This window comes from Chionomys nivalis, chromosome X (assembly GCF_950005125.1).
Source record: "Chionomys nivalis chromosome X, mChiNiv1.1, whole genome shotgun sequence".
Lineage (NCBI taxonomy): Eukaryota > Metazoa > Chordata > Mammalia > Rodentia > Cricetidae > Chionomys > Chionomys nivalis.
The window spans coordinates 30,160,551-30,304,729 of record NC_080112.1 but is presented as its reverse complement, the minus strand read 5'-3'; the positions used below and the strand labels follow the sequence as shown (position 1 = coordinate 30,304,729).

At 45.5% G+C, this 144,179-nt stretch overlaps 1 protein-coding gene across 1 annotated transcript; it reads right to left on the bottom strand.

Moving 5' to 3' along the window:
- Positions 1 to 22,723: 22,723 nt before the first annotated feature.
- On the bottom strand, positions 22,724 to 24,235 carry LOC130867817 (ubiquitin-conjugating enzyme E2 Q2-like). Its single transcript, XM_057760001.1, has one exon. The coding sequence runs from the start codon at positions 24,144 to 24,146 to the stop codon at positions 23,025 to 23,027; it is 1,122 nt and encodes a 373-aa protein (XP_057615984.1). The 5' UTR covers positions 24,147 to 24,235; the 3' UTR covers positions 22,724 to 23,024.
- Positions 24,236 to 144,179: the final 119,944 nt, after the last annotated feature.

Genomic DNA, 144,179 nt, shown 5'->3' with positions numbered 1-144,179 from the left:
TTCAGCCCTTCGTTTTGATCTTGATCTTCCCACAAGACTGTGCTGGTGAGTTCTAGCATCAGGAGATAATCATGTCTACTTGTGTTTCTCTGATAGTAGCAACTGTGGGTTCTCACTATTTAGATCTAATTCTAGCATTTTCTCTGATCATTTAGGATGATTTCATTAAGAAGTGCTTCCCCAATCGGCTAATGGCTCAGTTTCTATAGGAAAAGCAGGATACATGCTTGATACTTTCTCTTTATTTCATCCATTTTTTAGGTGATGAGTTGGTCTCTTTGATATCTTTCATGATGTTCAATATTTAAATGTTGCTGTGGATTTTAAAATAGAAGCATATTCATGAGTTGTGTGTGTGTGTGTGTGTGTGTTTGAGACAAGGTCTCATTGTGTAGTCCTCACTGCCCTGAAACTGCTGTGTAATCCAGGCTGTGCTCAAATACACAGAGATCTGCCTGCTTCTGTCTCCCAACTGCTGGGATCAAAGCTATGTGCCACCATGCGCAGCTTGTGTTTTTTACAGTTCTATTTTTAAATTAGCATAGAAGGTATTCTTTTTCGTTAGAGCATTTTCAAAAGTTTGTTTTTCTTGATACCCCAGCTCTTCTCTCATATTTCCCTGCCCCCCTTGTACCCTTCAACCCCTAGTAGCCTCTTAACTACCTTCATGTCACATGTGATCTGTTACCCACCCTCCCTCAGCGCTCCTGCCCCTTAACATGGTCCCCTTTAATATGTCCACATTACAAGCTAGGATCTGTATACTAGAGGAAGTCTGTGAAGGCTTTCTGAGTCTTATTAATATAATGATTTCTAGATCTACCCATTTTCATGAATTTTCATAATTTCATTTTTCTTTACAGCCGGATTAAATTCCATTGCATATATGCACCACAACTTCATCATTCATTCATTCATCAGCTCCTGGACAGCTATTCTGATTCCACGGCCCTGCTCTTGGGAGTAGAGCTTCGGTGCCCATGGATGTGCTAATATCTCTGTGGTAGGATGTGGAGTCCTTTGCATATGTGCCCGGGAGTAGTAGAGTTGGGTCCTATGGTAGCTCTAGTTTTAGGTTTTTGAGAAGCCTCCACCCTGGTTTCCACAGAGGGTGCATTAATTTACACTCCCCCAGCACTGAATGAAAGTTTCTCTTTCCCCACATTTGTTGTCATTTGTTTTGTTGACAGTCATTCTCACTAGGGTGAGATGGAACTCAAACTCAGTTTCATTTGCATTTCCTTGATGGGTAAAGGGCCTTTGACACTTTCAAAAGTACTTATTGGTCATTGTGTTTCTTCTTTTGAGAGCTGCCTGCTCATTTCATTAGCACATTTATTAGCTGGTGGTTTGGGGAGAGAGGGGTTGGTGTTTAATTTTTGCAGGTTTATTTTTGACACTACAGTTTTTAAAAATTCTCTATGTAGAATAAACTAGCCTTGAACTTGTGGCACTCCTCCTGTCTCAGCCTCTGCAGTGCTAGGATTAAGGGAATAAATCCACCACCATGCCTGGTTTTCATTGCATTGCAGTATGCAGGAAAGCTCTGTGCCATTCAAAAAGCTACGGTAAAAATAGCTTTTATAAATCTTTAAGCAACCTCTCATCTGGAGCCTTTTGAATGGAATTAGAATTCCATTCTCACGCTTGCTTTCCAATCAGCACAAGCAAACCAGAGCCAGAGTGAGAAACAGCCCGCCTCTGTCTGCAGTGGCAAAGCTATGACTCACGGTCAGCGCTGAGCTGGTCTCCAGAGGCAGCAGGAAGTAAGGGGCTGCACCATCACTTAGGCTTTTAATAAATGTAGTTTAAACACGGTCGACTTTCCTTCCACGCCGAGGAAGCACAGCCTGTCTATATGCTTTATTAAAATTCATCTGTGGATCTCGCGTGCATGAAGGTATTTGAGTCTCAAGTACCTGAACGCTTTTTAAATGAGAGAATATGTTCATGGAGAGCTTCCCTTTTGAACTTTAGTTCAGACTCCAGCAGCTGAGCAGACAGCTGCATAAAAGTTACACAACACAGGTGCCCAGCATTAGGGACACAGTTGTGAAGGATCCTCATGGATCTGATGGTGTGAAGAATTGCTAAGGGACTGAAATTTTACCCTACTTGCAAGCTAAGACCTTGGCTTGACCCAGTTTCACAGTGGCTGGCAGAAGACAAGTGGCTTGGGTCAAAGGCAAAGAATTTTATTGCTCATGGCAGAGCAAGCAATGTGGATGTGAGTATATTTGCATGAGTTTCCCTTGTCCCCAGATCTGATGAGGGTGCCATGTATGGGCACAGGTGGGTGTCTGTGTGCATGGCGGGCTACATTTCAGGAGAGATGCACGGACTTTAGGGGACTGGAAAGTAACAAGTGGTAAGCACAATGCCGTTTCCTCTGGATGGGGACACCATAACCATCTCCCAAGCTTGGTGGCTTTCTAACACCCTTAAAAAGACTATCCAGAGCAAGTCAGCGCCAGTCTAGAGCGACCAACAGTAGCTAGGTCTTTGCCACATTGAGAGGGGTTGATTAGCTGGCCTCTAGTTGACCCCAGACATGTGAACAATAAAAGCTATTGTTTATGGCTGTGGTTTTGTGACTGACAGATGGCAATATTGTAGCAACAAATGACTGATATCATCACAGATAATTTCTTGATTCCAGAATTAATTTTTCCTCTTATACCTAATACTCTCTGAACTGTGGATCTGATAAAACCCTTTACTGCCTCAAAACCCCCAGCTGTAGATTGCAGCCCAGCCATGAAATACAGCCTTTGGTGGTCTGCTCCTCATTTTCTTCCAAAATTGTACACATGTATGCTTTAGCACAGGATGGTTTTTCCAGCTATTTTTTTCGACTTCTCGTTTGCACCTCCTCTTTGCCATTCTCTTTCTTGCATTTCAATCTCATAGACCACACAAAAATGTCTGTTTAAACAAAACTCAAATCTTTAGAATACATTGTTTTTGAGACAGGGTCTCATGTAGCCCCAGGATGGCCTTGAGCCCATTATGTAGCTGAAGGTGGTCTTGAATTCCTGATGATCCTGTCTCCACCTCTCAAATTCTGGGATTACAGGTGTGTGCCACCATGCCTGGTTTTGTGTGGTGCTGAGACTGGAATCCAGGGACTCATCTGTATGCTAAGAAAGTTCTCTACCATGAGCTCTACCTCCATCCCTGGAATACTTTTTCCCCAACATTTTGTATCTTTAATAACATACAAAATGGTTACCAGCTATATTCATAACAAAAGTTATTCATAAAATGTATCTAAAAATAGCATTTTTTTTTCCTTTTCATGTGAAAAGCTTGAAAATGTCCCAATGAGGGTATAGGTTGAGTGGGAAGAGGAATTTGAGATAGGGGACCCTGGCTTTCCCACAGCCTGAATCCCAAAATTCCTTTCCTCCACCTGGGCCCCAGCACCAGCCCTCATCAGTAACAGGGGCCAGAGGGTTCATGTGACTGGGTTATGGTATAGGGTTCCACTTACATGAGGTCATGACATAATGGGGGTAGGGGAAGGTTGACAGAAAGAGGGGATAAGCACAAAAACAAAAACCCTTTCCCTGGTTTCTACAAGTCTTTTGCCAACAGACCTGGGGAGCAGAAAAGGGTTATGTTGGTGGAAGATGGGGACATTGAGGCAACAGACTTCCTGACCTCACTGTGGCCAGGGGCTGCCCACCTTCAACCTCTGCATCTAGGAACCAGGGCAGGGATGGGGAAGGGTGAGGGAGTCTGGAGGTCTCTGGGTCTCTCATAAAGTTCCCCCTGCCACTGTCCTGGCTCAGAGAGAGGCCTGGGGATTGTGAAAATGACAGGGAATGATCAGAGAAAAACCATTAAGAACTATCTAAATATGTATCTTAAATAGGTAAGGAATTAATTGTAGAGAACCTCTGATAAACAGGGCAAGAAAGAGCCGGGAGGAAGATGGTGAGTGTCCTGGGGTAGGAATGGCAGGAATGGTGAAGGCTCGGAACCAGGGGAGAGGGGCTCTTCTCCAGTGACATACAGGTGAGCAGGCTGTGCACTCTGCTTCCCCACTGTCACGTTTCTGAAGGGCAGGCTGCACGAGGTGGTGGTCAGTATCTCTCAGGAAGTCTGCTCTCTTGGGGGAGGACAGGTGTCAGCACTCTAGAAGAGGCAGGGGTGGATGGGGCTGGGGGGGGGATTCAGGAGGGAAAGGGTAGGCAGTCTGGTCAGCCCTTGCCCCTTGCCCCTGACTGCCCTCTCTGACCCCAGGCTTCAGCTGAGATCCCTCAATGGGCTTGGGAGGGAGCAAGGCGTGTGCCAATGTTAAACAAAAGTTAAGAGGAAGCCGGGCGGTGGTGGCGCACGCCTTTAATCCCAGCACTCGGGAGGCAGAGGCAGGCGGATCTCTGTGAGTTCGAGACCAGCCTGGTCTACAAGAGCTAGTTCCGGGATAGGCTCCAAAACCACAGAGAAATCCTGTCTCGAAAAAAAAAAAAAAAAAAAAAAAGTTAAGAGGAAGAAAAATATTGGAATGTATAACTGTGCCAACCCACCCTCTCGCTGCCGAGAAGTCTATTAGGGGATGGCTCCTGACGACTGCCCAGGGAGCCTAAGGGTGCGCTGGGCTGTGGGTCCCGTCAGATGGTGGAGGTTTTGTCTGTCCCATCACCCGAGGCGTGTTCTGCCATGCTCAGACACAGAGACTCCAGGGTGGGATTGATCTCCAGATCAGGCCCAGATACTGGGCAGTCTGGAGGGAGCATGAGAGTAGCCTGGGGTGACAGTGGACTGGGAACGAGAATGCTGCACAGAGCTGCGGCTCTCTGGCTGGCCATGCTGTGACTGCCTCCAGCCTCCCTGGAATACTTTTAAGATTAAAACAAAGAGCACTGACTGCTCTTTTAGAGGACCTGGGTTCAATTCCTAGCACCCACATGGCAGCTCATGTCTGTAACTCTAGAATCCAACCTCCTCACACAGACTTACATGCGGGCAAAACACCAATGCACATAAAATACAAATTTTAAAAATTAACTATTCCTTCTAGCCTACCTGAAAAAATACAGAGCCGAATTTCCTTAAGGATTTTATCACCCACCTGGGGCTCATTTTGTATTTTTGCTTCCCTTGGGTGCTTTCTAGTTCATTTTTCATTTCTACTTTTCTTTGAGATGGGGCAGGGAGCATCTCCCTATCTAGCACAGGGTAGCATCAAATGTATGATAGTTTTACAGCCTCCCAAGAGTGGAGATTGCTGCTGCATGCTTACATATGTGACTTGTAAGCTGTTCTCTTATTTTAATTGTGTGTGTGTGTGTGTGTGAGAGAGAGAGAGAGAGAGAGAGAAGCAGAATGCAGTTCCCAGCACATCAGTTAGCTCTCAACTGCCTATAACTCCAGCTCTGAGTTATAGTGTCCTCTGCAGACACTTGCACTCATGTTGATGAGCACAAACGTAGAGAGAGAGAGGGGAAAGAGAAAGAGAGAGAGAGAGAGAGAGAGAGAGAGAGAGAGAGAGAGAGAGAGAGAGAGAGATTTTTCTAGCCCCCAAGTGCTGTTATTTATGTTATTTCTCATCACTGAACGTGAAGATACTTTCTGTATGGAGGAAAAAACACCAGTAAACAACACAAACAACTTGAGATGAGGCCTGTAGATCTCTATGAGTTTGCGGCCACCCTGTTCTATATAGTGAGTTCCAGATCAGCCAAAGTTACTGTAGTGGTTCGAATAAGAATGGCCCCCATAGGCTCATAGAGTTGAATGCATGGTCACCAGGAAGTGGTGCTATTTAAAGGATTAAGAGGTGTGGCCTTAATGGAGGAAATATGTCACTAGGCTTTGAGGTCTCAAATGCTCAAGCCAAGTCTAGTGTGACATTCTTTTCCTGTTGCCTGCAGATCAAGATGGAGAACTCTTGGCTCCTTCTCCAGCACCATGTCTGCCTGCATGCTATCATAGACGCACCATGATGATAATGGACTAAATCTCTGAACTGTAAACCACCCCAATGAAATGTTTTCCTCTGTTTCTCTGCATAGCCTTGGCTGTTCTGGAACTTACTCTGTAGACCAGGCTGGCCTTGAACTCATAGAAATCCTCCTGCCTTTGCCTCCTCCTGAGAACAGGAATTAAAGGCATATACCACCACGCCTGGCCCTGCTTCTAGGAATTTATCTTAAAGAAATAATTAGTTATGCTTGTTGAGAGATGTGTCCGGTGCAAGACTATGTTACAGAAAGCTGGGAAGATAATTGTTCCCATTCCCAAGAATAAGAAATAAACTATAGTATATTGGAGCAATGTGTTACTTTGTAGCTGTTAGGATAAGATGGAGCTATAGTCACTGACATGGAAAGATGTCAGCATGTACAACAGTTAGTGGAACAAGACAAGTAAATTATGCTTCCCAGCACGAGGATTCTAATTCACAGTAATGGCTATTCCTTACAACGGAGTAATGGCCTAAGTGTGTGAGGTCTGGATATGTTAATAAATCTTATTTGCTTATTCCATAATATATACATGCCTCCTAACATTTTATTAAGTTCCATAAAGATGTACAAGTAGCCAGGCAGTGGTGGTACACACCTTTGATCCTACCACTCAGGAAGCAGAGGCAGGCAGATCTCTGTGAATTTGAGGTCAGCCTGATTTACAGAGCGAGTTCCAGGACAGCCAGGCTACGCAGAGAAACCCTGTCTCAAAAACAAAGCAACAAGCCGGGCGGTGGTGGCGCACACCTTTAATCCCAGCACTTGGGAGGCAGAGGCAGGCGGATCTCTGTGAGTTCGAGGCCAGTCTGGGCTACAAGAGCTCCAAAGGTACAGAGAAACCCTGTCTCAAAAAACAAACAAACAACAAGATGTGCAAGTGTTATTTGTCAATTAAAAATAAAATTGGCAGGGCCTCTGAGACCACTCAGCAGCTAAGGCTCTTGCCACCAGGTGCCCACCTGAGTTCAGTACCTGGAATCCAGAGGGAAGGAACCAACTTCCATTGGTTTTCCTTTGGCCTCCAGACATATGTCATGGTATGCATGCCCCCCAAATAAATAAATTTAAAATTTAAAAAAAAAAGAAGACTAGGGAGCTGGAGAGAAGGCTCATACTGCTCTTGCAGAGGGCCCAAGTTCAGTTTCCAGCACCCATATCAGAAGGTTCACAACTCAGATAACTCCAGCTCAAGGGGTGCCTGGTGCCTTTGGCCTCAGAGGGCACCTGTCCCGTGCTCATATCCACATATATGAGAATAATTAAAAAGAAAATCTTTTAAAAATAAACAAATAGAAAGCATATACCAATATATTATGAGTGGTTATTTCTATATCTCTGGGTGATAGAATCATGATCATATTTAGAATTAATTTTAAATTTTTTTTTTTTTTGGATTTTTCGAGACAGGGTTTCTCCTTAGCTTTTGGGGCCTGTCCTGGAACTAGCTCTTGTAGACCAGGCTGGCCTCGAACTCACAGAGATCCGCCTGCCTCTGCCTCCCGAGTGCTGGGATTAAAGGCGTGCGCCACCACCGCCCGGCTTAATTTTAAATTTTTATTTTTTAGTATTTTTTCTTTTTTTTATGTATCTTTGAGATAGGGTTTTTTTTTTTTTTTTTTTTTTGTAACAGCCCTGGCTGTCCTGAAAATTGGTCTGTAGACCAGGCTGGCCTCAAACTCAGAGATCTGCCTGCCTCTGCCTCCTGAGTGCTGGGATCAAAGGAGTGAGTCACTACTACCTGACATTCTTTAGTATTCTAGTATTTCTAGAAGATAGACTTGTATATTTAATTAGGAAATTAAATTTAAAATACTTGTATGTTTAATTAGGAAAAATGGAAAATTCACTGGTGTCGTCTTTCAGTTAGTTTCTAAATTATATTTTCTTACTTTTCTTGTTTTTCTTGCTTGAAGTAGGAGCTCACTAGACAGGCCAGGCTAGCTTCAGGCTTAGAATCCTATCTGTTTCCTGAGTGCGGGAACTCCAGGACTGTGCTGCCACGGCCAGCCCTTTTCTTACATTTCTTTTCTGTATGGACCCAGAGCTCATTCCATAGAGTAGATTGGCCCTGGACTAACATAGATCTGCCTGCCTCTGTTACATTTCTCCCATGAACTTATAGCTAACAAAACATCAGCACGCAGTGCAGAGTGTTGCTGGCCATCCTTCTGATGGGCCCCAGACACCAGACCACTCCCTAATTAGTCTTCATTTGCTTGGGGTTCTTGGGGAGCAACCTGGGTCAATAAGCCCTGGAGCCCTAGTAGGTTTTCAGTGACCCCCACCCCACCTCACAGCTATTGCCCAGTTTGGCTTGGACCAAGCTTAGCTCAACTGAGATTTGGGAGCTCTGAGTTCTTGTTAAAAGGGAGAGGTTTTCGACACATTATGCTATGGATCCGAAGGGTTCAAATCAAATTCTCCATAGGAGACTTCTGGTGTCTTTCTTTTCTAGAACTCTGTGTCCTTACAGATTTCCCGAGTGAGTTGTCTAGCAAGTGAGCTACCTAACAAGCGAGGCGGACTCTAAGCGGCACGAAGCAATGCTAATCATTATATTAAGCTTCCATGGGTCAGGGCTTCAAATGGGGATCCGCAGAGACATCTTGTCTCAGCTTCACAATGCCAGGGCCTCTGCTGGGAAGAACTCGCAGGCGGGAGCTGGAACCATCGGAAGGCTCATTCCCCACTCAGCCAGTGGTTGATGTGGGCTGTCAGCCAGCCCTCCTACGTGTCTCTGTGGCCTTCTCATGTGGCCCAGGCCAAGTGGGGCCTGAGTCCAAGAGCGAGTATTCTGGCAGAGATCCCAGAAGAATCTGTTTCCTGACCTAGCCCTGGAAGAAGTCAGCATCATTTTACTGTACTAATGGGCAGGAGTCCTTGGAAATCTTTGCCCAAATTCCAGAGAAGGAAACTGAGCCCCTAGTCTATGGTGGAAGGTTGCGGACAGGGCCAGTGCCACATAGAGTGCCCACACAGCCATGCTGGGGAGATGCAGCCCAGCGCACTGTCCACATCTCCACAGGAACTCAGCAAGCACCCTCCTTTCCTCCTGCCCTGTCTCTCTGTCTCTGGGTGTCTGTGTGTCTCTCCTTTCTCTCCCCTCCCAACTCACCTCTCTCTTCCTTTCTCCCTCCCTCCTCCCTTCTTTTCTCTTGACAGGGTCTTCTGCAGCTCAGGCTGGTCTCCCAGGTTGTGAATGACCTTGAACTCCTGATCTTTCTGCCTCTGCCTCCCCTGAGTGCTAAGATTATGAATAGATGTCACCATGTTTAGTTTCCCCCTTAATATCTTGAATCTGCATTTTTTTCAATTACAATTTTTTTCATTTATCAATATTGTATGTGTGCATATGGCGTGTATATGGGGGGGGTGTGGAGTTCAGGGGACAACTGTTAGGTCTCAGTGATTCTCTTTCCACTCTCAAGATCTGATCAGGCAGCAAGCACCTTTACCCACTGAGCCATCTCACCAGCCCTTGATTCTATACTGTTTAGGGGGAGTGGGGGAGTGGATTTAACTCAACGGTAGAGTATTGGCAAGCATGTGTGAGGCCTGGAGTTCTATCCCTAAGCAAAAATAAAAAAACAATCTCCAAGGGTTTTCTGTGCTCTCTGTCTTCCATCCCCCTTCGTCTCCCTCCCTCCCCCTCCCTAACCTTCGTCTGTCCTTCCTTTCAGTTATTATATAAACAGCACCGCCATCAGTGAGCTATTGTTTCGTGATGGGAAGTCTTGCCAGCAGGACGGCTGTGACAGTCTGCCTGGTGTCTCCCTAAATCATTTTAGTTTTGATGTCTACATTTTATATTCCCATGTAACCACATCTTTTATGCTCTGGAGACAAGAAGGCTGTCTTTTCAAACAACCCTTCGTTATAGCATACCTAATTATTTCTAAGAAAGATTTTATGGCATTAAAAGCATCAGAATCGAGTTAATGCTCTTGTTCAGTGCTTCCTATGTGCTAGGCACCGTTCCAAGTGGAACCTGCTCAGTCTTTAGAACCTCATTCCCCAAACACAAAGGAGGAAACTAAGGCACAGATAGTTTCCCAAAGTGACAGAGCTCTCCACGCGGTAGAGCGCATCAAACTCCGCTCATATGCCTTCCAAATGTATAGTCTTTAATTTGTTGTTTTGTTTGTTGTTTAATAGGATAGGGTTTTATTGTGTAGCCCAGGCTGGCCTCATACTTTTTTGTTTTGTTTTGTTTTGTTTTGTTTTTTTGGTTTTTGGTTTTTCGAGACAGGGTTTCTCTGTGGTTTTGGAGCCTGTCCTGGAACTAGCTCTTGTAGACCAGGCTGGTCTCGAACTCACAGAGATCCACCTGCCTCTGCCTCCCGAGTGCTGGGATTAAAGGCGTGCGCCACCACTGCCCGGCTACTTGGGGCATCTTAATCATTGTGTTTGCCCTTAACCAAAACCCTTTTGAGGAAGCTGTGGGAAAAGGCGAGCAACTCCAAATCTGCGTGAAGATGCGAAGCTGGGACTCTGCATCTAGACTGCAGAAATATTTCCAAGAAAGTTTCTAAGGGGTCCATCGGATTCTGTGGCACACAGTGTTTCCCAAAAGAAAGTTTTCCAAGAGGACAATCTAGGTGGGGGTTCTATTGCTCAGAAGGCACCATGTACTCAAAATAATAAATGAAGTATTTGTTATTGCAATCGTCAGCGATAGAACATGGATCCCTGAAGGAGACTTTTTGGAAGCCCGAGAGAAAGGAGAGAGAAAAGGCTTAGAAAAGTATGCAGTTTTGGTCTGGACATCTGCCAGGAAAAGCTGGGTAATGAAGGATTAAAATGAAAACAAAATTGGAAAGGAAACAGGGGTAAGGAAAGGGCCACAGGGATAAAGAATGAACATCCAAGAGATGAGGCCTGAATCTCCGTTTTGTGAGGAGCTGAGGGCATCGAGTATGGGGAAAGCAGGCCAAGTTCAAACCCAATGAAAAAGAAAATCCTGCAAAGGCAGAAAACACATGAGCCTAGAGGGAAAGATGAATCCGGAACTAGAGGAGAAAGAGAAAACGGAAGTGATTTCAACAGGAAACTGACCAGAATAGACATGCGCTGTGTCATTGGAAGGGGAATGGAGAGAAGCAGCAATCAAGGGGAGGGGAGTTTACATGTTCAGAGTGGAGGCTCTTCAAAGGACTGGCACATCTGCTTGTTCAGAGGACAAGAGCGTGGCACGGAGTAGGGAAGGCTGGGTGTGTGGTTTGGCTAGTGTCCTGATCACAGTTCAGGATGTAGTAGAAGTGATTGGTTTGGTGACTTGGCCTGATCAACATTTTTTTTTTGTTGTTTTGTTTTTCGAGACAGGGTTTCTCTGTAGCTTTGATGCCTGTCCCGGAAGTAGCTCTTGTAGACCAGGCTGGTCTCGAACTCAAAGAGATCCGCCTGCCTCTGCCTCCCAAGTGCTGGGATTAAAGGCATGCGCCACCACCGCCCAGCCTGATCAACATTTTTTAAAGTGTGTTTCTCCCTCCTTCTCTCCTTCACTTAACTTCTTTCTTTCTTCTTTCTCCCTCCCTTCCTTCCCCAAAGGCTTGGGGTAGGAGGACAAGGGGTTTTACAAGACTGTACAATGGGCCGAGCTGTGGTGGCGCACGCCTTTAATCCCAGCACTTGGGAGGCAGAGGCAGGCGGATCTCTGTGAGTTCGAGACCAGCCTGGTCTACAAGAGCTAGTTCCGGGATAGGCTCCAAAACCACAGAGAAACCCTGTCTCGAAAAACCAAAAAAAAAAAAAAAAAAAAAAAAGACTGTACACTGGGAGTCAGCAAGATGGCTCAGTGAGTAATTTACTTACTGCCAAGCCTCAGCCCTGGGCTTACATGGCGGAAGGAGAGAAGCAACTCCAGCAAGTGGTCTTGTTCCACTTGAGCACCACGGCACTCATGCACCCCCTACACATACACACACACACACACACTACATATATATATATATAAACAATAATTGAAAAGAAGGCATCGAAAAGGAAGGATGGAGGCCTGGCGCTCGTGACATTTCCCAGACTGCTAGCTGCAAATATTACAGCAGGGGCCATGTCTTCCTTGCCTGACTTCTGGCCTTGAATGTCTTGCCCTCTACGTCAAGGCCCAGTTGATTTCTGTCTCCCTGCACTGCCTTCCTGTGCCTTAGGACGTTGCTCCATAGGCTGAGATTCAGAACTAAGATTCTTGAAGCTTGTGAGTTCGAGACCAGCCTGGTCTACAGAGCTAGTTCCAGGACAGGCTCCAAAGCCACAGAGAAACCCTGTCTCAAAAAAACAAAAAACAAAAAACAAAGAAAAAAGATTCTTAAAGCTTGGAGTCACAGTTCCGCACATCTTAGCCACAGTTCTGCTTTTGACCCTCCCTTGGTTTTGCACATGGTTCTCATGTTTGAGACCCTTCCCTGAGAATCTACTTTCTTTTTTTTTAATTGTTTTTATTGACCTATATATTTTTCTCTGCTTCCCTCCCTTCCTCTCCCTCCCCTTTTCCCCTCTCCTATGACCCCCACACTCCCAATTTCCTCAGGAGATCTTGTCTTTGAAAACATCCTTTCTAATCCCCTCTGTGGCTCCGGGTCCCACCTTAGTCTTTGGCAAGAGCATGAGGAGGCTCCAGCTGCTAGAGACAGGTAACTGTCACCCATTGCCCATTGTCGCCTTGGTGTGTAAGCACTGCCCATACCTGCACTCCTATCAGATGTTCAAGTACCCTTAGGGACACTGTTCATTTCTGTTTCTCTCTCTCTCTCTCTCTCTCTCTCTCTCTCTCTCTCTCTCTCTCTCTCTGTGTGTGTGTGTGTGTGTAGAGGTCAGAGACTGACGTCAGATATCTTCCTTAATTACTTTCCACCTTGTTTTTGACAGGGTCTCTCATTGAACCTGCTTTGGCTAGAGTGGCTAGCCGACGAGTCACCCAAGATCTATTTCCCTCACCCCAACATGGGTGGGTGCATGGGATCCAAACTCAAGTCCTCATGCCTACTCGGCAGGTACTTCACCCACAGAACCACGTCCCCATCCTCCCAATTTTGACCTTTCTAATGTTGCTTGTGGCACACAGTGAGCTGTCCTTTGCGGTGGCCATCAGATGGCATGAGTTGTCAGCAACACTGGCAACACCAGATGCTGAGCCTGTGACCTCACACCCCTGCAGCTGTGCCCATCTCCATAGCATCTGTTTCATTCCAGAGGTGTTGGTTGCAACTTGAGTGGTCAGTCCATCCAACCTGCCCATCTTACTACTGCCGACTTAATCATTCTCACGTGGCCTTTTTGGACTTAAAAAAATAAAAATCAATAGCTTGCTTCAGTATTGTCAAAAATATTTAGCAAAAATATTTGCTAGTCGGGTTGTATATTTAGCTACACCAGAGCCAAGAAGAGACTAGGAAAAACTAACTTATAATTCAGAGACGTGGTAGATACTGACATTGGCCCATTCATAGTCCCTTGGCCCTCATTCTTCCCGCACAAGACCAAGACTTCTACTCAGGAACCTGTGGCTAGCAGCCTGTGCACTCTCCCCCAGCTATGGCCAGTGCTAGAAATTAGCTAAGTGCCGAAGAATGTAGCTGGAATTCAGCTTAAGATAAAGACTCTAGTTTCCTGGCTTCAGGTGTGTGTGTGTGTGTGTGTGTGTGTATGTGTGTGTGTGTGCGCGCGCACGCGCGAGATTGGCTTTTACAGTATATCCTAGGGTCCCCCAGTGGTAGAGTCTCAATTGCCCATACCTATAACATGTTCGCCCCACTTAGCTTCCTTATCTTGTTTGTATCACTTTCCAGCTCCCCTACCAGCTCTTGCCGAGCTTTCTTCTTTCCTTGTGCATCAAGTTAATGCTCGTGCGCCTGTCTTTCAGGAATCCAGACTAAGACACGAAGTCTCACAGTCATGGTTAAGGATTTCATAATTTTCCTGAGAGATACTTTGAGCACTTAGCACAATTATATTTGGTTTTTCAAGACGGGGTTTCTCTGTGTGTAGCCCTGGTTGTCCTGGAACTCTCTCTGTAGACCAGGCTGGCCTAGAACCCACAGAGTTCCACCTGCCTCTGCCTCCTGAGTGCTGGGATTAAAGACGTGCGCCACCCCCGCCTGGCACAATAATAAAGTTTTAATGCTATGTATGAGAGAAACAAGCAGCAAAGGCTCATAGGAAGTGTACTCCCTACTTGGGTCATGAGATATTAATAGGGGTTATGAGATTTTGTGGTCAAATCAATTTAGGTCAAGCAAAATTAAGCAAGTTTCTTTCCTGGGTACTCCTGTAGGAAATGTGGAACTTAGCAAGTTTCCATATGTCTTCCCATGATCCTCTGCCTCAGTCTCCCATGTACTGTGATTATAGGCCTGTGCCATCATGCCTGGCTGGGACATAAAATTTTATATATAAAAACTAGTGGACTAATGAAGCAATCAGGCCACAATCAGTCAGATGCACATGACTTACAATACATTATACACACAACATACATAGGCTCTCTAGAGCAGTGGTGCTCAACCTTCATAATGCTAGGACCTCATAGCATCAGTTCCTCATGTTGTGGTGACCCCCAACCATAAAATTATTTCATTACTACTTCATAACTGTAATTTTGCTACTGTTATGAATTATAATGTAAATATCGGATATTCAGGACATCTGATTTATGACCCCCAAGGGATCCCGACCCACAAATTAAGAACCACTTATCAGAGAATGTTGAAGCCCATGCGGGTCCAACATAGATGGTTATCTTCCCTAACTGGGACTGGTACAGAGTCACGAGGAATAATCTGACACAGTTTACACGATCGTGATGGAAGGGCATCTCAGGGTCTTTTCTCCTGCTGATCTCCTGAAGAACTCCCGTGTTTATTCTCTAAACAGCTTATATATTATCATATCAATTGAGCAGGAAATACATTAGACTCGTATCCTAGGTAACCAGGTGAATGGCCTTCTGTCACTTCCGCATCTACCTGTTTTTCTGAGTATGCTAGCTGTCACGTAGGCCATGAATTAGCATCTCTATAAGACTTCCTCCAAATTACCAAGAAATAAGCACCAAACATCCTGACCAGTTTGTCAACACCTCTTCACCTTTCTCAGGTGATCTACATTTCTTCTGGTTACGCAGAGACAGCTCGTCTACAGAGCTACGTGATCAGCTCAGATCCGGCCTATGGCTTTTATGCCTGGCTGCTACACCATACAGAAATATGGGCCTACAAGAGAAACCACAAACATTTTTGTGAGTCCAATGGTAGTGATACACACCTTTAATCCTAGCCCTTAGGAGGCAGAGACAGGAGAATCTCTGTGAGTTCGAGGCCAGTAAAGTTCCAGGACAACCAGAACTGTTATACAAAGAAACTCTATCTGGAAAAACCAAAAAGAAAAAGGAAAAAAATGAAAGAAAAGAAAGAAAGCTATGTAAGGAGATAAAATAAATAACTACCCACCCCTCAAAATATAGACAGTGCTATAATAAATAACTACCCACCCCTCAAAATATAGACAGTGCTATAATAAATAACTACCCACCACTCAAAATATAGACAATGCTATAATAAATAACTACCCACCACTCAAAATATAGACAATGCTATAATAAATAACTACCCACCACTCAAAATATAGACAATGCTATAATAAATAACTACCCACCACTCAAAATATAGACAATGCTATAATAAATAACTACCCACCACTCAAAATATAGACAATGCTATAATAACCTACTGGAAATTAGGGAAAATAAAACAGAAACAGAAAGCAGAGAATGAATAGAAAACCAAGTAAATTTCAAATGTAACCATTTGCATATCAGTAATTATGTTAAATTTAGTGGCCTGGTGTACCAATTACAAGGCAGAGGTTAGCAGAGAACATTTAAAAAATGACCCAACTATATATTGTCTCCAAGAAACATATTGCAGATATAATGATAGTAGTTTGAAGGTGAAAACACAGACAAATTATATAATTCAAGTATTAATCAAAAGAAAGCAGGATTGGCCATATCATCAGATAGAGTGCACAGAAAAGTGAAAGACCCCCGGTGCGGGGAGACTCTCACTCAAGTCTCGGGATAACACGGCCCCCCAGTAACTCACGAGAGACTGTCCTTGCTGCAATCACAGGAGGCTTTAATTGATGAGATGAGACGGGAAGGGAACCAGTGCACTGGGACCGAGACTCATAACCCACGCAGGGGAAGAGTTCGACCCCAAGTGACCGGGAGAAGCGATTTTTAAGGGAAGAAAACACAGCCCAAGTGATCTGGAATTGGCAGGGAATGTGTCACAGAAAATTCCGAAAATACCAGTGAAGATTACAAGGGGGCAACCCCCTGCCTCTCAGGACCACTCCTAAGGTCATAATCAGCTAGTTCCCAAAACACATTACAGTGACAATCACAAGGGGGAAACTCCCTGTTTCAAGATTATTCTCAAGATTACAACCTAACTTTATCTTCAGCTAGTTCCTGAAACACAGTCACTAACCGGCTAATCCTAGATTTTTGATTCTTTTCCTGCTTGAATTTTTGGCTATTTTCTTCCTGCTGGGGAGGTCTGGATTTATCCAGGTCTTTCTAAAGAACATGCCACTGGGCAATGGTGGCACACACCTTTAATCTCAGCAGTCTGGAGGCAGAGGCAGGCAGATCTCTGTGCATTTGTGGCCAGCCTGGTCTTCAAAGTAGTTACAGGACAGCAACACAGGGAAACCCTGTCTCAAAAAAAAAAAAAAAAGAAAGAACAATCAATACAATACTATTGCATTACATAATAATCAAAGGGTTTGTATATCAAGAAGGCATAAATTTTTGTGTGCATATGCTGCATATCATGGAGCTGAACATGTGAATCTAAAATTATACGAGTGAGGACTGGAGAAACTGCTCTGTGGTTAAGAGTACTTTCTGCTCTTGGAGAGGACCTGAGTTCAGTTCCTAGCACCTACATGTGTGCACATGTGCACACGTGCACACACACACATACACACAAATTAAAAATAAAATAAAACTTAAAAGAAAAATTATAGGACTGGAAGGAGAAATAGACAAATCTACAACTATACCATGATATCAATGCTTTTCTTTAACGATTAATAAACAGCGAGGCAGAAGAAAATAACACAGCCATTCACCAACTGGATGGAGTCAACACTGAATAAGCCAACTGACAGCAGAAAGGATTTTTTCCAACTGCCTATGGAACTATCCCAAGGTCCTGGGCCATAAGGTGAACCTTAGCAAATTCCAAAGAAAGCATATATTGTGATCTCTACTTTGTAGTGTCATCAGTAGCAGAAAGCTAGAGGAACATTTCCAAAGCTTTAGAAACTAAACCTAACACTTCAAACAAAAAAGAGGAAATCTCGGCCGGGCGATGGTGGCGCACGCCTTTAATCCCAGCACTCGGGAGGCAGAGGCAGGTGAATCTCCGTGAGTTCGAGACCAGCCTGGTCTACAAGAGGTAGTTCCAGGACAGGCTCCAAAGCTACAGAGAAACCCTGTCTCGAAAAACAAAAAAAAAAACAAAAAAAAAAAAAGTGGAAATCTCAGGTGAACCTAAAATGTATGCTGAAGTGAGTAAGAATAAAAGTAAAAAATCTATCAGACATAGTACTACTGAGAAGAAAGCTAAAGCAACACACGCCGACAGTAGCTAAGAGCAATCTGTGATTTAATCCCACCTCAAGAACAGAAAAGACCAGAGTACAGCTGAGAGCAGGGAAGAACGGGTTTAGATGGGAGGACAGAGGTCACTGAGGATGAACACAGTTAGAAACCAAACAAAAAGGTGATTCTTTGCAAAGGTCAATAAAATTTGGGGCAGTTCTACAAATCCATACATGTGACGATATGACAGAACTAAACACATGCCTTTTGCCAGTGTCCACTTCTTGGTTTGCAAACTACACAGTAACTCTAGGAATGTAAGACTCAGAAAAATCAGGCAAAGGGTTCGCAGAGCCTGTCTGAGTCACGTTTGCGCTGTCCTGTGGCTCTGCTATCTCAAGGGAAAACGGGAGCTACGTGTGTGGGACAGGCCTGGAACCCCAGCGCTTGGGAGACTGAGTCAGGAGGCCCTTGAGTTCAAGGCCAGCCTGGCCTATACAATGACACCTTATCTCAAAAAGAATACATTTAAAAATTTTTAATTCAAGGAATTTGGAAATGGCTGTGAACTGAAACATTATTTATGGTTTACGGTGTTTTCTAAAATTCCTGACAGGAAAACTCCAGGGTGTTAAGAGGGCTTATAACAAATGTTCTTAATAATACAAGGTTCTGGGACTTTCCAAGAGCCAGGCTGTCTTTGTCTAAAGGTTGTCTCATCTCTCAGGTTCCTTCTTAATTAGTGATGCTGAGGAGAACAGCCAGCTTCCGATAGACTGGAACTTCTTATTCTAGACGCAAAACTTTCTCAGTGTGAATAGAATCTTCTTTGACTCTAAGTAGCTATCACACATGTTCTTGTGTCCTTTTTAGTGTATACATGTGTGTGCATGCACATGTCTCTGTGTGTGTGTGTGTGCGCGCATGCTCGTGAGTATAGCTCAGCATAGTCTGGAATTCCCTGTGTAGCCCAGGCTGATCTGAAACAGTTGACCCTCCTGTCTCAGCCTCCCCAAAGCTGCTATTACAAGTGTGTGCAATCATGCCCTGTTCTAGTCTTCAAGTAAAATAAACTCTTCAGAATCTTACACATAAATAGCAAAACAAGCTCTCAATTGGCACTTGTCTAATAGATTATCACAAATACAAATGGAAGATTTTTAGTTATGGCTTGCAGGATGTCATCTGGTTGAATTCAGCCCAACTTTCTTTCAGTCATCAAAGCAATTCATTAAAAATTATTTCTTCATGTGTGTATTTGTGTGTGAGAGAGGGAGGAAGGGAGACAGGAAGAGAGAGAATGAGAGATGGAGAGAGGGGGAGAGGGGAGAGAGAGGAGTCTGTGGCTGGCCTAGAACTCTCTCTGTAACCCAAAGGGGCCTCAACCTCACAGAGTTCCACCTGCCTCTGTCTTCTGAGGGTTGAGCTTGAAGGCGTGCTCTGTGATGGTCACCTCAAAGTAGTTTTCAAGTCTGTCTGCTAGTTATCCATAAGGAGGGTTGTCTTCCATCTGGCCACTCGGCTGTAGGCATCTGTATGGTTTTCTACCTTCATCTCTTTTACCCCAGATGCTAAACAGTGCAAGGTTCAGCAGCCCTGGAGGTGAAGGATGTGGCTCTGATGTCAAGAAAAAATTCAACTACAGGGAATAATGCTAGCAAATTGTCTCAGCAACTAATGTCAGCTCCAACTCTTTCTCTTTTGAAATAAAAGATTGGTTCCAAGCTTGGAATGATGGCGCACACCTTTAATACCAGCATTCAGGAGGCAGAGGCAGGCCGATCTTTGTGAATTAGAGGCCAATCTGGTCTAGAGCGTTCCATACCTGCCAGAGCTATATAATGAGACCCTGTCTCAAAAATTTAAAAAAAAAAAATTGAGCAAGTACAGTGGTGTATAGCTTTAATTCTGGCATTTGGGAGCCATGAAACAGGTGGATTTCAGTGGGTTTGAGGCCAGCCTGGTCTACATAGCAAAGTTCCTGAAAGTATGTTAGCTGAGTTATTATTATTGTTGTTGTTGTTGTTGTTCTGGTGGAAGCTCCACCCCAACCCCTGGCAACCATATACCCAAAGGGTCTGGGATGTTCTGGCGGAAGTTCCACCCCAAGCCCTCCCCCATCTCTCTCCAAACCCTGCTGCATCTCAGAAAGCACACCAAATGATGCCCCCCTCTCCCAGAGATGCTCAAGACCACTCCCACAGGGTATTTAAACTGCCACTGAGAAAACAGACACATTTTCTGGTCTTACAGTTTTCCTTTCCCATCTCCTCTCTTGGGGGCTGGAGAATCATCCGGAAACATTTTATCCTTTAAACCTGGGCTTTTTCTAATTCGGTTTGATTTAGTCTGATTTGGATTTCTGTGTCGACAGAGAGGCTTATCGGGGTGTAGAAACTTTTCATTTATTGTTATTATTATTATTGATATTATTTAAAGGTTTGATACAGTATCAGTAACAATCTTTAATGAGAGGCAGAGGGGAGACGAGTCTCTGAGTTCGAGGTCAGAATGATCTACAGGGCAAGTTCCAGGACAGCCAGAGCTACACAGAGAAACCCTGTCTCAACAGAATCAATAATAATAAAAATAAATAAAAATAACTATCTTTTAAAAGACTTTATTTTTATTTGTAATTACACGTATACACGTGTGTCTGAGTGGGAGAGACTTCAGATGCTGCCGGAGCGGAGTTACAGGCAGTTGGGAGCTGCCTGGCATGGATGCTGAGAACCAAACTCAGATCCTTTGCAAGAGCAGTACATGCCCCAATGTTTTTGATGGTTATTTGTAAATTTGATTCAATTTTATAAAGTTTACCATGCATTACTAAATAAACCAATGATGAACAACAAAAGAAGTAAAGCCTACCAGATTTAAGCTGTCAATCAAGATGCTGAATAATTTTGTAATGTGTTCAAGACTTAGTCATAGGCTTAAGGAACTTTAATGCTTTAAATAATTCTGCCTCGTCACAATTTACCTGAACAACTGGCCAGAACTTGATGCAAATATAACCAAGCGAGTGAGAATATCAGAAAAAGCAAGTGGGCTAGGGGTGGGTACTGCCTAGTGCTGGGACCTAGGAAATTCTTCATGCTACATATGGGCTATACCACTGAGCTAAATTCCTAGCCCACCCTTTTTCACTTTTAATTTTTACTCTTTTTAAAAATTATTTTATTTTGTTTTGTTTGTAGTTTATAACTTTTAATTTTGAAACAGTATCTCACCCCAGGCTGAATATGAACTCACAGCCCAGACAGGCCTTGAACTTCCAATCCTCCTACCTCTCAAACTCCTGAGTAGTTGGGATGACAGGTCTGTGCCACTAGGCTCGGCCCACAAATCTTGATCTCCTGCCCTCAAATCCAACATAGAATCAAAAGAAGTTAAATATACACAATAATGCACAAAAGTCAAATCTCTTAGCTGTGCTTATGGTAGCTGATGCACGAATGTTAAAGCAGATGTAGGGCCTGGGGATGGTTCCCTGGCAAAGTGCTTGCTGCCTGAGCATAGAGACCTGAGTGTGGAGCTCCAGCACCCACATAGAAAGCTGGATGCAGTGGCACATGCCTGTAATCTGGCTAGTCAAGCCTAGACAATCGGTGATCTCCAGGTTTCATGAATGACCCTGTCTCAAAAATAACATGGAAGAGGGGCTGGAGAGATGGTTCAGCCATTAAACGTGTACTGGTCTTACAGAAGACCCAAATTTGTTTTGACACCTTCTGGACCTGAAGACATCCGCATTCATGTGAATATATAACCCCTCCACACACATGCATATGCACAATTAAAAATAAACATAAATCTTAAAAATAAGGTAGAGAGCAATGAAGGAAGACAACAATGTCAACTTTTAGCCTCCACGTGCTCACACGTGGGTGTGCACAGGCATTTCGACATGCACACATTGCATCTACGCACAAATCTACGAATGTATATGGATTGGCCGGGCAGTGGTGGCACACGCCTTTAATCCCAGCACTTGAGAGTCAGAGACAGGCAGATCTCTGTGAGTTCGAGGCCAGCCTGGTCCACAAGAGCTAGTTCCAGGACAGCTAGGGCTGTTACACAGAGAAACCTTGTCTCGAAAACAAACAAACAAACAAAAAGCCCCGCCAAAACAAACAAAAACCAAATGTATATGAATCACGTTTGATATTTATAACTGATTTGTGCATGGAAAAATGCACTTCTGGTTTTCTTTTTCAAGTACTTAATAACTAGAATTTATTTTTAAATCAAACTATTACCAACCAAAGGAGACGGATTCAGGTAAAACAAAACAAAAAAAAATGCAAAGTACACTGATTTGGATCACGCCTTATAAAAGAATCGACACACACAGAATTCCATTGGCTCTTTGATACACAGTCATTTTTATGACAATAGGTAAAAAATTTAGAAGTCTCCAAATCAGGTAACTTTTTAACTTAACTGTGTAACTTCTGTTCAAGGAATCCATTTTCACGCTGCGCACTTTATAATTTCATTGGCCTACAAAAACTTGCAGCATCCCATTTATAAAACGGAAAGGTAGACTGCCAGTGTTTCACAACCACAAGCTCTAGGCTGTGGCTCTTCTTCAGAAGAAATAGTGAGCCAATAAGAAACAGATTCATTGGCCCTTGAGAGGTGGAGGCAGGAGCATCAGGAGTTCCCTGCCAGCCTTGGGTACCTGAGGCCCTGTCTCAAAAGAGAAGAGGCAATGGAAGGGGGGAGATTTCGCCCAGCAGGAAGAGCAAAGGACTGCTAATAAGCCTCAAGGGGCTTGGCCTTGATTGCTTTGCCCAGGTGCAGTCAGCATACCTCAGGAAATAATCCATATCCCCTGGCCATAAAAATGTTATCAATTCACAAGCAAGGTTTTTGTCATTATTTAGGCAATAAAACGGCTTTAGATCAGAAAAGACTGTGGTTGAGAAGGCATAACCATTCAACTGGGAACGCGGTGGTATAGGTCCTGTGTGGCACGTAGGAGGCCCTGGCTTCCATTCCCAACACCACATGAACAAAAGACACGAATACAAAAAAATGTTCTAGCCAGTATTAGACACTGACAAACTTTTATTGACTCTAAATGGAACAACAGTTTGCAAATTCTCATTATTCCCCCCACCCTCCCCCCAAGCAAAGAAGATTGTAAAGTTGCAACTGACCAGCCTACTTAACACATTTCACTTAAGGAGAAAAGACGCCAAAGAATTAACACTATGTCTACTTATCAGGAAAAATCACAGTAAAGGTTCACGATTCAGCCCAAGATCCCTACAGTAAGCAAAATGAAAAGGTTGGAACTTCTATTGGCGGTCACTTGACAGATTATTCGCTAAAACACCAATTAGCTAACATTTTCAGGACTACTGTTACAAAGATACTCAAAGCCCGTGTCATTAAAGCTACATTGCTCCAAACACATGGCAGTGAACTATTTACCCATCTTCCTTTGGAGGAGTGAACCAGCCCTTCTTCTCATGCATCTGCACAACAGAGTCATATGACTGCTGGGCCGTTTCTAGATTATATTGATTCTTATCTGCTCCAAAGCGCACCCTAGCTTTACCTTTGACTAAGGTGGCATTGATCTGCATGATGACCGATTCTATGGAGTAGGCACTGCTCCAACCCTGTTTAGTGAGCAGTTCCATACACAATGCCCCTCCACCCAAGACATACCCTCCAGACAGAATAGGTGACTCGACACGAACAAACGGAGGGTCAAATGGAAAGTTATCCTTAAAAGAAAAGTTAAGCAAAATATATTCTGTGCCTTCTTTTTCTTTCAGAAGCTGAAGATCACCATACAAGGGACTATCAGGGTCAACCTTCCTCAGTTTAACGTGCCAGTCATATAAGCTGTCATTTATCAGTTCCACGGAGTAAGTCCCTGACTTGTAACTCTGCGATTTGTATATCTCTCTCAGTTCTTTCATAAGTCGATTTGAAGCATGCACTGATCCAGACACGGTACCATTTAAATGGTCTTGCCTTTGACTCTTCCTAATATTCTCTAATATTGCCAAATGTTCTTTCTCAATCCCTTCGTCCTCTGACTTTTTCTCACTACTAGTGTCTTCTTCTTTCAGCTCATAGTGATCCAAGTCTTCCAGCCCGTCAGCTGCGTCTTCCTCTTCATCCTCCGAAGGCACCTCTTGGATGGTCGCTTTTTGAGCGATGGGGACCGGCTGGTCCAGCGTCTCCACATCCAGGTGCTCAGGCAGGTTATATAAGCTGCAGAGTTCACAGATCAGCCACTTGAGCTGCTGACGAAGCGAACTGTTGGGCTTCGAATCTTCCAGACGTTCCAGGATCGATGTGAGATCTGGATCGTCAGAGTCCACGAACCATATCGGCGGAGAAGATGGGTAGGACTCGGTGATGGTGCAGTGCAGGGTGAGCGGCGGCGGCGAGGGCGGGCTGCCCGCTGGCGCCGGCGGCACCAGGAACTGACACTGCAGCTCATCCAGCTGCCAGCTCACGATGCGTAGCCGCTCGTGGTCCTTGCCGAAGATGGACGCCAGGAACTCCAGCTCAGCCTTAAGCTCCGACGACATCCTTCCTCTCGGGTCCTCCAAGCCGAGTGTGGAAGCTGGAAGCGAAGCAGCCCCGCGAGACGCCTGCTGGGCTGCCACCGCCCCTGGGGCCGCCGGGCCGGGCTCCCGCGGCTCCGCCTCTGCCCGCCTCCGCGACCCGCGGAGCGTGGCCGCTGCAGTTATAAGTCTGAGCACAGTGTCGCACAATCATCTTCAGGGCCTTTTCATCTTGCATGACGGAACCTTTTGCTCTTTTTTTTTTTTTTTAAATTGTTTTAAAACATAGTCTCGAGTATGGGGGGCTGGTTTTGAACTCTGTACATAGCCAAAGATGGCCTTGAACTCCTGGTCCTCTGGCCTCTGGCCTCTGCCTTCCTGGGCACCCAGCGCTGAAATTCAGCGCCACCTCTCCCAGTTTACAGTCTACTGGGAATGGAAGCCAAGGCCAGTCCAGGCAGCTGAGCTACAGCCCAAGGTTGGTCTACCAGAGACCTGACACATCCTAGGCAGCAGATCTCCCCTTTCCACTTCTGCCCCAGATCTCTGACAACTACCATTCTATCCTCTGTTCCAATGAGTTTTGCTTTAGAGGGTCCATGGAAGTGATATTTGTCTTGTGATAGTTGTCCTTATATGACAGGATTATTTCACTGAACATCTTCCAAGTTCATTGATGTGGTGCCAGGTAACAGGATTCCCGCTGGTCCCAGGACTGAGTAACATTACCATTGCACATATAATGTCCATATATATCATTTTCTATTTTGTTTAATGATTGTAATTTATTTTTTGAGACAGGGTCTCTTGTGGCCTGCTGTGGTACATCTTATACAACTGGGAATGATCCTGAACTTCTGATCTTTCTAGCCTCACCTCCTCGGTGCTGGGATTACAGAAATGCACTAGCACAGCTGCTTTGTGTTGTTCTAAGAATGGAACCCAGGGCTTCTTCATTTCAATGAGCATTCTGGCTGCTTCTGTAGATTAGCTATCGCGAACACTGCTGCAGTGAATGCCATAGTGAAAACATCTGAGATCCTGATCTCAGAGCTGGGAGATGCTCAACCAATAAGAGCACTTGAGACTCAAGCAGAAGGGCTGGAGTTCCAATCTTGAGCACATTTCTAAAAAGCTTGGCATGGTCCAACATGTGCCTCTAACCGCAGTACTGTGAGAGTCAGAGACCCGGAGACTGTGGGTCTTGCACGTACAACACACACACACACACACACACACAGAGAGAGAGAGAGAGAGAGAGAGAGAGAGAGAGAGAGAGAGAGAGAGAGAGAGAGAGAACAGACAGAAACAGAGAGAATGGGATTGTAGAATCCTTAAAACCATTGTTAAAGAGACTTCACAGTGGTTTCCAGCTCAGTGAGGGCACCAGTTTCTCCACATCCTTGTTATCACCGGATATTTTTTTTGTTTTATTATTTACCTATTTATTTTTATCACGCCCCCCCCCACGAGGTGTGAAATGGTAGTAGCTCTTGGTGGTTTTCACCTGCCCTTTGCTCATCATTTAGTGAAGGTGAGTGGTTTCACAAGTCAACGCTTCCAGTCTTGCCATGAGAAATGCCTATCGAGTCCTTTGTCCATTTTAAAACCAGGGTTTTGTTTTGTTTTGCTATTGAATTGTTAGTATTTGGAGATATTAACTTTAACCTTTATTTATTTATTTATTTATTTATTTATTTATTTATTTATTTTGGTTTTTCGAGACAGGGTTTCTCTGTAGCTTTGGTGCCCGTCCTGGAACTAGCTCTGTAGACCAGGCTGGTCTCGAACTCCCAGAGATCTGCCTGCCTCTGCCTCCCGAGTGCTGGGATTAAAGGCGTGCACCACCACCGCCCGGCTTTTAACCTTTATTTTTATTTTCTGTGTGTGGGTGTTTGGCCTACATGTATGTATACGCACCGAGTGAGTACGGTGAGTGTGGAAGGCAGAAGGCATTACACACTCTGGGACTGGGGTTATGGACGATTAATTATTGCCATGTGTAAGCTGAGAATTGAACCCAGTTCTTCTTAACTGCCCAGCCATCTCTCCAGCCCACGATATTAACGTTTTATTTTGTTTTGTTTTTTGGTGTTTTCAAGATAGGGTTTCTCTGTGTAACAGCCCTGGCTGTCTTGGATCTTGCTCTATAGACCAGGTTTAAACTCAGAGATCCGCCAGCCTCTGCCTCCTGAGTGCTGGGATTAAAGGTGTGCGCCACCAATATATTAACCTTTTAAAAAAGTATTGCATTTGTTTATTTTGGGAGAGAGCATATGCTGGGAGGTCAGGGAACAAACTCAGTATTCATTCTCTTCTTCCACCATGTGGGGGTCTCTGTGATCAAATTCAGGTTGTCAGGCCTGGCAGCAAGCGCCTCTACCCACTGGGCCATCTTGCCGGTCTGGGATATTAATTTGTTTAGGCATCTGTAAAGTTTGAAACATTTCTGGCATTCTACTGATTGCTTTTTCCCCTCTGTGAACTATTCTGACCTGGAACTTCTTAGTTTGATGTAATCTTACACGTCTATTTTTGGCTTTGTTGTCTGTGCTTTTGGTTTTGTATGCAAAAAATCATTTTTCTGAGATCAGTGTTGTGAAGATTTGCCCAATCCTCTATCTTGTGTTCGTGCCTAACCTGTTTTGAATTGACATTTGTAAATGATGTAAGACAACTGTCAAACTTCTTGTTGTCTGTTGTCCAAGTTAGAGTTTCTATGGCTGTGATAGAATACCATGACCAACCAGGACATCTGTAGATAGCCAGTTTGGGGATCCTTATGGAGGATCATGTTACCCTATATGCCCATGCAAGTATTTCTTTCTCTGCTCTTTTTTCCTCTTCCATTCTGTATGTATTTCTCTATGCCAACACCATACACTTCTGCTCACTATAGCTTTGTAATAGATTTTGAAATGAGGAAATATGAAGCATCTAGCTGGATTCTTCTTGTTCAGTATTGTTTTTAATGGTTGAAATCTTTTACAATTATATACTGCTTTTTTTCTATTTCTGGGAAAAAAAGTCACTTGGAATTTTCTTTTTCTTCCTTCCATCCTTTCTTTCTTTCTTTCTTTCTTTCTTTCTTTCTTTCTTTCTTTCTTTTTTGTGTTTTTTTGAAACAGGGTTTCTCTGTCTGTGTAACGTTGGCTGTTCTGGAACTCGCTCTGTAGACCAGGCTGGCTAAGAACTCACAGAAAGCTACCTGCTTCTGCCTCCTAAAGTCATGTGCCACCGCTGATTGGAACTGCTTGGATTTTCATAGGGATTGCATTGAAACTAAATTCTGCTTTGAGTAGTATAGATATATTAGCAATAGTAAATCTCCCAACCCATGATTGCAGGAGGCCGTCCCATGCTTTAGTGTGCCTTTCATTCCTTTCAACCATGTTTTATAGCGTTCAATATGTAAGTCTATCTTCTTTATTAACTTAATCCTTACATGTGTTGATCTTTTTAAGGCTGCTGTAAATGAATAAGTTGAATTTGTTTTTTTAATTTTATGCTTTTAGTTTGTGTGCTGTGTATGTCAATGTACATGTGCATCCCTCTGTGAGTGCACAGCAACGCACTCTATGCTTTCTGTGTTTTTTTTTTTTGTTTTTTTTGTTTTTTTTGAGACAGGATCTCTAAGGAACCTGTTGAAGCCCATGTGGGTCCAACACAGATTCCCTAACTGGACTGGAACGGAATCGCGAGGAATAATCAGACGCAACTTACACGGTCGTCATGGAAGGGCAAGATCTCTCCGTTTATTCTCTAAACAGCTTATATATCATCACATCAATTGAGTGGGAAATACATTAGACTCGTATCCTAGGTAACCAGGTGAATGGGCTTTAGTCACGTCTGCCTCTACCTGTATGCTAGCTGTCACGTAGGCCATGAATTAGCATCTCTATAAGACTTCCTCCAAATAAGCAAGAAATAAGCACCAAACATCCTGACTCTTAAGTCATCAGCTTCAGCCAACATCTCTTCTCAGGTGATCTACATTTATAACAAAAGAAACTAGGAGCAGCACATCCTGGCTATTGTTAAACAGAGACAGCTTGTCTGCAGAGTTCGTGACCACCTCAGACCAGGCTAATGGCTCTTGTGCCATACAGAAATATGGGCCTACAGGAACCTGGGATCTCACCAGTTTTGCTACATTGGCTGGAACCCAGGAACACGGGATCCACCTCTTTCTACTGTCACCTCCCCAGCACTGGGACTACAGACTCACACCACTGTGCCCACCTTTTTGCCTGGTGCTGGGCATCTGAACATGGGTTCTTGTGCTTATACAGCACAGCACCCATTTTATCCACGGAGCCATCTCCACGGTCCTAATATTGTTTCCTTAGTTCCCTTTGAAAGATTCTTAGCTAATATTACACTGAAACAACTAATTTTTCCCTTTAAAACAAAACAAACAACTTCTCCCCAAAACAAAACAGCAGCAGCAACAACAAAGCAGCCAAGCTCTTTCTGTGCAGTGCAGACTGGTATTGCCACCACACTCCTTCTGCCTCAGCCTTCTGAGTGCTGGGGTTGCGGGAGTGTGAGCAGGCCATCTCTGACTTTTTAACAAAGCTCACTGAATTCATTTATTACTTCGAATAGTATTCATATATATGTGTGTTTGCAAACTTGAGGGTTTTTTATGTCCAGAATCATATAATCTGTGGGCACATGATTGAAATTCTCCTTTTCTTTCATTCTCTTGCTTAATTGCCCTGCCTGGGACTTTCAGTACTCTGTGGGGTAGACAGGGTAGAAATGGTGTCCTTGCCTGGCTTTTGACCCTCCCAGGCTCTTACCATTATTACCTGACGCTTAGCACACATGGCGCTTATTGTGCTGGGTTCTTTTTTCTATTTCTGGTTTGTGAAGTATTCTTCTGCATGTTTAATTCTGGGAAATGATTCTCCTAATCATGTAAGAGGCTCATGTGATTTTCGTTCTTTGTAGTGTTGGAGTGCTTGTATGGCATTCATTTTTATTCACGGAACCACTCTTTCATGCCATCCACAGGTCTCATGGGGTCACTTTAGTGTGCTGCTACATAATATCATTAATAAATTGCTGAAGACATCTACGTATATGGTTATTGAGCTAGGGGTTGGAACGACAGCTCAGTGACTAAGAGCGCTTGCTGCTTGTCCGGATGAGCCAGGTTCAATTCCCAGTACCCACAGTGTGGCTACAACCATTTGTTAACTCCAATTCCAGGGAGATCAGAAACCCTCTTTGGGCCTCTGCAGGCACCAGGCTTGCATGTGCCACACAGACATATATGCAGGCAAACCACCCATACACATAAAATAAAAATAAATGAATCTTTTAAAAAACATCGTAAGTGGGTACTGAGCTGTACTCTGCCCCCCCCACACACACACCTTGTGTCATTCACAGCTTTGTATAAGAACAGTGCTCACTTCGCATAACAAACTGAGAAGTAGCCCTGCCTCTTCTGTGATTTTGAAAAGTCTGGGTGTAGGGCCCGGGTCTACCCTTGTTCCTGGGGTGCATCTTGAGGACAGTTTCTGGTCAGCCAGCTAACTAAAGCATTCTGTTTGTTCCTGTGCTCCCCCTGCCCCGCCTGGTGATTAGCTGTAGGGCATTGACTCCATCGTTGGTATGGTAATTTCCCACCTGCCTGGGCGGAAATCCTTGTGCAGCAGCTAGGTATATAAGGATTTCCCCAAGGTTGAATAAACGGCATCAGCTGATCTCTTTCGAATGACCCAGGTTTCTTTGTGTGTTCTTTCAATCTCCAGGCCCTTGCCCGACTCGCGTAGGGTACAGTGGCGCGCGAACTGTACCGAGGGGGTAACACAAAATCAGGTGTTACATCTGGGAAAGATTGGCATTAATTTTTCTTGAAATGTTTAGTAGAATTCACCAATGAAGCCATCTACTCCTGTGTGTCTCCTACCCTTCTCCCCTCTCCTTCTCTTTCTCCTCCTCTTGCTCTTTCTCCTCCTTTCCTCTTCCCCTCCTCCATCTGTGCTTCTCTCTGTAGGGCCCAGGTTTCACACAAACTGTCACTGAGAATGCACTCTGAGCCCTGTTGCCGAGCTTTTCTTTACCAGGGTTTTAACTGCTCAGCTGCTTTATTTCTCCACACTAGAGTTGGGAGCATATAACATTTATTTTATAAAGTGTGGCCATCACAGCTTTCAGGAGTTGGCTCTTACTACCAGAGAGCTCCAAGATCCAGCCTGGGTCATCAGGCTTGGTGGCAAGTGCTTTTACCTTTGCCCCCATCTTGCTGGCTTTCCTTTTTGAAGGTAGCTGTTTATCACTAACTGCCTAAACCACTACACGTGCCTCCTAGAGCTGCTTGTGCTGCATCACATATATTTTAGTATATTTCATTTCCTCCCTCCCTTCTTCCCATTTTCTCCTTTTTTCTTCCTTCTTTTTGTGGCACTGAGCCTGTGTGGATTCTCAGCCCACCCCAGTTCCTGTTGTATTTTCATTTTCATTTATCTCAAGGTGTTTTCTGATTGCCCCCTTGTCTTCTTTTTTAATCGTCTGTTGTCGGAGTATGTTGTTTGATTGCACATATTTGTGAATTGCCCAGGGTTATCTTTGCTACCAATTCCTAGCTTCATTCCACTGTGGTCAGGAAGCCGGAGTCGTCTTAACTTGGCTGGACCTCTTTTGGCTGCTCTCACATGTGAGAATGTTCTGCGTGTGCTTCAGAAGAACGAGTGTCTTGCTGCTGTGGAGTGGACTATTCTACTGTTACCTCATTGGTAGTGATTACATGAGTCTTATTTTTTTTTTTCTTTTTATTTCTTTGTATGTCCTGTGCTTTCAGAGGCCAGAAAAAAAGTGTCAGATTCCATGGAGCTGGAATTACAGACAGTTCACAGCTGCCCAAGGACATGGATGCTGGGGACCACCTCAAGTCGTTCACACTCCTCACATTGTGCCATCTATCCAACCCAGCCACATCAATCTGTGGCCCTGTATATTTAGATACCTGATGCTGTTTGCATATGCTTCTATGCTTGCTATGTCTTCCCAGCGAACTGTCCCTGCTAGCGTTCTGTAATATCTGTGTGTTTCATGTTGACAGTTTTTGCCCTGCTCAAGTGTGGTCACCCTGTTTTCTCTCCCATCCATTTGCTCCCAGTCTTTTTTCTGGCCTCTGGAGTAAAGCCACAGGGAGCTTTTTTCCCTCCCTCCCTCCCTCCCTCCCTCCCTCCCTCCCTCCCTCCCTCCCTCCCTCCCTCCCTCCCTCCCTCCCTCCCTCCCTTCCTTTCTTTGTATTCTTGGTGTTTGGTGTTTTCTGAGTTCTGTCCTTGCTCTGAGGTACAGAAAACAGGTTCCCCAAAGCAGAACCATTGCGCACAGGCTAACTTCCCCTTTTCCCTACACACTGGGAAGCCAGGAGCTGTTCTGGCCTGCCCTCTGTACTCAAACTCTGGTGAGTCCTCAGCTGCCCTCAGGCATCAAGAGACTTCCAGACTCCCAGCTGACGCCAGAAATCAGTCCCTCAGGCAACCCTGAGAAACCCTGATGTTGACCTCTTGGCTCCGGTCTGCTTATCTGTACCCTCACCGGAGATGCCTCCAAGCCTTGTGAGCCTATCTGCTGTCTTAGGGGAAGCTTTCTCTGCAGTCACTGCGGGCTGCCTTGCTCGAGTGACCTGTGGCATCTGAAGCATGCTGAGTTCTGTCAGCACTCTTGAGACAAGGAAGACAGAAAGCCAGCCCCTCAGGTGGCCCCTGACCCCAGAGAAGTCAGAATGTTTGATATCCAGTTCACTTCTGTCTTTCCCTTCCCATGGAAGAGCCAGGGTACTGAGTCCCCACAGCCTCAGTGGGCCTGTACTGATGAGAGGGACTCCGTAGGGAAGGTGCCAGTGCGTCCCAGTCACTTTCTCCCATTTCCTAGGATGTAGGAGCCACCTGGCTGGCATTTTCACAAAGGGAAGAGGCCCACACTTTGATGTGGACACCTTGTCCCTGTGGGAAGAAAAATGGTTATGGTCCACAGCTTCTTAATCCGCCATGTTGTTGACATCACTGTGACTCGGCATGCCAAAAACTGTTCTCGTGTATTAGCTCTGCAAAATTGGGAGCTTCCTTGCGAGGCCTTTATAGAGTACGAGACACTTTGCATTTCTCCCTTCCTTATTTTCTCTTGACCTCCTCCACTCCCCCTTTGTCCTGCCAACTGCCTAAATAGTCCCCACAACCATCCCCCTTTTTTCAAATCTGGGATTCACATGGAAAACGAAGCACACCATATCTTTCTTCCCAATTCTGGCTCCTTTTGCTTAATATTATGGTCTCTAGATGCATCTGTTTTTCTGCCAATTATATACTTTCTCTCTTCTTTATGGATGAAGAAAACTCCATTGCAGGAGCTGGTAGGATGACTCAGTGGTTGAGGGCTACTCTTTCAGACGGCATGGGTTCAGTTCCCACCACCCACATGGCAGCTCAGAATTGTTTCTGGCCACTGCAGGCATGAGGCACGCATGCAGTACACATGCATACATGCAGGGGGAAAACATTTATACACATAAAATAAATGAATCTTTGGAAGAAATAAAGAAGACCTCTGTTGTGTGTATAAAGCATGTTTTCTTGCCCCATTCATCTCTCAGTGAGCACTGGGGCGATCCCATGACATGGTTATTGTGTGCAGAGATCTCTAGAGTAAGTTGGCTGTGCTGAGAAAATTCCCAGAAGTTCTGTCTTTACTAGTGTTTTAGGTATCTCCACGGTGATTTCCACAGTAGGTACACTAATTTATGTCCCCACCAACAGTGTCCCAGGGCTCCTCCATCTCCTGTCCTCACCCACATTCCTTCTTGTTTGACTTCCTGATAACGGCCGTGCCGAATGGCAGAGATGAGATCTTAGCATAGTTTTGATCGGAGTCTCTTTTATTCTGTGTCAGTTTCTTAGCTGAGGTCTTGTTCTTCCATGGCTATGCGCGCTGAGGCTGGCCCTACCCACCTGGCAGGTCTCCGTCTTCTATCTCCCACAGGCACTTCCTTCTGATAGGCCTCTTCCCTCCAGACTATCGGCATCTGAAAAGCTCCTGGAGGACCTAATCAGCACACAGGCTGACATCAAAGGCCCTGGCTTGGCTTCTTGATTTTCATTTCAGGCTAAAGTTTACCTTGTGAGAAACACTCTCAGGAAGATGTCCAAATTGTTTTCCACCAACCCATCCTCCACCACCACAAAGTTCCTGTGGCAAACTGGAGGCTGGTTAGGGAGCCTCTTCCTCCATTTTCCTGCATTTACTAGGATACCTTGCACTAAAGTGGATAGCAGAGAAAAAAATGTTTTTCTTCTCTTGATATTTGTAGCAATTCAGACATGTTGGAAAGAATGTAAAATGGTGGGTGGGGTGGAAAGATGACCCAGTACATAGAGTGCTTGCTGTGTAAGAATGACGACCTCGCTTCATCTCTAGCAGAGACAGAAAAGCCGCATGTAGTGGTCTAGGCACGTAATCTCATTGTGAAGATAGAAAAATGACCTATGCATTGGCAAATGAGGCAGAGATGGGAGGATCCCAGAGTCTTGCCGGCCAGGCAGTCTAGCTAAATCAGCGAACCCCAAGTTCAGTGAGAGACCTTGTCTCAAATGATGATGTGAAGACCACTGAGGAGGCTATTCAAATTTGACCTCTGACCTTCAAACACAATTGCACCTGCACGCATACACCACACTCCCGGGCTTGTGTGACAATGACCCCCATAAGTTCATAGTTTGAATATTTGGTTGCTGTTGGTGGAACTGTTTGGAAATGATTAGGAGGTGTGACTTTATTGGAGGAGATGCTTTACTGTGAGTAGATTTTGAGGTCTCGAAAGACCATGCCTAAACTGGGACCTTTAATCCCAGTAGCCGCAGAGGTAGGTGGCTTTCTGAGTTTGAAACCAGCCTGGTCTACATAATGAGTTCCAGGACAGCCAGGGCTATGTAGAGAGATCCTGTCTCAAAACACTGACAACAGCAACAAAATAAAAGGCACATGCCAGCTGGGTGATGGTGGCGCACGCCTTTAATCCCAGCACTTGGATTGGGAGGCAGAGGCAGGCAGATCTCTGTGAGTTCAAGGCCAGCCTGGTCTACAAAGCAAATTCCCAGGACAGCCAGGCCTGTTCACAGAGAAACCCTGTCTTGCTTCATGATTGTGAATAGGATTGTTCTCCACTGCTGCTCCAGCACCATGCCTGCCTGCTGCCATGCTCCCCGCCATGATGGCTGTGAACTGTAGCCCTCTGGAACCGTAAGTGAGCTCCCAATTAAATGCTTTATTTTGTAAGTTTCCTTGGTTATGGTGTCTCTTCACAGCAATAACAAAGTGACCAAAGAGCCGGACGGTGGTGGCGCACGCCTTTAGTCCCAGCACTCGGGAGGCAGAGGCAGGCGGATCTCTGTGAGTTCGAGGCCAGCCTGATCTACAAGAGCTAGTTCCAGGACAGGTTCCAAAACTACAGAGAAACCCTGTCTCGAAAAATAAAAAAAACAACAAAAAAAAAAAAAACAAAAAAAACAAAGTGACCAAGACACACATACAGAGTATAGGATGGGCTTATATTCTTTTTTCCCCATATCAATTAATCATAGCGTGTGTGTTTTGTGTGTGTGTGTGTGTGTGTATTGGGGATGCAAGAGGCATTACACGAGATGGACAAGTGCCTCGCCACTGACTGGGTCACATTCCCATCAGCTAACCTTCAGCAATGGGTGTGGAAGTACTGGAGAGATGTCTCAGCATTAAGAGCACTTACTGCTCTTGCAGAGGACCTGAGTTCTGATCCCAGTATCCACTTAGCAGCTCACAACCCATGTAATTCCATTTCCAGAGGCTCTGACACTGTCTTCTGGCCTCTAAGGGCGCTGCATGCATGCGGTACACTTACATACAGACAAGCACACATATGCCTAAGACAAAAAGGAAAAGAAACTGTATGTTTTTTTTTTTTTTTTTAACAGACTATGAGATACTAGGCAGAGAGCCATGCTTTTGGATGACAACGAATATCACATTCGTTTGCAAGGCTCGACTGGGAAGTCTTTAATTGGATGAAGAGGGATTGGAGTTATCATTCGTCATCGCCACCATCTGGAGGTAACACTAGAATGTTTGTTACCACAGGGCCCTATTAGCATGAGTACCCGAGCCTCTGAGACCTGTGTGTGTGATAGGCTCAACACAGAGAAACCCAACTCCCAGCAGCACCTGCTCGTGCATGCCGAGCCTTCTTGTTCTAAAGTGCTACTTCAGGCACTGGTTCTGAAAATTGAAAATATGCTTTTTCCTCTTCGAGAGTGACTTGTAACCCTCTGATCTAACTTCTGCCAAAGTATCAGTGAAGCTCGAAATGACTCATTGAAAATGCCATCCCAGAAGCCCTGATATTACAGAGGATTTGTGACATGCCTAATGATCTCCATCTGTTTTCAGCCCCATGGCCCTCACCACCTAACTCTTCCTCCTTGTGCTGTGGAAAGCAACATTCTGCAGTAGTGTCTCTACAGTACTGGATGGCAGCCGGGCAGGGGACACTAGCCAGCCTAAACTCTACCCAAAGCGGTGCCAGTATCCTTGCCGTTATCTTGCTTCCTTAACCCTTACCAGCTCAATTGAAAATTTCACTTTTACTGGCAGTGGTGGTATATACCTTTAATCCCAGCACTTGGGAGGCAGAGGCAGGTGGACCTCCGAGTTCAAGACCAGCCTGGTCTACAGAGTGAGTTCCAAGACAGTCAGGGCTACACAGAGAAACCCTGTCTCAAAGAAGAGAGAGAGAGAGAAAATAAAATTTCATTTGCTTTCACCAGCCATGTATCTATTTTTGTAATGCTGCGGATGGAACCCAAGACCTTTTGGGAGCATTCTCCCCGAGCTACGTCCCTAGCCCCATGACCAACTTTGAAGTGAACTATGCTTGAGTACTTCAAATTTCCTTTCAGTATTTTACTTAAAAGCTTGCCAGGAAAGAGGTGTCTCACCAAATAAAGGCTTGCCATCAATCCTGATGACCTTAGTTCAATCCCCAGAATCCCAGGTAAAGGTGGAAGGGAAGAACTGACCCCTGCAATTCTGTCTTCTGACCTGTATATGGATGCTGTGGAATATGTGTGTGTGAGTTCACACAAACACAAAACAAAAACCCTGAATAAATAAATAAACCTAATAAATTAAAATAAAAATTTCCAGACGTGGTGGTTGGTGCACACCTGCAATCCCAGTATACAGAAGAGGAGGCAGGAAGATCAGGAGTTCAGGACTAGATATGGCTACTGTGAGGCCACCCTGGGCAATTCGAGACCTTGTCATAAAAATAAACCAAAACAACCTTCCCCAAAACAAAACAAAGCAACCCCCCATCCCAAATTATCATGCAGTAGAATGGACACTTTCCTTGGCTGTAAAATCACACAAATCTTCAAATATGTATATTTGTGTGAGCGGCAGTGCAATAAGGAAATTGAACAGCTCCGTCACAGGATCCTCCTCCTCCCATGTGGTCACATCCACCTGTGACCCACACCACTGATCTGTTCCTGTCGCTGGACTTTTATAGTTTTAAGAGTGTTCTAGAAGAATCACACAGGAGATCCCTTCTAAAACTGGCTTCTTTCCCTCAGTGTAATGGTTTTAAGGTTTATCCAAGTTTGAGGTTTCTATTATTATATCAACAATATAGTATTATTTTAAATATTTTTATTTTTTTTTTCCAGAGACAGGGTTTCTCTGTGTAGTTTTGGAGCCTGTCCTGGAATTCACTCTATACACCAGGCTGACCTTGAACTCACCTCTGCCTCCAAAATGCCTGCCTATCTCTGCCTCCTGAGTACTGGGATTAAAGGCACACACCACCACCAAGACCCAGCCTAAATATTTTTATTTTTACGTGTGTGTGTGTCTGTGTGTGTGTGTGTGTCTGTGTGTTGGTGTGTGTGTGCTCTCGAATGTGTGCACAGAGTATAGGTGCCCTGGAAGACCGGAAGTGTTCGATTGCCCCAGGAGCTAGAGTTGAATGTTAGTGAGATGGCTCACATGGGTGTTGGGAAGGTCCCATCTCTCTAGCCTTCATCTAGTCTTTCCTGAAGTTATATTGCTAAGTAGAGTTCCATTTTAATGATCAGATCGCTCATTGTTTACCTAGTCACCACTGAAAGACATTTGGGGTGACTTCCAGTTTGCAGCGAAAGGGAAAGAAGCTGTAAGAATTTACAGACACATTTCAATGGGTACTTCACGTTTTCTTTCTTTGGGCAGAGGTCAGCAACATCTTCTCTGTAGATGTTGGGGGGGGGGGACTCTTTGGCCCTGTAAGCCACTGATAATCTCTGTCACGGGTCCTCCTCCTCCACCGCCACCACTGTCTTCTCCCCCTTCCTTTCCTAAGCAATTATTTTAAAAATGTAAAAAACATTCTTTAGCCTGTGGCCCTTCCAAAGCAGATGCTGGGTCTAGTTGACTCACCTGTTTTACTTGAACGACCCTCGCTCTGGGGTAAATACCTGAGAGAATTATTAAGCCATCTGCTTAGCCTCAGAAGCAGCGCTACCGTCTTTGCAGGCTTTCCAGCGCACACGAGGACTCCAGCACCCTGTGCGCATTAAAGTGTCTAGCCTTCCAGCATCTCGTAGCCATTCCAGTGGGCATACATGTGTTCGTACCTCCCAGAAGTCGTTTCTCTCACTTCTCTGCCAGCTAAGGTCAAGTGAGTACCTTTGTGCAGGTGTGTTTGCTATCTCTGTGTCTCATTGGGTGAAAGTCCACTTCTCTTCCATCCATCTTCTAATTACTGGTTTTCATTTCTTCACCGTAGCATTTCAAGCGCTTCTTCCATCTTCTAAACTGGAATCTTTATCAGATGTGGGCTTTGCAAATGCCTTTCTCACATCATAACTTGCCCAATTTTGTTTCTTCATAGGCTCTTTCAAAGAGAAAACCATTTTTTTCACTAACTGCAATGTGCATTTTTCCTTTTGACATCAACTCTATGGATTATTTCTCTAGCTCTGAATTTGAAGAGTTTTTTTCCAACCACTATTTTTCTAAATGCTGTATAGTTCTATTTTATACTTCCGTTTCTGTTCCCTTCTAAGTTCATTTCTATGTGAGATGAGAAGTTTAAGTTGGGCCCCCACTTTCCCTGATGTTCAATGGTTCCAGCATCCTGTTGAAAAGACAATTTTTCCTCAGCTGAATTGCTTTCACACCTTTGTCAAAAATTGGTTGTCCACATTTCTACTGGTCTATTTCTGGCTTCTTGATTTTGTTCCATTGATTTCTGTGTCTATTGATCTGGGTGGCTAGCTAGCTCCTTGCAAAAATGCCAAGCAACTTTCATGATTATAACTACATAGCAAGCCTTCTGTGCTTAGGTGTGTGTAAAGTGTATTTGTGCATACGTGTCTGCATGTGCATATGTGTGTATAGAACAGAGGTTGACACTGAATGTCATTTTCAGGTACCATCCCTCATGATTTTTGAGGCAGGTCTCTCACTGAATGCGGGGGTTCACCGATTTGGCTCAGCTAGCTGGCCAGCAGGTTCCAGACACCCACTTGTCTCTCACCTTCCCAGTGTTGGGATGGCAGGCATGGGCTACTGCAGCACCTGGCTTTGTAGGTGATGACAGGTTTTGAATTCAGATCTTCATGCTTGTGAGCGCTTTAGTGACGGAACCATTTCACCAGGCAGCCCTTGATAAGTCTTAAAAACAGGAACTGAAGGCGCCTTCAACTTTATTCTTCTTTAAATCGTTTCACGTTAACCTAGTGACTTTGCCTTTTCAGTTTAGAATACCTTGACTATAAAACAATTCTGATAGATTTTTGACATCTATAGATATTTTGGAGGCAGTTGCCACGTTTCTTTGGTGAGTTCTCCAATTCATATTTCCATTTATGAAATGATGGCTGGAAAGATGGCTCAGAGGTTAAGAACACTGACTGCCTCTCCAGAGGTTCTGAGTTAAATTCCCAGCAACCGCATAGTGGCTCACAAACATTCGTACTGAGCTCTGGTGCCCTCTTCTGGATGATAAATCTTAAAAAAAAAATACTTCCATTTAGTTACCTGTTTGACCTCTTCCCTCAGTTCTTAAATAGTTTTAGTGTCTGATAATATATGTATTATCAGATTTTTTTAAAGACTTATTTATACGTGCATTAGCATTTTGCTTGAATATATGTCTGTGTGAGGGTGTCAGATCCCCTGGAACTGGAGTTATAGCTGGGAATTGAACCTAGGTCCTCTGGAAGAGCACACAGTGCCCCTAACCACTCACTGAATCATCTCGCTAGGTCATGTGATCAGATTTTTATCTAGCCATTTCACTTTTAGAGATACAGATGATCTTTTAAATTTTTTTCAGCTTTTTTGGAACATGGTGGCGCGCTCCTTTAATCCGAGTCAGCTTGGTCTACTGAGTTTCAGGATAGGAAAAGTCTTTGGAAACACAGCTATATAAGAACTTGCCGGACAAACTGCTAGCACTGTATAGAAACGCTGTGTGTTGACCTTGACCAGGTATCCTCTCACCTGGCTGAATTGTCTTTTGAGTTCTAGCACTCTTTTGTGGAGTTCTTGGGATTTTCTTCAGAGTCAATCCCACTGCCTGGGAAAGGGACATTTCCCCCCAGCACCTTCTGCTTACTGTCTTCTTTTACTGACCCAGGACTTCTAGCGAAAACTTGAACAGGAGTAGATTGCTCAGAGCCGGCACCTTGGCTTGGCTTTTGATTTCTTTCTGTCAGCTCAGGCTGCCTAGGAATTCACTCTGTAGCCCAGGCTGACTTTGAATTTGAGGTGATTCTCCTGTCTTAGCTTGAGATTACAAGCTTACTACACTCGGCTCTCTGTTTTAAATTTGTTGTTGTTACCATTATGAATTTTTGGAGACAGACTTTCTCTGTGTAACAGCCCTAACTGTCATGGAACTGGAACTTGCTCTGTAGATGAAGCTGGCCTCAAACTCACAGAGATCCACCTACCTCTGCCTCCTGAGTGCTAGAATTAAAAGTGTACACCACCACCTGGCTATTATTGTTATTTCTGTTTATTTTGTTTTTTTGCTTTGACAGGGTTTTTGTGTGTAGCCCTGGCTGTCCTGGAACTTGCCTTGTAGATCAGGCTGGCCTAACACGCAAAAACTATTTGAAATAGGGTGTGTGTGCGCACGTGCGCGCGCGAGTGAGTGTGTGTGTGTAAGCCTTATTATTAACTTGAGGAAAATTATCTGTCCTCTTAATTTACTGTGAATGGCTTGGGCTCTTTCTTTCTTTCTTTCTTTCTTTCTTTCTTTCTTTCTTTCTTTCTTTCTTTCTTTCTTTCTTTCCTTTCTTGGATGGAGGTTGACTTCTGCCAGCCGCCTTTTCTGCATCATTTGATATGAGCACGTGATTTCCCTCTGGAATCCCACTGTCAGGTTGGAGCCCACTGACTCTGGGAGCTTCGTCTCCCACGGTAAATCCCACTCGTAGTTGGCTCTTATTTTTCATTGCTATCATCATTTCCTAGTGTTTCTGTCTGTGGCCAGAAAGGATGTCTGTCCATCTGTCGTGCTCTTTCCTTGCAATATCTACTTCTGGTACTGGCGTCATGGTAACACTGCCCTCCTAAGGTGAACTTGGGTTCTCCGCCAATCCCTGGAAGAGCTTCTAGAGAGTTGGCATTGTTACTCCTTACACATTTGGCAGCACCTGCCTGTCAAACTATCTTGCCTTGGGTTTTTCCTTTCTGAAAGAATGTGAATTTAGTTTCTCTCAGTAGTCATTTGATTAACAGCAGCAATAACAACAACAGACCAGCAGAAAATGTTTGTTATCTGAACTCTATCATTATTCAGTCCTCTCTCTCTCTTTCTCTCTCTCTCTCTCCAGGTTTTCAAGACAGGGTTTTTTGCTTGTTTGTTTTTGTTTTATTTTATTTTTTTAATATTTATTTATTATGTGTACAATATTCTGTCTGTGTGTATGTCTGCAGGCCAGACCTCACTACAGATGGTTGTGAGCCACCATGTGGTTGCCGGGAATTGAACTCAGGACCTTTGGAAGAGCAGGCAATGCTCTTAACCTCTGAGCCATCTCTCCAGCCCCCTTGTTTTATTTTTTAAAGTTTCAGTTTATTTTTATTTTATAGATATGAGTATTTTGTCTGCATGGAAAGAGAGAGCTGACTCTATAGAGTTGTTCTCCAACACCCCCCCACATACTACATGGCATGTGTACACACACACACACATATATCATGGCATGAGTATCCCCGCCATACACACGTCATACATACAATAATACCAAATTTACCCACCCGAGGTAAAATTGCCATGCAGCAGCTGAATTTGGTATAAATCCTCATGAAAGTACTGAACTTTAGAGATTAAGAAAGAATTCTACTCAAATCATTGTGAACAAATCAGATCACTTGTAAAATTTGTCTGGCTTCCAGTCTTTCTGTGACGCAGCCCAACATTCGGAGATGGAGGAGCCACACCTATGGAGCCTTTAGCATAGTGGTGCGCATGCCTCATTGTTCCCCAGAGCTCTCCTTGAAAACACAAGTGTCTGAAAATTCTCTAATCATTGATTTGTGGACAGAAGCTATCGCCTGCCATGCAAACATGGCCATCTGACTTCAAAGGCCTTAAACCCAAGTAAAGGCCAGGTGCACGTGTCTCTAACCCCAGCACTCTCACAACAAGACAGGAGTGGGGGCAGGACAATCACTGTCTGCCACATCAGAAATTCGTGGACCAGCTAGCCTAGAGTGTGCAGGGCACCAGCAATATGACAGAGACTGCCTCAAACATAGGGTACAGCAAGGGCTACCAATTGTCCACTGTGGTATGTGTATGGCCTAACATAGCACTTGCACATACATACACACAAATTAATTGATTGGTTCAGTAAAAAATGACTAGAACCTTCAATACAAAAAAATGACTAGGAATTGGGGCTGGAGAGATGGCTCAACAGTTAAGAGCACTGGTTCCAGAGAACCCAGGCTCAATTCCCAGCACCTGCAGGGTTGTTCACAACTGTCTGTAACTCCATACTCATGAAGGAAAAATAATAGTTACAATTTTAAAAAATGGCTAGGAGTGGTCAATGGTCCATCAAGAGCAGACTCTCATGGGCATATTATATTTACCATGGCAACAGAGAGAATCATGATGACTGTGCTGTGGCCAACCATATCCTAACGACTGTGGGGAGAGAAGTGCACGAAGGTGGATACAAGCATCCAGCATCTTCTGAGAATTATTTAAAACCTCTAACTCAGGAATAGAGACACAAGTATTTTTCTCTGAAGGAATAAGTTAGGTATAGACACTTGCTATGTCAGGCACACTTGGTCTTGTCAGCATATTTTAAAGCAAGCCCAGACCGTGTCACGGCATCTACCTAATAAAGACACAGAAATCGCTCTAAACACCATGCCCCAATTGCAGCTTCAAAATGAACAACGGTAGCTGTGTGGTCTGGTGTTTGTCCAGCATGTGCGAAGTTCAGGGTTAAACCCCAGTTCCAGAAACAACAACAGCATTTTTCTCCTTTCTTCTTTCTTTCCCTTTTCTTTTTCTTTCTTTTTTATATTCTTGGGCTGGGACTCAAACCTGAGGCCTGATGCCTGCTAGACAAGCATTTTGTCACTGAATTCCATTCCCAGCCCCAATAAATCCACAGCATCATCATCGCATCTTAGTCTCTACCCAAAGGTCCTAATGATAACAAAGATATTTTAAGACCTAAGCAAGGTTTTTGTGTTGTACTTGGCTGCTACAGCTCAGAAGCTTGTGTTATTCTATAACAGCTTAATCTCCCCTTTTCTTCCTTACTATGGATTTATTGAAAGTACTGGCTAATCCGTCCTGGGCAGTTGCTGACTGCTTCCGCAGGGTGTCCCTACATTCATTTGCTCTTTCTTCTTAGACAAAGAGACTTCATTGAAGCTTTGTTACCAGCAGGGCACTAGTCTGGTTCATCTATTAGAAAGTTTCCAGGGTTGATTTTACTTAATGCTTTTGGTGTCCACTAAGGACCATTGCTGAGATCATTGCTTTCAACTTCTGTTCTCACAAAGGATCCTGCGCAGGCTTTTCTACGTAGACGGGGCTGACCTGGGATTTAGGATCCCTTTCTCCTGAGTATTGGGATTGCAGGCATGCACGCCCATGACCAGCTTTTAGTTTTTTATTTTATCATTTAGTCTGGGATGTGGTAAGCTCACACCTGTAATCTCAGCTCTTGGGAAGCTGAAACAGGAGGATCGCAAATTCAAAACCAGCATGGAGGTACACAGTGAGATCCTGTCTCCCTAAAACAAATAAACAGAAAGTTTCCCTTGGTAGGCACACTTGGCTAGCATGAGAAAGTCCCTGGGTTCATTTATTCTGCATGCATATGAATTATTGACAAAGGAAAGAATACAAGGCCTAGCATTTGCTGCAGTGTGGCGAAGATGGGTCTGCGGGACCATGATTAAAATCAGAGTGGCTCCGGGGTGAGCGCTGATGGCTCTAGACACCGGCTGCTAGAATTCATATGACTATTTTGTTTTTGTTGTTTTGTGTTTAAGATTTTTTTAATAAATTATGCATATTTTTGTGTCTCTATGGGAGTATGTGCACTTGAGTCCAGGTGCTCCTGGAGCTGCAGTTATAGGCTTTGTGAGCTGCCTGACTTGCGTCGTTGGGAACTGGACTTAGTCCTCTGAAAGAACAGTATGTGTTTTTAACCGCGGAGCCATCTCTCCATCCACTTTATTTTGTTTTGTTTTGTTTGAAGACAGGGTATCATTTAGCCTAGGTACGTCAAACTCATTAAGTGTCTGAGTAGCTGAGGATGGCCTTGAACATCTGTCTGGACCAGGTTTACGCTGCAATCCCATGTTTGCCACCACCCCTGGACCCTGTGTCCTAGAGTTTGGAAACCTCTGGCGATGAAGCTTTTCTGAAGTGGGAAGGGTGTTGGATGCATCCCTTCTGTCCTCTTGATGTGTTCTCCACCCTTCCCCACTATGCCGTGTGCCTGCGAGGCTGGTCCCTCTGAATAGAATCAGTGCATTCCGGTTGGGTTTAGGAACTAGGATGGAAAGAGTAGCCTGAGGTCCCGTGTTGTAACTCAGATGAGAGTCCCAGGGAACTAACTGCCTGCCAGCGGCAGCGACCACAAACCTTAGCTCCAATGGCGCTGCACCGGCCCCTTACCACAGGGGACTGCCCTAGCCGGAGTAGCTTCCCTGTATCCTGTCCATACTTTCAGAAATAGTACTTTATTAAATTCTTCTTAAATTACCCAGTTGGGGTGTACCATCTGTTTCTTACTGGGTCCTGTCTGCTACCGGAAGGCGATTAGCAGCAAAAGGACCAGATCAAGGACAAAAGCCCGGGTGGAGGAAAGAGGAGGAGGGACTGAGGAGAGAGGAATGACCACTGGGGACAGAGGTGATAAGCGAAATTACAGGACCTGGGCAGGTAGAGGACGGCTCAAACAGGCCTAGTGGACGACTGCGCAAACAGCTGTTAGCCCTGACACATCCCTTTGGAATCCCGGGCCTGCTTGAGGGGGTGCCGACCTGCAGGACAGGCTCGGCTGAGTTGTCTGATCTCCAGCTCTCCCATATGCTTGGGGCCTGGCAGTTAGCCAGAGCCTCAGAATTCTCCACTCCTGGGGGACTCTCAGCTGCCAGCAGGGGCCCTGAGGATGCAACTGGAGAGCTTTGGTGACCTCTGGGAAAAAGCAGCCCCTAAATCCCGCCCAGAGAGCTGGGGTGGGAAAGGTAAGCAGTGACTCCTTTAGAAGATAGTGATGTGGTTGCAAAACCCCGCGATCGAGACCGGTGTGGGAGGAGCTTGGGCCTCTGGCTTGGTCGCACTGTTAAGGAGTGGGAAGACACGGGGTGCTAGACTCATCCTGTGGTTTCCGAACTCTATTGTGCCATTAAATGTTTTCACTTTAAAATGCATTCATTGGAGGCTGGAGAGACGGGGAGAGAGGGCTCAGCAGTTAAGAGCGTGTACTGCTCTAGCAGAGGATCTGAGGTCGCTTCCAAACGCCTATATCAGGTTCCTTATAACTGTCTGTAACTCCAGTTCCAGGCAGACATGATGCTGCTGGCCTCTGTGGCCATACACACACACACACACACACACACACACACACACACACACACACGGTTTAAAAATTCTTAGAAATAAATACATTTATTTGACCATTTACACGATTGATAGCCCAACATGATTCATAAACAAAATGTATAGGGGAGGGGAGGTATAGTTCCGTTAACAGAGCCCTTACCTAGCATGCTCAAAGCCCTGGGTTCATTCCCAAACACCACACAAACCTCAGGCCTGCAATCCTAGCACTCAGGATATTGAGGATCACAAATTCAAGGTCTTCCTCAGTTACATAGTTTAAGGCTGGCCTGGAATACCGGAGACCTTAGCTCAAAAATAAACCAGGAAGTATCCACAGTCACATAGTGAGAGGACTCTGTCCCTCTTCAAACAGACAGCCGCTGGGGCTTTCCGCGAGAGTTAAAACAAGAATGAACAAAAGCCAGTCTACACCCTCATTTCCCTCTTTGTTGTTGTTGTTTTTGTTTTTCGAGACAGGGTTTCTCTCTGTAGAAACCTATCCTGGAACTCACTCTGTAGACCAGGCTGGCCTCAGTGCTGGACTTAAAGGCGTGCGCCATCACAGTCAGCTCTATTTCTCTCCTTTTAGCATGATATATTCTACTTTCTATATTTTTAGTATCCAGGCACACTTTGGCCCCGCCCTTTGGGAACCTGGCATTCCTCTGTTTATGGCAAGCAGTTCTGATTGTACACAGGTGCAAAGGTCCCTTTAAGAGACAAGCTCCGCCCACTCCATATCTCAGTCTTTCCTGAGGCAAGCTGTCTCAGCCTCTCTCCCTCTGCTCTCCTCTCTCCTCCCTCCCCTCCCTCTTTCTCCCTCTGTCTCTCTCTGTCTCTGTCTCTCTCCCTCCTTTCCCCTTATCCTCCCTCTTTTCAGTAAACCCCACAGAGCTCTCCCTGCAGAGTGTATTCTGTTACCTGCTGCAGTTTGGGCCCCATCCACTATGGGAAGCCCCAAAGGTCCCTCTTGCACCATATCTAACATACCTTGTGGGCGTGTTTGTTTTTTTCCGTAAAAATTGCGTTGAAGCCAGGCGTGGTGGCGCACTCCTTTAATCTCAGCACTAAGGAGACAGAGGCAGGCAGATGTCTGAGTTTGAGGCCAACCTGGTCTACAGAGTGAGTTCCAGGACAGCCAGGGCTACACAAAGAAACCCTGTCTCAAAAATCAAAAGTAAAATAAAATTTTAAATTTTTAAAAATGTATTGAAATGTTTTGAAATTGATTCATATAGAATTCCTTCACTACTATCCTCTCAGTAGTATTCAGTTGTACAACAATATATTGAGCATTTTCTGGTACTAATAATGCATAACTGTTGATTGACCGAGCAAGTGTACTCCGGAGTATAATATTGTCCAAAGTACAGAGGACCTCCTGTGTCTGCTAATGTATGTCTCTGGGTAGAGTCACTTCCTAGAAGCACAGTAACTGAATCAAAGAGCATATACTAAGGCCAGCCAGATGGCTTGGCGGGTAAAATTGCCTGGGCAAAGCCCAAGGACCCGACTTCAATCTCCAGGCCCCATATGGCAGAAGGAAAGATGGTATGTTGGTTAATTATTTTGTCAACTTGACACAAGCTAAGGTCATCTGAGAAGAGGAACCTCAACCAAGAATATTTGCTTGTGTGAGACCGTCCTATAGGCAAGCCTGTGGGGCATTTTCTTGGATAGATGTAGGAAAGCCCAACCACTAAGGGCAGAGTCACCTCCAGGCAGAGGTTCTGGGCTGGAGAAGAGGGCCGGCTGAGCAGCCATGGAGAGCAAGCCAGTCCATGATCTTTGCTTACATTCCCACCTCCACGAGCCTGCTTTGCATTCCTGCTCTGACTTCCCTTGATGACTGGCTGAAGTTGAAGTAAGAGCGTAATAGTGTAAGCCGACCTTGAATGAGCTCCCCTCCCTACGTGCTGCCTCTGATCTCCCTACAGGCTGCCTCTGGTCACGGGCTTTATCACAGCAATCAAAAGTTGGCAGAGTCCCGAAAGTTGTCTTAGGATCTCCACACAAGAGAGCAAAATCACCCACACACACCAAACAAACAAACAGAATGTAATTTTTTTTTTTTTTTTTTTTTTTTTTTTGGTTTTTCGAGACAGGGTTTCTCTGTAGCTTTGGTGCCTGTCCTGGAACTAGCTCTTGTAGACCAGGCTGGCCTCGAACTCCCAGAGATCCGCCTGCCTCTGCCTCCCGAGTGCTGGGATTAAAGGCGTGCGCCACCACCGCCCGGCAGAATGTAATTTTTTAAAAAAAATCGTATATATGCTTGTGATTTTGATAGCTATTGCCAACTGGACTCGAGTTTACCTTTTTTTTTTTTTGAGATATACAAGGTTTCGCTGCACAGCTTAGTGTGTCCTCTTCAATTCTCCTGCCTCAGCCTTCCAGATGCTGACATTACAAACATGTGTCACCACACTTGCCTTATTAAATGGACTTCTGTGGAGGTTGTACCAGTCTATACTCCGTCCTGTCAAATCTTAGAGTGGCCAAGGCTGAAGACAGTTGCACAAGGGGTGGTATATGCGTTATCCTCTACGGTTGCTCCAAATGAGATTTCTACCCCCTGGGATCCATTTACCCAATGGGATACTGTCTTCCATCTTTTTTTTTTTTTTTAATAATCCAGCTCTTCCCAGATCTAGAGCAGGCTTTCTATATTACTTCTCCTGTGTATAGACGTGGGTGGCAGTGGGTATGCCTGGAAATTCATGTGCAGGCCAGAGGTCAGTGTTGGGTGTCTTTCTCAGTCACTCTCCACCTTAATTTTTGAGACAAGGTCTCTCTCACCAAACCTGATGGGCTAGACAGGATAGCCAGCAAGTCTCAGAGCTGTCAAGGAAGACACCCGGTGTCAACTTCAGGCCTCAAGAGAGGCATGTACACCTGCACATATGTATGTTCACACAAATACATGTAACACACAGAACTATGACATTGAGAGCCCATTTTTTTTTGCTGGCTATTTGTGGAGATTAACAGCATTTAAGACAGCCCTGAGACCCTAGCCATGTGGCCCTCTCCTTATATGGCATCAACACCTGCAAAGATCAGCAGGAGGGCCTGCTGCAGTCTGCACAGAGTCCTGTATGATGCAAACTAATCAGTGGAGCAGGCTGATTATTCTGTTATATTCACAGATACCACCCACACAAAGACAATGGCATAATACAAAATACATATACCTTTGAAGAGAAAAATTGGGGAGTCTTCTTAGAATTTGCTTATCACTCCTTAATTTCTTTCCAGTCCCCTCTTTTCTGGGTCATCAGCCTGTGGTTTCTCGTTCCGGGTTCCACGTTACCCCCCTTTCATCCTCGTGTGCCCCCATTCGCTCCTTATGTAGAACATGCCTCCATTTCATGATTACTGGCTGCAGTGTCGTGCTCTTTTAAAAAACCGAATTGTGGGACTAAAGAGAAGGCTCAGAGGTTAAGAGCATTGGCTGAGATCGGGGCTGTTTTCTCTAAGAATAAGAAGCTATCCCGAAAATGCACCTAGATAAGGCTGTGATCTTTCCAGCTCACATTCCTCTCAGCTACAGATTAAGTCTGTGTTAGTCTTTAGATGAAAGACATTACAGTTAAACTACGTGAGACACAATCAGTGCACCAAATGAGATTGTTGGACTCCCTTATGCCTAGGTCTAAGAAACAAACTCTTCTCTACTGATGACTGAAAACTGTTTTTTTCTGATTCTGTTTTGTGTGTGCATGCTTTTTTTTTTTTTGTAGATGTGGTGCACCCCCACCCCATAATGTAGGGAATCATCCTCCATCACTCTTCCAGCTTATTCACTGAGGCTTATTCATTGAGTCAAACCCAGAGCTCACTGATGTGGCTAATCCCTTGCTCTGCCTTTGCATTCTGCGGCTGGAATTACAGGCAGCTACCAAATCCGCTTGACATTTACATGGATGCTGGGAATGCAAACTCATGTTTGCATGTCAAGTGCTTTAACCATTGAGCTATCTCTCCAGTCAGTGACTGTGAATTTTATGCAGGGGAAAGATTCTTCTTTAAATCACTCATATGTAAATATTAACATCTCTTTAGAGTCGGTGCCAGGACTGACCTTAGAGAAAGAAGCAGAGAATGATTGTACAGCCTTTTCTGACTTGACAACCATCCTGAAATCACCCCAAGGGAAACTTTTCTTCAGAGGCGCATATATTTTGGGCTTTTTAGAAAACAGTCTACTTCCTCTCTCTTTAAGATTTTTTTTTTTTTTAACTTTGAGCCAGGCACAGTAGTATATGTCTTAAGATCCCAGCACTTGGGAGGAGGCAGGGGCCGGTAGATCTTTGTGAATTTGAGATCAGCCTGGTCCACAAAGCAAGTTCCAAGCAAGCTGGTGCTACAAAGTGAGACCCTGTCTCCAAACAAACAACCCCCAACATCTTATACTCAGATAACTCTAGCTTTTCATTTACTTGTAAGAAAAAGTACTAAGAGAGTTCCATATACCCATTCCATGATAGCAACATATTTAGTACAACGGCATAAGCAGACTGCTCACACCACCAAAGTCATGCCTAGGATGGAAAATTGTTTGTTTGTTTTTTTAAATGCCACACTCTTTCCCATAGTGACTCTGCCATTTTATATTTCCACAAAAATGTTGGGGCTTCTAATTTCTTCACATCTTTGTCAACACTTCTTTTTAAATACTAGCCACTTTATTAGATGGGAGGTGGTATCTCACATCTGTGTGTACGCATGTGTAATTTGTGTGTATGTGTGCAAGTATGTGCATATATGTGTAAGTATGTACTAACCCAGCACAATATCTTTCCTTGATCTTTTAACTTTATCTTTTCTTAAAGACACAGCCTCTCATTTAACCTGAAGCTCCATTTACACTAGACTAGCTGGCCAGTGAGTCCTTGGGATCCTGTTGCTTCCCCTCTCCACCACTGAAATTACATGTTTACAGCCATGCCTGACTTTCACATGGGGACCCAGACTCTAAGCTCTTGCTTTTGCACTGGGCACTTTACCCACTGAACCACGTCTCAAGCCCTGAGTTGAGTTTTTATTTGTGTTTCCCAAATGATTAGGGATACTGAGCATCTCCTTGTGTGCTTCTTGGCTATTTCTGTATCTTCTCTGAAGCATGTTCTGCTTTATTTCAAATGATCATGAATAGCATTTTATATTTAATTTTGGTGTCTACGTGTCCATGATAGTATACAGAAATACACTTAGTTTTGTGGGCTATTTTATTAAATAAACTATAATGGGCACATTTTATTATTTAGTGTGTGTACTCGCGTGAGTGCTCATGCCACAGTTTAAACGTGGAGGTCAGAGGACAGCTTGCAGGAATTGGTTCTCCCTTTTCACCATGTAGGTCCCAGGGTTCAGACACAGGTTGTCAGGCTTGGTGCCAGCTGTCTTTACTCACTGAACCATCTCAATGACCTGTGACTTTTCTTCTTGAAACCGCTAGGATGGTGGATTACATTGAATGGTTTTAGGACCAGCCTTGTATCCCTTATAAAGTCTACTTTATCTGTTGCATAATTCTTTTCATAGATTCTGCTATTTCACGTAGGCTCAATCCTATATGCCAATATTTTGTTGGTTATTGCTGCATGTGTATGCACAATGGGTGCAGGTTTGGAGTACCTGTTTGTGCAGACTTTGTCTAATGTTCTTACAGATGTGACGCTAGCTTCAGAAAATGAATTAGAAGCTGTTCCTCTTGCTTTTTTGGAAGATACTATATAGACTTGGTAGAGTTCTCCAGTGAGATCATCTGGCTACCAATATTTCTTTTGGGGGGGTTAAATTACAAATTCAATCCCCTTGATAGTTATAGAGCTATTTAAATTATATATTTCATTTATATTTTTTAATTTTTGAGAGTGGGCTAGTTTGAAGACAGAGTTTCTCTGTGTATCACTGGCTGTCCTGGAACTCGTGCTGTAGACCAGGCTGGCCTCAAACTCAGAACTCAGAGATTCTTTTTTTTTTTTGGTTTTTCGAGACAAGGTTTCTCTGTGGTTTTGGAGCCTGTCCTGGAACTAGCTCTTGTAGACCAGGCTGGTCTCGAACTCACAGAGATCCGCCTGCCTCTGCCTCCCGAGTGCTAGGATTAAAAATGTGCGCCATGCCACCTGGCTGTAATTTATTTTTACTTTATATGCATTGGCGTTTTACCTGTATATACTCTGTGTGAGGGTGTCAGATCCCCTGGAATTGGAGTTACAGACAGCTGTGAGCTGCCATGTAGGTGCTGGGAAATTGAACCTGGATACTCTGGAAGAGCAGCCAGTGCTCTTAACCTCTGAGTCATCTCTCCAGCCCCTCAAATTATGTATATCACATTGGGTAAGTTGTAGTTATGTTTCCCCTTTGGGTAGTGGTGTATTTCCTCAAGTTGTCAAATCTGTATGTGTAGAGCTCTGGCCAAGGTCCTCTTGGTCTTTTGTTTGTTTGTTTGTTTATTTGTTTTGATGCCTGCATGGCCAGCAGTGACGTCCTTTAGCTCGCTCTTGAGATTGGTCGGACCAACCCTGGCTTTCACATGGGTTCTGGGAAGCCCCACTCGGCTTCTGCTTTCACACTGAGCACCTCACCCTGCCTTCTTTCTTTCCTCTTTGTTCATCATCCTGATGAGCTCACAGAACCAATTTTTCGTTTTGGGGGTTTGTTTTATTTGTTTGCTTGCTTGCTTTTGGGGACAGGGTCTTACTATGTAGCTCTGGCAGACCAGGAAATCTCTATGTCTACCAGACTGGCTTCTAACTCAGAGATGCACCTGCCTCCACCTCTGGAGTGCATAGGGTCAAAGGTGTGCACCACCACACCTAATCTTGTTTTACTATTTTTTAAAGGGTCATTTTTAAGTTATGTATACATTGTTCTGTCTGCATGTGTGCTGCAGGCCAGAAGAAGGCACTAGATCTCATTACAGATGGTTGTGAGCCACCATGTGGTTGCTGAGAACTGAACTCTGGAATCGAATTGGACCTCTGGAAGAACAGGCAAGTGCTCTTAACCTCTGAGCCATCTCTCCAGCCCTTGTTTTACTATTTTAATTTCATTTACTTTTGCTCCCATATTTATTGTGTTATTCTCTGCTTGATTTCAGCTTTTTTTCCACGGAGCACTGGATTCTTGAGTGCTATTCTGCTGCTGTTGGGTACAATATGCTCTAAATGTTGACTGGATTCTAGTGAGAGATGCTGTTAAGTTCTCTCTACCTTTGCTGATTTTCAGGCTAGTTGCTGAGAAACTTAGGTTGGAATTTCAAATTATGTTGTCTATACCTCCTTTCAATCTGTTAGGTTTTGATTCACATTGTTTTGATGCTCTGTTGTGCATATACATTTACAGATGCTGTGTCCATTTGGTGTCTCAATGCTTTTATTGTTATATAAAGTCATTTTTTTGATGCTGGTGATTTTCTTTTCTCTGTAGTCTATCTTATCTCGTATTACCAGTCCTAATTTCTTTTGATTGTTGCAATATATATCACTCTTCATTCTTTGACTTTTAATAGGCTTTTTTTTTCTGTATGTGGGTACATTGACATGAGTGCAGGTGTCTGAGGAGGCCAGAGGTGTGGGATCCCTCTGGAGCTGGAGTTACAGGTTGTTGTGAGCCACCTGATAGGGGTACTGGGAACTGAACTTGGGTCCTCTGCAAGAGCAATATTCGATTTTAACTACTAAGCCATCTCTCAGCTCCTCAGTCAGCATTTTGTTGTTATATTTGACGTTAGTTTCTTGTATATGTAACATTATTGGGTTGTGCTTTTGTATCTGCTATTTTCTGCTTGTAAATGGTGTATTTAGACAGTCTGTGCTTAACGTAATTAAATCTGCTGTCTGAGTTCTTGCTTTCTGTTTGTTTTTCTTTTTCCATTTTCTATTTTTTCTGCTTTTCTTCTAATTTTATATTGACTCATTTATAGTACTTTTTCATGTATCTCTTTGTATTTTTTTTTACTGGTTTCTTTAGGAATCACATCATTGCATTTTATTTATTTATTGGGGTGGGGTAGCATATATGCCTGTGTGTCTTAGCATGTGAGTATAGATGTTTCTTTTCTTCCACCATCTAGGTCCTGAGGATCACACTCAGGTAATAAGACTTAGTGATAAGCACCTACATCTCTCTGGCCCAGAATTTTATCACATAAACAGAATTTCATCATCAATCTCCTCTTTACCTTTGTGAGTGACAGGCAGAAATCTTGCATTTGTTTATAATACCCATGCTCCCTTATTTGTAATTAAATTCTCTCTCTCTCAACTATTTCCTCTAGAGGTGCTGAAAACTGGGCCAAACGGTCTACAGTATTTGCTTTAGCAGCCAGCAAGATTTCTAAGATCCAAGAGAGGGAAAATTGTAGCCACTCATAATTTTCCCTCCTGCAGTCTTTTCCTCCCATTTGTTCCAAGAGTTCTTTTATTATCTCCTTTCTGTTGCGTGGCCTCCCCCTGCCCTTTATTTAGGAGGCTTGCTGGTAACAATTTCTCCTCATTTCCCGGCACCTGGAGTGCCAGCACCTCCTCTTCTTCCTGAAAGCCATTTTCATTTCATACAGGAGTCTAGATTGACAGTTCTTTCAGTCTTTGAAAAATACAGTCGGTTCCCTGAGCGAAGCCGTTCTCCAGTGGCTTCTCTGCTGGTCCCGCTTCCAATACTTTCCCCATTGTCTTGCATTTTCAAAGGCTGATCATACATGTATTTGTTCCATCTTTTGGGGTTTATCCTGTTTGCTGTTCACTCAACCTGTTAAGTCAGTTGATCTGTCCTTTGCTAACTCTGGTACGTTCAACCATTTCTTTTCCAAATGCTACCTTAGCTTTGCCTCATCTTCAGGGACACCAACATCAGCACTAGGTTTCTGTTCCTGTTCCTGAGGTCCTGTCAGGAGCCGTGTCCCCCCAAAATTTACAGGAAGCACCACCGTGAGGAGTTTTGCAGAGGGCTTCACTTTCCAATTGTATTGAGAATAGTCTTATTGACCAAGCCTATCTCACACCCAAATTAACTGTTAATAGAGAGCCTCTGTTAAGGCAACCTGCCTCACATTCCAGACTATCTAGAGAACTAGGTGGGTCACCTTGTGACTTCCTGACCAAGGAATCGTGACCTGACCCATCATAACCTCTTGGACTACGTGACGGGCGTGGACCACGTGGCAAGACCCCGTGCCCCAGCCCCCCAAGCTCCTCATCCAGGGGCTACATAAGCTGTAACCATGACTCTAATAAACGGAGGCTTCGACAAATCTGCCTAGCCTCCTTCCTCTTATCAGCCTATGTCTTTCAGGTGGTGCCTCTCCGTGACCCTGGAATAACTGACCAGCCAGGCGGGTTACAAACCCTAGACAGAGGAACCCGTCGAGGCGGTCTACAAGGTCCCATCTATTTGTGGGTATGTTTTTTTGTTTTTTTCAAGCCACTTTTTTCCCTCTGTTGTTCAGGTAGGTAATTTCTATTCTTCTGTCTTCTAATTCATTAGTTCTTTCTCTGTCTCCTACACTCTCTTATTGAACTATCTGCTGAGTTTTAGATTTGGGGACCCCACCATCTTAAATTTCCATATGTTTCTTCGTATCTTCTATTTTTTTTTTTTTTTTTGGATTTTCGAGACAGGGTTTCTCCGTAGCTTTTGGTTCCTATCCTGGAACTAGCTCTTGTAGACCAGGCTGGCCTCGAACTCACAGAGATCCGCCTGCCTCTGCCTCCCAAGTGCTGGGATTACAGGCGTGTGCCACCACCGCCCGGCTGTATCTTCTGTTTTTGTTGACACATATTTAATTAAAATTTTTGAGTGTTTTGCCTACACATATATCTGTACACCATGTGCATGTCTGTTGCCCTCTGAGGCTACAAGACAATGTTGAATCCCCTGGAACCAGAGTTAACATATGGTTGTGAACTGCCATGTAGTTGCTGGGAATCAAACCCAGGTTCTCTAGAAGAGCAGCCAGGGCTCTTAACTACAGAGCTACCTCTCCAGCCTTTATATTTTATATTATTATTAATATTATTATTATTGTTTTTCAAGACAGGGTTTCTCTTTGTAGCTTTGGAGCCTGTCCTGGAACTAACTCTTGTAGACCAGGCTGGCCTCAAACTCACAGAGGTCCACCTGTCTCTGACTACCGAGTGCTGGGATTAAAGGCTTGCACCACCACCACCTGGCCCACATTTTATTTTTTTAAGTCAAACATTTTTTTCAAACATTTATTTATTTATTATGTATACAGCGTTCTGCCTGCATGCCAGAAAAGGGTACCAGATCTCATTACAAATGGTTGTGAGCCACCATGTGGTTTTTGGGAATTGAACTCAGGACCTCTGGAAGAGCAGCCTGTTGTGATCCAGCTGCCCTCACTCCCCCTGACCCGCAGGGGAACTTCCTTGTCTGTAATTGACAAGGATGCTTGTGTTCTTTCTGGCTGGTGAGTCTCCACAAAAGGAGTAGAGGTATGAAAGGTTGCTGGGCAAAACAAAGGTTGCTGTTCTTCCACCTGAAAAGAAGTCTCCGTGCCACCCCCCTCACCCCCCACCCCCCCACCACCGCCATCCCCGCCAGTCTGGCTATCCAGGCTGCACTGGCCGCAGCACAGCCAGTGCTGTTAACCTCTGAGCCATCTCTCCAGCCCCAAACATTTTTTTCTTTTATTTTTCATATAATATATGCCAATTAGTTTTCCCTCCTTCTACTCCTCCCAGCTCCTCCCCATCTTCCCTCCTATCCAGCTTTACCCCCTCTCTCATTAGAAAGTAAACAGGATTCTAAGGGACAGTAATATAATAATAAGATAAAACAAACACATAGGAATAGGATAAAAGCAAACAAGAAGGAAAAGCACCCCAGAAAAAGCACAAGAAGCAAATATAGACAGAGACCCACTTGTCCACTCACTTAGGAATTCTGTAAAAACACAACCCCAGAAGTTGTAAGACATATGCAAAGGAACTGTAGGGTTAAAAAAAGATAAATAAAAACTTTAAAAAGATAAAACACAAAAAAAACCCTGCTGCGCTTGCACGCAGTCTACCCCGGGCACGCATTTGTGTTCCTGTGAGACCGTCTTGGAGGAAACCATGTTTTCATTTGCACGTAGTTATCAACTGGAGAGGGCTTCTGGCTTAGGGGTGGGATGAGTGTCCACGTCTCCTGTCAGCTCTAGGACCCCATCTGCTGCAGGCCCGCGCAGGCCCCGTGCATGTGCCTCAGTCCCTGAGTTCATCTGTGCGTGTTGTGTCTAGAAGGCCTTGTTTTCTTGGCGTCCTCTGTCCCCTCTGCCTCTTACACTCTTCCCACATCCTCTTCCATAGGGTGCCCTGAGCCATACGGGAAGGGATTTGATGGAGGCACCTCTTTTAGGGCTGAATGTTCCAAGGTCTCTCACCGTCTGCCTAATGTCTAGCTGTGAGTCTCTGTATTTGTTTCCATCTGCTGCAGGAGGAAGCTTCTCTGATGTCGTTTGAGCAAGGCACTGACCTATGAGTGTAACAATGTCATTAAGAGCCATTTTATTCCTCTGTTCCTTTAGTAGGGCAATTGTATTTAGTTTTGCACTAGGTCCCTGGGCTCTCTAGTATTGGGTTCTTGGTCATCCAGGCAGCTTCAAGTATGGTTTCCATCAGGCAGAGTGGACCTTAAGTGAAATCAGATATTGGTTGTACTCCCACAAGCTTTGTGCCACAGTTGCAGCAGCATATCTTGCAGGCAGGCAGGCCACCACTGTAGATAAAGGTTTTGTGGCTGGGTTGGTGTTTACATTTCTCTTTTGCTAGCGGCTAGAATACCTTTCTGTACTGAGAACACTAGAAGGTAGGAGTAAAGGCTCTAGGTAGGCACCAGCTCAACTTCTCTGTGTTCAATGAGTTATGTAGGTGTTGTCTTCAACCTAGAACCTTGCTGTCCGTTTGTGAAGAGCAACCTGTAGTCTCGGCAACAGCCTGAGTTGTTTGGGGTTCCCATGGGATCCCTTTGACCAACTCAATTAGATGTAACCCATTTCCAGTACTAGAAACTTTATTCAGTAACAAGACCAGTTGGTACTCTGTTTTCCCTATTATTTGACAATTTCATTAGATTGCCTTTGTATGTTGTATATATGTTAGGAAGCTTCTACTGTATTAGATTTCCATACTACCCCTAATATGACCCTTAATTTTAGCTGTATCACCCCATATTCCTTCCCTTGTCCCCCCTCATTTGATCCTCCCATTCAAGTTCCACTCCATCCATAAGTATTCTGCTGCAGCCAGCTTGCAGCCTGGATAGCCGAGACTGGCAGGGGGTGCCGGGATTGAGACATGGAGGCTTCTTTTCAGGTGGAAGAACAGCAACCTTTATTTTGCCCAGCAACCTTTTATACCTCTACTCCTTCTGTGGAGACTCACCAGCCAGAAAGAACACAAACATCCTTGTCAATTACAGACCACAAGGAAGTTACAGACCACAAGGAAATTCCCCTGCGGGTCAGGGGGAGTGAGAGCAGCTGGATCACAACAACTCCCCCTTTTATTTTGTAATACCTTGCCTGTCATGGGGAATAGCCCCCTAATATTCCCTGTCTTAGGTAGCATCCTGCCCCCAAAGTATTGCCCATCCGCGGCTACCCAGACACATAGCCCTAAACCAAGTATCCCCAGGACTGACAGTGCCAAGGAGCCAGACCAGCGCTGTAACCATCTAGCATGCCCTAACGGGGTGGTAAAATGAACAAAAGCACTATTTCAAACCCCTCTCGTATGACGGTTGAGTTCCATAACAGTAACAGAAGCATACAATACAGTGCCACGAGTAACACATATAACATGATTAACTGTTGAAAAGTCCAACGATAGTCCACTCGAGCTCCTGAACCAGAGCCACTTGATGGTTCAAGGACAATACACCCAATTGAATATGTCCATTAAGATCATTTTGGATGTCCAAAGCATTGCTGACTCTTTCAGCCTGCTGGTTGACAGTCTCAGCCGTCTGCACAGTCTGTGAACTTCTGCCGATCTTCTATGGTTTGCTGATACTCCTGACACCGCCGTGGTGTCCCCCAGGCCGGGCACCCACTGGGTTAGGGCAACATGTCTAGCAAAGCTCTGCTCCAGCTGCCTTCTGGCCCCAGACACACTCTCTCTGGGTCCAAACTGCTGCATGGAGTGGAGCAGAACTCAGGGAAGCAGGCTTGCTGCTCTTGCTCCAGAACCATTGAAGGGGCTCCACTTTAAGAATCTTTTAGAGAATTTGGGCGTTGTCAACCTGTCTGGCTACTTCCTGCTGAGCAGGGGCGCTGCGTTCTTGGGGGGTATTTTACATCAACATTTCAGGGGTTCTCAGTAATTCAAACCACATAAATTTGCAATGAACCCACAGGTTCTCATCCTGTGGAGATAAAAGCAGAACCTCTTTTCCAAAGCATCAAATCCTTAGGACCGTATTTTAAAGTCAAAATACCTTTCTTAGCAGTTCCCAGAATCGAATGTCTTTCTCCAGTCCAGAACACAAAAGACAACACAATCAACACAATAACATATATCTCTACACATTCTATCTTTTGAGGCCCTCAATTCACCTTCCTATTTCTTCCCTACTGACCAGTCTGCCATAGGGTGCCCCTCAGAGCATCTCTGGGGATGAAAAAACACGTACTCCTTTTAATCTGACTTGACTTGTTCCCAATCTGGAACATTTAAACCCCCTCCTGCACAAAATCTTTGGCTGTCTTCCTTGTTACTTCTGTGCCTTGTTGCTTTAAGAGTTTCAGATACTTTTTGAGGCCTTTCAATTCACCCTCCCGCCTCTTTATACTTGCTTACCTTTTGGAGGATGTCCCTCAGAGTTATCTCTGGGGATGAAAAATTAGAACACTTTACCTTCCCCAATACGCTCCTCGATTTAGCCGGTGGCTTGAGCGACCCTGTTCATGTGTCCCCACTTTCCAGATCTCGGTGGAACCTCCACTTGCAGCGGCCAGCGCAGCCTGGATAGCCGAGACTGGCAGGGGGGTGCCGGGATTGAGACACGGAGGCTTCTTTTCAGGTGGAAGAACAGCAACCTTTATTTTGCCCACCAACCTTTTATACCTCTACTCCTTCTGTGGAGACCCACCGGCTAGAAAGAACACAAACATCCTTGTCAATTACAGACCACAAGGAAGTTACAGACCACAAGGAAGTTCCCCTGCGGGTCAGGGGGAGTGAGGGCAGCTGGATCACAACAGTATTCTATTTGCTTTGTTAGGGAGATCTATCTGCACCCCCAGTCCCTTACTCTATACCTAACCTCTATGGTTCTATGATTTATAGCTTGCTTATCATAGACTAATGTTCACATATAAGCGAATGCATACCATATTTATCTTTCTGGGTTTGAGTTATCTCACTCAGGATGATTTTTTCAGTTCCATTCATTTACCTACAGATTTCATCTCTTGAGGTACATCTAGGTTGTTTCAGTGTCTGGCTAGTATGAATAGAGCAGCAACGAACATAGCTTAGCAAGTGTCTCTATGGAAGGATCAAGTTTCCTTTGGGTACATGCCCAAGAGTGTGAGTATAGCTGGATCTTGAGGTAGATTGATTTCCAGCTTCCTGGGGAACCTCCACACTGCTTTCCATAGTGGCTGTACAAGTTTACAGTCTCACTAGCAATGGATGAGTGTCCTCCTTACTCCATATCCTTGCCAGCATGAGCCGTCTCTTGTGTTTTTGATCTTAGCCATGCTGACAGGTGTAAAATGGAATCTCAGAGTTGTTTTGATTTGCATTTCCTGATGACTAAGGATGTTGAACATTTCTTTAAATGTTTCTCAGCCATTTGAGTTTACTATGTTGAGAATTCTCTGTTTAGACCTGTACTCCATTTTATTTATTTATTTTTATTTTTTATTTTTTATTTTTTGGTTTTTTGAGACAGGGTTTCTCTGTGGCTTTGGAGCCTGTCCTGGAACTAGCTCTGTAGACCAGGCTGTACTCCATTTTAAAATTTGTTTTCTTGATATCTAGGGTTTTAGTTCTTTAGATATTTTGGAAATTAGCCTTCTATTGGATGTGTAGTTGATGAAAATCTTTTCCCATTCTGTAGGCTGCCACTTTTTCCAAAAGTCTGTGTCCTTTGCCTTGCAGAAGCTTCTCAGTTTTATGAAGTACCATTTATTAATGGTTGATGTTAGTGCCTACACTATCCGTGTTCTGTTTAGGAAGTTGCCTCCTGTGCCAATGTGTTCAAGCCTATCCCCACTTTCTCCTTTATCAGATTCAGTGTATCTGGTTTTATGTTTAGGTCTTTGATCCATTTGGAGTTAAGTTTTGTGCAGGGCAATAAGTATGGATCTATTTGGATTCTTCTATATGCAGCTGTCTAATTTGACTAACACCATTTGTTGAAGATACTTTTTTTTCCAGTGTGTTCCTGACTTTTTTTTTAAAATCAAAAATCAGGTGTCCATGGGTGTGTGGATTTATGTCTGGGTCTTCAGTTTAATTCCATCGGCCAATGTATTGGTCTTTGTGCCAATACCATGCTGGTTTGTTGTTGTTTGTTTTTAATTACTATAGCTCTAAAGTACAATTTGAGGATGGAGATACCTCCAGAAATTCTTTTATTTTCAGGATTGTTTTAGCTATCCTGTTTTTTTTTTTTTTTTTTTTTTTTTGGTGTTTCCATATGAATCAGAGAATTGCCTTGTCAAGATCTGTGAAGAATTGTGTTAGAATTTTGATGGAGATTGCATTGGATCTGTAGGTTGCTTTTGGTAGGGTGGTCATTTTCACTATGTTAATCCTACCGATCTAAGAGCATGGGAGATCTTTCCATCTTCTGATATCTTCTCCAATTTCTTTCTTTGAAGACTTGAAGTTTTTGTCATATCCTTTCTTCAAAGACTTGATTTTTTTTGTCATAGAAGTCTTTCACTTGCTTGATTAGAGTTACCCCAAGATATTTTATATTATTTGTGGCTATTGTGAAGGTATTGTTTTCCTGGTTTCTTTCTCAAACCATTTGTTATTTGTATCTTTGTACTGATTTTTGTGAGTTAATCCTGTATCCTGCTACTTTGCTGAAAGTGTTTATCAACTGTAGGAGTTCCCTCATAGAGTTTTGGGGATCACTTACATACACTATCATATCATCTGCAAATAGTGAAAGTTTGACTTCTTACTTTCCAATTTGTATCCCCTTGATCTCCTTTTGTTGCCTTATTGCTCTAGTTAGGACTTCAAGTGCTATATTGAATAGATATTGGGGAGCATGGACAACCTTGTCTTGTTCCTGATTTTGGTGGAATGGCTTTAAGTTTCTCTCCATTTAAGTTGGTAGTTGTTGTAAACTACCTTCACGATGTTAAGAAATGATCCCTGTATCCCTAATCTATCTGGGACTTTTACCATAAAAGGGTGTTGAATTTTGTCAAAGAACTTTTCTGTATCTAATGAGATGATCATGTGCTTTTTGTCTTTCATTTTGTTTATATGATGGATTATATTTATCAGTTTACTTATGTTGAATCATTCCTGCATCTCTAGGATGAAGCCTACTTGATCATGGTGGATGATCTTTTTGATGTGTTCTTGGATTCAGTTTACAAGGATTTTTAAAAATAATTTATTTTATACACATTGGTATTTTGCCTGCATGTAAGTCTGTATGAGGGTGTCAGATCTTGGAGTAACAGACAATTGTTAGCTGCCATGTGGGTGCTGGGAGTTGAACCTGAGTCCTCTGGAGGAGCAGTCAGTGCTCTTAACTGCGGAGCCATCTCTATAGCCCCATTTGTGAAGGCTTTTTTTTTTTTTAAAAGATTTATTTATGCCAGGCGGTGGTGGCACATGCCTTTAATTCCAGCACTCAGGAGTCAGGCACAGGTGGATCTTTGTGAGTTCGAGGCCAGCCTGGTCTACAAAGCAAGTGCCAGGACGGGCTCCAAAGCTACAGAGAAACCCTGTCTCGAAAAACCAAAAAAAGAAAAAAAAGATTTATTTATTTATTATGTATATAGTGTTCTATCTGCATGTTTGCCTGTAGGCCAGAAGAGAGCATCATTGTAGATGGTTGTGAGCCACCATATGGTTGCTAGGAATTGAACTCAGGACCTCTGGAAGGGTAGACAATGCTCTTATCCTTTGAGGCATCTCTCCAGTACATTTACAAGGATTTTCTTGAGATTTTTGCATCTATGTTCACAGGGGATATGGGTCTGTAATTTTGTTTTTCCTTTTTTTTTGTTGTTGTTGTTGGGTCTTTTTTGTTTGTAGTTTGGATATCAGAGTGGTTGTGGCCTCATAAAATCAATTGGGCAATGTTCCTTCTGTTTCTACTTGTGGAATAATTTGAGGAGTATTGACATTAATTCTTCTTTGAAAGTCTGGTAGATTTCTGTGCTGGGCCTGGGTTCTTTTTTTTCCTGGGAGATTTTTAATGACTGCTTCTATTTTCCTAGGGCCTATAGATCTGTTTAAACGGCTTATCTGCTTAACTGATCTGAACTTTGTTAAGTGGTATGTACAATGAAAATTATCTATTTCTTTTTTCCAATTTGTTGAAGTGTGCGTTCTTAAAGTATGTTCTTATTCTCTAGATTTCTTAGGTGTCTCTTGTTATATACCCCTTTTCATTTCTGAATTGGGGGGGGGGTGTTTGACACAGGGAGCCTGTCTGGAACTCACTCTGTAGACCAGGCTGGCCTTGAACTCACAGAGATCCACCTGCCTCTCTTTCTCAAGTGCTGGAACTAAAAGTGTGCACCACCACTGCCTGGTTTCATTTCTGATTTTATTAATTTGGACCTTCTCTCTCTACCTTTTAGTTAGTTTGTATAAGGGTTTGTATATCTGATTGATTTCCTCAAGGAACCAACTCTTTATTCCATTGATTCTTTGCACTGTTTTTTGTTTGTTTGTTTATTCCTTTGTTTGTATTTTATTGATTTCAGCCTGGAATTTTATTATTTCTTGTCATCTATTCTTTTTGGGTGTGATTTCTTCTTTTTGTTTTAAAGTAAAATAAACAGAAACTAAACCTCTGGGAGGGGAAGTTTAATGTTTTACCATTTTATTGATAAGCATAATAAAGTGAATTAATTTATCATATAATTTTACTTTTGTTTAGTAGAAATAAATTACTAATATTATTTCAAATATTTTTAAGTTTTACATTTTTTTCTATATGTGTTAATACATGTGTGTGATCACAAGACAACCTTGGGTGTTGTTTCCTTGTTTTTTTACAGATGGTTGTAAGCTACCATGTGGTTGCTGGGAATTGAACTCAGAACCTCTGAATGAGCAGCCAGTGCTCTTAACCTCTGAGCCATCTCTCCAGTCCTCAAATGCTTTACATTTTATAAAAAGCTTTTTTAAAGCTTTGTATTCTTTGGTCTTTACAATTCTTGTGAGATGGGTGATATTATTCTCAATTAAGGTGAGAGAATTTAGGCTCACCAAAACAGAATGGTTTGGGTAAGGTCACCCAGGTTATAGGTAGATGGATAGTAGCCCCAGAAGAAAAGCACCAGATTTGTCCATGTACCAATTTTTGAGATTATGATTGGTTCCATGTCCATCAATAAAGGAGCAGAGCACTGTGATTGACCTATCTGTCTTCCACGGTCCTGTGGAGCCAAGGAAATGAGCTAGAGGAAGTATCTTGCTCACTGTTCTATTGCCGTGAAGAGACACCATGACCAAGGCAGCTCTTATAAGAGAAAGCATTTCATTGGAGTCTGCTTACAGTTCAGAGCTTTAGTCCATTATCATCATGGCAGGAAGCATGGTGGCACACAGGAAGATATGGAGCTGGAGACGTAGCTGGGAGTTCTACATCTGGAATTGCAGGTATTAGGAAGCAGCAAAACTGGGCCTGGCTTGGGTTTCTGAAACCCAGTGACATACTTCCTCAACAAGGCCACATCTATTCCAACAAAGTCACACCTCCTAACCCTTCTCAGGCAGTGCCACTGCCTGACGACTAAGCCTATGGGATCCATTCTTATTAAAACCATCAACGAAGAAATGGGAAGGCATACTACTAGACAGGTAAAACTTGGAATTCTTTTTTTTATTCTCACTGGGGATTAAACCAATCCTTCCTACTTGTGATTTTTTTTTATTACATTTGTTTTATTTATTTATTGAGGGGAGGAGTGCAAGTGCCACAGTGCGCATGTAAGAGATCAGACAACAACTTAAGAGAATAAGTTCTCTGTTTCCACCATGTGAGGCCCAAGGCTCGAACTCAGGCCATCAGGCTTGGCCCAAGTGCTCTTCCCCACGAAGCCATCTCACTGGTCCCCCTTTTTTCTTGTTTTAATGGAAATATTGAAATAATTGTGGGCTCTCTGTGTCTATGTCTGTGTGTCTGTGTTTCTGTCTGTGTCTTTGTCTCTCTTTCTCCTCTGGTTCCATGTTTGTATGACTCACTTGGCGGTTCAGAATCCTGCTTTGTAAAACTTGGACTGGCCTGGGCTGGAAGAATACATTCGCCCCTTACCACAGGGAGGAGAGAGGATGATGCTAAGAAAGCACACTCTGTAGACAAACTTGCATTATGCTTCCCTCCACATTCATTCATAAGAGCCATTTCATTCTAACAACCATGTTGTTGAAAATTATTTTTCACTTGAATGCTACGCCTTTCATGTATGTTCTTTAAAAACTTATTTATGCTTACTTGACCTGTATGAGTATTTGCTTGCATGTATGTCTATGCACCATGCTCATACAGCGCCCAACAAGGTCAGAAGGCAGCGTCCGATCCCCTGGAACTGGAGTATGCATGCTTATAAGCCACAGTGTGGGTGCTAGGAATCGAACCCTGGTCTTCAGCAAGAACAATGAATGTGCTCTTAACTACTGAGCCATCTCTCTAGCCCCTCATGTATCTTCTAGTTTGTTGGGTTTTATGTAGTTAGACATAGTAGTGATCACGATGTATCTTGGCTTTCAAAACACAATATGCTGTATATGCCCAGTATCTTCTACTAGCATATTCCTATGCACAGGGTCTGCAGGGAACTGACCTATATACACCTGCTTGCTGGTGGGCAGTAAATGCCCTCTGGCACAGTGATGGGGACACTTGTTCTATTTCTCTTTAGCTCAGAAGTTCTCAGCCTATGAGTATTTGACCCTTTGGGGATCAAATGGCTCTTACAGGGGTCACAATCAAATATCCTGCATAGCAGATATTTCCATCACGATTCATAGTCGTAGCAAAACGACAGTTATGAAGTAACAATGAAATAATCTTACGTTTGGGGGTCAGCGTGAAGAGCTGTGTATTAAAGGGTCACAGCATCAGGAAGGTTGAGGACCACTGATTTAGCTGGATCCCCATCTCCTCCAGACCTAGAACTTCAGTCTTGAATGAAGATGGAAGCTTCTGAAACCTAGCTCTTTTCTCTTTTCAGTGTGCCTCTGCCTCGGTAAAGGTTGGCATCGAATTTCTCCTCAGGCACTCACCGACTGCATTCATGGGACTAGGAAGTCACTCACAGAGCAACCTGAGAAAGGGGACCCTGTAAGACAGAAGAGCCATCCTGAATGATGTCAAACAGAAAACTCGTTCTTAAGAAGGTCCCTGGTTGCATTGGGATCATCCCGCAAGGGCACTAAGCCCCAGGGCCTACCCCCAAGGAGCTCAAGTTTCTGGCTTCATTCCAGGTAGTGACTCTTCCAGTTCTCTTCAGGCTACCCTACCTCTGCCTAGAACAATAACGGGTACTTGGGCTCACCATCAATAGGTCCTGTCAGACAAGCCATGTGGATCATTCCAGGTTCTTGCAGGAAACAGATGGTGCCCTATGATTGGGTAAAATGAGATCAGTTTAATAAACAAACTATTTACGAATGCAGATCATGGTGTGTGGAAGTCATAGGCCGGAAGGAGTAGAAGAACTGACTGGAACTGAGATAGAAAGAGCGAGAGAGAGAACGAGAGTGAGAGGGAGAGAGAGAGAGAATCCTATGAAGAGGGCCTCCTGACAAGACTTGTGACTTCTGGTTCAAGGCTGCTGCTGACTAGCCCTCAAGGAGGCATTTGAGGGAACTAAATGCACTGGCCTCTTTCCTCTCAGCCCCCAGTCTCCTAGTGATGGCCAGGGTCACCTGTAGGGCACAGGAACTCTATGATGGAGTCAATTAAGGCCCTACACAGAGCAGATGAAGAAGGGTGTTAAGGGTTTGGAGGAACAAAGAGCAGGCACAGAACAAGCTGTCAAGTTTGGAGGTACTACTCTGCTGTGGCCCTGGCCTGAGCTGTTGTTCTCAGCACTCTTGGAGATTGACTCTTTTTTGCTTTGGTTTGTTTGGGTTTTTTGAGACAGGGTTTCTCTGCATAGCCCTGGCTGTCCTGGAACTAGCTCTGTAGACAAAGCTGGCCTCGAACTCACAGAGATTCACCTGCCTCTGCCTCCCGAGTCCTGGGATGATGGAGAAGTTACTTTCATTTAATAAAGAAACTGCCTTGGCCCATTTATAGGCCAGCCCTTAGGTGGGTGGAGTAAACAGACAGAATGCTGGGAGAAAGAAGCCGAGTGAGTGAGTCGCCATGATTCTCCCACTCCAGACAGACGCAGGTTAAGATCTTCCCTGGTAAGCCAGCTCGTTGTGCTACACAGAATATTAGAAATGGGTTAGATCAATATGTAAGAGCTAGCCAGTAAGAGGCTGGAGCTAATGGGCCAAGCAGTGTTTAAAAAAATACAGTTTCCGTGTAATTATTTTGGGGCATAAGCTAGCCATGTGGGCGGCTGGGTGCCGGGGACGCAGCCCCGCCGCTCCTATTACAACACTGGGATTAAAGGCATGTGCCATTGCCACCTGGTCAGATGAGACGCTTTTTATTGTATGTCTATTTTTACTGAGACGGTTTGTCTGTTAGCAAAGTTCACATATTACTTTTAAAATCTAATACTTTCAAATCAGAGTTAATCATAATCAGTTGTGTTGAGGCATAGGGACAGTAGAAGTACCATGCAAATTGCAGACACAAGATAAAAAATTCCAGTGGGAGCGAGTTCAAAGCCACCTCAGATGGCTTCTGAACTTGAACCTGAGGTAGGCCTTACTTCAATGGGAGCAAGACTCAGTATGTTTCTCTAATTCTGTTAGGAGTCCGTGTAGGAAACCGAGGTAACTGCGGGGGTATTTGTTTACTTCCTGACGACCTGGCATCCCACGCAAGCATGTGTTCTAGGATGCTGTCTGGTTGGCATGCCCTTCTCTGGTTCCCCACGCATCCTCATACTTGGTAGGGTATATCTGACTGATGGCCTGTCTCCTCCATTTACTAATGCTTCTCATCCCTGTGGCCAAACGCCTGGCAGAACAACTGTAGCACCACTGAGGACCAAGCCCCCACTGAGTTAAAAAAGAAATGAAAAGGAACCACGCCTTTAATCCCAGCACTCAGGAGGCAGAGGCAGGCAGATCTCTGTGAGTTTGAGACCAGCCTGGTCTACAGAGCTAGTTCCAGGATAGGCTCCAAAACCACAGAGAAACCCTGTCTCGAAAAACCAAAAAAAAAAAAAAAAAAACAAAACAAAACAAGAAAAGGAAAGGACGTGACTGCTCCTAGGTATGGCAGAGGAGAAGGTATGTAGGGCGCAAAAGGGAGACGTAGGCAGAGGCAGAGGCTTCTGGGAGAGTTCAGAATGAACATAACCAGACTGAGCTGGGCCATGTGAGGAGATCGGAGAGGGGAGAGGAGATAGGAGAGGGGAGAGAAGATAGGAGCTGCTGACCAAGAGGGATAGTCTGGGCCAAGAGACTGGCCAAGAAAATAAACAAAAAGGCTGAGTAACCAAAATGGCTGGTTTATATAGGGAAGGCTGTTGTATGATATATAGGGAAGGCTGTTGTATGATTTCATTCTGAAAATAAAGCTTGCTTTGAGTCAGAGGACTGACTACAATCAACCACAGAGGTTTGAAGGACTGTGGACAGATAATAGGCAGGAAGTAGCAGGGAAGGAAGGAACAGAAGAGATAGGCGGTGGCTGATAGCTTCTCTGCAGCTTCTCAAATCATTCAGGTTCTTACCCCAAAATCTGACTCCCGATTTTTTATTGATAAAGAATAATAAGTTAAATGCTTCAGAAGGGTAGCTGGGGGAAGAGCAACCCAGTCCTGGGCTGCAAAAGTTTAGGGTAGGGGGCAGTGTATGCCAGCCAAGAGGTCCAGGTAGCAGGTAGGGACTGAGGGATGCTGGGATAATTGGGCAACCATGTTTGCACTGATACGTTAAGCAGTGAGTCACCTCAGTGGTTTGTCCAGGGCTTTGAAACTTAACACCTATCACACAGGCCTTTGGGAGACTTTTCACCATGACAGTCTGACAAGCAGATGAGTTCTTATTTATACTTCTGGGTCACTTAAGACCTTGCTAAGAATGAGGCCATTCATAACTTGAAGGAAATAAGCAAGCAAGCTGGCCAGAAGTTTTCTTCTTTCTTCAAGTGGCCTTTCCAGTCTGACCTACCTGAGTTTATGGGTAGCACAGTGAGGAACCAGCAGAGACCTATGTTCCAGAGAAATGCACTCTCTCCCTCTTGCTCTCTTTCTCTCTCTCTCTCCTCCATCCTTCTAACCAGCTGCTGAAGCCCTGGGCTACTGGCCCCCCCAAAGTGAGCCTAGATAAGAGGCTCACAGGAAGAGGTGGGTGGGGCTGGAGGCCAGCTGTCTTCCTGAGCTGAGGGAGATGTTAGAATGTGTGAGAGACTGAAAGTTACAAATCTCTGTAGAGCTGGGTGGTGGTGGCCCACCGGTAGAAACCCTGTCTTGAAGAACCAAAAAAAGAAACAAAAAAACAAAACAAAACAACAACAAACAAAAACAACAAATCTCTGTAGATTAGTTTGAAGAGCAATAGCCCAACAACTCTCTGAGTGGCACCAAGGCTCTGGAAACCGAGGCCAGTAAGAGCTCACTAGTGTCTTACCTTGATGGGTACTGAAACTCAGGATACAGGTAGTCTCGTTGACTATCTTTACTGATGAATAGACAGTCGGATACAGTGCAAAGAAGTTGACTTTATGGGAACTGGATCCAGTGTACAAGAAAGGTGCATTTCAGTTCCCTAAGGGCTTGTTTCATACATGCTGGTAGAATAATGGCCATTGGGTGGAAAGCTAAAGATTTGACACCCAGTTAGTTACTGATAGATAAGGATGCAACAGTAAAGTAAAGCAAGATTCTAGAAGTAAATTGGGAAAAGTGTATGGTGATCAGGGCAGCCCTCTAAATAGCATAAGAAACTTAAAAGTCATGAGAAACAAAACAGATTTGATAATGTATATAATTAAATAATATATATGATTAAATAATAATAAAATGTTTCTGGGATTAAAAATAAGCCCACTATAAAAGGTCAAAGTATGAGCCTAGCAGTGGTGGCACAAGCCTTTAATCTCAGCACTTGAGAGCTGTGAGTTTGAGACCAGCCTGGTGTACAAAGTGAATTCCAGGACAGCCAGGACTCTTACACAGAGAAATCCTGTCTCCAAAAATCAAAATCAGAACCAAAACAACAACAACAATGAACAAACAAAACAAAACAAAACAAACAACAACAACAAAAAAAACCCAGAAAAAGTAACAATTTTCACCAGAGCAGGCAGAACCTAAACACTGTCTCACCTAGGAAACCTTCCCCAGGAGCAGAGTTGTTACACTCTGGGGTCGGACCCTTGGTAGAGCTGGAACATTTGCTGTTGAGTTGTTGTGTTGGGGAAGCCTTCCCTGGAGCCCAGCTATAAGCTGCTATGCTTTTAGTGACTTTGTGGTATCCTTTGGCTCCCGACTGCCAGGGTCCCTTTCCATCCGAGCTGCAACGCTTATAGTTGCCCAACTTGGTGACCTGAGTTCTATCCCCAGGGCCCACAGATGAAAGGAGAGAATTGACTTCTGGTCCTCTGATGTCCACATAAGTGGATGACCACAGACATACACACACAAAATAAATTTGAAGAAACATCTTAAAGGGGGGCTAGAGAAATGGCCCACTAGTTAAGAGCACTTGCTGTTCTTGCAGACTATGAGGGTTCACTTCTGAGAACCCTCACGGCAGTTAACAAACATCTGTAACTCCAGTTCCAGGAGATCCGACCCATTCTTCTGGCATCCGTGGGTACTGAATGCACACGATGGACACAAAACATGCATACACATAAGATATAGATCAATAAGTTTTTTAAGTTTTAAGTCAGAAAACCTGTAGACCGCCTCGACGGGTTACTCTGTCTAGGGTTTGTAACCCGCCTGGCTGGTCAGTTATTCCAGGGTCACGGAGAGGCACCACCTGAAAGACATACATAGGCTGATAAGGAGGAAGGAGGCTAGGCATATTTGTCGAAGCCTCTGTTTATTAGAGTCATGGTTACAGCTTATATAGCCCCTGGATGAGGAGCTTGGGGGGCTGGGGCACGGGGTCTTGCCACGTGGGGTCCACGCCCGTCACGTAGTCCAAGAGGTTATGATAGGTCAGGTCATGATTCCTTGGTCAGGAAGTCACAAGTTGACACACCTTAGTTGTCTAGATAGTTTGGAATGTGAGGCAGGTTCCGTTAACAGATAGCTCTCTATTAACAGTTAATTTGGGTGTGGGATAGGCTTGGTCAATAAGACTATTCTCAGTACAATTGGAAAGTGAAGCCCTCTGCAAAAACTCCTCACGGTGGTGCTTCCTGTAATTTTTTGGGGGACACGGCTCCTGACATATCCCCCTTCCTTTTATAAAAGCAGGCATCTATCAAGTGGAGGGCACCATGTCAGAGTCTAACCCTGGTGTCAGATCTAAATGAGAAGGGACTGGGACAAGGAAGGACCCTCCTCTCGAATGGTGGAGCAATTTACCTCTCCTGGGAACAGAGGGGTGCCTTATAAGTAGCATTAGTTCCTTGGAGGTCCTCAAATAAAAGGTATCTAGCAAGACCTAAAGTAAGCAGGTCTTTGACCACAGGGTAACCCTGTCTTAGGCCATGTGGAGGGCAATCCTCGTGCCTGGCACCATGCCATGTTGAGCCGGTTTCTACAACCTCTGTATGGTGTGCTATTCAGGCGAGGGTCCACACTAACTCCCGTCATTGGGCCCCTGTATCTGTCATTAATGAAAAGACTGTGAGGAGCTCCTCAAATAAAAGATATAATGATATAATTTTGGCACCAATAGCTCCATCTTCCAAACAAGAAGAAAGGGCATTTTCCAAACCCAGTATTCACCGTTTAGTCCGGCCTAAGGTATATCCTCCTTCCTAAATGCCTACTCCACATTAAGATTATGAGTGCTGCCTGCCAAAAATTAGGGCAGTGTAAAAGGATCAAAGTCTAAAATTTTTAACATATGCATTAAACTTAAACACTTTACAGCATGTGTCAAACTTTTCCCAACATCTACAAGCAGTTACAAATATCATTAAGTCAATTCCAGTAAGAATACATACATTGACAGACATTGTTGTTATCAAATACCACCAGCTCCAGTCTCTGAGCAACAGTCAAAACCCCGATCTTCCCCCTTCTTAAGTAAAGAGGGGTTAGTATTTTAATCTGAGGGTCCAGGGTTCAGGTCCCTGTTCGGGCGCCACTGTAGACCGCCTCGACGGGTTACTCTGTCTAGGGTTTGTAACCCGCCTGGCTGGTCAGTTATTCCAGGGTCACGGAGAGGCACCACCTGAAAGACATAGGCTGATAAGGAGGAAGGAGGCTAGGCATATTTGTCAAAGCCTCCATTTATTAGAGTCATGGTTACAGCTTATATAGCCCCTGGATGAGGAGCTTGGGGGGCTGGGGCACGGGGTCTTGCCACGTGGGGTCCACGCCCGTCACGTAGTCCAAGAGGTTATGATAGGTCAGGTCACGATTCCTTGGTCAGGAAGTCACAAGTTGACACACCTTAGTTGTCTAGATAGTTTGGAATGTGAGGCAGGTTCCGTTAACAGATAGCTCTCTATTAACAGTTAATTTGGGTGTGGGATAGGCTTGGTCAATAAGACTATTCTCAGTACAATTGAAAAGTAAAGCCCTCTGCAAAAACTCCTCACGGTGGTGCTTCCTGTAATTTTTGGGGGGACACGGCTCCTGACAAAAACCGTTCCTAAGCAGTGAGAAAACAGTTATATAACTAATTTCTGTGGAAGCATCTTTCTGTACACTGTGAATATCTGCTGCTTTGTTGGTCTAATAAAGGGCTGAATGGCCAATAGCTGGGCAGATAGAGCTTAGGCAGAACTTGTGGCCAAAAGGAGAGAGCAGAAAAAAGAAGCAGGACGGAGTTTCCAGGAGACTCAGAGAGAAGCAAAATGAACACGCTGTGCTGAAAAAAGGTACCGCCACATGACAGAGCATAAATAAGAAATATGGGTTAATTTATATTGTAAGAGCTTGTTAGTAACAAGCCTAAGCTATTGGCCAAGAATTTATAATTAATATTAAGTCTCTGTGCATTTATTGGGGAGCCAGGGGGTTCTGGACAAAAAACTCTGCTTACAACTAGTGACTGATGGAGGATGAATGTCCATAATATTAGAACCTATATTAATATCCATAATATTAAGTTGGTGAAAATAAATTTTTTTATTAAATAAATGACACATATTTGGTATTTCATCTCATCTCTGATAAAAACAAAGAATTTAAGGGGTTGGGGAGATGACTCAGTGGCTAAGAACACTTGCTATGCAAGCATGAAGAACTTGAGTCCAAATCCCCGGCACCTCGCCTTCGCTCCGTTCAGTGCAGACTCTTAGTCTCCATCTCAGAAGCTCTTGTCAGAAGATACTTCCAGCATTACTAAAAGTCTATATGAGGGGCTGCAGAGATGACTCAGCAGTGAAGAGCACTGGCTGCTCCTCCAGAGGATCTGGGTTCAATTCCCAGCACCCACATGGCAGCTCACAATTGTCCAGTTCCAGGGAATCTGACACCTTCACACCACTGCACATGCAATGAATTTAAATAAATTATTTTTTAAAAAATCTGTATGAAGATGCATAAGGCCCAGGACAGCCAGCACAATAGGGAGGGAAAAACAAAAATTAGAACAGTAATGCTACTCATGGTAAAGCTGACTGCAAAGCTACAGTAAGCCTGGAGGAGAGAGGAATGCCCAGGCACATGTAGGCGGCCAGGAGAATAGAAGAAGAGCCCAGAAACAGAGCCACATACATCCAGTAAACTGACTGTGGCAAGGGAGCAAAAGCAGGACAACAGAGAAAACAGAGTCATTTCCAGGTGCACGGAGTGCCTAGCCCCAGTGGAAGAGACCATCTCACAAGCTGGGTGCTTGTGTTGCCTTGTGATGAAAGGCAAACTTAATTGAGTCACGGGACCTACATGCTCATTGTCAGCAGACACTCAGGAAATACCCACTGTGAGTCAAGGACCCAGCAACGTGCGAAACACAAAGCGAGCTGGCTTATCTGGTGAAGGTGCTTGCCACCAGGCCTAATGACCTGAGTTCAGTCCCTGCACCCACATTGTGGAAGTGGAGCTGACCTCTATACGTTTTCCTCTAGTGTCCACACAAGCAGGAGTACACACACACACACACACACACACGGGAGGGATGGGACCCTGACCTCTATTCTTGGATTTCACAAGAATGGTCCAATCAAAATATTTGCACTAAAGGACTGTTTGGCTGTGTATCCAATAACTTTATTATCCTGGTTAGTTGTGTGTATATATATTTCTGTGCACATATTTGTGTGTTTGTGTGACTGTGGGCATGCACATGCTATGCACCCGTGTGGAGGTCAGAGGAAAATCACGTATATCAATTCTAGCCTTTGACCTTGTCTGGGTGTAGTGGCGTTTCACTTGTATATTAATAAATATAATTTTCCTGGGGATCGGAAGGGTAAAGCAGCCACACTGGCCAGCCTTTACAGACCAGGCAGCAATAACACACACCTTTAATCCCAGTAGCCACACAAGGCTTACCATAGAAACCAGGCAGTAGCGGTGCATGACTCTAATCCCAGATCTAGAAAGGATTATAAAACGGGAGGAGACAGCTCTCAATCACAGTCTCATTCTGAGATTCTTGGAGGCAGGATTGCCATTTCAGACTAAGGAAGAGGTAAGAGCCAGTGGCTAGCTGTTTTGCTTTTCTGACCTTCAGGTTAAACCCTAGTTTCTCTCTGTGTGTTTTTATTAATTGTGCGTCACCTGAGACAGGGACTCTTTACTGCTTGCTGCGGCTTATACTGGGCTCGTCCCTGAGAGCTTCAGGGGCCACTTCTGTCTGCACCCCCCTCAAGTAAGAGCACTGAGAGAGATTACAGACATGTGCTATCACTTCCAGCTTTACATGGGTTTAAGGAATTTGAACTCAGGACCTCAAGTTTTCTCTGAGCCATCCCTCCAGCCCCTAATCTTGGTTCTTTCTGGATTCTGGAACTGTCATGTAGATTGTCTGGAGACTCCGGTCAAGGACTGTACCTATTGATGTCAATATAGATACAATACTAAAAGTCATGCTTCAAAGAAACCTGTGTTCTTTCCAGCAAAGCAAGCCCGGTTTTATAACGCCCAGAAGGCCAGACTCAGTATCGGGGATCAGATGGTCTTTCTAATTGAGGATCTCTTTTCAATACCCTTCAAATGCAGATACGGAAGGGGGAAATTGAAAAACAACACAAATCCATCAAACTGATCACAACATGGATTTTGGCACTATGGTACTAGATGGGGGTTGTTCGCTGCTGTGTTTTGGATCTAGGTTTAGAGACTTCAGCTCTCAAGAGGCTGTGATGATTTTCTTATTAATGGTTATATTGTAGAATCATCTGAGATCTTTTAAATATAAAGTCCTCAGGAATAGAGAGGTGGCTCAGTGGTTAAGAGCTTGTACTGCCCTTGTGGAGGAACCCCAAGTTTGATTCCCAGCATCCACACTGGGCAGCCCACAACCAGGGGATCCGACTCCCTCTTCCTGCCTCTGTTGGCATTCACACACATGCACACACCTATATTCACATATATTCAAAAGTAAAGATAAAATAAATCTTTAAAAATACCTCCCCCCAGATGTTGTGGCATACGTCTTTAATCACGGCACCGGAGTGACAGAGACAGATCTCTGTCATCTTGAGGCCAAATGACCAACACACATGTAGACACCCTCAGTCTCATTAGCTATCAGAGAAATGCGAATTAATACTGTATTGAGATTCCACCTTACCCCAGGCAGGACCTCAGTCATTAAGAAAACAAATAGCAAATATTGATGAAGACGTAGGCAAAAGGGAACCCTTGCACATTGCTGGTGGGGTATAAACTAGTTCAGCCACTTTAAGTGGAGTTAAAGTGGAGGTTCCTCTCAAAAAGCTAAAAATAGATCTGCCACCTGACCCAGCTATTCCACCCTGGATATTTAGCCAAAGGGCTCCAAGCCGACATGTCCCAGGGATGCTGGCTCACGCTGTCCACCACACCACTAGTCCCAGCAGCTAAGGCGTGGAGCCAGCCCAGGTGTCCATCAGCAGAGGAAAAGCTGCTGTGTACACACAAAGGGTTTTTTTTTTTTTCAGCCATAGAAAAAATGAAGTTACACCATGCAGGAAAATGGATACCATGGGATGCAGTGATACTGAGCGCTTTAAGTCAGTCTCAGAACATTGTGGGCTGGAGATGGTGCAGCAGTTAAGAGCATATAGGCTCTAGTTCTAGAGGACCAAAGTTCTGTTCCCAGCATCCACACTGGGCGCCTCAACTGCCTGTAATTCCAGCTCCAGGGGATCTGATGCCTCTGGCCATTGCAGGCTCACATCCATACACACAATTTAAATAAATAAAAGAATATATTAATAAATAAAAAGATAAATAACATTTGTCTTCTCTCATTTGTAATTCATATACACATATGTGTTTAACTATAATACATTATATAGTTGAGTTTTTTGTTTTTGAGACAAGGTCTCACTATGTGTAGTCTGGCTGTCCTGGAACTGACAATGTAGATCATGCTGGCCACGCATGCTGGCCACTTGCTTCTACCTTCCAAGTGCTAGGATTAAAGGCATGTGTCACTATGCCTGGCTCTAGATTTCCTATAGATACATAAGATCACATATGTACATATGAGATGAAAGTTCAAGCAGAAGTGTCCAGGGGAACAAAGGGAATTACTGGTGCAGGAGGAAAGAAATGGGAGAGGAGCAGGGTATGAAGGGGGCAATAACATACTTGTATGAAAATGTCCTTGTGTAATTGGTGCCACATACGAGTGAAAACAAAGTCAAATAATAATAAAAAAATAAAATGAAATAAAATCCCAGGCTCCTTCACTGCAGATTCTGACGCAGGAGATCAGAGGTGAGGATGTAAATTCCTATTTTGGAAAATCTTCATAGGAGAGTCTCACACATGCCTTTGATTAAGAACCAGGGGAAAGGGGCTAGAGAGATGGCTCAGCGGCTCTTCCAGAGGTCCTGAGTTCAACTCCCAGCAACCACACGGTGGCTCAGAACCATCTGTAATGAGATCTGGTGTCCTCTTCTGACCTGCAGGCATACATGTATAACACTGTACACACAATAAATAAATCTTAAAAAAAAAAAAGAGCCAGGGGAGAAATAAGGGATGAGTGCAGTATGGGTTCGCCACCATACCTACTCTCTGATTAATAGGCAGCTTTCATTGTAAGCTTAGGAAAATGAGCAGTGACCTTGGAAGACAGGAAAGGGTGGCTGCCACTTGGAGAAGTCGTTTAGAGCTGAAAAATCAGATACATAAACCAGGCGGTGGTGGTGCACGCCTTTAATCCCAGCACTTGGGAGGCAGAGGCAGGTGATCTCTGTGAGTTTGAGGCCAGCCTGGTCTACAAGAGCTAGTTCCGGGACAGCCAGGGCTACACAGAGAAACCCTGTCTCAAAAACCAAAAACCAAAAACCAAAATAAAAAACCAACCAAACAAAAAGAATTAGATACATAGTGATGAACATCCCCTGCTCACACAGTTAGCCAATGAAGCCAGGTCATAAGAGTCTCCTGTGCTACCTACATCCAAGTAGCCAGATTGCCTGTCTAAGCTGTCACACTTTCCACAGACAGCCAAGGGTGGTGTCCTACATTTGCAATCTCAGCACCTGGGACACTGAGGCAGGAAGATCATAAATTCCAGGACAACCTGGCCTACAAAGTGAGTTTCAGGCCAGCCCAGGCTATATAGTGAGACCTTGTCTAGAAAAATCAAACCAAATAAACGAAGAATACCAATAACTTTCTGTAGTTACTACTTTAGCCTTCCTTTCTTCCTCTTCCCTTCATTCCTTCTTTCTTCCCTCCCTCCCTCATTCCTCTCTCGGATCTCTTGCTATTGGGAATGTAATGGACTTTGGGACTCACCCCCATCCCCATGGTGCTGAGACAGTGCATTCCACAGCCTATTTCCTACCAGTAACTGGGCACAACAGGCATCCCGAGGCAGGCCCATTCCTAGGGGACAGGGAACGGCCTTTGACCAAAGGCTTTGCTACAGGGCTCCACACTGGCCTTCCCAAACCTTCCTTAGACTGAACTGCAGTCTGTTGCTTCCAGCAAACTTCCTTCTTGTTCTTTCTGCTTCCTAAGATGGACCTACACTGAGATATGAAAGGCCTTGTGGTCTTTCCCGACTCCGTTCTGCATTTTTTTCTGCAATACATTTCTTACATATCTTGTCTCCGTAGTTCCTTCTCCTTAAGAGAAACTGATATCATCTCTGCTGGTTAGTTTTTGTCATCTTTGCGCATGCTAGGATCCACTGGTTCTCAACCTGTGGGTCGCAACCCCTTAGGATTTATGATAACAGATGTTTCCATTACGATCCATGGCAGTCGCAAAATGACAGGAAGTAGCAATGAAATCATTTTATGGTTGGGGTCAGCACACCGTGAGGAACTGTGGTAAAGGGTCACAGCGTCAGGAAGGTTGAGACCCACTAGGGTCATCTCAGAAGAGGGGACTTCAGCTGGGGAAATGCCTCCACCAGCTTGGCCAGTGGACAAGCCTGTGGTGCCTTTTCTTAATTAATGACGCAGGAGGGCCCAGCTCACTGGGAATGGCACCACCCCTAGGCAGGTGACCGTGGATGGTATGGGAAAGCGGGCTGAGCAAACCATGTAAGCAGTGTGCCTTCATGGCCCTGCTTTGGTTCCTGCCTCCAGGTCTCTGCTTTGACTTCCTCTTCAGGATGGACTCTAAACTGTAAACTGAAATAAACCTCTTCCTCCCCAAGTTGGGTTTGGCCATAGTGTCTTATGGCAACAATAGAAAGCAAACCAGGACACCATCCCTGTCTTGCTTCCTCCCTTCCTCCCTCTCTTGCTGTGCTCTTTCTGGACTCTGCACCCGCCACACTGCATGTACACAGACTACTATTGTCTGCTCTTAGGCTGGGGATGTAGTTGCATGGGTAGAGTGTCTGTCTAGCATGCGTAAGGCCCTGGTTTGGATCCGCCAGTCACTATGTGATATGCCTGTAATCCCAGCACTCAAAGCAGCAGGATCAGAAAGAAGTTCAAGGCCATTGTAACTACACAATGAGTTGGAGGCCAGCCTAAACTAAGGGAGACTTTGTCCCCTCCTCCAAAAAGTATTATATGAGGCCTGGATAGATGGCTCAGTGGTTAAGAGCCCTTGCCATTCCTGCATAAGACCTGTATTATGTTCCCAGCATGCTCATGGTGGCTCACAACTGTCTGTACTCCAGCTCCAGGGGATTTAATGTCCTTTTCTGATCTCTGTGGGTCACACAAACACACACACACACACACACACACAACAACAACATATATACACATAGGCAAACATTTATGGTCTCTATTCTCTGTTCAAAGAAACAGGCCTGAAGGGCTCATTGAACCCCAGTGTGATAAATGTAACCAAAGGGGGTGGATAAGGCATCAACATGGAGGCTAACCTGAGCCAACTCAGGGGGAATGGAGACAATCCTTGAGGAAGAGAGCGGAAATCGCTGGGGTGAGATGAGCGGAGAGAGGACGGAAGACTCAAGCTCTCATACTGCCTGAGCTAGTATTTCTACAGACAGTGGGGGAGTAGGTCAAATAGCTGGACAGCAGTAGAACTTTCAATGCTTCCCTGAAACATGGGCTCTTAGCCTGGGGCCAGTGTTCCCAGTATTGCTAGCCTACACAGTTACCTGGCACCTGATTTAAAAAAAATCCACCCACATGGAGTTCCCTGCCAGAGGAGAACCATTTGGAGATTAAATATGTCTTTCTTTCTTTCTTTCTTTCTTTCTTTCTTTCTTTCTTTCTTTCTTTCTTTCTTTCTTTCTCTCTCTCTCTCTCTCTCTCTCTCTCTCTCTCTCTCTCTCTCCCTCCCTCCCTCCCTCCCTCCCTCCCTCCCTCTCTCTCTCTCTCTTTCTTTCTTTCTTTCTTTCTTTTTCTTTTTTTCTTTTTAGCATAAGAATTTGTCCCTTTGTGCCCTAGACAGGGCTAAACACTCACCCAGAGGATTATGTGACTTGGTATTTTCCCCTATGCAGTACGGTGACTATGGCAACAGAAAATATGAGACTACAAAGGCCCACTGCTCTGAGTTTGTTATTTGTTCATTTGTTTTCTGGTGACTTAAGAAGTTTTGTTTTGTTTTCAAGCCAAGCAAAACAAGGAAGCCCCCGCTCACAGTCTTTCGGCCATTTGAATCATGAGACTTTCATGATCCCCCTCGGGAGCTGAGACGTATGTGACCACCTTCATGTCAACAAATGGCTTCATGCAAGCACCCAAGGTGGCAGGAGAGTTAGAGGACACAGTCCCCTACGCACCCACAACTTGCCTCCATCTAAAAGGTCTCCCTGTACGTGATCAGCCTTCCTGACTCCTTTCATTGCAGAACTCAGCTTTCCACCGTCCTGATCCTGGGAAGCCTGTTCCTAGACCATGTCTCATCCATGATGCAGGTAGGTGTTGTTTTTCTATTGATTTAGTGGCTGCGCTGGAATTCACTGATACTTTAACTACCCTCTGGGCCCCAAGGCCCCACAACATCTTACCTCCCCAGACAGCAGCGTGGTGGACTTTTGGTCCTGCCAGCACCAGCTCAGCCACTGTCGCCAAATGTAGGTTTTAACTAAGTCTCTATCGTTCTATTTACCAATAAAGACTGAAGAGTCTGATGGGGTGAAAACCTGCTAGATCAGAGAGACCGAGTAGCAACTAGTTGACTCTCCTCTTTGGCCAGAGACCCAGGAAGAAAAGCATCTCTCCACTCGTCCCAAACCCAAAAGACCACAAACCTCTAAGTCCTTCCCTACTCCTTCTTGTGGCTAATGCTTGTCAACTAGTTGCTGGCTCTGCCTCCTGATCCAAGGTTAATTTTATTAACACAGTCTCGGAGCTTCACAGAGCGATCAAACATCCGGAATAGATGAGGGTGAGAGATGGCAGCACCGAGTACCGGTGGGTTTAGCTGAATGTGGCCACGAAAGAGCTGAGACCCTGTGCCCTTGATCTAAGATGAAGAATGGGTATTCTCTAGTACTGGAGCTTCTGAGTGAAGTGGATGTGAGCTGTGTTAGCAATGTGGAGTCACAAGGACACAGGAGGAGCCTGAAGAGTTGAGTGATCTGTAGGGGGACTCTAAAACACACAGTTGGGTGGAGCGAGTCCAGGTCACAGGGTAGTGGTCTGCTCTGGATACAGTACTAGGGACAAATGTGGCCCCTGAATGAGACAATAATAGACAGCCCTACTAGAGGGTATAGAGTAAGATGTGAGAGGGGTGTTGTGTGGTGGCGCACGCCTTTAATCCCAACACTCGGGAGGCAGAGGCAGGCAGATCTTTATGAGTTCGAGGCCAGCCTGGTCTACATAGCAAATTCCAGGCCAGCCAGGGATACACAGAGAAACCCTGTCTTGAAAACAAAGAAATGAGTAGGATCTTGAGCACTCAAAGTGCAGACAAGAAAGAAAAGTTCTGGAATAACAAGAAAGACTGACTCATGATATGTTAAAGAGAATGAAAATATTATCAAAATAATGTCACTAATATTGAATTCTTCCTCTTGCTAAGCATTATTTTAAATTTTCTATATGCAGCCGGGCGGTGGTGGTGCACGCCTTTAATCCCAGCACTCGGGAGGCAGAGACAGGTGGATCTCTGTGAGTTCGAGACCAGCCTGGTCTACAAGAGCTAGTTCCAGGACAGACTCCAAAACCACAGAGAAACCCTGTCTCAAAAAACCAAAAAAAAAAAAAAAAAAAATTTTTCTATATGCAATAATTTATTATTTATTTCTCCTCTCTCTCTCTTGAGACACAGTCTCATGCTTCAAGGCTGGCCTCAAACTTGCAACATAGCCAGTGAAGCCAGTGCTGGCCTTGAACTCCTGATCTTCCCATCTCTACCCTCCCTGATAGTAGGATTGCAAGCATGTGCCGCCATGCCCAGGTCCTTGCTTCTTTTTTTAATTGATATATTTTTATTTTATGTGCATTAGTGTGATGATGTCAGATTCCCTGGAACTGGAGTTACAGACAATTGTAGTTGCTGGGAATTGAATCCGGGTCCTCTGGAAGAGCAATCAGTGCTCTTAACCACTGAGCCATCTTTCCAGTCCCAGACATCATTTCCTAGAGAAACTCCCTGAGGTAACCTGTAGTAGAGGCTTGTGCCACCTCAGTGTGCCCTAACTGCACGCTTCTGCTCAATGACTGGACCCAAAGTGTGGCAGACTAGAAGTAGGCCCAAAAACATAGAGAAGGGGAATCATGGACTGAACCCCTGAAAATGTGAGCCCGAAGAAAGATTTCCTCCCTCAAGTCACTTCTGTGAAATACTTGGTCACAGCGATGAGAAAATCAACCAATATAGAAAATTAACCCCTGAAAAGTGGATTGTTCCTGTGACTAACCCTAACCAAATATGAATTTGGATGAGGCTGGAGAAGTGGGCAGAGAAGCCTGGGCAATGCTGATGGGAGCTCAGAAGACCAGATGCTGAAACATGGGAAGAAAAGACTATGCTCACTGAAGCTTTAGATGGGAATGAGAACCCTGGGGAACAGGACTAGAAACCATTCACGTTACATTCTGGCGAAGAGTTTGTCTGCGTTCTGATCGTGTGAGATTTACTTTCTTTTATTAATATTTATTCCTTGTTAAAAAAAAAGAAAGGAAGAAAAGAAAGAAAGAAAGAAAGAAAGAAAGAAAGAAAGAAAGAAAGAAAGAAAGAAAGAAACACTAGGCAGGTGGGGAGATAGTTCAGTTGGTAAAGTGACTGTCTTATATACATGAAAACCTGAGTGAAATCCCCAGAATCTGTGTTTCAAAAAAACCCAGGTGTAAGCCTAGTGGTGGAGACAGAGGCAGGTGGATCTCTATGAGTTCATGGCCAGCCTGTCTACACAGCGAGTTCCAGGGCAGCAAAGGCTGCACAGAGATACCCTGTCTTGAAAAACAAACAAAAACAGCCAGATGTAGTGATTTATTCTTGTAATCCCAGGACTGAGGAGGTTGAGACAGGCAGAACCCTGGGGCCGGCTGGCCAGCGAGCCTAGCGTTGGTGAGCCCCATGCTAATGACAAACCTGTCTCAAAGGAGGTGGACTGTGCTGCTAAGGATGACAGCCAAGAATGTCCTCTGGTTTTCATGCATGCCCCCACACACAGGAATACACTCTCTCTCTCACACACAATGAATGTCATTATGGTATTCCATACATGTATGTATATGATGTGCTTTGGCCGTATTTACCCTCCAATAATCCTGTCTTATGGCCCTGTGTCCTCCCACGGATCCCCTTCCTCTTTGAAAGCATTCCATTTCTTTCATACTGCTGTTGTTTTTTAAATCTAGGTTCCTCACAGGTGAAAACATGCAGTTTTTGTATCTCTGAGCCCAGCTCTGTCTGCAGTCATGTGATCCTAGTCAGGTCAGAGCTCACCTCAGACTCACTGTTTCAGCGAGCGTGATTATCTTCGATTCCATCCACTTTCCTGCGTGCGGCAGGACTCTGTCCTTCTCTATGGCTCAACAAAATCTCTTTGTGACATGTCCTCTCTCATTCCCTGCCCCCCCCCCAAGAATATGTATTTGAGCTCCCATTAAATGTCCTAACATAGGCAGCATTCTTACAGGATCATAAATATCAGTCACAGATGTTCACCTTCTCCTAGCAACAAAGCCATTTTCCTCCTTTGATTAGGAACAGAAAAACAAGCAAACAAAGCCCTTCAAATACCTGCCTACAAGAGAACATTAGCTTAAGAAAGCCTAAATTTGCTTTTCCAAATCTCCTTGTATTCTAATCTAGATATATCTCTTACTTGATGTCAAAGGGCTCCTATGTTTTTCTGCTTGCAAAGGGAGCTCACGATGAAATTATACTGCCCAAATCATATTTTAAGGGACCATAATAAAGACAAAGATGCATTTCAGATGGCCTCTCCCCGTGTACCCTGCAGTTTACTAAAGCCACGTTATAAAACACTGGAAAGTCCTTCACAGTATTTTGTATTGTGTTGCTGCAATTGGAAACATGTCAGAATATGTCACCAATCGACACCAGAAATGTCCAAATGTAGGCTTTCTTAAGCTAATGGGTTTTTTTGTAGGTAGATATTTGAAATAAAAGACTGAGTACTGAGTTATGAAAACTGACCAGGTAGCAAGACAAAGGAAATGACTAAACGTGAGGATTGGTCCCCAATGTGGCAAAGCAGAAGCAGGAGCCTCCCAGAGATGGAGCCTAGGTGGCCGGGAGTGACTGAGGCTAGTTCTCCACTGCTCTAAAGGCAGAGCCTGGCCCCACACAGTCTTTCTGCTTTCTCAGCACGTGTTCCTGTGAGTGCTGCTGTCACGGCCATCTGCTATGACGTGAGACAGTCAAGAGGCCTCTACCAGAGCTGAGCCCTTGACAGCACCGTACCCTTGAGAGCTAGTCCTTGACAGCACCATACCCTTGAGAGCTAGTCCTTGACAGCACCATACCCTTGAGCCTCCCGAACTGACTTAATTAAACTGTTTTCAGCATAAATAGACTTCGCTATTTCCTTGCCATAATGAAAAACTGATCTACGTGAGCCATGCCGTCTTTGAACACGCGACTTCCTTTTACCCTTATAAGAACTCAGTGAAATGTTACTGTCTCCTGTTACAGCTTTAGTATAAAAATGTCCTCACAGACTCATGTGTTAAAAGCCTAGTCATCATCCGAGAGCAGTATTTTCAGATGGGGAGGAAGCTGTGGGTGGAATGGCCCAGTTGGACCTGAGTCCCTGGGGGTGTGCTTCAGAACGATATTTGTCCTGGCCCCTCCCATCTCTTTGCTTCCTGGGCACCACAAGGTGAGTGGTTTGCTCCTCCGTGCCCCTGCTACCATGATGCTCACCCCCAGATGCCTCTTATGACCCACCAACTGAAATCTGTGAGATTGTAACAGGCCTGGCAGAAATGAAAGATACTCTCAATCTGACTGCTGGACCACAGAAACAACAGCCCCCAAAGGAAGGAGAAATCCCCCAGGAATCTTGTGGTGGGAGAAGGAAAGGGCACCAGCCAGAGGGAGAACTTGACTCTGGGTAAGAGATTTCAGTTCTACCAAGATGAGACCCAAGCCCAGACAAGGAGGGCTTCATGGTAGGTGGGGCCACATGGTAGGTGGGGCCACACCTAGACCCTTGCTTAGGTGTGCACATCGTAGGCTCTCTATTTAATCTTCCGGCTCTTTTCAGGACCTCAAAGACGTACTTGGCAGAGTTAGTAGATCTCTCTGTCCCTCTTCCCGATGTGACCAGATTGAATAAATCACCTTTCTGTTTTCCACCACTAATTTGTGAATGAAATGGGCACAGGAAAGAAACCCAAAGAGCCGCTTCATGGGTGAAAAAGAGAAAAGTTTATTCCAAACTGCCAAGTATGTATCTCAGGAAAGCAGAGAGAAGCACTGTGTGTGTGTGTGTGTGTGTGTGTGTGTGTGTATGTGTGTGTGTGTAAATGCCCAATGCTGGGAAAAGGAGGGCCTGATAATTAGATTCTTTTAAATATCTTATTGAAAGCTGAGCAGCAGTGGCACACGTCTTTAACCCCAGCACTCAGGAAGCAGAGGCAGGTGGATCTCTGTGAGTTTGAGGCCAGCCTGGTCTACAAGAGCTAGTTCCAGGACAGCCAAGGCTACACACACACACACACAAACATACACACACACACAAAAACCCTATCTTGAAAAACTAAGAAAGCACAACAAAAAATCTTATTGAGGATGAGTGGTCAAACCTTGGGGCACAGACTGTGATGGCTAATTTCTACAACAAAACCATAAATCTTACTTCCTTTTAAATAATTTCTCTCCACAATAGAGGTCTAACTAAGAATCCATTTTAGAGGAGAAAACTGAGGCACATAGAGCTAAGGAGCGTTCCCCAGTTCAAAATAGTAGGGATGCTGTGGTGGTTAGAATATAATTGCCCCCCATAACCCATAGGGCGTGGCACTATAAGGAGGTGTAGCTTTGTTGGAGGAAGTGTGCCACTGTGGGGGCGAACTTTGAGGTTTCCTATGCTCAGGATACTGCCCAGTGTGTCAGTCGACTTCCTGACATCTGCAATATGTAGGACTCGGATACCTCTGCCTGCACGCTGCCATGCTCCCCACTCTGATGATAGTGGACTGAACCTCTGAGACTGTAAACAAGCTACCCAAATGAAATGTTTTCTTTATCAGAGTTGCTGTGGTCATGGAGTCTTTTCATAGCAATAGAAACCCCTAACTAAGACAGATGGCAAGGCAGATTCAAACCTGCCTTGATGCTAGTTTGTGGTTAGTATTGGTTGAGCCAGAAAAATAAGCTGATATCAGATGTCTTCCTCTTTTGCTGACACCTTATTTTTTGAGATGAGAGCACTCACTGAATAAGGAGTTCGCTGATTGGCTAGACTGGCTGGCCGGCAAATACGTGAGGTTCTGTTTTCCCCTCCCAAAGCTAGGATGAGCATGTGTCTCCATTCCTGGGTATTTTTTAAAGCACGCACCATCCATGTTTTCCAAATTTAGGTGTTTATGTTTGCACAGCCCCCAAATTCTTAAGGTATCTGTTATATTTGTTTTTTGTGTTTGTGGTTTTTGTTGTTGTTTGGTTTTCAAGTCAGGGTTTCTCTGTGTAACAGCCCTGATTGTCTTGGAACTCGCTCTGTAGACCAGGCTGGCCTCGACTTCACCAAGATCTGCCTACCTCTGCCTCCCAAGTGGTAGGGTTAAAGGCACGCTCCACCACCATCACCTGGTTTGTTTGTGTTTTGAGACAGCCTAGGCTGGTCTGATCTGGGGATGACCTTGAACTTCTGATATTGTGACCTCCACCTCCCAAGTGCTGGGACGACAAGCGAGGAAGGTTTGTAGTATCCATGATTAAAAGCTGAAAAATGAGCCACTCGGTGGCGGTGGCTGGTCCCAGCTCTCAGGAGGCAGAGACAGTCGGATCTCTGACTTTGCGGCCAGTCTGGTCTACAGAACGAGTTCCAGGACAGCCAGAGCTACACAGAGAAATCTTGTCTCAAAACAAAACAAAAGAACCAAAGGCAGGCAGGCAGGCAGACAAGTGCTCTCTCGCTTGTTCTCTCTCTCTCTCTCTCTCTCTCTCTCTCTCTCTCTCTCTTCCGTCCCCCTCCCTCTCTCTCTCCCTCTTTCTGTAAGTGCCTGTACTTATGCAGTGCTGGGGATTGCGTGCGCTAGGCAATCACGGTAATAACTGAGCTTCATTTTCAGCTCTATGTTGGTTTCTTTTATTCTGCTTTTCTTTCCCTCCCAGTTTCATTAAGGTATCACTGACGAGAAGAAACTATATATATTCTGATATATGTGCACATGCTGATATGATCATCACAGTTAAGCTAGTTGGCATACCCATCATCTCTCCACAGCAAGGTGTCATCAGAAAGCGTCTGATGGCCTTGGTTGAGGCTGCAAGCATCACTGAGACTCTTCTCTGCTCCTTTATGCTCAATCAGAACGGCTGGTGTTTCTGAGAAAGGACTGACTCATGGGCCTTGTGTAGCCTGACAATCATTTTTTTTTTCTTTTAAGATGGGTTTCTTTGCAGTTGAGTCAGCATCAGGAGAATAAACTTGCAGGTTCTCTCCACCTTGCCTGTACAGTGTTACAGTTTATAGAAAAGATGAAGCCATAGAAACATGGAGGTCTGACTGTTAGGACGTCATGGGATGCCCTAGAGGAGGTGGGTTTTCTACAAGTCTGGCTCTGGCATCAGAGTTTTGGGTTAGTCTTCCCATCCCACGCATAGAAGTTTTATTGTTAAGTTCCTGCTTATACTTTTGAATCCCCCTTCTTTCTGACCTATTCCTTGACTTTGAATGATCTGAGCTGCTGTGCCATCTATAGACTGGGGTGAGGTTTCCTGAAATATGAAATATGCCTGCACCTGGATTAAATGCCGCGAGTGGAATACAAACAGAAGCCAATGGCAGAAGATATCCAATCAGGACATGACTGCTTTTTTGTTTTCGGTGTGTGTATTTACAGAGAGAGACAACAGTTTGCATTCTGGGGATTGAACTCAGGTTTTTAGACTTGTACAGCAAGCGCCTTTAGCCCCTGGTCCATCCCCTCTGCCTTCTCCCTTATCTTTTTGAGGCAGGCTCGCTCACTGAACTAGGAGCTCAGTGTTTTCATTCGGCTGGCTGGCCAGTGAGAGAGTTCCAGAAATCTATTTGTCTCTGCCATTTCAGTGCTGGGTTACAGGCATGCATACTATACAACACACACATAAAAGGAAGAACTATAATTTAGAAACGGAATGAGTTTAGCTTTCTGGGCAGCGGTGGTGGGTGGTGCACTCAGGAGACAGAGGAAGGCAGATCTCTATGAGTTACAGGTCAGCCTGGTCTACAAAGCAAGTTTCAGGACAGCCAAGGTTGCACAGAGAGACCCTGCCTTGAAAGAACAAAAGAAAAGAAAAATGCATTTAGCAGAGTGAGTCACTGTCTCCAATGCCATCTCAAGTGCTGTGTATTTCCTGGACACGGTGTTCTCAGCAGGGGCGCCTGTCAAGTCTGCTTGTCCCTGAAGCTGCTTGTGGGCTCAGCACACGGTGGGGGGAGTCAGGAATTCAAGGCCAGCCTTGAGTACACAGTGATTTTAAAACCCACCTGAACTACAGGAAAGCCTCTCTCAAAAAAGAAATGAAGACAGAAAGATTCTGTGTGTGTGTGTGTATGTTACAGATGGTCTGTGTTCTACAACATAAAATATTTAGCCAATATTTAATTATTTATGTAAAAATGTAAATAAATAAGCACATGTATTTCATTTGTGTGCAAATTTGCTTTCTTTTTAAATAAATGGTAAAGTCACAAGTATACCAAAGAATCACTTAAAAATGTTTCCTTATTGCCAGGTGGTGGTGGCGCACGCCTTTAATCCCAGCACTCGGGAGGCAGAGGCAGGTGGATCTCTGTGAGTTCACGGCCAGCCTGGTCTACAAAGCTAGAGAAACCCTGTCTCAGAAAAAAAAAAAGTTCCCTTATTTCCTTATTGTTCATTATCAGTAAAAATTTCCATTGTATACTTATTTTACATGCCTGTGTAGCTGAGGGGACAAAGGAATTTATCGGGTGGAAAGGGGTCGAGCGTGGAAACTGTTTATGGCCACCCCTCCTGTGCTGGGTCCCTTTCCCAGAACCGTGAGCAAATTAAAAACAAAATTGCTGTGGAAGCGCCACCCCCACCCCCCCCTTTTTTCCTCGCCGAGACACGGTTTCTCTGTAGCTTTGGAGCCTGTTCTGAAACTCACTCTGTAGACCAGGCTGGCCTCGAATTAAAGAGATCCTCCTGTCTCTGCCTCCAGAGTGCTGAAATTAAATGCAGGTTACACCCCCGCCTGGCTGCGCCACCTTTTTCTTGATAATCTATTCAGAACTAGCTGTTAAGTGTTAAACTAGACCCTGGGAAGCATGTATCGTTGTTTATGATCAAGGCTTTGACCTTGTTCTTTGATTTTAGAATGGGGGACAAACTCAAAAGAATGTACATTCTGTTGCATGGCAATTATTGGTAGCAACCTGTGATTTACTTAACGGGAGTTGGTGGAAAGTTTTGGTCTAATTCCTCATTTTCCTCTCAATGCATATATTCATATAATCATGGAAATTGCATAATATAGTTTGAATTGCATAATTATGGAGAGTCGGCTACGTGTGCTAAATCCGGTGCTGTGGAACCTTCATTCCAACTCCTTTCCCAGTTGGAGCACAAAGGACATTTTTCGGTTAATTTCCTTAGTCTGGGCTTCGTTTTCCATCTCTCTAGCATGAAGAGATTGATGTGTTTTCTATGAAATGCTTGTGTTTTCATTTTCAGATTCCAGGCAGTCTGGTAGCTGCAGCCCAGGATTACCTGGCTGGTGGCTTAAATTTCAGCCCATCGCAGGCAGCTCTGGATTCCTGTCACTGGATGAGATTTCCACCCACTACTTGCTAGCCTCCTCATGATGTACCCCAGCCCCACCCTGAAGAACTCGGTTTCTTTGTGGGTAGCGGCTTCCATGACAAAGCAATATATCCTTCCCCTGGAGAGGCTCTGCCTTCATCGCGGGAGGAGCTGAGGAGCCAGGAGCCTCACACTGCAGGGCAAACAGAGTGGGGGCTGAGTAGAGCTGTTTACCTGGTAGGGCCTCCCATTGGTGCAGAGAATCATTACTCTGGGCAGTCATTTCAAATGGAACTGCATCTGCAGAGCCGAAGAGAGCCCTTTAACCTCATTTTTTTTAAGAATAGTCGATGTCAAGGTCCTTTGAGCCTAACATGCAATAAGGAACATCTCTGTGTGTGTGTGTGTCTTACAATACACTCTCTCTCTTTGTCACACACACACACACACACACACACACACACACACAGAGATGTAAAACCGAACAACACAACAAAACCCCATTTATTCTGTGATTCTTGTTTTTCTCTTTTCCTCTCCTGATGAACAGAAAGAATTGGCTGGATCTGGGGCTGGGGCTCAATAGTTAGAGCATTTGTTGAAAATTCACATAGCCCTGGGTTCCACCCCCAGCATAGTGGAACGTGCTTGTAATCCCAGCATTCAGGAGAAACAGGAATTTTAGGTTCAAGATCAGTCTGGTTTATAAAAGACCCTGTCGATAAAAGGAGGAGGAGGAAGAAGAAAGAGAAAAAGAAATGACTGATAGTCATTTAATAGATTTTTTTCCCCTTTAGACAGAGTCTCACTATGTAGCTGTGGCTAGCACGGAATTCTCTATGTAAACCAGGCTGGCCTCAAACTCACAGAGATCCGCCTGTCTCTGGCTTCACGAGTGCTGGGATTAAAGGCGTGCGCCACCACACATGCATTAGCTGTACAGATTTGAAAAGCTCCTGCTGAGTCTTGAAGGCAGTTCTAGAAGCAGGGTTTGGAGGCAGTCCTTGGATGTCACATAGCCAAGAGACAGCCGCACGGCCACAACTCCTTTTGCTAGCTCTGCTGTAATTTGCTTCTGTATTTCTGTAGTCAGATTTCTTACATTTTTTTCCCTTTCAAATCAATCTATTTCCGACAGAAGCCGACTTCGCTTCCTTCTGTGCCCTCTTCGGATGCCACCTAGTTCACTTTGGCTGTGCAGTTCTCTCGGCATGGTCATTTTGTCACAGTTGTGTGTATCATGGTCCTGGCCCCAAAACAGATGGCACATTCCAAATTGGTAATTTGAGAAGAATCAAATAAGGACTATTCATTAAATGTGGGCAAGGCCTAGGGAAACCCCCAGAGACCTGGGGACAGAGAACTGTAGAGACGGTTGCCTGACAGTAACTGTAGGTGCTGGCCAAGGCATGGGGCCATACTTAGATGCCCATGCTCTGAACAGAACTGAAAATTGAGTTTCCCCCAGCTCTCCTCCTCTCCCCTCCATACCTTAGTTATCCTGCTAAGGGGAGGGGGGCTAGAAGGCAGAGGCCACAGGAGTCTGCTAAGGGGAGGGGGGCTAGAAGGCAGAGGCCACAGGAGTCTGCTGGCGGCTCCACGAAGTCAGAAGGCCAAGAGAACAGCGCCAGTGCTTATGTAACTAGAATTCACTGCTGGACGCATTCAGCATTCTTTCCTTTCTTAAATAGCTTTCGTTTTCCTTGGAGTTAATAATTGGTTCTTTCTTTGTTCGATTTTGGTGTCTTGTGTTTCACACTCAGGTTTTTGGCTGTTCTCTCTTTGTTTGTGGCGGAAATTACTCAGTCTTCAGTCCCAGCCTCCTTTTTCCCTCTCCTGAAGGCAACCATTGCTTCTCTTTTAACAGAGTCTTTTGGTACTGTGCTCACACGTGGGCAGTGGCATCCTGACCTGTGCAGTGGTGTCTAAATGTAGAAAAGGAAAATGGTGTTTCCATAGAGACAGCCATACAAGTCTCCAAGCCTCCAACAGTGTGCATCATCGTTCTGATTAGACCAGCATCCAACCTTCACATCACCGTGATTCTGTGAACGTGCTTCGTTTAGCAGTACCCTCCCTCCCAATTATCTGTTTACTCACTCAGTCTTTTTTCTGAGATCAATATTTGCCCATTTTCTTCATTTGTGTGCTTTCGTATATTCTAGTAATTAATCCACCTCCCAATCTTTTATTGCCGTCCAATTCTCTCTTTCCCTCCCTTTCTCTTTCCTCCTTTTCCTTCCTTCCACGCTGCCTTAATTCCTTTCTTTCCTGCTGAGTATGGGACCCAGGGCTTCATGCTTATTAAGCTTATATTTACCCCTGAGTTCCATCCCAGCTCTAATGTGCCCTTGAGCTATTCACTTGCACCCAGCTTTCCACAGGACCCAGTGCTTCGCTGGAGCTGTCTGCAGTGTTTGCACCCTAGTGGTCTTGGAGTCTCCTTCACTGTCGCTGGGAGGCTAGGAGCGCCCATCACCCTCTCTTCAGTTACAACTCCCGTCTTTTGTTCTCAAGGATTTTTCTTGCTGGAGCAGCTCTGCTGACTCTTGAGAACTAGGCACATGGAAGGAAAAATTTTTTGAGACTGTTTATCTAAAAATGTTGTTAATTAGTCTCGTTAATGGGTTGTTTTACAGGCCCAGAAATCTAGGCTGCAATTCATTTTTCTTGGCATTTTTTAAAAATTTATTTTGTCTTTAGAGATGTGTATAGTGGTGGCAGAGGGGGCATGCACATGTGTGTAGTGCTGACAGAGTCCAGAAGAGAGACCCGGCATTACAGCTAGCTGTAATCCACCGGATGTGGGTGCTGGGAAGCACTCTTAACCACTGAGCCATCGGTCCAGCATGGGTTTTGTTTGTTTGGTGGGCAGGGTGGGGTTTCGAGACAGGGTTTCTCTGTGTAGCCCTGGCTGTCCTGGAGCTCACTTTGTAGATCAGGCTAGCCTTGAACTCACAGAGATCCGCCTGCCTCTGCCTTCTGAGTGCTGAAATTAAAGGCATGTGCCACCGCGGCCAGGCTCTTCCCCATATTTGAAAGATTTATTCACCTTTGCTTTCAATCTTACCATTGAGTTTTTCATTTCTTCAAAGCAGTCCACCCTCGCTCCCCTCCCCCACCAGGGGACTTTCCCTATTCTTTCGATGTTTTATGTGGTTGCAAGGTCATCTCTTATTTCTCAGAAAATATCAACTGTTGAAGTTGCTACATCTCTCAATGTAGTTTGTTTCTACCAAATTTTTTTATCCTCAATGTTTTGTGCTCTGTCTTAATTTAGTGGTCTTCCTGAGGTATCTAGTAGTCTTGGGCTGTAAGATTATAACCTAAGGCCGGGCGGTGGTGGCGCACACCTTTAATCCCAGCACTTGGGAGGCAGAGGCAGGTGGATCTCTGGGAGTTCGAGGCCAGCCTGGTCTACAAGAGCTAGTTCCAGGACAGGCTCCAAAGCTACAGAGAAACCCTGTCTCGAAAAACCAAAAAAAAAAAAAAAATTATAACCTAAGAATGTGATTGGAAGAGAGTCAGATAGGGGCTATTGAGTGGGGTGATAACTGAAACCTTTTAGACCACCATACTGGTGTTAGGACAGTTAGATTTCTGTCTAGGGCTGTGCTCCTCAGAGACACAGCTTTCTGGGACACCGGCTGGAAAACTGGTGGTAAACTGGTGGTACCTCCCAGTGAACGTCATTGGGAGAAGGCTGGGGGGTCACTTTACCCTCAGTTACTCCTTATTCTTGACATAGAATCTCTTGCTTTCCTGGTGGTACACCCCTTTAATTCCAGCACTGGGGAGACAGAGGCAGGCAGATCTCTGAGTTCGAGGCCAGCCTGATCTACAGAGCAAGTTCCAGGACAGCCAGGGCTACACAGAGAAACCCTGTCTCAAAAAACCAAAACAGTAACAACGAAAAAGAATTCCTGACTCAACAAAGCTTAATATTCTCCAGTCGAGAGACAATCCCCTTCCCCCTGCAAGAACACCGCTCAGCATGCGGCAAGAGTCGGGGAAGCCGCTGCGTCGCTGAGGTTGGAAATCTGGATGTCCGTGACTCCTGACACCCACACCGTCAATGATTACTGTATTGTCTTTTCTGTTTGGCTTTGTACTGACTGGGCGGAGTCTGCCAACCGCATTGATTTTGCTGGCTGGTCCTTTCTCCACTTCACCTATAGGGGGCAGTAGAGGGAAGCAGGCGGGCTGGCAAAGGCTAGAGGGACCTGCTTTCCACTCCAGCCTGCCGCAGCCCAGCCAAGCTAAACGCTCCAGCAGCTGCGCCTCCCTGCAGCGACACTGCAAGGCAGTTTTGCAGTTCTTGAGCGTGCCTTAGCACACACATCCCTGCCCCAGGGACACCTGTACCTGTGCGTGTAGCAGCCACCCTGCTGGGGGGAAAGCTTGTGGTCCAGTCCTTTGGGATCCTCTTCTGACCTAGTTGTTAATAATTTCCCCCTCTTTCCTTTGTTCCCCAGCCTTGAGGATGATCTCAGCCTCCTGTGGTTACTGCCTCCATGTTACCTTCTCAGATCTCTCTCTCTCTCTCAAGAGTATACCTCTTTTTTTTTTAAAGTTTATTTTATGCGCATTGGTGTAAAGGTGTCAGATTCCCTGGAACTGGAATTACAGACAGGTGTGAGCTGCCATATGGGTGCTGGGAATTGAACCCAGGTCCCTCTGGAAGAGCAGTCAGTGCTCTTAACCACTGAGCCATCTCTCTAGCCCCATCAGAGATCTCTTTGTATGCTTTTAGCTATCTACCTAACAGCTTCATAACTAGTCACTCATTAATTCAACATTAGTTCAGCCCGGGAGTGTCGCTCAGTGGTAGAGCGCTTGCTGGTACATGCAGTTGAGGTATGGGTTCTATCAGGGCGACTTCCTGTTCAATAATTCACTGACTTTTGTCTCCAAACTAGATTCAGATTGACCTAACTGTTTGCAATATTGATTCTTATTTTCTAGTTTCACCTACATCCCAGTTTCATAAGTTAGGGTTGCCCCAAATCCTAAGTCTTTCTGGGTCTTAACAGATACCAGCCTTGCTTCTTGGTTCTTTGATCACTTTCAAAAATAGGATTCAGCCTCTGTGGTCTATTTAACCATGTGCTTTGCAGCCTTTTCCAAAGTTCTGCTCTCCCAATCTATTTGACCCTCTAGACTTTTGCCAAAAAAAAAAAAAAAAAGAAGAAGAAGGAAAAGGAAAAGGAAAATCAGTTTACATCAGCATAATGAGATTTGGTGGAGTGGCTTAGTATTATTATTTTCTTTGAATTAAAAGCATACAGTCATGGAGGTAATTCCGTGCTAGTGATTCCAGCACTGAGAAGCCAGAGGCAGTGGGTTCCCTGCAAGTTTGAGGACAGCCTGCTACACAGTGAGTTCAAGGCTAGCCAGCACCACATAGTGAGACCATGTCTCCAAAATAAAAATAAAACAGGGAATGGAGAGATGGTTCCGCAGGTGAGAGTGTACCGCTCTCAAAGAGGACCAGAACTTGGTTCTCGGTTGGTTCTCGGTATCTCTATGCCCAGCTCACAAACGCCTTGTAGTCAGCTCAAAGGGATTTGGTGCCATCTTCTGGCCTCCTGGAGCAAGCGGACATGTGAGCACACAGGCTCAACGTTCGCGCCCGGTCTCATGCGCGCCCGCATAACACACTACACATACACACAAATAAAAGCAAACATTTAAAGATATTTCAAACAAACAAATAAATAAATAATAAACCAGGCGCACGCCTTTAATCCTAGCACTCGGGAGGCAGAGACAGGCAGATCTCTGTGAATTCGAGGCCAGCCTGGTCTCCAGGACAGCCAGGGCTGTTACACAGAGAAACCCTGTCTAGAAAAAACATATAGGTGTGTGTGTGTGTTTAGAGAGAGAGAGCCAGGTGTGGTGGTGTATATCTGTAATCCCAACACTTGCAAGATTGAATCAACAAGATCTTGAGTTTGTGGACAGTCTGAGCTACTCAGCAAGATCCTATCTGAAAACAAACAAACAAAACCCCAGAATAGTTAATTTTCATTTTTAAAAGGAATAACAAGGCTGGGTATGGTGACACATTCCTTTAATTCCAGCACGTGGGAGGCAGAGGCAGGTGGAACACTCAGAATTCAAGGCCAGTTAGGTCTACACGCTGACAGCCTGGGCTATGCAGGAAAATCCTGTCTCAAAATAAAGAAATGGATAAATAAAAGGAATGACAGCAAACTTGAAAACCATTTCATGACAGGTCAGGACAGTGGTCTGCTCCAAGGGAAGAGAGCCGAGGCGAGGCTAAGAGGAAGTGGCTAGGAAATATCTACAGACTGTATTTCTCAATCATATAAAGGAGTGTCACAATCATTCTGCGCATGAAAGACGACTCTGTGTGTGTGTGTGTGTGTGTGTGTGTGTGTGTGTGTTAGTCTCAGTCTTTGCCTTCCGCCCTGGTAGAAGCAGAACTTGTTGTTTATTGCTCTGTGTCCTATGTCCCGCTAGCAGGTCCTGCCTGCGCTTTCAGGATTTTCCTGTCCCCGTCTCCCGACTCACAGGGCACTGTGATTACAGACATGCACCAGGCCTGCCATGGGTTCTGGGAATTGAATTTAGGGCCTCATGTTTGCACGGTAGGGATTTACCCACTGAGCCATTTTACCAAGTCCGAATTTCAGTTTTTGAAAAGGTTAAGCTCAATGTCCAACCATTTCCGTTATTTAGTTGCATAGCGTATACAATTGGTTTTATTCAAACGGGAGTTTGTTTTAGACTGGCCTAGAACTTGTTATGCAGCCCAGGCTGGCCTTGAACTTGCCATCTTCCTGCCTCTACTTCCTAAGTTCTGGGATTTCAGGCATGTGTCACCATGCCTGACTAGGGGTTTTTGTTTTGTTTTGGTTTGGTTTGGATTACATGCATGTGTGTTTTGTGTATGTTGTGTACGTACATATGTATGTGGGTAGCCATGACAATATGCACTCATGGAGACCAGAGGAGGACATCGGGTGTCCTGCTCTAGCACTCTCTACCTCCCACCATAGCCCTGGGGTGGATATCAGGCATGTGTGGAAGCTGGGATTTGAACTTAGGTTTTAATGTTTGCACAGAAACTGCTCTTATCCACTAAGACATTTCTCCAGCCCCTAGAGGTTTGTTTTCCTTACAGGTTCACAAGAAGGCAGTCCAGGAGCAACACAGCATCTCTTTGGTGTCCTGGGCACTCGGGTTCCTCCCAGCTGTTGTGAGGTCATGCTCAGCTTTGGTCTTGCAGCTTTCATGTGGTCGCTTTCCTTTTGAGTATTGCCTGCAGGTTCCGAAACGATGGAAAGGGCCGGGCGAGGCAGCTAGGCGGGACCCCAGTGGCAAGTTTTCCTGGATGATGCAAATAGCAAGTTTTCTTCCTTCTCGTTGATCATAACCCTGTCACAAGCCTCTCCCAAATGAAGAGATCTGGGAAGGTGGCAGTGTTACCTGAGCAAGCCACAGAAGGAATGAGGCTTAGGAAAGAGATGGCATCTCACTGGAGGTTACTACTGCCCTTCTCAGGCCCGGGGAGAAGCAGGGAAGGCTCTGCCTCCCCCAACACTGTGAGGGGCAAGGTGGGCATTAGGCAGGAGGTTAAAAATGTGTGCTGTCCTGGTTAAGCAAAATGTCCGCTTTCAGCTACAAGCAGATGATATGTCATTAGAATTAGCTTTAAACACATGGCATTTATATGGAGGTTGGCAAGATGACTCAGGGGGTAAGGCTGCTTGCCACTGAAGCCTGATAGCCTAAGTTTGAACCCTGGAACTCTCACAGTGGAATAAGAAAAACCACTCTTGCAAAGTTGTCCTCTGACGTCCACATGTTCACTCTGGCACACACACTAATTGGACATGCTGGCTTTTGGTACCACATGTATCAGGAGGTGGGGGTTCCAGACTTCACTAAGTCAACACTATCCAGGGCTGTTGCTTTGGGCTTCACATTAGTGTCTTGTGATCACAAAATGCTCAGTAGCTACAGTTATCCTCACAAAATGGCATTGAGAAGATGGGCAGAAAACAACAGAAATGTTTCCTGTCTTCTTTCCCATCCTACAAGGGAGCAAACTGCCTCCAAAATTCCCCATGGCATACAGCGCCCTCAGATTTCATCAGCTGCCTTTGGACCGCACACCCATAGTCAGATTAACAGACAGGAGTCATGGAAGCATCCTAGTCGTCTGGGAGTTGGGGTGGGATGGGAGGGAGAAGTAGGTGGCACCTTTTCAAAGAAGGTGATTCTGGGAGAATGGATGTGGACAGGGAACCAACAGTGGCTGCTGGGTTGGATCATTCTAATTGACTGTGACTATTTAAAAAGAAGTGTTAGGGCATCCATTTAGCTGAGAATTGGAAGGAACCTTGATGCTCAACAACAGGTGAATAAGGAAAATATGGCCCATATGCACAATGAAATTTTATTCAGGTATAAAGAAAATGAAGTCATGACATCTCTAGGAAAATGAATGGAACTGGGGATTGTTATGCAAGGCCAAATAAACCAAACTCAGAAAGACAAATAACATGTGTTTTCACCTATACATGGAATCTAGATTTAAGTGTGTGTGCACGCACGCATGTGTGTATGTGTGTGTGTACATATTTAAGTCATAAAACTAGAAAGGGAGGGAAGACAAGGTCTTAAGGGAAAAAGATAATAGATTGTTGTCTGAGGTTTTCTGTGCTGCTCGGTTCCCACAGTTGTTAAGTCCCAAAGAAATCACACAGAGGTCTACATTAGCTATAAACGGATTGGCCCATTAGCTCAGGCTTCTTATTAACTCTTATAACTTATATTAGACCATTATTCTTGTCTATGCTAGCCACATGACTCGGTGCCTTTTTCAGCAAGGCAGTCACATCTTGCTTCTTCTCTGGCAGGCTCACAACTGCTGAGGAATGGGCTTCCTTCTTCCCAGAATTCTCCTGTTCTCTTTGACCTGCTTCTACTTCCTGTCTGGTTGTCCTGCCTATACTTCCTGCCTGGCTACTGGCCAATCAGCGTTTATTTAAAATATAACTGACAGAATACAGACCACTGTCCCACACCAATAGAATACATGTGACACAAGAGTAGAAGAGAGCTATTGGGGAGGAGGAAGGGAACCAGCAGGAGGAGGTATGGATGGGAGACAAGATAGGGCAGGGGAATAGTAAGTATAGAATATTTATGAAAATGCCACAATGAAATTCCATTACTTTCCATGCTTATTGTAAAACTTAAAGAACAAATAAAGGACTAAGGATGCTTAAACAAAGAAAAAGATGGGAAGAACAATCTTTTGGGCCTCTTTTCCTGCTCCATTCTGCCTAGGATATGAATGGACCTTTTGTCCAACATATCCATGTTATATGTTTTACCCACCCATTAGCTGCTTAGTAGCTATTTTTGTTATGAGACCTACTGCCCGGTACCTCAGTGCTTGGCCCGGTACCTCAGTGCTTGTGTTCAAGTAAGCCTTGTATAGTAGCCCAAGGCTACATCAGGATGCCTAGGTCATTCACTTCAATTCACCATGTAGACACTGTGGCATTTCATCATCACAAGGTAGAAGGGTGAGGGGCTAGGAAGGTGGCCCAGCTGATAGAGCGCTTGCACAACATGCAAGGGACTATGGGATCAACCTCTAACACCAATTAAACCAGGTGTGGTGGTGTATGTCTCTAATCTAGCCTTCAGAAGATGGAAGCAAGAGGGTTAGGTATTCAAGGTCATCCTCAGCTACATATCAAGTTCGAGAACAGCCTGATCTATGTAAGACCCTACCTTTAAAAAAAATAACGAGTACAATACAATAAGATATCACCACAGGTGCTTATGCATAGGAGAGAACACAGTACTATCTGCTTCAAGGCACCCACAAGGATCTAGACCCCTTGGCTTAACAAGGGGTCATTTCAAACTACCTTTTGCTGTCCTCCCTCCTAGTCCTTTATACAGAAAAGAGGCCCTTACTCAGGTACTAGTCACCTAGCTGCAGGAGAACAAAGACCACTCTGATGTCCTGCCAATAAAAAGGAACAACAGGCCTCTGGGTGAGGGAGGCCCAAGACAGAGGACGGACTTCCTGCTAGGAGCCCCTTGTCTCTAGACTTCCATTTGTCTCCTATAAAAGCTCTTCAACCCCTGACACTTTCTGAGGGGGAGATCTGAGACAGTGTCCACTCCTCTCTTCTTCAGGACAGGCTTTGAGTAGGCTCACTGCTACCAACTTCTGTCTCCTGTAGAGCCGAGAGCAGTGCGGGCTTCATGGTTTGGCTAGCACAGCAAGCAAGAACTCCTGTCCTGAGCTATACGATCTTCCATGTTCTCACTAGGGAACCAGGGATGGCAGAGGCAGGCAGAGGGTACCCAACTGCTCCTGGCTAATGAGAGGTGATCATCTGGACTCCAGGGACAGCCCAGCAACTGTCTGGAAACATTTTGCACACAACCAGAGCCATTTTCCTTTCTTTCACCCTGAAGTCTGGGCTGCCCAGCATTGCTTTATGTTGGTGGAAGAAAAGGGTGGGGTTTTTTTTTTGTTTGTTTGTTTTTTGAGACAGGGTTTCTTTGTGTAGCCCTGGTTGTCCTGGAACTCACTCTGTAGACCAGGCTGGTCTCGAACTCAGAGATCCACCTGCTTCTGCTCCCAAGTGCTGGGATCAAAGGCATGCACCACCACTGGCTGGCTAAGAAAGGGGTCTTAATGCTTTGTTATTTGGTTGGATTGTTTTTGGCTATTTCTTTGGTTTGGTTTTGAGCCAAAGGGCTCCAATCTAGGTCCCAGGTTTGGAGAATATGCATTTGTTTGGTTTCTAGATGCCCGGATCCAGGTGGGCTATAGCCTTAGAATGTCTCTGCTCCACTCAGGGGACAAGTTCTTCTGCCATACGTCCTCGTGAGATGAGCTAGTTCCACTGTCTGGGGACTTGAACAGCTTTGTAGACATCCCTAGGGTTGTTTAGGGGTTCTTGGTGTTTGGTTACATGTGCTTTCTCTTTCCCTTCCAGCTGCTGTTATTTTTCCACTGGGCAGAGACTGCCAAAGCAAGCAGATCTGCTTCTTTGACAAGCAGTTCCGCTGAGGCCAGAAAGGTCCTTGGCTCTGTCAGCAGTTCTGCCCTGGCTGGCAGAGGCTTAGCCAGAAGCCAGAAGTGGATGAGCCATAGGCATTGATTTGTGTCTTTTAAAAAAAAGAAAGCCGGGCGGTAGTGGTGCACGCCTTTAATCCCAACACTCAGGAGGCAGAGGCAGGAGGATCTCTGTGCATTCAGACCAGCCTGGTCCATAGAGTGAGTTCCAGGACAGCCAGGGCTACACAGAGAGACCCTGTATCAAAAAGAAAAATCTTTCTTCTTCAGCACAGCAACCTAACAAGCACACCGGCAAGCTCTAAGATCTCTCTCTCTCTCCCTCTCTCTCTCTAAACAATATGTATGTATGTATGTATGCATGTATGCATGTATGTATGCATGTATGTTGGCTGTGCTTCACATGTATCCCTACAGAGACCAGAAGAGCACACCCCCTGCAAGTGGAGTTAGAGACAGTTGTGAGCCATCATGTGGGTGCTGGGAATTGAATTCATCCCCTGAAGTGCTCTTAACCACTGAGTCATCTCCAGCCCCACGGATGCACTCAATTACGTACAGACTTTCATAGTCTCAAATACTAAAGTCATTTTGTTTTTGTTAACAAAGGGAGAACTAGAGCCTAGAGCAATGATTTAGACAGGAGGGAATTTAGATGAGTCATTTCCTGTATAGTAAAACTCAGGAGAAAACTAAGATGGTAAAAGCTTTTTCTTTAATCAGGGACTTTCACTCCAGCCCGGTTGCCATGGTGACTGTGGACAGGTCCCATGCATTTAAATAGCCTCTTACTGATCCACAGCACTTGTCAGAATTTCGCTTTGGAAATGACCTTTTTCTCCTGCCCTCTTGCGAATCTAAATTGGTTTCTCTTCTTCCAGATCATGGCCACCTTGTTTCCTTTAAAAGCGAAAAGTCCAGGGCATGGAGAGATGGCTCAGTGGTTAAGATTACTAATTGTTCTTCCAGAGGACCCAAGTTTGAGTCCCAGGACCCAAGTGGTGGCTCATAACCACCTGTAACTCTAATTCTAAATGGTCTGATACCCTCTTCTAGCCTGTGCAGCTGTATACCGACAGCTCTGGCTGGCCTGGAACTCGCTCTGTAGACCAGGCTGGCCTCGAACTCACCAAGATCCACCTGCTTCTGCCTCCCTGGTGCTGGGATTAAAGGGGTGTGTCACCATGCCTTGCACTTTTTTTTAGATTTTTTTTTTAAATTGTATGTGTATAAGTGTCTTGCCTGCATTTGTGTGTGTGTGCCACGTGTGTGCTGGCACCTGCTTTGTTCCGGAGAGGACACCGGATGCCCTGGAACTAGAATTTTGAATGGTTGTGAATCACCACGTGGGTGCTGGGAAGACACATAAGAGTGTGACTGTCCAGAGGGAGGGTCCTATGAGGCCTTAGGGATAGACTTTCAGGACGGTGAAGGTAGGTAACCCACAGGAACCAGCACCCCCAGGAAAGGCTGAATCTACACATGCATACTTCCTGGCTTTTCTGTCATCTTTTCTGCAGCGAGGCAGAGAGAAATTGAGAACCTTTTCCCCTCTAGTTCTGGCACATTGTAAATCAATCCATTTCCTAGGTACTTTGGTTTTAAGGGTGGGGAGTGAAGGGCATGGATTGCTGTAAGCCAGAACGATTGATTCCTGGAACATCTTGACCTATTTGATCTGGAAACATGCAGGAAAAAAGCTTCAGGAATTCCCTCCCTAAACAGCCCAAATCCGTTCCAAGCATGGACTCCAGCAGTGGCACAGAAGGCTGCAGTTTTCAGGAAGTAGAGGTGCCTTTATGAAGAAGGGGAATTGAATTGAGAAAGCCTAGGGTTTTTGCTAACCTCAATTGGAGCAAGCTGTTTCTAAAAGAGCTGAATGAGTTCTTATGTTCTTAGATTAAATGGGCATTATGACTGCCCTTTGCCCTGATCATTCAGGGTTCAAGTCTGATTGAGAAAAGGAGTTTCTCATAGTGGGGTCTAAAGGATCAGATTGTCAAGTGGCATTTTAAAACTCTTTTAAAGAAATCTCTGACCGGGCGGTGGTGGCATATGACTTTAATCCCAGTACTCAGGAGACAGAGACAGGTAGGTCTCTGTGAGTGCAAGACCAGCCTGGTCTACAGCTGAGCCAGTGCCAGAGCAGCCAAGGCTACACACACACACACACACACACACACACACACACACACAGAGAGAGAGAGAGAGAGAGAGAGAGAGAGAGAGAGAGAGAGAGAGAGAGAGAGAGAGAGATATTGAGAGAGAAATTTCCATTTGGATAGACATCTCCCTCTGCTGGAGGAAAAACAAATATAAATAGGAGAAATTTTAAAAAGAAAAGGAAAGGTTATTGTTCAAGCCTACGTAAATAGGCTGGAGAGATGATTTAGAGATTAAGAGGTTAAGGTTGCTCTTCCGAAGGCCCTGAGTTCAATTCTCAGCAACCACATGATGGCTCACAACCATCTGTAATGTGATCTGGTGCCCTCTTCTAGCCCACAGGCAGACATGTAGGAGGAACACTGTATACATAATAAATAAATAAATCCTTTTTTTATTTTTTTAAAAAAAGCCTACATAACCAGCCTCACTTTTCACCTTGCTGGATCTTTTACTTAGCCTTTCTTTCAATGACGGTCAAGTTAAAATCTGTATCGTGTGTGTGTGTGTGTGTGTGTGTGTGAGAGAGAGAGAGAGAGAGAGAGAGAGAGAGACTGAGGGTTGGAATGAGGGTTTCTGAGCTATATTTCAGTGTTTGCAAACTTTTGTTTTATATATATTTTAAAATAAAAACCTGTATCTTGGATGATACCAATTTCTATTGTGTTTATGCTGAGTCATGCTTTCTTTTTATTTCTTCATGAATTGCTTATTTATTTGCTTTGGTTATTTTGAAATAGAGTAGTCTTGACTTCCTGAGCCTCCTATCTCCACCTCCCAAGTGCTAAGGTTTGATACAAAACGTACCTCACCGGTTCATGTCATGTGTTCGAATACTTGGTCCCTGCTGGTGGTCCCTGCTGGTGGCACTCTTCCAGAGAGTTTTGAAACCTTTAAGAGGTTGAGCCTCATTTGACGAAATGAATAAGTAGGGCTGGCCTTGAGGGATGGAGGGAGGGAGAGAGATATGGGCAGGGGGAAGAGGAATGAAATGTGTGTAGGATTGAACTCAGGTCCACTGGAAGAACACCAAGTGCTGAGCCATCCTTCCAGCCCCCAGAAGATAACTTTGGGGAATCAATTCTTTACTTCCGTCATGAACTCTGAGGATCAAATTCAAGCCATTAGGATGGTGTGGCAAATGCTTCCACCCCTGAGCCACTTACAGGACCAATTTTGAGGTTGTAGAGCCAACCCAGCCTACTCATGGTTTCCTGACTACAGACAGTGTGAGCAGCGGCCTCTCGGTTTCAGAGGCTGCTTGTTCATCCCTAGCCGCCCAGACGGAAATAATCACTCAGAAACTATATTAATTAAATCACTGCTTGGCCAATCACTTAAGCATATTGCTAGCTAGCTCTTATAGCATAAATTAACCCATTTCTATTAATCTGTGTATTGCCAGGAGGTTGTGGTTTACTGGCAAGGTTCCGGTGTCCTGTGGCTACATGGCATCTCACTGACTCCACCTACTTTCTCCCACCATTCAGTTTAGTGTCGTTCCCCTCCCCCCAGCTCTATTCTGCCCTATCACAGGCCAAAGCAGCTTCTTTATTCATTAACCAATAAAAATAACACATATACAGAAGGACTTCCCACATCAGCCTCCAGCTCTTCCTGCCACATTTTTTTCATGACCTCCATTGCCTCAAATTGTCAGCACAAAGAGACCTTTCCTCCCTTATGTTGTTTCTTGTCTGGTATTTTGTCAGAGCAATGACAGGAGTTACTGATTCACCTAATAAGAGTCAGTAACTGTGGACATGTAGCTTTAGGTTTCAGAATTGATTAAGAAATGTTCTCAAAAAAAAAAAAATGTGAGGGATGGTGGCCAAGATCTGTATCCCAGCACTTAGGAGCAAAAACAGAATTATGAAGTATAAGACCTGACCCGCCCAGCAGGTCCTATGTTACTCTAGGGTCTTGAAGAGGCACTATCTGAAAGACATGGGGGGAAAGAGAAACGGATACCAAGCAGTATTCCTTGTCAAGGCATCCCCGTTTATTGAAGCAAGTTTGATGTCTTATATACTCCTCGGTGAGGAGCTCGGGCAGGGGGGAACTGAGGAAGGGGAAAGGGGGTAAGGAAAGGAGGGGCTCGGTACCTGGGCAGCTAAGCGGGGCAGTTGCAAGGTCAGTGGCTAGAGCACCTGCTGTTAGTGATAAACAGCAAAGAAGACACTCTGAGGTGCCGTCTGGAGCTTGAATCTCCAAGGTCAGTAGACAGTGTCTCAGTTAACTTTAAGTTTTTCTATCTCAAGATTTTCACCTCAAGGCCCTGTGAGACGTGAGAAAGGAGAAGCCTGAAATGGCTCCTGACAAAGACCAGCCTGGACATAGTGAGTTCCAGCCTAATATGACATACAGTGTGATCCTGTGGCCAAACAAAACAAGATTTGGACATACTCGAACAGGCCTATAATCCCAGCAGACAAAGAATTAAGATTTCAAGACCTGCTGGCTGTGGTGGTTCATGCCTTTAAGCCCAGCACTCCAGAGGCAGAGACAAATGGATCTCTGTGAGTTCAAGGCCAGCCTGATCTACAAAGTGAGTTTCAGGACAGGCTCCAGAGCTACACAGAGAAACCCTGTCTTGAAAACAAAATAAAACAAAACAAAAAACAAAACACCAAACAAACGATTTCAAGACCAGCCTTGGCTACATGAGACCCTGTCCCAGAGACAATAAACAAACAACCCCCTCCCACAGGTGCCGCACATTTCTCCCCCCACAGGTGGCTGACATGGGATGCACTGTGTGAATCAAACTGGCCTGGTACTCATAGAGCTGACGGGCCAGGCGTGCCTCCCCAGTACTTGCGTTAAAGGCACGAGCCGAGCCGGGCGGTGGTGGCGCACGCCTTTAATCCCAGCACTCGGGAGGCAGAGGCAGGCGGATCTCTGTGAGTTCGAGACCAGCCTGGTCTACAAGAGCTAGTTCCAGGACAGGCTCCAAAACCACAGAAAAACCCTGTCTCGAAAAACCAAAAATAAAATAAAAAAAAGGCACGAGGCCACCATGCCTAGCTCACATCAAAACCCATTTTAAATTGACAAATGATGGCTGGAGGGGTGGCTCAGTGGTGCTCTTGCAGAGGACCCATGTTTGGAGTCCAGCACCCACATCCTGCCGCACCCACTTATTGATACATAACTCCCTCATAACTCCAGTTTCAGGGGATGTGAAGGCCTCTTCTCACTTCTGAGAGAGCACCAGGCATGCATATATAAGTATATATGCAGTATACATGCAGAGAAAACATACATGCAGGCAAAGCATACACATAAAATGAAATAGAAAAATAAATGTCAGAAATGGTGGCACACACTTCTAATCCCAACACTAGGAAGGCAAAAGCAGGCAGATCTCTGAATTTAAGGCCAGTCTGGTCTACGGAGTGAGTTCCCGGAGAGCCAGAGCTACACAGCAAGACCCTGTTGTCTTATTTGTTTGGTTTTGGTGTTTGGCTTGTTTTTAATTTTTAAAATGACTTATTTATTTATTTTGTGGGCATTGCTGTTTTCCTGCATGTATGTCTGTGTGAGGGTGTCAGATCTTCTGGAACTAGAGTTACAGACAGGTGTGGGAACCTAGATCCTCTGGAAGAACAGCCAGAGCTCTGAGTTACCTCTCTAGCCCCTGTTTTTGGTGTTTTGAGATAAGGTTTCTCTGGTAGTCTTGGAACTTGCTCTGTAGACCAGGCTGGCTTTGAACTCACAGAGATCCATTTGCTTCTGCCTCTCAAGTGCTGGGATTAAAGGCATGCGCCACCACACCCATGGGCAAGACTCTATTTTAATTAACTAATTAATTAGGTCAGCTTTAAAACAGTAAGTTTTGTGGTCCTTAAGGCTGGGCATCTCAACAGTTAGATGTCTGTGTCACGCTGAGCAGCTAACAGTTACTCGTTGCTCAGTTCACAAGGCAGGGAGCCTCAGCAGTCCCAAGTGAACACTGGAAGCTTGGAAGGCTCCTGGACAGGCTTGGTCTTTAGTCTAGGAACCTGGAAATGCTAGTTCTGCTATGTTGTGTTTTGCCTGCATGTATGTCTGTGTACCATGTGTGTGCCTGGTTTCCATAGAAGCCAGTAAAGGGCATTGAATCACCTCGAACAGAGAGTTGTGAACCATCATATGGGTTCTGGGAATCAAACCCACACCCTCTAGAAGAACAGTCAGTGCTCCTAAGCACTGAGCTATCACTCTATCCCTATAATTTTTTAAAGATGAGATAGAATAGAAATTTTTTTTTAATGTGTAGCCCAGGCTGGCCTCAAACTTGTGATCCTCCTGCCTCTGACTCCTTCAGCAAATCCTACCGGCACGCGCCACCACAACCGGCTAGAATAGCAATTTGAGGGAACCATAAGAAAGGAAGCGCCTCTCACTCCCTGGGAACTGGTTTAAGTTGCTCACTGGCTGAGTGTCAAGAATTTCACCACAGCTAACCAAACTGCCTGCAAATTTTCAGTAACAAGATTAGGAACCACACTTACAGTCAAAACATGGGTCTTGAACTCAGTGTGACCCAGATATGCTGAGAATTTTCTGCTATTTTTCACTTCTGATTTTATCTTACTGCTGCTTCTTTCTTGTCTATAAATGTATGCAAGGCCCTTCAATATAACCATATAATTTCATTTGTGAAAGAAAAATCTTCAGATGAATATAAATATAGATGAACATTTTTTACTCTGTCATTTAAACATAGATACAGGTTACAACCTTTGAAGAACTTTAAAAAGCCACAAAATCATACAGAAAGCCCTTGTTAAGACAGTCTAGTGTGACTCTCATAAGAAGCCCACACCTAGCCGGGCGATGGTGGCGCACGCCTTTAATCCCAGCACTCGGGAGGCAGAGACAGGCGGATCTCTGTGAGTTCGAGACCAGCCTGGTCTACAGAGCTAGTTTCAGGACAGGCTCCAAAGCTACAGAGAAACCCTGTCGCGAAAAACCAAAAAAAAAAAAAAAAAAAAAAAGAAGCCCACACCTGCCTTTTGTGAGTGTGCTAATGTCCCTTTCCTAGTAAACCCTAACTTTGATTCATACTTACTCACCCTGAAATCCTTTTCCATGTCCCAAGTAAAAACCAGCCAGCAGCTACGAATGTAGCTCAGTGGTTAAAGTGCCTGCCAACCATTCACAAGTCCCTGGGTTTGATCCCCGGTACTGCCAAGAAAGGAAGCCGGGTAAACTGCAGGGGGTGTTTGCCTATCTAGTTATTGCTTGGATTCTTTCTATTTGTTTGTTTCTCTGTGTATCCCTGGTTGTCCTGGAACTCACTCTGTAAACCAGGATGGTCTTGAACTCACAGAGATCTGCCTGCCTCTGCTTCCAGAGTGCTGGGATTCAAGGCGTGCGCCACCATCGCCCGGCCTGACAACCCTCTTCTGACTGCTAAAGGCACCAGGCACATATATATACAATGCAGGAAAAGCACTCCTACATCTACACATAAAATAATTTAAACCTTTCTCTCTCTTCAATCTTATGTAGTTTTAGACTGGCCTTATATGTATCCAATGATAACCTTGGACTTCAGGAGCCTCTACCTCCAAAGTGCTAGAGCAATGGGCATGTACCACCCCACCTGGTTTTTGTGTAGTGCCAGGGACCAAGTCCAGAGCTTTCCGCATGCTAGGCAAGCACTCTACCAACTCACACATAACCCTAACCCTGATCATTTTTCATTTTTGCAAGGAAGCATCCTGGGTGAAGGGCTGGTAAGATGGCTCAATGGGTAAAGACGAATGTTGCCGAAGTCTGACCACCTGAGTCCTACCTGAGTTCCGTCCCTGGGACCCACATGGTACAAGGAGAGAACCAGCTCCTGAAAGTTGTCCTCTGGCCTCCACACGCATGTGTGTGTGTGTGTGTATTGGTTTTTTGAGACAGGGTTTCTCTGTAGCTTTGGAGCCTGTCCTGGAACTAGCTCTTGTAGACCAGGCTGGTCTCGAACTCACAGAGATCCGCCTGCTTCTGCCTCCCAAGTGCTGGGATTAAAGGTGTGCGCCACCACCGCCCAGTGCAAATATATTTTAAAATTATTTTCGTATCTGGGTGCTTTGCCTGTATCTATCATAACACTTTTTGCATGGTCCACAAGGAGGCCAGAAGAGAGTGTTAGGTCCCCTATAACTGGAATTATAGTTAGTTGTGTCCTACAATATGGGTGCTAGGAATCAAACCTGGATCCTCTGGAAGAGTAACCAGAGCTCTTAACTCCTAAGCCATCTCTCTAGTCCCATAAATAAATAAATAAATAAATAAATAAATTTAATGTTTTTTTATTTATTATTATATAATGTTCTGTCTGCAAGTATGCCTGCACACCAGAAGAGGACACCAGATCTCATTACAGATGGTTGTGAGCCACCATGTGGTTGCTGGGAATTGAACTCAGGACCTCTGGAAGAGCAGGTAGTGCTCTTAACCTCTGAGCCATCTCTCCAGCTCATAAATAATTTTTTTTTTTGGTTTTTTAGACAGCTTTGGTGCCTGTCCTGGAACTAGCTCTTGCCTCAAACTCACAGAGATCCACCTGTCTCTGCCTCCCAAGTGCTGGGATTAAAGGCATGTGCCACAACCGTCCGGCTAAATAAATATTTTTAAAAAGTTAAAAGATATTTTCTTCTAATCCTGGCTGTTCATATCTCTCAGACATGTTGTGTCTTTAATAATGCTTAGTGCATATGGGATATATAGTTTTGACAATAGACATGAATAGATAACTAATAAGTGCCTGACACACACCTCGAGTTCTTCTGTGAGACTGCACTGCGTGCATGGGTAGGCTAATTGTACAGAGCTTACAATTAAGTGTTATTGAGACCTTGTCAGAATTCTTAAATGAAGGAAACCTAATTTTATTTGGTCTTTTCTTATCCCAGGCCTAAAGTAGGCCAAAAGAAATGACAGTCTTTCAAATATATGGGAAGAATGTGTGCGTGCTGATTTCTGGGACCATATCATCTATTATAATCTAAGCATTCTGTTTTCTTGTTTTCTAAATTGATCACACCGCCCTCCAGAACTTTCAGCATATATGTCTTTTGTGTATGACTTTTAGCACATTCTGTTTAAAACCTATATTTTTAAATGGATATAATTTAATTCTTCTTTTTCTTCTTCTTCTTCTTCTTCTTCTTCTTCTTCTTCTTCTTCTTCTTCTTATTATTATTATTATTATTATTATTATTATTATTGGTTTTTTTTCTAGACAGGGTTTCTCTGTGTAACAGCCCTGGCTGTCCTGGAACTAGCTCTTGTAGACCAGGCTGGCCTTGAACTCACAGAGATCCGCCTACCTCTCCCTTCCGAGTGCTGGGATTAAAGCCTGGCTCCTATAATTTAATTTTTAGAAAAGATTTATTTTATGTATGTGTTTGCCTACATGTATGTATGTACAATATATGTGTACCTAGTGCCCCAGAGGTCAGAAGAGGGTGTTAGATCTCTGGGAACTGTAGGTATGGATGGATATAAGCCACCCTATTAGTACTGGGAGTCAAACCTGGGCCTTTGCAAGAGCAGCAAGTACTATTAACTGCTAAGCCATCTCTCCAGCCCTGAAATTGGCTAAATTTAAAGGTTAACTAGGGCCAGGGAGACAGCTCAGTCAGTAAAGTGCTTACTACACACAGGAAAGGACTTGAGTTTGAGCCCCAGAACCCGCATTTAAAAAAAAAAAAAAAAAAAAAAAAGTCAGGCAGGGTAACATGGGCTTGTAATCCCACCACTGGGGGCTGGGGAGGCAAAAACAAGAGGGTCCCTTGGTTTGTTGGTCCTCAATATGGCCAGCTGTTTCATGACCAATCCTGTCTGCTGCCCAGACTTCCCCACCATCCACCCCACCATGATAAAATGCACTCTCAAAGTGTGAGCCAAAAGAAACCTTTTCTCCCTTGTTTCTTGTCAGATATTTTGTTATAGCAATGAAACAAACTAGTACAGCCATTATTACAGATGGATTTATTATGTACTACACAGTAAGACGGTACATGGGACCTTCCCAGTTCCGACTGTAGTAGTGCAAGAGAAACCATACCAGGCAGCAAGTGTGAACAGGTCCACCATGGTAGACGTTATAACGGACGTGCTTGAAGACTCTGGGGTGCCCTCCATAGTTCTGATTAGAAAAGAATGTGGAGACGGCGCCTAAGGGATGAGGATTTTGTAGAGGAGGTCTTGTTGCGGGTATAGCCAGATGCCTCCTAACCTCAGTCGTCATGAATGTGTGAAGGGGACCTCTCAAATAGATTGTCGTGCGTTTCTTGCCTTGGGTAGAACCGGAACTTCAGTAGACAGCCAGGACAGGGAAATAGATTTGTGGGGCAACAGCCGGCCCCTCAGTGAGCAAGCTATAGGGAAGACGAGTCAAGCTCGAGCCTGCTTTCATTAACCTTTCTGGAAATACAAGATGCATATCAAAGTGGATGCAAAGAAGAGGTCTGCAGTCTGATGACATTTTTTAAAAAAGATTTATCTATCATCTATCTATCTATCTATCTATCTATCTATCTATCTATCTATCTATCATCTATCATCTATCTAATTTATTATGTGTACAATGTTCTGCCGGCGTGTATGCCTGATCACCAGAAGAGGGCACTAGATCTCATTACAAATGGTTGTAAGCGACCATGGGGTTGCTGAGAATTGAACTCAGGACCTTTGTAAAAGCAGGTCTTAGCCGCTGAGCCATGTCTCCAGCCCCCGACATTTTTTAATCAAACATCTTTAGGAAATTCGAAAATCCATCATCAACATTTCTAGGCACTTTTGTAATTGTCAGCCATTGCTACCCACCAAGGGGAACCATTATCCTAACTTTTTTTTTTTTTTTTTTTTTGAGACAAGGTTTCTCTGTGTGTATCCCTGGCTGTCCTGGAACCTAGAACTCACTCTGTAGACCAGGCTGGCCTCGAACTCATAGAGATCCACCTGCCTCTGCCTCTCAAATGTTGGGAATAAAGGTGTGCGCCACTACCACCCAGCCATTATCCTAACTCCTAAAAGCACAAATTAGTTTTCTTTTCTTTTCTTTTCTATTTTTTATTTATTTTCTTTTCGAGTGTGTGTGTTCGTGGTGTTAAGGAGCAAACACGTTGGAGTATTGTTCTACCACCAAGTATAACATCTGGAACTTTCTTTTATTTATTTATTTATTTTTTGGTTTTTCGAGACAGGGTTTCTCTGTGGCTTTGGAGCCTGTCCTGGAACTAGCTCTGTAGACCAGGCTGGTCTCGAACTCACAGAGATCCGCCTGCCTCTGCCTCCCGAGTGCTGGGATTAAAGGCGTGCGCCACCATCGCCCTGCTACATCTGGAACTTTCTATGTAGACCAAGTATCCTGGTTAATTTTTTGTCACCTTGACACAAACTAGCATCATTACAAGGAACTCTTTTTTTTTATTATTAATTTCCACCTCCTCCCCACCTTACAAGGAACTCTTAAAAAAAAATACCTCAGCTGGGAGGTGGTGGCACATGCCTATCAATCCCAGCATTCAGGAGGCAGAAGCAGGCAAATTTCTGAGTTTGAAGCCAACCTGGTCTACAGAGTGACCCTAAGAGAGGGAAGGCTATGCAGAGAAACCCTGTCTCAAACAAACAAACAAACAAACAAACAAACAAACAGACAGACAAACAGACAAACAGACAAAGAAAACAAAACAAAACAAAACCCCCAAAACAGAAAACCCCCACCTCAGGCAGGCGTTTTCTTAATTAATGATGGGTGGGAGGGGGTCTCCAGCCCATATGGGCAGTGCCACCCTTTGGCATGTGGTCCTGGGCTGTATAAGAAAGCAGACTGAGCTGGGAGGTGGTGGCACACGCTTTTAATCCCAGCACTTTGGAAGCAGAGGCACGAAAATCTCTGTGAGTTGGAGGCCAGCCTGGTCTACAGAGTGAGTTCCAGGACAGGCTCCAAAACTACAGACAGAAATCCTGTCTTGAAAAACAAAAGAAAACAAAAAAAAGTGTTCTTCCATGGACCCTGCTTTAGTTAATGCCTCCAGGTTCCTGTCTTGAGCTCCTGCCCCAGTTCCTATCATTATGGAGTGTGATCTGAGAGTTACAAGATAATAAAGAGAGATCCTTGTCATGGTATTTATCACAACAGCAGAGAAGCAACTAGAAGACTCTCCATCTAACTTGGAGCCAGAGTCTCTTGCTAAGTCTGAAGCTCTTGGACTGGGCTTGATCAGCGGGCCAGCAATAGCCAGGGACTCTTAGCTCTTGTTTTCTCAGTGCTTGGATTATAGAAAAAATTGCTGCTGTTCCTGATTTTTTTTTTTAACATGGGTTTGGGGGCTTGGGAGTGCATGGCCTGTTTGCATGGCAAGCACGTTACTGACTGAACCTTGTTCTTTACATAAATGGAATCTAGGGTTCTTGCACTGTTTAGAACCGGGCTGCATTTCCTCAACCCTGGATGGATGAGCTCCATATTGGTGCATACAGCTGTACGTTGTTCAATTTCTCATCTGTTGTACCATCCCGCTGCGGGAATATACCATGGTTTATCTGTTCTGCTGCTGACAGACACTTAAGTAGTGCCCTGTGTCTCTCGAAGCACATATGCTGGAAAAACTTGTTCAGTGCAGAGACATTGGAAGATTGGTCAGAATCAAGTCACGAAGGCTCAGCCCTCAGGGATGGATTGATGCTGTTACCATGGAACTAGATTAGTTACTATGGGGGAGCCTGTTATAAAAGCCAAGTTTAAGCTTCTCTTCAAAAATATTTTTATTGTTTTCAAATATTACTTATAAAATGCATTTTATTATTGTGTGTTGTGCTTAGGAGTGGGCTGGTGACGGCAAGAAAAGGGCACCAGAGTCCCTGAAACTGGGGTCTCAGGCAGCTGTGACCCACAAACCCGAGTGCCCGCAACTAAACTCTGGAAGAGCAGTGCTCCCTCGTAGCCACGGAGCACTCTCCCCAGCCCCAATCTCTCTGTGGCTTTTGTTCTTCTGCTTTCTGCCATGGAAGAGCAGGACAGAAAGGCCCTCGGCAGGCACCTTTCATACTGGACTTCCCTTTCAAGCTTCCAGGATTGACAGAAATCTTTTTCTTTTTTTCTTTTCTTTTAAAAAAATACCCAGACTGTGATATTCTGTTGTGGCAACATACAATGACCAAAGGCAGGTAGTGTCTGATGGGGGCTGTTAGTACTTACTTAAAAATTAGCAGATTTTCTGGGCATAGTAGTACGTGCCTTTAATCCCAGCATTTGGGAGGCAGAGGCAGGGGGATCTCTGTGAGTTTGAGACCAGCCTCATCTACATAGTGAGTTCCAGGACAGGTAGGGCTGTGTGGTGGCGCAAATGAATGCAGACAGATTATATAGATATATACAGCTTTAATAAGGAAATAGACTTACAGGACCACAGGTTCCCGAGGAGCACTGGATCCGTAAACATTAGCCCGAGGCGAACACGCCCCCAATGGGTGGGGCTATGTCCCTACAGGGCTGTGTAGAGAAACCCTGTCTTGGAAAAGAAAGAGAGTAGTGGGTTTGAAGGTCATTGCGGATGACCTTCACTACTCCTCGGCTTCAGGCCCCGCCTCCTATGTTCCCTGGAATACACTAGTTTTAAGGAGAGAGGAGCATCACAATCGCCCCTCCACAGACTCTGAAATGTCATGTGAAAAGAGAGAGAGAATAATGCCCCTGTGCACGATTTGTATTTCATTCACGTGGGTGCACGCTCATGTGTGCCTCACTGTAAGGGTTACAGGCGTGTGCCTCCTAACCCGGTTTTTATATGGTTCTGGGGATCTGAACTCAGGTCCTCATGCTTGTGCAATAAACACCTTATCCACTGAGTCATCTCCTCAGCCCCAAGAGACATTAGGGCTTTGACGAGGCCCATCAAGGGAAGGCTACTTCTTCCTGGTAAAATATGACTACTATTTTTGAAAGACTCCTGGAGTGGGAAGACTCTCACTCAAGTCTCGGAATAACACTATCCCCCCGCCCCCCCCCACCCCAGGAACTCACGAGAGACCGTTCTTGCTGCAATCACACGAGGTTTATTGACAGGACAGGAACCAGTGCACTGGGCCCGAAACTCATTTCCCACGCAGGGGTAGAGGAGTTCCACCCCGAGTAGCTGGGAGAAGGGGTATTTAGGGGAAGAAACCACAGCCCAAAGCGGGTAGGGAGGGCATCATTGGAAAATTCCAAAAATACCAGTGATCATTGGAAAATTCTGAAAATACCAGTGACAATCACAAGGGGGTAACTCCCTGTTTCTCAAGATTATTCTCAAGATTATAAGCTAACTTTATGGTCAGCTAGTTCCTGGAACAGAGTCACTGAACTGGCTAATCTAGAGTTTTGGTTCTTCTCTCCCTGTTAGATTTTTGGCTCTATTTTTCCTGCTAGATTTTTGGCTCTATTCTTTCTGCTAGAGGGGTCTGGATTAACAGATTTAGTTATGTTGTAAATTTTTTTCTTTCTTTGATTCTTTTTAACTTATTCTGTTACATGAGTTTTGGTTAAAAGAATGGGATGGATCGAGCCCTGGATAGAGATACAAAATTTTGAACTGTCAGGAAGATTATAGGATTTCTATCTAGCTTTCTGGTAAAGAACAAAGGCACTTTGTCCCCTCCCCTAAGAATTAATCCAAATGGGGCTGTCAATCATCTGGACAGGAAACTGCTCTGCAGAGAGCTGTCTATTTGAGAAACTTTCCAATAGTTTGAAACCTGCGCGACAACACATGGCTCTGGATGACGGTCTCTGGCCCTCTTCCTCTCCCATACTGGGAAAGTGTCTACCTTCACAACGGTCCATTTTTAGTCAGTGCCCACTATCACCCTTGAGTGTGCCCCATGCAGTTCCTGTCTCTTCCGAATTCATTAGACGGAGAATAGAGGAACTGGAAAGAGCAGAGGGAGACCTGTGCAGATTCCCAAACAGGAAGTGTTATGGAGACTTCTGGTCAATGGAACCCCTGGTTTTTGGTAACCACGTGGAGGGAGGGGCATTGCAGGGTCACGGTACTGCTACAAGAGCCAAGGAACAGGCCCTGTGCAGAGCAGCCACCCCAGCTCAGCATGGGTGATAGGAAGGATGCAGGACTGGACACCTGCTTCTTCACGACCAATTCTCTGGCTTGGTTGTGTGACCTTGTGAAGGTTGTCCTCTCCCGCTCTGAGCCTCACTTCAATGTTCCTTTCTGCCTTGAGCTGCTGCTTTAAAAGGTCTGAAGAGGGCATCAGATGCCCTGCAGCTGGAGTTATGGTCTTTGTTAGCCACCCAACATGGGATCCAAACGCAGTTCCTCTGTAAGAGCAGAACATGATCTTAGCCCTGAGCTTCTTTCCAGCCCGCCTTGAGCTCTAACAGCCCATATTATAAGCATCCATATTGTGTAAGCACCTGCCCTTCTTATTGTCCCTATCAGCGCAGTGGGCCACTGGACAACTAAAGTTTTCCCACTTGATATTTCTACAGAAACATCTGCCTTTATGCACTCACTGGTACATGTAAAGAGGATTAAGTTGGTGCCTTAAAATTCATAACATGCCCCCCTCCCCACCCAGACTACAGGTGGATTAATGGGTAAAGGTGCTTGCTACCAGGTCCAACGAGCTGAATTTTATCCCCAGGCCCCACATGGGCGAGAACTAACACCCCAAGTTGCCCTTTGTGGCATGAATGTACCTACATATATACACACAAAATAAATAAATGTACTTTTAAAAAACTGAAATACAATTAACATGGTAGGGGGCTGGGGAGATGGTCCAGTGGCTATGCTTCCAGAGGATGGGGACAGATTCCCAGATGGCACATGGCATCTTACAGCCCCAGGAGATCTGACACCTTCTTCTGCCCACATATGTGCACCGACACACATGCAGGCAAAACACCCATACACATTAAAATAAATAAAGAAATGGCCGGGCGGTGGTAGTGCATGCCTTTAATCCCAGCACTCGGGAGGCAGAGGCAGGCGGATCTCTGGGAGTTCGAGGCCAGCCTGGTCTACTAGTTCCGGGACGGGCACCAAAGCTACAGAGAAACCCTGTCTCGAAAAACCAAAGGGAAAAAAAAAGAAATGCCAGGTGCTTATTTTTAAAACTTTTCACGGTGCATACATGTGCTTGTTCAGATATAGCTGTTATGCATTGTATCAGCCTTGTGAGAAAACCCATATCCATTCTTGTCACAAGCTGATGTCTGAGGCACAGAGCCAGGGTCATTCCACGTATTATACATTTACTGTCTCACTGCCTTATCAGATGATGTTCAGTAATTAAAGATTTCAGCACAGACCCGAGATGTTTTCTCTTCATCTGGGAATTTGTCTTATCATTTGTATTCAAAGGTTAAATATGGAAGAAGGGGAAAAAGACTCCAGACATTATGCAGTCACTGTCTGGAACGGCATTATATTTCAACAGGATATTATCACTAAGCAAAGAGAAATGATTCTTCCTGGGTAGGACATGATTGCGAAGAGTGGAGTTGTTCAAGCAATCAGAAATCACGTCATGTGGTGAATGAGGGCTTTGCTATTCTATTGTTCATTTAAAATGTAAGGCTGCTGAGAGAAAAGGGCTGGAAACAGCAAGAGAGGTAGTCACGAGGTCATTTTTTCCCCCAGGAAATTCTGGAGTTCTCCTGAAGCACCCAATCTGACATTAGCCAGGAGCAACCTTGGTTCCTTGAATTCCCTGTCTTTAGCTGCACCCTCACCCCATTTCTGAGGGGCTTTCATGGGAACTGACAAGGGAGAAACAGTGGCTTTCCAAAAATTTGTTAGGAAATCTGTCTTAGAATTCAGACCTGATTTTCTTCAGTTCTCTGCCTGGCTTTTGTTCTCAAGCAGGCCACTTGAGCCCCTGTCACCAATGGGAAGGGAGAGTTTGCTATCGTTGACAGTGAAGAGGCTGGTCACTGGTCACCTCCACCTGAGATGCCATCTTGGAGGAACACAAACACAGTCTTCCTCCTGCTCCCTCCCTCCCCTCCTCCCACTGTGCAGAAGATGGCTGCCTATAGTGAGGAGAGGAAAAGAAGGTCTGAGGCATCCGGAAGGCTATGAGCAGAGCTGGGGACTTCCCAGCACTAACAGAAAGAGAAAGGGAAAAGTGGGCCCCACAATGAGAAGGGGGGCGGGGCAGAGCAGGGAACATTTACAGTGTCAGCTGCCATCAGGAGGAAAGTCCCGCTCTTCCCTTCCTGTCTCTCTCCCAAAGAGGCAGCTTCTGCCTCTCTCCCTTCTCCCCACTTCTCCCCTTCCCCCACCCTCTCTGTTTCTCTCTCTCTCTCTCTCTCTCTCTCTCTCTCTCTCTCTGCTCTTTTCCTTTCTCCTGTTTCCCTTCTATAACCCACTAAATAAATATTAAACCTCACTCTGGAGAAAAAAAAAAGAAGGAAAGTCCCTGCCTATGGGACACTGGCAATGGAGTAGTTGGTAATAACTGAGATACTCTCCAAGTTAATGTACAAATTGCTGGTTTAACATTTTACTGAAACCTACCTAACCCTGTTCTTATCTTGAAACAAATCCTCGCTGGATATTTAAGGCATACACAAGGGATACAAAACAATACAGCAAACATCTGGCTTCAGACAGAAAATAGGCCCTGGGGGCAGGCATGGTGGCACACACCTTTGATCCTAGCACTTGGGAGACAGAGGCAGGCAGATCTCTGTGAATTTGAGGCCAGCCTGTTTACAAAGTGAGTTCCAGGATAGCCAGGTCTATAGAGAGAGAGACTCTGTCTCAAAAAACAAACAAATGACAACAAAAACCAGAGAGAAAGAAAATAGGGCCAGGGAGATGGCACTGCTCCATATAAAATTCTTGCCATGCAAGCATGGAGACCTGCGCTCAGATCCCCCCTCAACCCACATAAAGCGAGGCACAGCACCTCATGTGTCTGTCATCCAAGAGCTCCCACAACAAGGTGAGAAGCAGAGAGGAAAATCCGCAGAAACTCTTAGGCCAGCTAGCCTGGGATACCCAGTGCAAACAGGAGACCTTGTCTCAAATAAGGTGGAGGGTAAGGACTGGTGCCCAAGGTTGCCCTTGGACTTCCACACCTGCACTTTAGTATCTGTGTGACTGCACTCACACATCTGGACAGATACACACAGGTATCATATACATCTGCACGCACAAAAGATAACAATACAAATAGAGAATATTTCAGACAGAGTTGGAGCCAGCCTCTGTGTACCCCCAAAACAAACACAACTTTTGAATGGTATTGTTATTTCCATGTGGGTTTTTATTGTTTTGCTATACGTATATTCATCTTATCAATCCTAAATGTATTAGTCTACTTTGGATTGCTATAAGGAAATACCTAAGGCTGACTGTTTGTAAAAGCAAATGGTTTGTTTAGCTCACAAGTCTGGAGACTGAATATTCAAACAGCATGGCAGCAGCTGCTGCAAGGGCCCCCTTGGCTACATCATACATAGCAGAGGACATCATGCTGGAAGCACATGCAAAAGGAGAGCTCACAGAGTGAAACAGTGAACAGAAAATCATTTGGGCCTGGACCTTGCTTTTTCAGAACAATTCATTCTCTCAAAGAATAAACTTACAGTCTCGTGCAGACAGTGCCCCTAATCAGCTCCTATGAGGCTTATCTTCTACCGGTTCAGCCACCTCTCGGCATAGCCACACTGGGGCCCAAACTTTCAACACATTATCGCTTGGGGACACGCTAAAACCATATTTAAACTATAATACCATATAAGTGATATCCCACTTGAAATTGAAAGGTTTCTGCACCCTGATAAGCCTCTCTGCCGATGCAGCAATCCAATCAGACCAAATCAAACCAAATTAGAAAAAGCCCAGGTTTAAGGGTAAAACGCTCTCGGGTGCTTTCCAGGCTCCCAGAGATGAGGGACAGAGAGACAGAAAAAAAAATCACATGTCTGTTTTCTGGGGGGCAGTTTAAAGACACCCACCTGCACTCTATGCGCCACCATACAGTTCGCGAGCCGGGCAAGGGGCTGGAGATTGAAACACACAAACACACAGAGACAGAGAGAGACACAGGTCATCCTTGATGCAAGACTGTCCCCCTTATTGTGTTCAGGGACAGCTTATATAGGGATCCTTAACTGATAGCCATGCCCCAGACAAATGCACCAGAAACCACTCCCTTGCCACCAGGAACTCCTGAGGGTCTCATGCTCAGAGCAGCTGTAGGCACTCAGATCAGGGGAAAACAAGATTCTCTGTGAGTTCGAGGCCAGCCTGGTCTACAAGAGCTAGTTTCAGGACAGGAACCAAAAAGCTACGGAGAAACCCTGTCTCAAAAATCCAAAAAAAAAAAAAAAGAAATTCAGGATCTGGGGGTTCACAGCTCCCAACATGTGGGAGTGATCTTGAGCATCTCTGGGGAGGAGCCATGTTTGGGGGCTTTCTGAAATGAGGTAAAGTTTGGGGTGAGAGAGATGGGGGAGGGGGATTGAGGTGGTACTTCCACCAGAACAGAAATCATTAAGGATATGATTAGTAAGATTTTTGCATATTTCGTTATTTTATAAACACGAGCACATTCAACATGACCTTCTGAAACTTGCTTTTCCTCATCAGCACACTTTAAACACTGGACAGGAGGATTTGAGACATCTGTTCTAACTGCTAGCTAGCATTTCACCCATTTCCTCAACAGACACATTCTCTCTACCCATCCAAACAGGACCCAATCATACACTCCGCTGCAGCCCCCAGGATGCTGAACTCTTAGTTCATAATTAAAGGGATGCCCTTTATTAGGAGCAAATATTCATGTCCTTTATCCAAGTCCTCTGTCTTGGACCTTGGGGGAAGACAGCAGTAGCTGCTGCTGGTGGTTTGATGTGACGAATTCAGAATATTACCCGACTTGGAGCAAGCTCTTGTCCTTGTTACAGAATGGCTGTGGTGTCAAAGTGACTCAGGTCACTGAGTTCCGAACATCCAGGGGATGATGTCCAATTCAGGCTGTCAGTGGTGAATTAGTTTGCCCATTGAAAAGGAGCAAAGAGTCCTCGGAATGCAGAACCACATAACACAAGAGCTGGGTCACTGCTCTAAGTCCTCCCGGAGCCCCAGCCCCCAGCACAAGACAGAGGGTGTTTCAGACATCAGCCTTGCAAGCCACCTGAGCAGACTGCAGCAAGCCCGTTGTCACTTGGGGCCTTTCTAGAAGGGGTGTGGGATGTGAAGACTCGAAGGGGGGGCAGAAGCAGAGTACTCAGTGAAAGAACAGCCATTTCTCTCTGGGCTCACTAGGCAGGGAATTTCCTGGGGATTTCTGGCACTCAGTTTTCTGGCCCGTGTCAAACATTCCTTGAGAACCATCAAGGTAGTCCACCTGCCACATTGTTTTTAGCCACATCAGTGAAGGCTCTTTTGAGTTTTAAGCGGGTCAAGGCTTCTCATAGCTCAGTCTTTCTATCGTTCTTTGATCCTATAAGCAGTAACTGAAGAGGAAACCCAGGAGGTTCAGGCTAACATGAGTTCCTGAGATGGTCTAGTTCAAAATCTGATGGATCATTTGTTCATTTCATAAAGAGGTGCCAGATGCCTAGGGTAGACCAGATTCTAGGCGGGGCAGTAGGAACACAGTGATACCCAAAACCAGTGGTGACACACTGCTGTGATCCTGGTACTCAGGAGTGCGGAGGCTAGGGGATTGCCGTAAGTTCGAGATCAGTTTCAGCTCACAGAGAGTTCAAGTACAGGCAGGGTGATGTAGCAAAACTATGTGTTAAAACTCCCCTAAAAACCAGGGCCAAGTTGGCTGGGCAGTGGCAGCGCACACCTTTAATCCCAGCACTCGGGAGGCAGAGGCAGATGGAGCTCCATGAGTTCCAGGACAGTCTACAAAGTGAGTTCCAGGACAGTCTACAAAGTGAGCTCCAGGACAGTCTACAAAGTGAGTTCCAGGACAGTCTACAAAGTGAGTTCCAGGACAGTCTACAAAGTGAGTTCCAGGACAGTCTACAAAGTGAGTTCCAGGACAGTCTACAAAGTGAGTTCCAGGACAGTCTACAAAGTGAGTTCCAGGACAGTCTACAAAGTGAGTTCCAGGATAGCCCAGGATGTTGCACAGAGAAACCCTGTCTCGAAAAAACAAAAATCAAACACCAAACCAAACCAAAACAACCAGGGCCAAGCATGGTGGCACACAACTTTAATTCCAGTATAGGGAGGCAGAGACTGGTGAATATCTATAAGTTTGGGGTTAGCCTGGTCTATGTATCAAGACACTGACTTGAAACAAAAGCAAACAGCAGTAAAACAATCAAAAACCATGGGGGCTGGAGAGATGGTGCAGCGACTAGGACATTCTGCTCTTGTAGAGGACCCGACTTCAGTTCCCAGCACCCAAGTGGGGAAGCTCACAACTCCCCCAGGGGATTCGATGTTCTCTTCTGATCCTCATGGTCACCTGAACTTATATGCACATACTTCTAACTATGCATAGACACATACACAAAACTTTAATATTAAAAAACAAAACAAGGCCAGGTGGTGGTGGCGCATGCTTTTAATCCTAGCACTTGGGAGGCAGAGACAGGTGGATCTCAGTGAGTTCAAGGCCAGACTGGTCTACAAAGCGAGTTCCAGAATAGCCAGGGCTGTTACACAGAGAAACCCTGTTTCAAAAAGCCAAAATCAATCAAACAAACAAACAAAACAAAACCCCCCTTTTTAATCTTGACATAGCCTATACCTTCTTGAAGATTGCATGACAGTGGATGGGAGCCAGAGGTGACCAACGTTAATAAACCAATCACACAGATATTAAATCCTAATGTTACCAGTCATACTTATACAGGTCAGAGAAAGTGTCTAAATTATTTTTCTGATGCTGTGATAAGACACCATGACCAAGACAAGTTAGAGAAGAGTTTATTTGGGGCTTACAGTTTTAGAGGGTTACAGTCATGGCGGGCAGCATGGTGGCAGGCAGGCATGATGCTGGAGCAGCAGCTGCGAGTTCACATCTTGAGATACAATCACCTAGCGGGGGGGGGGGGGGCATTGAGAATGGCGTGAATCTTTTGAATCTCAAAGCCCACCCCCAGTGACACACCTCCTCCAACATGGCCACACCTCCTAGTTCTTCCCCAACAGTTCTACCAACTGAGGCCCAAGTAGTCAAAGATGCGGGGCTATGGGGGCCATTCTCCTTCAAACTATCTCAGAGAGCTTCCTGGAAGAGGTGGGGTTCTGGCTGGCAGTGGAAGGAGGGTAACACTGCAGCAAATCAGGATGAGAGGGCTTTGGAGGTTAGGGCAGGATTATAAGATGGCACCTGGGGCATCTGCAGAGCAGAACAAAGGCGTGTGACCAACTCAGGCAGAAGGAGCAGAGCGGGCCCTACCTGAGCCTTGAAGCCCCAAAACAGATAACTCTCCTGTCCCCAAAGCAACAGGATGCCACGGAGGGCCTTCAACTAGGGCATGGAGCATGCTCAGAGAGAGCTCTTGGCTGCTATATGGAGAGCAGGCTACAGAGGTGTCTGTGGAAGGTCCTTTAAGGTGAGAGGCAGTAGTGGCAATGGTGAAACAGAGAAGGGGACAAATGGGACACATATTTAAGAGACAAAATCAGCACAATGTCTTGGATAGGGATACAAATCCATTTTTAAACTGGGTGTGTTGGCTTATAGCTATAAACATGACATTTGGATGCAGAAGCAGGAGGATCACTGCAAGTTCCAGGCCAGCCTGGTCTACATAGTGAGCTCCAGGCCAGTCAGGGCCACATGAGAGATTGTCTCAAACAAACCAAGAAACAAATGAAAGCGTTCTGAACAGACCAGATCACCAGTTGACGGGCTCTTTATTTAGTTGAGTGTTGCTCAGGGTAGGAACTGGTAAGATCTAAGATACCAGCTAAAAGGCCCTTTGACCTTTTGAATTAAAATTTCTACAGCGAGGAACCAAGTCTGCATTTGTAATGAGCTCCCTTGGCAACCCCATCTGCTCTAGTTCAACTGCCCACAGTAACAAGAAACCCGTTATCCCTGTGATGAAATAAAGGATAAGGACGTCTTAGTCTGTTTGGGATGCTAGAACGGAATACTACAGACTGGGTGACTTCTGGGCAGCAGAAATGTGTTGCTCACAGTTCTGGGGGCTAGGAAGTTCAAAATCATGGTATCTCATGACGACCTGCTACCAGGTCCATAGGCAGCTGTTTGTCACTGTCCTCACATGGCAGGTGGGTGCCACTCTCTGAGGCTTCCTTTACTTTCTGTCTTCCTTCTTCCCTCCCTTCCTTCTTTCCATTTTTTTTGGCAGGGCCTCACATAGCTCAGGATGACTATATATGCTATGTAGCTAAGGATGACCTTGAACTTCTGAACCTTCTGCCTCTACCTCCAGAGTGCTGAGATAACAGGCTTACACCGTCACATTCAGTTTAGCTGGTGCCAGGGATTAAATTTAGGGCTTCCTGAATGAAATACACTCTACCAGATGAGCTCTGTTCTCAGCCTCCAGGGCCTCTGTTATAAGGGAACTACTCCCAATCATGAGGGTGTTCTGCTCTCATGACCTAATTAATCACTTCCCAAACAGCCACTCTTAATGCTACTACATCAAGGGGTAGGACTTCAAAACATGGATTTAGGAAGGAGGTTCACAAGTATTCAATCTATAACAAAGACTATCACATCTCTAGGATCCCCCTGATCTGCTCAACAAAATAGATGTGCTGGATAAAACTTATGGGGTGCTATTTGGACTAAGGTTCTCCTATACTATGTCCTAAAAGACTAATCCAAGATGGAGTTACTCATGCATGGGTTCCATGTCACAAAGGAAACTCAGGCTATTTATTGGTAAGAGCTGACCTTCCAAGAAATCAAGAGAGAAATAATAGCCAACTCCTACAAAGCCAACAAAATTCCCTAACGTTTTTTCCCTAAAGAAAGTAATTTCAAAACCACCAATCTGGCAGAGTGTGGTGGCAGAGACAGGTAGATCTCAGGGATTTTGAGGCCAACATTGTCTACATATTGTGTTCCAGGCCAGCTATGGCAACACAGTGAGACCCTGTCTCAAAAAACATAAAAATACATCATAGCTAGGAAGGTAGTAGGAATGTAGATAGCTCTAAATGAACGAATAATGATCCTTTCTTCTTCCTTATTTTTGATTTCCTCAATCCTTTTGGTTTAGTGTGTTTCGTTTTTGTGGCACTGTGGTAGCCTAAACCTATGGGTGCTAACCAAGTAAGCCACCAGTGAGCTGTGTCTTCCAATGCCCCCTCACACACACACACACACACACACACACACACACACACACACTTTGGGAGAGGGTCTCACTAAATTACCCAGACAAGCCTTAGAACTTGCGATCCTTCTGCCTCCACCTCCTGAATAACTATAATTCCAGATTCATAGCATCAGGCCTAACTTCTTCAGCCTTTTGTCTGTCCCTCTCTACCCAGCTCATCAGAGCTCATTTCCATCCTGCAGATCCGGGGTTCTGTAGTTCAGGAAGTTTCTAATAAAAGTCAGTTAAAGTGGCAGAATGTTTTCACTCCATATAATGGCTCTTGATTTGATTCTTTGCATAGCAAAAATAAGAAGCAAGTGAACAATTAGAAAAGATACATTTATTTTGTGTGGGTATTTTGTCTGCATGTACACTACATACATGCAATGCTCACAGAGGCCAGCAGATGGCGTCAGATCTCCAGAAACTGGAGTTGTAGACAGTTGTGAAACACCATGTGGGCAGGGTGCTGGGAATCAAAAGAGTAGCCAGTGCTCTTATCTATTAGTCATCTCTCCAGCCCCCAAATTAGATCTTTGATCTGGGTTTGGTGGTTCATGTCTGTAATCCCGTAACTCAAGATTAGCAAGGGATATAAAAAGTGGAAACTGGCATAGGCTACAGAGTGAGACTTTGTCTTAAAAACAACAAAACAGAACAAACAAACGGCATCGGACCCGCGTCCTCGGCGGCGGGAGGGGCTTTCTGTTTCTTGTTCCCTACCTGGCCCACGTCCTGCCTTGTCTTTCCCCAGCATCACCCTCCGAGGTCCCCTCTGCCCCTATTCTTTACCCTGTGTCTGTCCAGTTAAAATATGTAACAGTGAGAATGTCACTGACTACAAGGTCGGAGGTGGGAAGGGCGACCAGTTTCCCCAAGACTTCCCAGTTTAGTGCCGAAAGCCTCATCTTTGAAGACAGCTGAGACCTAGCGGAAGTAGACAGTTGGTCACGCTCCATCCTGTGTCATACCTGTGCAGTCACAAAGTCTGGACCACACCGAGCTGCCCAAGGTCTTTAGTTCCTGGAAGTCTGGTTGGATGAACTGGAAAGAACACTAGCCTCTGAACACATTTAACTCATTCAGCTCCGGGCCCCACTCAGACCTATCAGATCTGAATCTTGTCAGCACAAATGCACTTCGGCACATGAAGGCCGGCCTCCGGCATACTTCTATCAAAACTGGCCTCACCTGGGGAAGGTGTCAAACTACAAATATAGGCCCTGGGTCTCACCTCTAGTGCACCTCACTTACATGGTTTGGATGTCTGGATATTTTTTTCCAGATCTCCTCCTTAGCCCAAATTGAGAAACATTGTTCTAAAAAATAGAAAATTTGGGGGCCAGCCTTGGCTCAGTGTGTAAAAGCACTTGCCTTGGAAGCCTAACGACCAGAGTTCAATTTCTTTCTTTCTTTTCTTTTCTTGTTTTTCAAGACAGGGTTTCTCTGTGTAGCCCCGGCTGTCCTGGAACTAGCTCTTGTAGACCAGGCTGGCCTCAAACTCACAGAGATCCGCCTTCTTTTTTCTTTTTTTAATTTAGATAAAAAATTTTCATTTATTTTACATACCAACCAGTTTCCCCTCCCTCCTCTCCAGAGTAAAGGAGGAAGGCGAGAGCCAACACATACACATAATTTAAAATAATAAAACCAAATCTTAAAAAAATAATCAATACTCTGAGTGTAGTGGCACTTGCCTTTAGTCCCCACACTCAGGAGGCAGGGGCAGGAGAGTGGACAACATGGGATGTCTTCCTCAATCACACTTCACCACTCCACCTTGTTTTTTGAGACAGGGTCTCTCACCGACCATGGAGTGGAAGGATTCAAATGGCCCAGGGGGCCAGTCAACTCCAGGGGTCCACTTCGTCCACCTCTCCAGTGTTGGGATTACAGGGGAGGGCATGCCTATGTGCCTGGCTCTTTTCCACGGATGCTGAGGGTCTGAACTCAGGGCCTCATGCTTGCACAGCAAGTGCTCACTGATGAAGCCATCTTGCCAGCCCCTATTTACCAATGCCCCTAAAGGGGCAGACTTCTGAGTTAGCCTGGCTTCAATGAAAATCACATGAGTGCTAAGGGTGGCATTCCACCTTCATTCAGGCATGGGGAAATCCAGCTGCTCAGATGATGTCATCAGAAGGCGATGCCCTTTTCCCTTCTACTTAACGCTGTGGAGACTTTATTCTTAGCCTTTCTGCACTTGGTAGTTGTCTTGACCAATTTTTCCTTTTGCTGTGACAAAGGCCCCTGAAGGGAGGAAGGAGTTGTTCTGGTTCAGTTTCAGAGGGATTTTAGTTCACCACAGTGGCGAAGGCACGGTAACCATAGCAACAAGGTGTTCAGAAGGTTTCAGCCTGGGATTCAAGAGGAACAATGAGATTTATGAAGGAACCACAGTGGCGAAACCATGGTAACCAGAGCAACAAGGTGCTCAGAAGGTTTCAGCCTGAGATTCAAGAGAAACAATGAGATTTATGAAAGAGGTCCTAATGTCATAAACAGACAAGCAGAGAGCCTTATGGAGGGGGCTCTAAGGGGTCCTGGGCCAGGTGGATGGATGGAAGCCCTCATTACATGTTTTAGAGGAAGGGGGATGGAAGGTAGATTGAAAAGTTTCCTTTTTTGACCCATCTCTCCAGGTCCCACATTTAGTGTGTGTGTGTGTGTGAGAGAGAGAGAGAGACAGAGAGAGAGACAGAGAGACAGAGAGAGACAGAGAGACAGAGACAGAGAGACAGAGACAGAGAGAGAGACAGAGACACGGGGAGAGAGAGAGACAGACAGAGATCAGTCCTTAGGGAGGTAACAAGGTTGAATGATGTCATAGTGGGGACGTATCTCCATTGGATTGGTGTGTGTCTGTGAAGAGGAAAAGGTGCCAGTGCTTTCTCCACTGCCCTCTCCCCTCATTTTTTCCATCCCTTCATTTTTTGTTAAGTAAGAAGAGTTGAATCAGACTGCAGAGAACGAGTGTCTATGAGCAAGCCAGGAAGAGAGGGCCTAGGAAAGCCATCCTGATGGCCTCTTGATCTTCGATATGCAGCTCCAGAAGAAGAGCAGGAAATTAGACATCTGTTGCTCTAGCCCTTCAGCCCCTGGGATCCAAGGTGGCACAAGCTGACTAACACTCCATCACTGAACACTAACTCACTGCCTGCCTTCCATTAAATGCTGGTATGTTTTTTTCTGAAAATGATGAAGATTTTCATGGATTGCCCTTAGGTTAAAACACCCCCCACCCCCACATACCCATACCACCCCCACATACCCACACCACACCATACCCCCACCCCCACATACCCATACCACACCATATCCCCACCCCCACATACCCATACCACAACATACCCCGTACTCCACATACCCACACCACACCATACCCCATACCCCACATACCCACACCACACCATACCCCGTACCCCACATACCCACGCCACACCATATCCCCATCCCCACATACCCACACCACAACATACCCCGTACCCCACATACCCACACCACACCATACCCCACATACCCACACCACACCGTACCCCCACCTCCATATACCCACACCACACCATACCCCGTACCCCACATACCCACACCACACCATACCCCCACCCCCACATACCCTCACCACAACATACCCCGTACCCCACATACCCACACCACACCATACCCCGTACCCCACATACCCACGCCACACCATATCCCCATCCCCATATACCCACACCACAACATACCCCGTACCCCACATACCCACACCACACCATACCCCACATACCCACACCACACCGTACCCCCACCTCCATATACCCACACCACACCATACCCCGTACCCCACATACCCACACCACACCATACCCCCACCCCCACATACCCTCACCACAACATACCCCGTACCCCACATACCCACACCTCACCATACCCCACACCCCACATACTCATACCACACCATATAAAATTTTTGGGATCTAGAAGGAGGCAGAATCCTCAGGCTTAACACCAGAAGCATGAATTGCACTAGGAAAATTTGCACCTTATCAAAATAAAAACCTGTTCTGTAAGGTCATATAAAACTAAGCTAAAAGGTCTGTGTGGAGGCAGACACATGAGACCTCAGCACTCAGGAGGTTGATGTAAGAGGATTGTGAGTTTTGGGTCCTTCCTGGGTGACATTATGAGACCCTGTGTCAAAGAAACACGCCAAAGAAAACACAAATAACAACAAAAGACAAGCTACAGCCTGGGCAAAAACACTTAGGAAGCAAATATCTAACACACAACTACCATCTGGATTTATTTTATTTGAGATAGGGTCACATATATCCCAAGCTGGCCTCGAACTATTGATCCTTCTGCCTCTGCCTCCCAAGTGCTTGGATAACAAGCATTTACCACAACATATTCAAATATGTACACACACACACACACACACACCTTTTTACATGAGTGTTTGTGCAGGAGTGCTTATATGCACGTGTCACGGTGCTAGTGCCCCTCTGGAGGTCAGAAGACAGCCTTATGTGGTCCTTCATCTTTCACTTTGTGTGAGGCAGGGGCTCTTGTTCACTGTTGCGTGTGCCAAGCTAGCTGACCTGGAAGCTTCTTGGAATCCCACTATTTTCACTTTCTGTTTCAGCAGCTGGACTGAAAGATGCATGCTCATGACCCGCATCTGACTTTACATGGTGCTGGGAGCCGATTCGAGTGGCCGCCATTACAAGATGGCGCTTGGCCCCGGCCTCGCTTGGTGGACAGCTCCATATTAGGCAATGCAGTGGAACCGTGCCTCTCGCATGTGCAGTGACGATGATGTGCTTAGGGCCAATCCCGTGGCCAGGAGCATCGGCAGGTGCGCATCGGCCAATCCAGGCACGACTCATTCCCTTACCCCCTATATAAGCAGCTGCTGCTTGGCACTCAGGGCCCCTCGCTTCCACTCTCCCTTCAACCAAGAGGCTCCAATAAAGCGTTATTTGGGAAGAATCCTTGTCTGGTGGTCGTCTTTTCCTGCTGGTCAGGGAGTTCGCCGCAACATGGATTCTGGGGATCCAAACTCTAGCCCTCACACTGGTATGGCCTTATCTACTGAGCCCTCTCCTCAGCCCTGGAATAGAAAACCCAGCAGTTTGAGAACAAGTAACTCGCTTAAAAGTAGGCAAAGGTGGCCAGGCGGTGGTTGTGCACACCTTTAATCCCAGCACTCAGGAGGCAGAGGCAGGCGGATCTCTGTGAGTTCAAGGCCAGCTTGGTCTACAAGAGCTAGTTCCAGGACAGCCAGGGCTTCACAGAGAAATCCTGTCTCAAAAAACAAAACAAAACAAAAGATCTGTAGATCCATTCTTGTTACTGTTACCCTGACAAAAGGCAACTTAGAGAAGAAAAGGGTTTATTTTAACTTGCAGTTCCAGGTTATAGTCCACCATTGCAGGAATGAATGTGAAGTAGTTGGTCACAGTCACAGTCAAGAGCAGAGAGGAGGTCTGGAGAGAGGGCTCCCGCTGAGTCCCCTCGTGCTACCTGTATGCGGTATGTGCATGGATGTAGAACCATCTACAGGAGCAGGAATAGCTTTTCAAGGACCACATCCCTGAAAAAAAATTGACTTGTGAAAGACAAGAAATCAACTGTGCTCACTCCTAGCGCCAGATGCTCTTTCCCAGAGACACCTGATCAAGGATGTCTAACTTAGGAACAAAAATGATGCAGAACCGGGTTCTTAGCACTTCCTCTCCTACACTGAGACGGCGCCTCTTCAAAATGCTACCTCACACTTGTTTGCTGAGAAAGATTCTTGAACTTTTAACCTTGTTACAAATTACAGCCTTTGGTCAATGTTAGAAAGACAGGTGGTTTTTTGGCAACTTTTAGAGATGTACCTTGAAAGCCACCAAAATTCCATGTATACCCATTGTAAGGAAACCAAATTGTGCCCTGTCCCCCAGGCCCCAGCACCTTCTACCTGAGGACTGGGCACACCGCTGTGCAGGCTTCCCATAGGTTAGTGTCTTTCAACTATCCCCAGGAAACCTCCATTTTTGCAGTAAGAGAGGAGCAATACAGAGACCTACAACTAGTCAAGAGGGACAGGAGTCTGTGAAATGCTTAGCCCTAAATGGGATATGCTTGTATGTATGTATGTACATATGTATGTATGTGTGTACGTGTGTACGTATGTATGTGTGTATGTATGTATGTATGTACGTGTGTACGTATGTATGTGGCTCTATTTCTGGGGTGACATGACAAACATCTCATCTCAGAGAGTGAACCAAAAACAGACTAAAGTATGGATGTCACCAAAGTCCAACTTGGTAAAGCAATGAGATTTTTTTGTAGTTACAGGAGCAGAAATGACTCAAAAGCAGCTGCATTATCAAAGCTCACCCAAGCATGCATGACAGCTCATGAAAGCTGGGAACCTGGAGCACACTGCACAGCCTACAGGCAGCTCAAAAGGTTGGACGGTGTTCTTTCCAAGTGACTCAGTTGGTCTGAGCCCCTTCCAGGCAGCTGGGCTGGTTTCTGTTCCTTCTAGGCTACTTGATTCTTTTTTTGTTTTGTTTTGTTTTGTTTTGTCGAGACAGGGTTTCTCTATAGCTTTGGTGCCTCTTCCGGAACTAGCTCTTGTAGACCAGGCTGGCCTCGAACTCCCAGAGATCCGCCTGCCTCTGCCTCCCGAGTGCTGGGATTAAAGGTGTGTGCCACCACCTCCCGGCAGGCTACTTGATTCTGAAGGCTCTGTCTCTCCCAGGTTCTTCTAAGTGGCTCCGCTTCTCTGAGATGCCTATTAGCAGTCTTTATTGCTTAGACACTCTTGGGAATGGATGGACCCACTGAGTGTGGTAGTTTCAAGGGCTTCCTGAAGCTATTGTAAATTGTTTACTTCCTGTCTTAAGGAGGCAAAGGAATATCCCATGTTCCTTAGAACATCCTGTTGCTTCATCTCCCTCTAAGCTGCCTAGCTTAGGATACCCTGTTGTCCTTTCCACATCCTATGTCTTTGGTTTTTTAATAATTTATTTATTTTTACTTATGTGTTTTGGTGTCTTTTCCTGGATGTATGTCTGTGTGAGAGTGTCAGATACCCTGCAATGGGATTTATAGACAGTTGTGAGCTGCCATTGGGTACTAGGAATGGAACCCGGGTCCCCAGGAAGAATAGTCACTGCTCTTAACCACTAAGCCATCTCTCCAGTCCCCAGACCCTATGTCTTAAGTAGTTTCTCTCTAAGATAAATGTTTTAATGTCAGAAGAAACTGCTATTCAATAATATATCACACACCTAAACTTCCCCAACATCTCAGAAGAGGAGTCAGGAAGAGTAGAGGAGGATGCAGGAAGAGTAGAGGAGGATGCAGGAAGAGTAGAGGAGGATGCAGGAAGAGCAGAAGAGGATGCAGGAGGAGTAGAGGAGGATGCAGGAAGAGTAGAGGAGGATGCAGGAAGAGCAGAAGAGGAGTCAGGAAGAGTAGAGGAGGATGCAGGAAGAGCAGAAGAGGAGTCAGGAAGAGCAGAGGAGGATGCAGGAAGAGCAGAAGAGGAGTCAGGAAGAGTAGAGGAGGATGCAGGAAGAGTAGAGGAGGATGCAGGAAGAGCAGAGGAGGATGCAGGAAGAGCAGAAGAGGAGTCAGGAAGAGTAGAGTAGGATGCAGGAAGAGCAGAAGAGGATGCAGGAAGAGTAGAGGAGGATGCAGGAAGAGTAGAGGAGGATGCAGGAAGAGTAGAGGAGGATGCAGGAAGAGCAGAAGAGGATGCAGGAAGAGTAGAGGAGGATGCAGGAAGAGTAGAGGAGGATGCAGGAAGAGCAGAAGAGGAGTCAGGAAGAGTAGAGGAGGATGCAGGAAGAGTAGAGGAGGATGCAGGAAGAGTAGAGGAGGATGCAGGAAGAGCAGAAGATGAGTCAGGAAGAGTAGAGGAGGATGCAGGAAGAGTAGAGGCTGATGCAGGAAGAGTAGAGGAGGATGCAGGAAGAGCAGAAGAGGATGCAGGAAGAGCAGAGGAGGATGCAGGAAGAGTAGAGGAGGATGCAGGAAGAGCAGAGGAGGATGCAGGAGGAGCAGAAGAGGAGTCAGGAAGAGCAGAGGAGGATGCAGGAAGAGCAGAGGAGGATGCAGGAAGAGTAGAGGAGGATGCAGGAAGAGTAGAGGAGGATGCTGGAAGAGCAGAAGAAGAGTCAGGAAGAGTAGAGGAGGATGCAGGAAGAGTAGAGGAGGATGCAGGAAGAGCAGAAGAGGAGTCAGGAAGAGCAGAGGAGGATGCAGGAAGAGTAGAGGAGGATGCAGGAAGAGCAGAAGAGGATGCAGGAAGAGTAGAGGAGGATGCAGGAAGAGTAGAGGAGGATGCAGGAAGAGCAGAAGAGGAGTCAGGAAGAGTAGAGGAGGATGCAGGAAGAGCAGAAGAGGAGTCAGGAAGAGCAGAGGAGGATGCAGGAAGAGCAGAAGAGGAGTCAGGAAGAGTAGAGGAGGATGCAGGAAGAGTAGAGGAGGATGCAGGAAGAGCAGAGGAGGATGCAGGAAGAGTAGAGGAGGATGCAGAAAGAGCAGAGGAGGATGCAGGAAGAGCAGAAGAGGAGTCAGGAAGAGTAGAGGAGGATGCAGGAAGAGCAGAAGAGGATGCAGGAAGAGCAGAGGAGGATGCAGGAAGAGCAGAGGAGGATGCAGGAAGAGTAGAGGAAGATGCAGGAAGAGCAGAGGAGGATGCAGGAAGAGCAGAGGAGGAGTCAGGAAGAGCAGGGGAGGATGCAGGAAGAGTAGAGGAGGATGCAGGAAGAGCAGAAGAGGAGTCAGGAAGAGCAGAGGAGGATGCAGGAAGAGCAGAGGAGGATGCAGGAAGAGTAGAGGAGGATGCAGGAAGAGCAGAAGAGGATGCAGGAAGAGCAGAGGAGGATGCAGGAAGAGCAGAAGAGGAGTCAGGAAGAGTAGAGGAGGATGCAGGAAGAGCAGAGGAGGATGCAGGAAGAGTAGAGGAGGATGCAGGAAGAGCAGAAGAGGATGCACGAAGAGCAGAGGAGGATGCAGGAAGAGCAGAAGAGGATGCAGGAAGAGTAGAGGAGGATGCAGGAAGAGCAGAGGAGGATGCAGGAAGAGTAGAGGAGGAGTCAGGAAGAGTAGAGGAGGATGCAGGAAGAGTAGAGGAGGATGCAGGAAGAGCAGAGGAGGATGCAGGAAGAGTAGAGGAGGATGCAGGAAGAGTAGAGGAGGATGCAGGAAGAGTAGAGGAGGATGCAGGAAGAGCAGAAGAGGATGCAGGAAGAGTAGAGGAGGATGCAGGAAGAGCAGAAGAGGATGCAGGAAGAGTAGAGGAGGATGCAGGAAGAGCAGAAGAGGAGTCAGGAAGAGCAGAGGAGGATGCAGGAAGAGTAGAGGAGGATGCAGGAAGAGTAGAGGAGGATGCAGGAAGAGCAGAAGAGGATGCAGGAAGAGTAGAGGAGGATGCAGGAAGAGTAGAGGAGGATGCAGGAAGAGCAGAAGAGGAGTCAGGAAGAGTAGAGGAGGATGCAGGAAGAGCAGAGGAGGATGCAGGAAGAGCAGAGGAGGATGCAGGAAGAGCAGAAGAGGAGTCAGGAAGAGTAGAGGAGGATGCAGGAAGAGCAGAGGAGGATGCAGGAAGAGCAGAGGGGGATGCAGGAAGAGCAGAAGAGGATGCAGGAAGAGCAGAGGAGGATGCAGGAAGAGCAGAAGAGGAGTCAGGAAGAGTAGAGGGGGATGCAGGAAGAGCAGAGGAGGATGCAGGAAGAGTAGAGGAGGATGCAGGAAGAGCAGAAGAGGATGCAGGAAGAGCAGAGGAGGATGCAGGAAGAGCAGAAGAGGAGTCAGGAAGAGTAGAGGAGGATGCAGGAAGAGCAGAAGAGGATGCAGGAAGAGTAGAGGAGGATGCAGGAAGAGCAGAGGAGGATGCAGGAAGAGCAGAGGAGGATGCAGGAAGAGTAGAGGAGGATGCAGGAAGAGTAGAGGAGGATGCAGGAAGAGCAGAAGAGGAGTCAGGAAGAGCAGAGTAGGATGCAGGAAGAGCAGAAAAGGAGTCAGGAAGAGTAGAGGAGGATGCAGGAAGAGTAGAGGAGGATGCAGGAAGAGCAGAGGAGGATGCAGGAAGAGTAGAGGAGGATGCAGGAAGAGCAGAGGAGGATGCAGGAAGAGCAGAAGAGGTGTCAGGAAGAGTAGAGGAGGATGCAGGAAGAGCAGAGGAGGATGCAGGAAGAGCAGAAGAGGAGTCAGGAAGAGCAGAGGAGGATGCAGGAAGAGCAGAGGAGGATGCAGGAAGAGTAGAGGAGGATGCAGGAAGAGCAGAGGAGGATGCAGGAAGAGCAGAAGAGGAGTCAGGAAGAGTAGAGGAGGATGCAGGAAGAGCAAAGGAGGATGCAGGAAGAGTAGAGGAGGATGCAGAAAGAGCAGAAGAGGAGTCAGGAAGAGCAGAGGAGGATGCAGGAAGAGCAGAGGAGGATGCAGGAAGAGCAGAAGAGGAGTCAGGAAGAGCAGAGGAGGATGCAGGAAGAGCAGAGGAGGATGCAGGAAGAGTAGAGGAGGATGCAGGAAGAGCAGAAGAGGATGCAGGAAGAGCAGAGGAGGATTCAGGAAGAGCAGAAGAGGAGTCAGGAAGAGTAGAGGAGGATGCAGGAAGAACAAAGGAGGATGCAGGAAGAGTAGAGGAGGATGCAGGAAGAGCAGAGGAGGATGCAGGAAGAGTAGAGGAGGATGCAGGAAGAGTAGAGGAGGATGCAGGAAGAGTAGAGGAGGATGCAGGAAGAGTAGAGGAGGATGCAGGAAGAGCAGAAGAGGATGCAGGAAGAGCAGAGGAGGATGCAGGAAGAGCAGAAGAGGAGTCAGGAAGAGTAGAGGAGGATGCAGGAAGAGCTAAGGAGGATGCAGGAAGAGTAGAGGAGGATGCAGGAAGAGCAGAGGAGGATGCAGGAAGAGTAGAGGAGGATGCAGGAAGAGCAGAGGAGGATGCAGGAAGAGCAGAGGAGGATGCAGGAAGAGCAGAAGAGGAGTCAGGAAGAGTAAAGGAGGATGCAGGAAGAGCAGAGGAGGATGCAGGAAGAGTAGAGGAGGATGCAGGAAGAGCAGAAGAGGATGCAGGAAGAGCAGAGGAGGATGCAGGAAGAGCAGAAGAGGAGTCAGGAAGAGTAGAGGAGGATGCAGGAAGAGCAGAAGAGGAGTCAGGAAGAGCAGAGGAGGATGCAGGAAGAGCAGAAGAGGATGCAGGAAGAGTAGAGGAGGATGCAGGAAGAGCAGAAGAGGAGTCAGGAAGAGCAGAGGAGGATGCAGGAAGAGCAGAAGAGGATGCAGGAAGAGCAGAGGAGGATGCAGGAAGAGCAGAAGAGGATGCAGGAAGAGCAGAAGAGGAGTCAGGAAGAGTAGAGGAGGATGCAGGAAGAGCAGAAGAGGATGCAGGAAGAGCAGAGGAGGATGCAGGAAGAGTAGAGGAGGATGCAGGAAGAGTAGAGGAGGATGCAGGAAGAGTAGAGGAGGATGCAGGAAGAGCAGAAGAGGAGTCAGGAAGAGTAGAGGAGGATGCAGGAAGAGCAGAAGAGGATGCAGGAAGAGTAGAGGAGGATGCAGGAAGAGCAGAGGAGGATGCAGGAAGAGTAGAGGAGGATGCAGGAAGAGCAGAGGAGGATGGAGGAAGAGTAGAGGAGGAGTCAGGAAGAGTAGAGGAGGATGCAGGAAGAGCAGAGGAGGAGTCAGGAAGAGCAGAGGAGGATGCAGGAAGAGTAGAGGAGGATGCAGGAAGAGTAGTGGAGGATGCAGGAAGGGTAGAGGAGGATGCAGGAAGAGCAGAAGAGGATGCAGGAAGAGTAGAGGAGGATGCAGGAAGAGTAGAGGAGGATGCAGGAAGAGCAGAAGAGGAGTCAGGAAGAGTAGAGAAGGATGCAGGAAGAGTAGAGGAGGATGCAGGAAGAGTAGAGGAGGATGCAGGAAGAGCAGAAGAGGATGCAGGAAGAGTAGAGGAGGATGCAGGAAGAGTAGAGGAGGATGCAGGAAGAGCAGAAGATGAGTCAGGAAGAGTAGAGGAGGATGCAGGAAGAGTAGAGGAGGATGCAGGAAGAGCAGAGGAGGATGCAGGAAGAGCAGAAGAGGAGTCAGGAAGAGTAGAGTAGGATGCAGGAAGAGCAGAAGAGGATGCAGGAAGAGTAGAGGAGGATGCAGGAAGAGCAGAGGAGGATGGAGGAAGAGTAGAGGAGGAGTCAGGAAGAGTAGAGGAGGATGCAGGAAGAGCAGAGGAGGAGTCAGGAAGAGCAGAGGAGGATGCAGGAAGAGTAGAGGAGGATGCAGGAAGAGTAGTGGAGGATGCAGGAAGGGTAGAGGAGGATGCAGGAAGAGCAGAAGAGGATGCAGGAAGAGTAGAGGAGGATGCAGGAAGAGTAGAGGAGGATGCAGGAAGAGCAGAAGAGGAGTCAGGAAGAGTAGAGAAGGATGCAGGAAGAGTAGAGGAGGATGCAGGAAGAGTAGAGGAGGATGCAGGAAGAGCAGAAGAGGATGCAGGAAGAGTAGAGGAGGATGCAGGAAGAGTAGAGGAGGATGCAGGAAGAGCAGAAGAGGAGTCAGGAAGAGTAGAGGAGGATGCAGGAAGAGTAGAGGAGGATGCAGGAAGAGCAGAAGGGGAGTCAGGAAGAGCAGAGGAGGATGCAGGAAGAGTAGAGGAGGATGCAGGAAGAGTAGAGGAGGATGCAGGAAGAGCAGAAGATGAGTCAGGAAGAGTAGAGGAGGATGCAGGAAGAGTAGAGGCTGATGCAGGAAGAGTAGAGGAGGATGCAGGAAGAGCAGAAGAGGATGCAGGAAGAGCAGAGGAGGATGCAGGAAGAGTAGAGGAGGATGCAGGAAGAGCAGAGGAGGATGCAGGAAGAGTAGAGGAGGATGCAGGAAGAGTAGAGGAGGATGCAGGAAGAGTAGAGGAGGAGTCAGGAAGAGCAGAGGAGGATGCAGGAAGAGCAGAGGAGGATGCAGGAAGAGTAGAGGAGGATGCAGGAAGAGTAGAGGAGGATGCAGGAAGAGTAGAGGAGGATGCAGGAAGAGTAGTGGAGGATGCAGGAAGGGTAGAGGAGGATGCAGGAAGAGCAGAAGAGGATGCAGGAAGAGTAGAGGAGGATGCAGGAAGAGTAGAGGAGGATGCAGGAAGAGCAGAAGAGGAGTCAGGAAGAGTAGAGAAGGATGCAGGAAGAGTAGAGGAGGATGCAGGAAGAGTAGAGGAGGATGCAGGAAGAGCAGAAGAGGATGCAGGAAGAGTAGAGGAGGATGCAGGAAGAGCAGAGGAGGATGCAGGAAGAGTAGAGGAGGATGCAGGAAGAGTAGAGGAGGATGCAGGAAGAGTAGAGGAGGATGCAGGAAGAGCAGAAGAGGAGTCAGGAAGAGTAGAGGAGGATGCAGGAAGAGTAGAGGAGGATGCAGGAAGAGTAGAGGAGGATGCAGGAAGAGTAGAGGAGGATGCAGGAAGAGCAGAAGAGGATGCAGGAAGAGTAGAGGAGGATGCAGGAAGAGTAGAGGAGGATGCAGGAAGAGCAGAAGAGGAGTCAGGAAGAGTAGAGGAGGATGCAGGAAGAGTAGAGGAGGATGCAGGAAGAGTAGAGGAGGATGCAGGAAGAGCAGAAGATGAGTCAGGAAGAGTAGAGGAGGATGCAGGAAGAGTAGAGGCTGATGCAGGAAGAGTAGAGGAGGATGCAGGAAGAGCAGAAGAGGATGCAGGAAGAGCAGAGGAGGATGCAGGAAGAGTAGAGGAGGATGCAGGAAGAGCAGAGGAGGATGCAGGAGGAGCAGAAGAGGAGTCAGGAAGAGCAGAGGAGGATGCAGGAAGAGCAGAGGAGGATGCAGGAAGAGTAGAGGAGGATGCAGGAAGAGTAGAGGAGGATGCTGGAAGAGCAGAAGAAGAGTCAGGAAGAGTAGAGGAGGATGCAGGAAGAGTAGAGGAGGATGCAGGAAGAGCAGAAGAGGAGTCAGGAAGAGCAGAGGAGGATGCAGGAAGAGTAGAGGAGGATGCAGGAAGAGCAGAAGAGGATGCAGGAAGAGTAGAGGAGGATGCAGGAAGAGTAGAGGAGGATGCAGGAAGAGCAGAAGAGGAGTCAGGAAGAGTAGAGGAGGATGCAGGAAGAGCAGAAGAGGAGTCAGGAAGAGCAGAGGAGGATGCAGGAAGAGCAGAAGAGGAGTCAGGAAGAGTAGAGGAGGATGCAGGAAGAGTAGAGGAGGATGCAGGAAGAGCAGAGGAGGATGCAGGAAGAGTAGAGGAGGATGCAGAAAGAGCAGAGGAGGATGCAGGAAGAGCAGAAGAGGAGTCAGGAAGAGTAGAGGAGGATGCAGGAAGAGCAGAAGAGGATGCAGGAAGAGCAGAGGAGGATGCAGGAAGAGCAGAGGAGGATGCAGGAAGAGTAGAGGAAGATGCAGGAAGAGCAGAGGAGGATGCAGGAAGAGCAGAGGAGGAGTCAGGAAGAGCAGGGGAGGATGCAGGAAGAGTAGAGGAGGATGCAGGAAGAGCAGAAGAGGAGTCAGGAAGAGCAGAGGAGGATGCAGGAAGAGCAGAGGAGGATGCAGGAAGAGTAGAGGAGGATGCAGGAAGAGCAGAAGAGGATGCAGGAAGAGCAGAGGAGGATGCAGGAAGAGCAGAAGAGGAGTCAGGAAGAGTAGAGGAGGATGCAGGAAGAGCAGAGGAGGATGCAGGAAGAGTAGAGGAGGATGCAGGAAGAGCAGAAGAGGATGCACGAAGAGCAGAGGAGGATGCAGGAAGAGCAGAAGAGGATGCAGGAAGAGTAGAGGAGGATGCAGGAAGAGCAGAGGAGGATGCAGGAAGAGTAGAGGAGGAGTCAGGAAGAGTAGAGGAGGATGCAGGAAGAGTAGAGGAGGATGCAGGAAGAGCAGAGGAGGATGCAGGAAGAGTAGAGGAGGATGCAGGAAGAGTAGAGGAGGATGCAGGAAGAGTAGAGGAGGATGCAGGAAGAGCAGAAGAGGATGCAGGAAGAGTAGAGGAGGATGCAGGAAGAGCAGAAGAGGATGCAGGAAGAGTAGAGGAGGATGCAGGAAGAGCAGAAGAGGAGTCAGGAAGAGCAGAGGAGGATGCAGGAAGAGTAGAGGAGGATGCAGGAAGAGTAGAGGAGGATGCAGGAAGAGCAGAAGAGGATGCAGGAAGAGTAGAGGAGGATGCAGGAAGAGTAGAGGAGGATGCAGGAAGAGCAGAAGAGGAGTCAGGAAGAGTAGAGGAGGATGCAGGAAGAGCAGAGGAGGATGCAGGAAGAGCAGAGGAGGATGCAGGAAGAGCAGAAGAGGAGTCAGGAAGAGTAGAGGAGGATGCAGGAAGAGCAGAGGAGAATGCAGGAAGAGCAGAGGGGGATGCAGGAAGAGCAGAAGAGGATGCAGGAAGAGCAGAGGAGGATGCAGGAAGAGCAGAAGAGGAGTCAGGAAGAGTAGAGGGGGATGCAGGAAGAGCAGAGGAGGATGCAGGAAGAGTAGAGGAGGATGCAGGAAGAGCAGAAGAGGATGCAGGAAGAGCAGAGGAGGATGCAGGAAGAGCAGAAGAGGAGTCAGGAAGAGTAGAGGAGGATGCAGGAAGAGCAGAAGAGGATGCAGGAAGAGTAGAGGAGGATGCAGGAAGAGCAGAGGAGGATGCAGGAAGAGCAGAGGAGGATGCAGGAAGAGTAGAGGAGGATGCAGGAAGAGTAGAGGAGGATGCAGGAAGAGCAGAAGAGGAGTCAGGAAGAGCAGAGTAGGATGCAGGAAGAGCAGAAAAGGAGTCAGGAAGAGTAGAGGAGGATGCAGGAAGAGTAGAGGAGGATGCAGGAAGAGCAGAGGAGGATGCAGGAAGAGTAGAGGAGGATGCAGGAAGAGCAGAGGAGGATGCAGGAAGAGCAGAAGAGGTGTCAGGAAGAGTAGAGGAGGATGCAGGAAGAGCAGAGGAGGATGCAGGAAGAGCAGAAGAGGAGTCAGGAAGAGCAGAGGAGGATGCAGGAAGAGCAGAGGAGGATGCAGGAAGAGTAGAGGAGGATGCAGGAAGAGCAGAGGAGGATGCAGGAAGAGCAGAAGAGGAGTCAGGAAGAGTAGAGGAGGATGCAGGAAGAGCAAAGGAGGATGCAGGAAGAGTAGAGGAGGATGCAGAAAGAGCAGAAGAGGAGTCAGGAAGAGCAGAGGAGGATGCAGGAAGAGCAGAGGAGGATGCAGGAAGAGCAGAAGAGGAGTCAGGAAGAGCAGAGGAGGATGCAGGAAGAGCAGAGGAGGATGCAGGAAGAGTAGAGGAGGATGCAGGAAGAGCAGAAGAGGATGCAGGAAGAGCAGAGGAGGATTCAGGAAGAGCAGAAGAGGAGTCAGGAAGAGTAGAGGAGGATGCAGGAAGAACAAAGGAGGATGCAGGAAGAGTAGAGGAGGATGCAGGAAGAGCAGAGGAGGATGCAGGAAGAGTAGAGGAGGATGCAGGAAGAGTAGAGGAGGATGCAGGAAGAGTAGAGGAGGATGCAGGAAGAGTAGAGGAGGATGCAGGAAGAGCAGAAGAGGATGCAGGAAGAGCAGAGGAGGATGCAGGAAGAGCAGAAGAGGAGTCAGGAAGAGTAGAGGAGGATGCAGGAAGAGCTAAGGAGGATGCAGGAAGAGTAGAGGAGGATGCAGGAAGAGCAGAGGAGGATGCAGGAAGAGTAGAGGAGGATGCAGGAAGAGCAGAGGAGGATGCAGGAAGAGCAGAGGAGGATGCAGGAAGAGCAGAAGAGGAGTCAGGAAGAGTAAAGGAGGATGCAGGAAGAGCAGAGGAGGATGCAGGAAGAGTAGAGGAGGATGCAGGAAGAGCAGAAGAGGATGCAGGAAGAGCAGAGGAGGATGCAGGAAGAGCAGAAGAGGAGTCAGGAAGAGTAGAGGAGGATGCAGGAAGAGCAGAAGAGGAGTCAGGAAGAGCAGAGGAGGATGCAGGAAGAGCAGAAGAGGATGCAGGAAGAGTAGAGGAGGATGCAGGAAGAGCAGAAGAGGAGTCAGGAAGAGCAGAGGAGGATGCAGGAAGAGCAGAAGAGGATGCAGGAAGAGCAGAAGAGGAGTCAGGAAGAGTAGAGGAGGATGCAGGAAGAGCAGAGGAGGATGCAGGAAGAGCAGAAGAGGATGCAGGAAGAGCAGAAGAGGAGTCAGGAAGAGTAGAGGAGGATGCAGGAAGAGCAGAAGAGGATGCAGGAAGAGTAGAGGAGGATGCAGGAAGAGTAGAGGAGGATGCAGGAAGAGTAGAGGAGGATGCAGGAAGAGCAGAAGAGGAGTCAGGAAGAGTAGAGGAGGATGCAGGAAGAGCAGAAGAGGAGTCAGGAAGAGTAGAGGAGGATGCAGGAAGAGTAGAGGAGGATGCAGGAAGAGCAGAAGAGGAGTCAGGAAGAGCAGAGGAGGATGCAGGAAGAGTAGAGGAGGATGCAGGAAGAGTAGAGGAGGATGCAGGAAGAGCAGAAGAGGAGGATGCAGGAAGTAGAAGAGCTAGAGGTTAGTGGGTAGCTACAGACTCATCACTAGAAGCCCTTGTTGGCTACTGTGAAACTGTATTTGCTGGATTGACAGGACCTTTGCACATGTGACTCTCAGCAGCTGTGACTATGTACACATGTTCTGCACAAATCAAGCCAGCCAAAAATCCCAGCACAGATGGGAGAGGCTCAGGCAGTTCTACCCTAACTGAGGAGCTACTGACAACTTCTGGCTGTTGAGGGAGAGCCAGTGTTCATCAAGGGTGCTCCAATAGATGGCCCTGCAGCCATGCATATACCAGCAGCACTATGTGGACTCAGTGGGTTTTTAGGAAAAGAATGCATGAAGCTGGGAAAGAAAAGTTGTGGGGAGATGGGGAGAAATTGGAGGGCAAAGAATGGGAGTGCTATTTGATCAACGCACAGTATATGCACCTATGAAATTCTCAAATGCCAGGCATGGAGGTTCATACCTTTAATCCCAGCACTCAGGAGGCAAAGGCAGGAAGACTCTGTGAGTTTGAGGCCAGCCTGGTCTACACAGCTAGTTCCAGAAGAGCCTGGGGTGTTACAGAGAGAAGCCCTGTTTCCAAACAAACAAACAAACAAACAAATTCTCAAACAATTTTAAAATAAAAACAAAACAGCAGTTGTGGCTGGGCTGTGGTGGCACACGCCTTTAATCCCAGCATTTGGGAGGCAGAGGCAGGTGGATCTCTGTGAGTTCGAGGCCAGCCTGGTCAACAAAGCGAGTTCCAGGACAGGCTCCAAAGGTACAAAAACCAAACAACAACAACAAAAAAACCAGATGTGACTCTCCTTTGAGAAGCCCACACTTGTCCTATCCCAGCGCACTTTACTCTCTCTCTCTGCACCTCCCCCACCCGTTTTTAACAATATTTTATTTTGGGCTGGAGAGATGGCTCAGAGGTTAAGAGCATTGCCTGCTCTTCCAGAGGTTCTGAGTTCAATTCCCAGCAACCACATGGTGGCTCACAGCCATCTGTAATGGGGTCTGGTGCCCTCTTCTGGCCTGCAGGCGTACACGCAAACAGAATATTGTATACATAATAAATAAATAAATATTTTTAAAAAAACCAAACAATATTTTATTTTATATGTATGAGTGTTTGTGTATGTCTGTGCACCACGTGACTCCCACCCCAGCACTTAAGTTAAAGGTATATGGACAGCCAGCTTTAAGTTTCTTTCTTTCTTTCTTTCTTTCTTTCTTTCTTTCTTTCTTTCTTTCTTTCCTTTCTTTTTTTCTTTGTTTATTTTTTTCAAAACAGGATTTCTCTGTGTAGCCCTAGCTGTCCTGGAACTTGCTCTGTAGACCAAGCTAACCTCGAACTCACAGAGATCCGCCTGCCTCTGCCTCCCAAATGCTGGGATTAAAGGTGTGTGCCACCACCACCCAACTTAAAAAATACTTTTAAGTGTATTCTGCGTGTGTTCATGTTTATGTGTGAGGGTACATGTATGAACACACATGTGGTGCTCAGAGGACAACCTCTGGTGACTTCCCCTTGTGACTTACAGTAACATTGAAAGTCTATTAAGGGAAAACTATCTGTGGTCAAGAGAATGGAACTGACCTCTGGGTGGAGGCACGCCATTGCCTGCT

Bases quoted from the DNA above. Each gene is read 5' to 3' on its own strand.
- LOC130867817 (XM_057760001.1), bottom strand. From the start codon at position 24,146: ATGTCGTCGGAGCTTAAGGCTGAGCTGGAGTTCCTGGCGTCCATCTTC.